The following is a 121,896-nucleotide window of genomic DNA, read 5'->3' as shown; positions in this document are numbered from 1 at the left end:
TTAATGAGCCGATTTCTAAACTTTCTGCGGCAGAACGCTCCCCAGAGGACACGTAACAACTTCCAACGTATAACCAAGGTTTGCAATGGGGCCTAGTGAAGGGCCCTTTAAACTAAAAAACACAAACGCCGAGGTGCGAGTGGCACTAAGACAGGTAGGTTAGGGTCGCCTACCATTCTCCCTTTTTTTTCGCTGTTCAGTTGGTGAACGCAGCCAAATACATACACTAGGTTAACGGGAGCACCGAGAACTGATCGTAAACTGCTCTTGCGAGGGCAAGCGTTTGTCTCGGTTGCACCTCCGAAGGCAGAATGGCCCCTCATGGCAGCGCTTGTTCGGCAATTTTGCGAGCTCCAGTTCGCCCGCTACTATAAAGCGTCATGGACCGACTGCAGCCAAACTCGCACGTTGTCACCCTTCTTTTTCATAGGATTTGCGGCCAGGCTTACAGAAAGCCTCACTCCGACACTTGCACCCCACAACGAATGTCCAGACGTTCACTCAAGTTTATTTTACATGTACATGAACTGCAACAGAGCGCATGCGACGCGGGGGGAGCTCGGGGTGAAGGACAAGGAACGGTGGGGCGAATTTCGCGTTGATCGTCCCGATGTTGCAACTTTTTTTTTTCCTTAACTCTCGTCTTGTTCAACTTCGACACTTTTTTCTTCTTTTTTTTGGGGTGGAGGGGGGGAGGGGTGACAGCTTTCAACAAGACGCACGGCTGGCCGTGCTCTTGACCTAACCGTGGGGGAGCAGTCAAGAGAGTCTGGAGAGAACCACGGGGAAACTGGCACGCACAACAGGCGGAGGGGTGACGTGTATCCTTTTTTTTTTTTTCTCGGTGTGTGGGCACGCAAACGTCAACACAGAGGTGATGAGGAGGGAGGCGGCGTCAGTCGGATGCGGCGGCTTCCTTGTGGGCGAGCGCGGCACAGAGGAAGAAGTCTCGGAGCGCGCTGAAGAAGTTCCGCAGCGCCTCCCAGAGGCGCGAGTTCTTGTGCTGCTGCTCGGGCGGCACCTCGGGCATCAGCGTCATGTCGGTCTGCACCGAGACGTCCTTCAACTGCCGGGCCACCTGGGCGCAGAACTCCGCACTGGCGGCCGCCGCCACGCTTGCCGTCCTGCCGAGACAAAGAGAAGCGCGCGAGTAGAAAAGATGTGCGTGAACAGGTGGCGGCTTTTCGCGCTGTTGGCAATGATTACCTCTTGCAAGACACTCCAGCGAATTTTCTCGAACAGCGAAAGTTCCTTTCGTGGTTGCATCAATGCGTCCGTGAATTTAGGCACAGCCCAGGTTGCTTCTAGCGGCGAGGGGCAAGAACATGAGCGCGCTTTTCGCGCGCGCTCGTTTTCCCGCGCGCTGTACATATCTGCTCGCGCATTGTGTAGAGCTGAGTGTCTTACGAAGGCTGCGTTTTCCGTTAATATAAGAATCGACAAACACTCGCGCCACTGAATCAAGGGCACTTGCATCTCTGGCACAGCTACACACTCTGTGCAGGGCCATCGCAAGGCAGTGGCCTGCAAACGCCACATTTCATCTAAGAATCAAGGACACTTCCGCCTCTCAATTGAGGGCACTTGCGTTTCTGGCACGGCTGCGCATTCTGAGAAGTGCAGTGGGTTACAAACACTGCAGTTAATTTACGAATTCATGAGAAGTTCCACCTTCGAAACAAGGGCACGTGCGCCTCTGAAGAGCACTTGTGTGTTTGAATCAATATGCAAAGAATAAGTAACAGCTATCACACCTTCAGGCAAGTGATTCTGAAGTACAAGTCTTTGTCAAGCTGCATACAATTTTCGTCGCAATTAGTTCGTAATTGCAGCCATGTAAGGGACATGTGCTGTGCGATAAAGCTGCATTTGTGGCTCTTCAACGAGTCACAATAAGAAAGAGGCACTTCTTCAGCTGTGATGTCTCAAGGTGTTGTCAAGTGCCAGTGCCTCATAATTTGGATGTAGGTATGGGTGAGCTGACACAACCTGACGTCAGTACATACACTTCAACATGGCTTAGTCCGCCATTACGCGCACTAAAGTAATGTGAAAGCTAGAGCTTCTGATGTATATTTAGTTTCTTCGCCACTGCGTTGGTTGGGCGCTGTATCGCACACATAACATCTCCTTCGTTTTCTGTGACTGTTCTGTAGAGGAAAATCGGCGTTGGCTTCGAGCTATAGTTTCATCTCAAGGCCTCCAAGTTTATATACCTTTCGGATCTATAGCATGAATATTTGCTTCACATCAGGCCAGTCATCACATCACGCCAACGGATGAGATGTGCTGCTTACTACTGAGTGGCAGGCCTTCAGCTGCAAGAAAACTAACAGCAGCGATACGGTGCAGCACGTCGAACTTCTCGCCAGACACCTCTTAAACACCTATTCTCGCCAGTGAGCCTCTTAAAGCAGAATTCTTTTGCAGTACTTTCCGCGCCAAAGTGACTTATGTTATTGTTTTGCGTTAGCGCTGTGTTACGTTTACATGCTGCGCGATGTTCACGTTGTTGTTTCCCTGTTGCCACTAGTCGAAATGTCCAAACGCAAGTTGTGTCTCCATGTATACGGAGACGTCGTGACGGAAGGCGATACCTGAGGTCAGACAACGTGGTGTTCTTGCTGACTGACCGCTGATGACTGCAGTCGTCCCCGCCCGCCGCTTTGTGGAGCTTGATCTCCTGCATCTGGCCGCACTCCAGCACGGCGGGCCCGGCCGGTGGTGGTAGCTGCTGAGTGTTCAGCGATGCCAGGTCTTCTGCTGCTCGGGAGACAGTAGAGGTGGCCATGAGCGCGGCCGGGTTTCATGAAAAAATTGCGGTCACGTCGGTGCTATGGATGCGAAGCACAGTAGATGAATGCTCGTTGTTTCACTCCAGTAGAAGCAGCTATGCCGCTTGTGAGAAGCTATCAGTAGCGCGTGTTGTGGCAGGCCATCGGCGGCATACTGGTTGCTACAAGTTTGCTTTGCTCGTCTGTAACGATAACGCCGAGGACAAGCCGGCTAACGCGGAATCGGTGCAGTTTTTGCGCTGCCGCGTCCTTTTTATCACTTCCCGTGGCTTGTATCGCTGGAAGCGCCACCGATGTGGCATCTGAAGTATTTTATCTGGACGTCGATCAGCGATACCCGTGGCACGCGTCTCACTGCTAGCATATATCATTCCCTTTCCAGGCACTAAGCCTCGGCGTGACACAGCTAACGATTTGCGAAAATTACGTGCACGCGAATAACTGCAGCGCTCTTTACGCATCACTGCGACACCACTATGAAGTAGCACCCCGTTTCAATACACGCTTGCACTCGCGCTGCTTCTGCTGCTCAGTTATAAACTCAAACCTCCGTTATTCGCGCTGCATGAATTCCCGCCTCATAAAACCGACCTGGACAGCTTCAGGTGGTTTAACAACGAGTAAAAGCTCGAGTACCAGATTTATTTCTTCAACGCTTACACCTGATGTCCCTAACCTGATCATGTTTTATTTTTCTTCTGTATCTGGTCGATTCAATTTTAGTACGTTCATGATCGTATTACAAGCTATCGGCATTGATTGATTGATTGATTGATTGATTGATTGATTGATTGATTGATTGATTGATTGATTGATTGATTGATTGATTGATTGATTGATTGATTGATTGATTCCTCAAAACCTAAAAGGTGAGCTGGCCAATACTAAGGCAGCAGTGCAAGAAGGTCAAAGCACGAAAGAAGGTAAAAAACGCCACGAGCGCTCGTGAATGTTGCCTTAGCATGTCGAACCAACTAGATCATCAACTCGCGCGTAAGTTCACAAGTTAATTAGCAATTCTTTGGTTCCGCCACCCAGTGAATGTGCAAGCGAGCTACCGCGACAAACCGTTAAGATTGAGCGTCAGATGGTGACGAGTGCTTTCTTCTGCGCGCTTTTGCGCGCGCTGTCCACTCACCAGAAACGCTGAGGTTCGCCGTGGACATTGACGACGACGGGACGGGGCTCTCGGCCTCGATGACCGCGAACGACTCTTCCACCTCTTGCCGAAGTACGGCCACGTTGACGCGCGTGGTTGTCTCGCTGTGCTGCATGTGCATGCTCAGGCTGCCCGTGTCCTCCTGCAGGCTCCTGCAGCGAAGCCAGCATGTCGCGCACAAGAGGAGACCAGGCGGTCACATCGCTCGGCTGCACGAGTGCGCTCGCAAAACTGAGGCCGGCCCTTCGACTGCTGCCGCCAACGCGAAAACGTGGACCTATCGCTGTCGTCACCGGGCGTTTCCAAGAGAGACAGGAATCTTTTTAAATTTCGATCTCCATACAAGAACACGTGGCTAACAAACAACGCAAATCCAAAGCACTATATTAAACACATTCGCATTCATATTTGTCAAGAACCCAGAGGCACCGCGTCGTCGTCTTCGCGGCGACCGGTCTGTTCAGCATCTGTTGATTGTGTCGTAGCAATGTTAAACAATGTCACCGGAGGTCAACTGGTGTTTGTGACACATTTAAAACAGTTTCGCTGCAAGAAGCCCCTTTCTTTTTTGTGTTGTTATTGGCTTGAAATGAGTATTATTTGTCATGTTCTGACTATCCTTACGTCGACTGGCACCATGCTCTGTGAGGCGGTCTTCATTTTTAGCGAGAGAAAGATCACCGCGATTGTCCCTGTGTTTATATCACCAAAAGTATATGTCGCCGCGCGAACACTCTTGAATACGCGATAACGGGCGATTCGAGCGTGAATAACGAAAGCAAGTGGAAGCTGTTTAAGCAGCTTATAGGCCTATTGACAAATACAAGCGGGTTCAAATACGCATATCATGCCTCTGTCGATGGCGGCCTATGTTATCACACTTGGCTTACAAGGACCCATATGTCCAACACTGATTTCGGCGAAAAGATTACAACTTTGAGAACTACAATGCAAGGCTATGCGGTGAGATAAGCCCACCCGTGAACAGTTCGCAAAGCCACGCTTGAAGATATTCCGTCCATGAAGCAATCCCCGACAAGTCTTCCCCATGTTTCTGTGATCGGCGCTTCTTTGGGGCAGAGAGCGGAATGACATATAGTAGCCTATTCAAATTAAACTGAACACTTGCCTTTAGTTATAAAGCCAGCCGCGTAAGTTCCCTAAAGGGACACTAAAGAGAAAAAAAAATTTCTGTATCACTAAATTACGCTTCTACAATACCAAAAAACGCCACTTTTACCGCGAGTAGAGGCTTGGTTAGCTAGAAAAAACGAAAAACACAAAATACTGTTGGCGACGTCACCTTGAAGCTCCCGCACCAGTTCGCCACTGTGACGTCATGGATTCTGACGTCGTGGATTCTGACGGCGTCTGGTAGAACCTAGGTAATTTTTTATGGGAAAATATTTACTACATTGTGTTGTAAAGGAGCCAAAGACTAATTATGACAAGTTCATGAAACCTTTACTGAGCCAACGCCGGTCTAAACACGAAAAAAATACTTTTAAATCTATGACGCACACTGACGCAACGTTGGGGTTTCGGCGCGAATTTGTCCTTCATTTTTTTCAACTAATAATCAACCTATTATCGCGAAACTGACGACAACAGAGCTTTAAAAAAATGTGTGGTTCGTCTAAACTAACTTAGTGCTTCTCAATATCCCTTCAACCATGTATCGAGAAAACTTGGCTGACATGACGCGTTAGGAAACTTATGCGTAGAAAATCGTCTATGAGGGTGTCATACTTGAGAGGCAAATGATGACAGTACACTGACTGGGTGTTCCCTTCAGCAGCAGACTATACAGTACGTGAACACTTTGGTGCACGCAACATCAGAGGCCATAATGGGTGGCCATTTAAACGTGATGCTTCCGCTAGCTTCAAGACTTTAGATCACCGCTCACTTAAAGAAAATTAACTTCTGGGGCTTTACGTGCCAAAAGCACGATATTATTATGAGGCACGCCGTAGTGGGGGATTCCGGATTAATTCTTACCAGCTTGGGTTGTTTAACGTGCGCCAAATGCATGTTACACAGATGTTTTTGTATTTCACCCCCATCGGAATTCGGCCGCCGCGGCCGGGATTTGATCCCGCGACCTCGTACTTAGCAGTGCAACTTCAAAGCCATTAAGCTGCCGCGGGGGGTCACCGCTCATTTCATGGCTATCATTCAATTCCGCAATCTGCTCAAAGGCCCAATGACAACGTTGCACGGCGCGTTGATATTTCAGTAGAGATATCAGATACCTCAAGTTACATGGACGCACGTTAGCGAGCGTCAAATCCAAATTAATAGGAAGCCAACGGAGGCTATCTGTGGTTTTGGCACTCAAATTTAACCTCCTCAATTTATAACAAAATGTGTAGAGGTCGAGAACACTATGTGTCACATCTGACCAGTGACATATTTTTTTCAGGTTGCTCTTGCGTGGATAGAAGATGTATAAAGCTTGGTTTAAAAACTATCCCGCTGAATATAGTGTGACTTAGGCCGAAAGCAAAAAAAAAAAGAAACGATGCTGACACGAGGCGCCAATTTTGTCGGGCTCAAGTGTTTTTCAAATTGCGGGTGATGACCTCCAAATGCGTAACGAGACTCTTTCTGGGGGTCATAAAGGGTTTAACTATCACTATCATGAATGGCGTCAATGCCTCTTGCCAACCTTTCACGTCATACTTTTGCCCCTTCGCGCTCCGTTTATACGTGCGAGACGACGGAAGATTATCCTGGGAAGTACCCAAAGAAACGCTATCGCATATAAAGTCCGGGCCTCAAGGGCTGAAGCAAGGCGATGACCATGGAGGAAAGCAACCTGGCCGCAGGAGTAGCCGCTTGCTTTTCTTTTTCCTATCTGCATTTTAGGCTTCTAGTTCTCGCTCCGGTACCTGGAAGGCACATCTCATAGCGTGAAGCACACTTGCAGTTCTCGATTGCAACAGACATTCGCGGCGGAGCACCCGCAGCTGCCGTGCTCTCGAGCTTGAGTTTAAGAAGCCCAGGCAGGGACGGCGCGCAAAGTCCACCTGGCCAATGAAGCGGAGTCACGATTGCTACAAAAAATCACCCCGGAACGTCGAAACCATCAGATTATAACTTCTTGATAGCGCAGCATACGGAAGAAGCGAAGAAATCAACACGGCTGCACAGGAATCACGCTAGTGCCGCGTGTTTTGTTGCCGTTTCCACGAGGTCTGCCTTAAAATTTTACGACTATGCTTCAATATTTTCACGTGATGCTCACTTCTAGTCTTTCCAGCAAGGCGACAAGTCGCCACCTTAGTCGAAAGAACCCTGATTGTGCACTAAGCTGTCTGAATGTCTTCTCCCTGAACATCCGGGCACCCCACATACAACGAGTTTTCTCAGCTTTGGCTTCTCGTATATCGTGGACAATGGCGTGCAGTTACTACAGTGTGTCACCTGCAAGAATACACTTGCTAACGAAAGCGTGAAGCCCTTCAAGCTGAAGGAGTACCTCATCAAGCCTCATCTGTAACCGGCCAGCAACGATTTCGCCTACTTCAATATAAAAAAACACGAGCCCAACGGTCGAGATTGGATCATGGAACAGCAGTTCTTTATCACAGCAATATCGTCGAGGCCTCGTGCAAAATCTCCCTTCTGCTCGTCTTGTCGATAAGAAACGTGTCAACAAGATGTGTCAGATCGGACAGCAGAGTTAAGCAGAGCGTCAGTGACATGTCCTAGGATATCAGACTTCACGTGACGGAGAAAATCTAACAATCTCACGGTTCTTTGCCATCCAATTTGATGAGATAACAGACGTCACACAGCTTCCACAACTTTTGGTTTATGCTCGGTTTGTCTCAGAAAATAAGGTGAAGGAGAAGTTCTTCTGCAAGCCACTGAAATTAGCTACGAAGACTAAAACGGCATTAACATACTGCCCAACTTCTTCAGGAGGAAAAGCTCTCGTGGGGAAGTTGGTTGCTGTTTTCATGTATGCAGCTCCCAACATGCTGGGCTCCAAGTCTGCATTTGTGACTCTGGTGAAGAAGAAGAACCGGGCTGTAAATACAACACACCACCTGATCGACCGTGAGGCTTTTGCGCCGAAGACGCTTCCTGCTGCTCGCGAAATCCCCTTAGAAACTGCGATCCGCATCGTCAACCACATCAAATAAGGGACCGTCATTATACCTGGCTGTTTCTTCATTTGTGCCAGGAGATTAATTACCCGCCGTGGTGGCATGGTGGCTTCGGCGTTGCGCCGCTAAGCCCGAGGGCGTGGGATCATCCTGGCGACGGCGACCGCATTTCGATGGGGCCGAAATGCAGAAACGTTCATCTACCGTGCATTGGCTGCGCGTCAAAGAACCTGAGATGGTCAAAATTATTCCGTTGTCTCTCACTACGGCGTGCGTTATAACCATATCGTGGTTTCGGCACGCGATACCCTAAAAGATTTTTGGTAGTACATGAATTCTGCCCACCCGGGTCTCCTCTTGTACACATCTGATCGCTGGTTGTTAAAGGTCAATGTTCTTGCGTGTTTATCTTGAGCTATTCGATGAATTGCAGGTATTTATGGAAACTCAAGAGAACAAGACAGAGTTGTTGTTAAATGACATTTGAGATTAGTTTAAGAGTTATCTTGCCTATTCGGTAGACGTGCCTGAAGCTTTGAATGAATTGAACCGCTAACTGCAAGGCCCACAGGCCCACTTTAAAAGGAACACAGATGCCATCAACGCTTTCCTGGACCAGCTAGCTCTTTTGGAAAGAAAAGCTGAAAGGGGAAATGTTGCTCCATTCCAGCGTCTGAATGAAGTCTTCGGTGAGAAACCACTTGCAAAGGAGCTACAACAAAATATCAAGAAACATCTCTCAAGCTTACAATAAGAGTTCAAGCTATTTTCATGATATTGATGTAGATGAGAATGTACAACTGAAAATTCCCTGCATTCCTTCCTAATGCACTGTGGATGATCTTCCTGACGACATACAAGAGGAATTCTTGGAACTTAACAACACTGCAGCCAAAGAGGAGTTCCAGGAACAACTACAGTTCAACAACTTTAAATTCTAGGCCAAAATGCTTTCCGCTTTCGCAAGACCAGGAAAATTGCCCTGAAAGTTTTTATTCCTTTCTTATCCATTTAACACTGTGAAACTGGTTTCTCGACTCTCCTGGTAATCAAATTAAAGGCCAGAAACAGGTTGTAGCCTGAAGCACATATGCGATGTGCCTTTAGCCACACAGACCAGCATATGATTCGTTGTATCAAGAAAGCCAATACATCTTTCTCAATAAAATACACGATTAATTCAATCCTTGTGAAAAATACAATAACAAGCATTTCTGGTAGTTGTCTTTTCTGTAATTAATGTCTTTTAAATAAATTCAAATGTAAATGTATGCGCGTTATATTAAAAAAGAGTGCATTTTCAGAAGGCTTATAAAGATGGGGTGTCATGGTCATGGTAGGTTTAGTACTAATACAAGCGGTCTCGTACTGGAACAGCTTAAAAACACTGTTTTAGACTTTACTGGTTTCTTTAATAAAAACAAATGTGGGGACCCTACGAAATACGAAATGCACTGATGTCCCAGTAACTTTTGGAAGGTAATGAATAAAAAGGGTGTTTTGTTAAAGAAGTGGCACACCAATGCTTTTCGAAGTTTGAGTTCGCTTATCTCAAAACTGGTGCCGGTTTCAAAATCAGTTCCAAGTGGATGTGCCTTGTGAAATCACTGGCTTCAATCCGTGCATTGTCATATGGGCGCTAATGGTAATTAGTGTAAATGTGAATTTACGACATTTTCTTAATTATACAATTATGTTAATTGATTTCCTGCGTACGCAATACATACCTCTTCTGGTATTACAGCTCAATAAGCATACTTGTGCTAAATATCACAAGCGATTTTTAAAAATTACGTTAATCTGAAATTAAAACACCCGGTAGAGCCCGAGTAGACGTGAAAATCTTACGGAAACTTCGAAGCGGCGTCCCCCACCTGCATATATTTTTCCCCCGACTCACCAACCCACTTGTCACATGGTGGCTGTTTTGTTCTTGCAGAAGCGCAATCTACTAGCACAGCTCAACTGAATATCCCTGCGTATAGTGTACCCTCAACGAGCACCCGAAGCTCAGTGCGAACATTTTTGCGTTCCACTCCCGTCGGAATGCAAGTTCCACCTCGGACCTCGGACAACCCAGAACCTCGTGCTCAGCAGATAAACTTCCAAGTTACGGAGCGATCACCGGCGAGTGAAACGCTCTCGAGACTGCACACTCGAACCATAGACAAGTGCTGACACCATAATCATAAAGCAAACTGGCGCAATCATATTTTTGAAGTTGTAGAAACTGTATACTGACAACCGTCGCACATAAAAGGATGGCATTTAAGGAATATGAAGGTTGGGAAACAGTTTGAGCACTGAAGTTTTGATCCGAAAATGTCTGGCTCGACGTCATTGACATTTTCGTGACGTCGTGACAGAGAGCTAAATTTACTGACGTCGTTTAAAAAAATTAAATTATGGGGTTTTACGTGCCAAAACCACTTTCTGATTATGAGGCACGCCGTAGTGGAGGACTCCGGAAATTTTGACCACCTGGGATTCTTCAACGTGCACTTAAATCTAAATACACGGGTGTTTTCGCATTTCGCCCCCATCGAAATGCGGCCGCCGTGGTAGGGATTCGATCCCGCGACCTAGTGCTCAGCAGCCCAACACCACAGCCACTGAGCAACCACGGCAGGGCGTCGTTCAACAATAAGGCTAGGTATAACTACGTTGCCCGTCAAGATAAAATGAACAAAAGTACTGCGAGCATTTCTTCTGGCTTCGCTCATCGGTCGCGACAGCAGAAATAGGAGCCAAATTTTCGTGACGTCATGACACATCCGTCCACAGGGTACCGAAACCTCTTAGTGAGAGAAAATGTTAGAGAAAAATATTTGGAGCCTTCCGAAGCTCGTCAGTGTTTTGTTCTATGGTTTAAAGTGTTTGTACGTTCATTTAACGAAATAAACTGCTCACTTGGAGTCCGAATAGGCTCTCGTTCTGACACCGGCCACCATGCTGATGCCGTGCGGGTGTCTTGTAGGAACTGGTGACACGTCGTGGTACCTCATAACGTCCTTGGAGGTTTCTGCCAAAAAAGAAAAAGCAAGCAAGTACGAGAATGCAGTCATGGTAGCCACTCTGGTAGCTTGTATACGTGTAAACACTTTTATAGGACGCGTTGCAGTGGATAAACGGACACTTTTGGAGAGCTCAAAAAGTGCTTTCGCCTATCACCCAACAGGTTCAAAGTCACCAGCGATTCCGGCTGGAGCTTTTTTTTTTCTCCGGGAACTTAATAATGTTATTCTGGTTTATTGGCTACAAACCAAGAAAGATTACACGTTCCATACACCCTCTGCCCTTCCCGTGTAAAAAAAAAAACGTAGATGGACACTTCGCGTTGATATGTTGCCTGCTGCGATTTCAAAATATGGCTGACTGCGCTACAGCCCGCTAAACCAATGCAGGGCAAAAATAGGTCAACTATATATTGGAACATACAAACAAGACACGAAAGTAAGACATGGACATATGAAAAAAATATCAAATAAACGTAGACAAACTCTCTTTTAGAAACTCAGGTTCTTAGGTAGAATGTCCGCGCACTTCTCGTAAATAAATGCGAAGTGTAGTTTTACCGTATGAGTTCAGGAATTACTGGCAGAGCGTGTAACGTCTCTCTAGCTTTTGTGTACCATATTTCGTCCCCAATCTGACAGCTTGATAATAGGTATGCCGAAAGTTGTGGGCATTGTGCACAACTATGTACTTTATTAAAATTCATATTCTGTCTCTATTATAAGAGATTTTTTACGGTTGGCTATCATCCTTTTATATGCCTGATTGGAACTTTTAGTTCAAAGTGAGCTTTCAACAGCACGGAGCGCTCGTTTCTGCTGGCCATGAATGAGCGAGTGGTTAGAGGCACGTGTGGTTAGAGCTATCTCGCAAGAGCAGTCTTGGCGCACTTATCTATTATTGCGATAGCAATAATACGGACACTCCAGGCGCATTTTTGCCGTCGCCGTGATGTTCCTTGTAAAGTCCAAGGGCGATAACACCGTCGCCGCGCGTCGTGTGCTGCATGTGCGAGTGAAAGCGCGCGAGGGAAGCCGATGATCGCTGCTCAATCTAGCGCGCGCGAAGGAGAAAGCGGAGAGCAAACGCGCAGTCTGCCGTCGCGCGAAAGGCCGTGGGGGAATGGGAAGGAGGGAGGGGAGGCGTGGTCGTGCTGCCGCAGCAACTGCGCATTTTGCGACCGGGCGCAAGGGGAACTGACGATCGCGGCTCAAACTCGCGCGCCATGTGTGGAGGAAAGCGGGGAGGCAGCCTGGGAGGATGAGGGCGGGGAGGGGGGCTTCGACTCCGCAAACAAGTGCGTACTTTGCACGGTCGCGTGCGCCGTATCTTGAAAGGGATCTGCAGACGGCTCATACATTTGTGCGCGCTGTGTTCTAGCCGCTCTTGCGTTGAAGCGGTAGTCACTTCGCTTGAAACGAAGGTCCCCTCGCTCGCTGCTGCTGCCGCGCTTGCTGACGACAGCGCTTTAATAAAGAGTGTCCGCGCTCATCGAGTGTGATGTGTCACGTTTGCTTGTGCGCGCTGACACCATGCTTGGTAATTCAGTTAGCAAGCGAATGTTTCCAAGTTTATACGGCCGGTAACACTAATATCCTTACTTCGTATAGCTGTCAACTCATTTGCTATCGCAATCGGTGCTTCGCCTTTCGAGCGAAAATGCGACTTCTTTCTGTTCGCCCATTGCGAATAGTCATTGTACTGACGTTTGCTCACGCAGTGCACATCCTTTGCTGTAAGCTAAGCCTGGCTTTTAGTTCCTCATTATGCTTATTCGTGCCGTGTATATTTGGATGGTGTGGTCAGCAGGCCTTCCTCTTTTCTGTCAACCAATCTCCTCTCTCTTCGCCCTTTCTATAGCCTTCAACTATTCTAAAGCTTCAGAAACATTTTCCTATGAGGCAGGAGTGGCGTGGCAGGAAAGTAACGCTCTGTCTACCGTGTATGATTGGTTGATTATGCCTAATGTCTCATAGACACGTATAGAGGCTATAAGAGACGAATGCTTCACATTTCAACACAGCTTGCTTCGGAGTGTCTTGACAGGTAAATAACTGTGTATGGCCACTTGTTGTTTGTACCACGAAAAGAGCAGTCAGAGTCCGGTGGAGGATACGCGGTGATATGGCAAGTTTTCGCTTTGGAGCCATGTGACTGATGCAGCTCCTTTCGTTTAGCATGGATACATAGCGTGAACGGCACGTACTCAGAATATTAGCTGGGCATTGCGTTCTTTTTTTAGATATATTGCCTTTAAGGTAATCGTAACCCTACTTGACAAAACATCCCAGATCATTCTCATACCTCAATTAAAGAGAAATAAACATTTTAAGTGCGCACTAAAAGTTGCACCATTTCATTGTTCAGATTTTTTATTTATTTTCTTAAATTTGACAGCCGGTGATTTACCCTCATGTGTGGTTTGCGGATGTCGAGTTGTGTTGGATTGTGCAATATTATCACCATGTATATAGAAACTTTTAATGCGTTGTGTTGAGTTTAAGAGATGCGACTGTTCTGATTATATCCGATTTACAATTTGTGCAAGAAAGTCGTGTTACATCTTGATATTCTGCTACTTTTGTTGCAATGGTCTTTGGCAGGCAATTTGATTGCCTTTAGCCGTGCCACCCAAGACTTCATATTGGGAAGTCTCGAAGTACAAATAAACAAAAAGTGCAGGAAACAGCGTAATGCAACACACTCAGAACCAATTTGTCTTGAATGAGTTAGCTCCACCAGAGGGCCTGACTGCACCCAAAAGAGTACCACAACGAAGGGAAAATGCTCCGGGAGCAGCTTCAATACCGAGTTGCTGTTTTCTGGGGCTCGCGAAACACGGTTTGTCTGCACAGTTCGGTAACCACCACAGCTCGCAACCCTCGCTATTCCGTGCAGTAAGTTAGCTCTGCCTCTGGTGCAAACAAAATTTCGATGATTCTTATGCCTTTGGCAATGTGGTTCACTTTAAATGTTGATAAAACAAAATTTGACATCTTGCGATAAAAACAAGACATTTACTCTATTTTGGAACGCGTGACGTCTGTTTCTTTGCTCCTACGCGAATAAGAAACTATACCATTGAGACCTGACTAAATGTACGCCATGGCGCATGGTACAAGCTGCGACCTCACGGCAGATGAAACCGCCAGTCCAACGCCAAATTGCGAGAGGCGATTAAAGAATATCAAGTGACGTGAACAATGTTGCAATACGCAACCGCAAGCGCTTCTAAACTTATGCAGCAAAATTAACGAGCGATAAAAAAACGCGACCGCACTAAGATTAACTCACACTGGAAGAACAATGGACACTAACTAATTTTAAACTTTCGTGGAAGTTGCACAATAATGCATTGCCTCTCATTTCCTGCTTCGAGGTGTAAGAACAACAAGTACAGGGAGAGTTTAGCTTACCTGAACTGGTTTTCATCCCATCTCCCAGTCTGCCTGCGAGATCGTGGTGGTTCTGCTCGCCCAGTGTTGGTGCGGATCGTTTCGTGTAGGCGTTGGTACTCCTTGTTGTCTTCCGGAGCTGGTCGGCTGTACAGTAACAAGCAGGGCCTGTAGCGCAGCAAAGCAGACGCGGCTTGTCTCGTTGCTCATATACGTCCTCACCTAATCCTATGGCGCTAGAGCTAGAACTCGTAAGTGTGCGTCGCGAAACTTCCACTCAAGTCTTTCCTGACACCTCATTGAGTTGTTGAAGTGAAGGGTCTCATAAGTGTCCCATAAGTAAAGTGTCCCATAATCTTAATTTTTTTTAACCTTTCCCTTCCACCCGCGGTGGCGCAACCGGCGCGAGCGGTATCAGAAGATGTCTAATCGGAATGCTTCATACAAACTGTGCCCACAACGTCGTCAAACGATTCCAATTGGAAGAGCAATGCTCCAGAGGGTTGACCCCAATTCGACTTGTGCGACCAGTGGAACTACCAATCATTTAAATAGTAAAGGTGTCGTTCTAACTGGTCCCCAATTATAATGTGCACAACCAATCGAAACAACAAACGAATTCCAATTATAAGACCAAATGGAAAATTGTCATGATTCGAAACTGTCAAGTCTAATTGGGCTCTCCCATTGAAGTGCAACACTCCAACTGGCTTCCAGTTCATTCCATTTGGATGTAATTGCCAACAACTAGTGTGACCAGTTGGACGCATTGACTTCTTTTTTTTTTTTGACTGGGTAGAGCTGAGGTACCTCATGACACGCGCAAACATGCACTCCAACTCTAGCTAGAGCGATCGCGAATACACCCACACAGACCAACGTGTGTGCACCACGACAGTACGCAGCATGGCAGTGGGGACACTTTCCTCTCTGAGGCGGCATGTCGCCCAAAGCCGTATCATTCCGCAGCGACATGCTGGCAGCGCCCATTGTTCCCTTTTTTTTTTTTTTCCTTGGCCCGGAAGTCTGCTTCACGAGCCATCAGGGAACTACCGAGAATTTTTACCATAGAGTGTCCCACAATTTCTAGAGGGAACTTTGCCGCTGCGATCATTCAGCCAGCATCGGAATTATGGGTATAGTACATGGATTTTTCTGGTATTCGTGCTTGGTTCTTCTGACGTTCCTTGTGGTTTAATTTATTACGCTTTATCTGGGCCTTAATTGGCCTAAATTTCAAAGCACTTTAGAATTTTTTGTAATGCAGAGAGTAATAAGACTCTGCAAGCACGCATAATCGCTGCTAGCTAATTGCAGTGGTTCCGCTTACCATGCGTCCGTGGCGTAAGGGTTTCAATAACGGGCTTCTGTGCTTTAGAGGTCCTGTGTTTGAATACTGCCGTCGGAAAATTTTAATCTTTTTTTAGTTTATTACGCAGTATTTTCTTAAGAATGACAACTCTGCAATGTCACGAAGCCATTCAAAAGCCACAAGGATGAAGTTTAGACAAATCCAAGTATTACCCATCTTTCTCATGCTGGCTGAGCTGCCCTGCTTGAAGCCCCTTCCTCCCCCCTCCCCGTCCCCCGACAGTAGCACCACAGCTCCCTCTAGTAATTGTATGAAACTGTATGGTTTGTACAGTGCTGGGTGTTGCGGGAGGCAAATCCTGATTTCTTCGATAACGTCGGCAATAGTACTTTTTTTTTTTTAAAGCGCTCAGTGTCCCTCGAGACTGAGCGAGATAACGCGAGGCGACGGATGACGTGGTCACGCGGCTAGCTAATCCCGAACCCACGTTCCTGAACTAGCGATACTCCCGCGCGAATATAGGAAAAGTGTGAATATACGAAACATCACAATATGTGTTGGATGCTTCATTTATCGTATCGGCTAACGCTTTTATACATCAGATGAGTGTTAAAAAGGAGCCCGTAAAACGCGAAGCGCTTACGGCGAGGTTCGTCAGTGAGAGAAGAATACGGATGCTATAAAACACTCTTTGGCAACCACACAAAGTCACGTCGAGTACTTAACTATGAACTAAATGGCACTAAAGGCGTGAACGCTTTCGTCAGTAAAGGTGCCATAAACATACCGCAGGTATATATCTTACACGTATGTATATATACGCAAATGTGAAGCGCATCCTCTGCCTAGAAATGTCGCTATTTTTATTGAAAAGCTTTATATTTGTGCTCGGAACACGGTAAAGCTGAAGTTGCAGACGGCACTGTTTTGAGGTGCGAAAAGCCATACACTACCATGGTGAAACGGCTAAGCACATCAGGACAAAACGCAGTTCGTCTCGTCCATATGTGCCTAGCCATTTACCAAGGTGATTCTGTCTGCGTTTATCTATATTTTAGCAGCTAATTCAATAAAGGCCTATACTCACGGACAACTTTCTGTGGCAATGGATTGGGAGAGCTACGGAGGCAAAGCGCGCACAAGTGGGAGCGGTTCTGAAAATAGTCCCGTGTATACATCTGCTTTAGGCTGGGGAAGAGAAAACAAACGCCTCATTAGCAACAGTTAAATAAGATAGCACACACCGCTGGATGTAGAAGTTTACGCATTTTGCGGCTTTTCCCTTGTGCGTCTGGGAAAACGCGAAACCGTCGCACGTTCTTAGGGTTGGCGTCGGACACCACGGGCGACAGGTCGTTCACCCGACCTTCTACCAGGCTTCGTCGAAATGAGGCTGACTTCTCCTGCGAGGGCCAACGTCAGTCAGCTTGCGCACAAAGGGCCTTCTCCCAGGATTCGTCGAAAAGAGGATTGACTTCTCCTCCCCGTGTTCGGTAATGCAGGAGGAGCGGCCCTCTCTCTGTGCCTGTCACGTCACATCGACGGAAGCAAGATCCCGCCCACACTTGTAGAGAGCCTATTTAAAGGGGCTCCGAAAAGTACTTTGAGATACTTCATGCTTTTCTTATTTTCTTTCAACTACCTTTGAATAAACCGTGCAAGTTTCGCGCTAGCAAATCGTCTCGCCCTTGCTCGGTCGCCATGGTCTACCGGATGCCTGCAGCCCGCCGACAACGCCACGCTACCCATTAAGTAATGTCGGTCGAGCTTCGATAGGCAGGCGTCGCTACTTCTCGGCAGCAGTACGGTACGCTACCCTGGAGTACGCAAGAAACTGGTTGCGAGCGGTGGGATCGCCTCCAAACGCAACAAACTGTCTGGCAGCGATTGGGATACGGAATCCTGGAGTCCCCAACTTGGACGACAACTACGAGATCGTAGCCTCTTCGTCCTGGCAACAACGTTCGGAAGGAAGGTGTCTGGATCATGACTGCATATGGTGAGTGCACGGCTTTTCTTCACTGGGATATCACTTGGCTTTTACGTATTTTTTGGAAAGTACATTGCAGTAATTTTTCTTTAAACCGTTGACGGAAGTTTGAGTACGTCAAGGTTGTATAGAGTGAAGGTTTAGCAGCACTAAGGGCAGCCATGAACTTGAAGGCACTAAAGAAGCCGGAATTGTTGAGCTTGGCCAAAGAGTTGGGCCTCCAAATTGCCGAATCAAAGAGAAAGCCGGAGATCATTGAGGCGATCGAAGCGACCGGGGCAGACGACGAGGAACTGACGGAATGCCTAGAGAGCATTAAAGAGAGAGAGGAAGAGCGTAAGCGCCTAGAGAAAGAGGAAAAAGAAGAGCGTAAGCGCCTTGAGGAAAAAGAAGAGCGTAAGCGCCTAGAGGAAAAAGAAGAGCGTAAGCGCCTTGAGGAAAAAGAAGAGCGTAAGTGCCTAGAGAAAGAGGAAAGAGAAGAACGTAAGCAAAAGCACGAGAAAGCGGTAGCGGCATTGAAAAAACAGATACAATGTTTTCAGCAGTTAAATGAACAAAGACAACGCCTGTCTGAAAATTCTGTAGGCAGTACAGAGCAAGAGAATGAGAATGTATCTAGCAGACTTTCGCCAAAAGCCGACGAGAAAAGTATTGCCTGTGAGATTAGCGGCCCATTCATACGCGAACGGAAAGGGCTAGCTGCTAACGATGCCTTAGTGGCAACAGAGGCCTTTAAAGGCCAGAGTGAGAGCGACGAGGTGCTGTGCCAACAGAGGACTGTAGAGACAGCTAGGCCAGCTGCGAACAAATTGGCACAGTTACCGCGCGTGTGCGTCGCATCTCATGGTAGCGAGGTCGTTAGCGAGGTACAGAATACTGCGGACTTGACAGACGCGAGCACCCATGTCGAGTCAGATCTGCGTGCCGAAGTGAGGTGCCAGCTGGACGATGCAGTTGAGAGTAGTTCTCGGGATGGTGAGCTCCGTAGTTCACGAGAGGACAACTGCATTGTTCAGGCATCGGTGCGGCTCTCCGCCAGTCTAGGTAGCCTAGAGATGGATGATTTAATTAGGAATCAGTCGGACTGTGCACGTGAGGCAGCGCTCGAGACCGACGGGCTGTGTGTCGATGCACAGCGTGAGCTGGGCAATGCAGTAGAGGGCAGTTCGCAAGAGTGCGAGTTGCATAACTCGAGTAAAACCTGCTGCATTGTGCCAGAGTCGGGTGAGCTGTCCGCCAGTCGAGGCAAAGATAGAGTCGATTGAAATGATAATCACTCAGACTGTGCGGGCAAGAGACCGATCCGGGCCGATGAGATGTATAACGGCCAGCACAAGGCGCCAGAAGGCGACATGAAGGAGAATTCAAAGAGAAAGCGCCGCAGAAAGAAGCGCCCTAAAGATCGGAATGCGGTGACTAATGTAGCGCCGCCAAAGACGGCGAGAGACCCAAAAGGGCAGGGCGCGAGGAAAAAGGTGCGGTCGTCACTGACGATGTTGACGCATCCAAAACATTCGAGCCACCGGTCAAAGGGGGACCGCGAAGCATGTTCTGCACGGACGCGGACAAAGGGCACGGGGCTGTTAAACTTGTCGTTACGTAGTTCTGTTCGAAGCTCAGCGTGCAGTACGAAGATGCGCAAGGTGGCAAGACGAAACCAGGTGGGGAGTAGCGACGCGGTCAGTCGAGGTCATGATGAAAGCGGGGCGCCAGGACGCAAATTGGCAGGGGACTCTAACGTCTTGGGGGAGCTGACAGTGAGTCAGCCCTTTTGTTGTTCCTCGGTAGCCAGGGTAGCTTTCGGACCGCGACCACCTCGGGTACGGCTCAAAGTATGAGTCAGACGTAAGCATTTGAAACGGGAGACCAAGGGAGCTTCCGTAGAAATGAAGTGTTTTGTTTTATTTTTTGAGCATCGGATAATTTTCTCGATTTGAGACTAAGGATTTCTTTCAATATGTAAGGTATGAGCTTTGTTTGTGTTTTCGTTTGAAAAGCTCCGAGATTGGAAAGATGCCTTTTAGGTAAAAGTTTAGTCTCGCAAGGTGTTCATTAATGAGTATATAGGCTTTCTTTTTTTGTTTGTGAGTAACCTGAGTGTCAAGGTTATCGATGAGAGGCCTATGGTAACGCGTGTGTGTTCTAGTTAACCTTTTTTTATGCGTTTTTTTTATTTCTAAAGTTAAGCGCGTAAGTTTTCAGTGAGTGCATGATTTGCACCGAGAAGCGTTCTTAGTTCCATTAGCGCGTGTCCTGTGTGGACGGAAGGAAGCAGAATTATGACTGGGTTGCTCGTGTGTGTTGAGGGCAGCCGTATTCTGACTTCTTTAGTGAGCGTGCGTAGAACGAGTTATTAGCACACGCATTTTTTAAGGGTTCTGCGGAGTGCGTAAGTTACGCAAGTTTAGTTGCTCGTTTAAGCTACGTGTCCTGTAGGGACTAAAGGAAGAAACGTGAGTAGGCGTAATGAAAAGTTTGCCTACAACGCAAGTACGCGTTCTGAATAGTGACCACAGGGCTAGCGCGCTTGTGGTTACATACTTGTGAAGATGGCCAGACTGTGCAGTGGCACCAGTACGTGCGATAAGTACGCCACTGCGATAGGTTGGAAACATGCTGTTCGTGTAGTTTGGGCGGTGCAGAAGCTAGCTTCCTATATCGCTGGCTCAAGATTCACCATAGAGACTGATCACTGTCCCCTCACATAGCTGCAGTCCATGTCTACGAAAAACGGTCGTCTTTTGCGCTGGAGCTGGGCTCTTCAACAGTACACCTTCGATATTCGCTACAAGAAGGGTAAGCTTAACGGCAATGCCGACGGTTTAAGTCGTTGCCCCTAGAGTATCGAAAGCCTCATGCTCATCCGGGTTTCCATGGCATTTTTTCTTTCGTTCATACGTTTTTCGAATTCATATGTTTTTCCGAAGTGAAGCCGATTGTTAGCTGATTTTAATAACCACGTCCTAACGCTTTCAAGAAATGGCTGTGTTTAGTGTTGAGGAGGGGAGGACGCGCGTAGGAAATGGGAAAGGTGTAGCGGGTTATCTTTCTTTAAAAAAAAGCCGGGTGTGTCTCGGGGGAGGGTGGCCTTGTGCTCGCTGCTTTGTGGTTGTGGGTCCGGCACTGTTCTGGGGTGATTGCTTGCCCACGCAGGAGACGAAAAGTTGCGAGACCTGCTTGCAAGACCAATTTCACCGGACCGGACCAGGGAGAAAAGTCACAAGAGCGCCACGAGGACGGATGACCACTCCCAGGAATCTACCTGCTACGAACGAAGGGTTCGTGACCTCTACGGGGAATTCTGATACCGAAACGCCGATCCCTTGTACAGCGGCTGCTGGCCCCTACACGTCGGTATCTTCCACCCCCTCCGGAGATGCTGTTAGGGTTGGCGTCAGACACCACGGGCGACAGGTCGTTCACCCGACCTTCTACCAGGTTTCGTCGAAATGAGGCTGACTTCTCCTGCGGGGGCCAACGTCAGTCAGCTTGCGCACAAAAGGCCTTGTCATAGGATTCGTCGAAAGGAGGGCTGACTTCTCCGGCGAGGGCTAACCTCAGTCAGCTTACGCACAAAAGGCCTTCTCCCAGGATTCGTCGAAAAGAGGGCTGACTTCTCCTGCGAGGGCCAACGTCAGTCAGCTTGCGCACAAAGAGCCTTCTACCAGGATTCGTCGAAAAGAGGGCTGACTTCTCCTGCGAGGGTCAACGTCAGTCAGCTTGCGCACAAAGGGCCTTCTACCAGCATTCGTCGAAACGAGGGTTGACTTCTCCTACCCGTGCTCGGTAATGCAGGAGGAGGGGCCCTCTCTCTGTGCCTGTCACGTGACATCGATGGAAGCAAGATCCCGCCCACACTTGTAGAGAGCCTATTTAAAGGGGCTCCGAAATGTACTTTGAGATACTTCATGCTTTTCTTATTTTCTTTCAACTACCTTTGAATAAACCGTGCAAGTTTCGCACTAGCAAATCGTCTCGCCCTTGCTCGGTCGCCATGGTCTACCGGATGCCTGCAGCCCGCCGGCAACGCCACGCTACCCATTAAGTAATGTCGGTCGAGCTTCGATAGGCAGGCGTCGCTACTTCTCGGCAGCAGTACGGTACATTACCCTGGAGTACGCAAGAAACTGGTTGCGAGCGGTGGGATCGCCTCCAAACGCAACAACGTGAAGCTGCGTCGATTCAGCGCCTGTTCCGAGCAGCCAAAAGCATGATGTCAAATACTTGGCGCTGTATAACGCTGTTCCCAAGGAAGCTGTACATACAACAACATAAAACGCTGGCGCGTTTCTTTATCATAAAATGCTCCACGCGATACTCCACTAAAGCGATTACCACACGGAACTCACAGCAATCACGATGACGGCGCGGTTATCAAGCGGCGCGAAGCGAACGCGCGCGCCAACGCCAAAGATGTGCCGGAAATGCGTTATACTTGTGCCTGTCGCGTCATAGGTATTGGACGCGGACCGCGGGCGAGCGCTCACGTCGCGTGGATCCCGCCGCGAACGGTCAGAAGCGAAAGGGGCGCACTCACCGCGGTTGATCTGCCGGAGTTTCTCGTTGGCGATCTCGACATCCTTGTGGCGCGAGCAGTTCTTGTCGCTGCTCTTGAAGGACTTGACCACCGCCCGGCCGAAGCGGCCGATGGCGCTCTTCTTGCGGCGCTTCTTGTCCGAGCGGTCGTCGCGCTGCTGCGACGTCGATGCGGCGGATGATGTGGCGGCTCCGGCGTCTGCGCTGTTGCTGCCGTCCGTGTAGAGGATGGGCATGACGGCGGAGGCGGCAGTTCGTCGTTTTTCGGGGCGCACTGGTCGCGAACGGCAGGTCTCGTGCCGTCGCGCGCGCACGAACGCGCGCCCGTGCTCTCACGGCGCCGCCACCTCCGAGGGCACGGACGCCTCTTCATCGCCCTCTTCTTCGGCTGGCATGCTCTGGATTGGCTGCTCCGGCACCGTACAGGGTACAGCGCGGTACGGACCGAATCACTCTACAACCAACGGCAGGGTCCGTTGCCTACATAACTCCGCGCGTGGATGCGTCTATAGCGCTTACGGGTCGTTGGGTATAAACAAAGATGTGAGCAAACATCATCGCCAGAACACGGCTTGGAACAGTGGCGGGCCCTCCTGCCGTCACTCCGGAGCCCGGCGGTGTACCACCGGTGCGTGGGAGACCGACTGCGTGGCGCCTCTGAGGAAGACGGGGTGCTCGATCGGATCGACGGGCTGCGTTCGAGCCCGCTCAAGAATGCTGCGATAGCTGCGTCATGCCTGCCTTGACCACCATCCTTTCTCTGCCGCAGCGCATATGGACGCATATGAGTAGAATAATGCGAGTTACCAACAGAGGGACCGGGCGCTGCGCCGCCGTCACCATGGACTTTTAAGTGTAGGATCAGCACGGTGGGTATACCAAAGCGCCCGCCGATGTTACGGCATCGCCGTGAGATATATATTAAGGGGCGGGCATTGCCACTGCAAGTTTTCTGACCACAGAGGTGCTTTATTGCAAGTCGCCGCCGGTGGTCTCGGGTAGATGTTTGACGAACACTTATACAAGCAACGCTAGCACGTTGAATTCTTTCACTTTATCTGCTGTCGCGGCCACTTTGAAGGACGCATAGTTCACAAGCGATCGATTTCTTACATGCTCTCCTTCTCCAGTAGACACCCCTTGATGATGATTGGCACCTAAAAAGTAGCGCGTCCATTGTACTTCTCGCCCAAAGGCTGCGTACACGACCCTGCATACCATTACAACACACGTTTTACGAACGCAAACATATATACGTGCGCATACTGGACGGTATCGATTTCAGCGCCTGTGGCAGCGAAGAAGTTACTGTAAGCACCTTGCATTCAGCAGCACTTCCCTCGTGCTCACCTGACCGTGAGCCTCGAAGATGAAAAAAAAAAAACAACAAATTCTTGATACATGGGCTCGCCTATCGACAGCATGGAAAGCCGCGAGACCGATATACTATACAGACCGAAAGATTAAGCGACCGCTAGCAGTGTTACAGCGGTGAGCACCGTGTTCTGCCCAGGCCGCTTACACATGAATATTACCTCGTTTCCCTTGTCGTAATAGAGCCAAGAGCGCTCATGGAACCTCGGCCGGGTCGTCGACATTGGCGGGATGTTCCAAACGCTATACCATCGTACCATCGTACTCCTGTGCTAAAGTGGTCTGAATTTGAGACTCTGAATCGACTTCTACGTATACATGTATGCCTTCGAACCCCCGTTTTGAGCTATAGCCGTGAGTGAACCACCGTGTGTGAGAAAGCTGCAGTCTTTCTCCCACAGAAAGAGGTCGAATATTTGGATAATTAATTTGGTATCCGACTAGTACTTTCCTTTTCTCTTTTTTTTCTATTCCTACGTCCCTAATTTCCCGCCACGCTGGCTGACCTTCAGTCATCGCGCCACTCGGGCGCGTCACAGTCCACCCCCTGGCTTGCACCCAAGTTCCTACCATGCATATATGTTGCGTCGCAAAAATAACTATTAAGACGCAAGTCAGGCGAACGGAGGCGGTGACTGAAGACGCATCGCTCATTCGGACATGATGGCTTCGCCTATAGAGCCGTGCAATAAACATTCAAATTTATTACGTTGATACTGACTGTGCGCTCTGGTTGATAACCTTGGAGAATTCGGTGGCGTTCACGTGCGCTTGCACTGAGGGGTTACACTATTTATTTATTTATTTATTTATTTATTTATTTATTTATTTACTTATTTATTTGCTTATTTATTTCTCTTACCTTCAGAATAAAAGGGACTTCCTATTTTGGTTACGAATGGGGCTCACGTGTAAGGGCTAGAGCGTCATTTATACACAAACAGTGCCTTAAATTTCTACACTTACTTGTACCGTCCCATTATTTTCTCAGTATGCAAGTGTTATTTTGAAGACCTTAGCGCTGAGTTTGCGGATGCTGAAATTATATTTAAGTAGTTAAACGAGGAACACGCCATTATACCGCAGTAATGTGGTCCGCAATGAGCTCTTGCGATGCAATCATAGCTCAAACTGGTCGTCCGAAAAATGACCCTGAAAATTCAACAAAAGACAAAAAGCTTCCCCTACACAAATTAAACATCATACGCCGCGAAAACGATTCGTCGCAAACAAGAATTAATGAAAAAAAAACTCAGTAAGGAGAACGTAAATTTTGATCGAATGAGCAGCATTTCTCACAGAAATTTCAAAGCTCAAACACCATTTCTGTTGGCTAAAGTGTCATCACGTGCAAGTGTGGTTTGTTTCTTGAGTAATCTAGCAGTTTAATAGACGCTGTATATTATTCCACGGCTAAACACACAACCTTAAAAAGCGCAAATTTTAGTCTTTAAGTATAACTCCGTTTTTCTTATGTCAAAACAAGTGCGCATTATTGCTAAACGAAAAAAAAAAAACTGCCTCGACATAGTGTACAACGATGAAGCGCCCAAAAAGCTTGGGAATAAATACCTCGGGTACACTGTATTATTTAGAAACCCCCTACTTACTTTACGAAGGGCGCGCGGACGTCGGCCTTTTCCTCATTTCCTTATTTCACAAGCAGTCCTGCGTCTACTTTATGAAATTGCACGTCGCACAGATTTGATGGAGGCTTGTAAAGGTTCGTTCGCAATTATTTTATTTAATAATAAACAGATTCCGTACGAAGACCGCACGCGGTTGAGCAGTAAAAGCAAGAAAAAGAAAATGGCGCGCCGATCAACGCAGCAAGCGTAACGCGTTCCAGCTAGCGTTCAAAACGAGCGCGCCAAAAACCGAAAACGGAAGCGTGGTTCAGGTATTAATGCGCGTGGTTTGGAGCGCTACAGTCGATTGGGCCGCTGGGCTCTATGGGAATGTCCGCAGCCAGGCAAGCCACCAGCCATTGAGAACCTATACGACCGATCTCCCTCACTTCGTGTGTAGGAAAGCTCCTAGAGCACATCGTTCTCAACCGGCTACAACCATTCCTGGATGACTCGGGGAAACTTCCAACAACGATGATAGGATTCCGTCCACACCTCTAAACTCAAGACATCTAACTTCAGCTGAATGAGGAGGTGATTGTACCAGCGACGCGCAACTCCCCCACGGCTATCCTCGCCTGAGATCTTAAAGGGGCGTTCGATAACGTAAAGCATACAGCAATCTTACAGAAGCTGAGCACGCTGGGCTGTGGGGCCAGTACGTATTCCTATATCAGAGATTTCCTCTCAGATAGAAAAGCCATCCTAAAGGTCGGGGACCAAAAGCCACAAACCCCTTCCTACTGGGTGGGCGCGGCACACCACAGGGCGCAGTGTTATCCCCTCTCCTTTTCAATATCGCTCCAATAGGCCTTCCGCCGCTCCTCAATAACATCCCGGTGATCCGGCATGGCCTATATGCCGACGACATTACCATCTGGTCGTCCGCAGGGTCCACCGGGGCAATTGCATGAGAGCCGCTTGCAGCAAGCGGCAGACGTGGTGAGCGACTATGGTCATGCGGCCTCAGCTGCGCCCCCCAAAAGTCGGAGCTACTCCTGGTCTCACCGCCAAAGAAGCACGCATCCAACTCGCCCACTGTCAACATACAACTGGTGGGACACACCATCGTTCCTTCTCAGAGCGTAAAGATATTGGGAAGGGTTTTCCAGTCGGATCGTACCAACACAATATTAATTCACAAGCTTAAGAATACAAGCCCAAGTTACCAACATGATCCGGCGAATAACAACCAAGGCAAGAAGCATGGAGGAGGCGGACACGCTTCGGCCTGTCCAAGCCTTCGTCGTGTCTCGAATAACTTACGCTATTCCATAAGCGCTATACTCAACGCGACGGAATTCGAGAAAATCAACACAATGACCAGAAAGGCATATAAGCAGGCGATGGGCCTGCCGATCAGTATGTCCACAGAACGCCTACTACGACTAGGAGTGCACAACACAGCCAAGGAGCTGATCGAGGCACATTTATCCAGTCGGCGAACAAGGCTGGTGGTTACGGAAGCGGGGAGGTCCATCCTCTTACGCCTGGGGCTCCCTGCCCCTCTCAGCCATCCGCCGCCTCAGACTGTGAGCTTACCCCATGCCATCCGGAGCAACATCACCGTACGTCCTCTAGCTACCTCGCAACATGCACCCGGGCCCTTGCCATACACAAGCAATACGGGACTTTACCCTCTACAGCATACACGCGGATGCGGGGTCTTTCCCAAGACACGCAGCCCCAACAGCCACCGTAGTCGTCAACAAAGAACATCGGAGCAGCATTTCACTCACCCGAAACAATCCCCTCCAAGCCGAGGAATCGGCCATAGCCCTCTCCCAAACAGAGGTTGAAGTCATATATAGTGACCGACTCCCAACAAGCGTGCCGCAACTTTGCCAGCGGCAGAATTCATACCACTACGCTCCAGATCATCAATCAAAAGCCGCCAACGATATCAGTCATGATCATCTGGGCGCCAGCTCATCACGGAATTCCTGGCAATGAGGTCGCCAACCACGTGGCTCGAGATTTGACCCACCAAGCCTACGCCGAGGAATCGGAACCCGAGCGCATGCACCTTTTAGTCTCGTACCAAGACATCACACAACACTACAATTAGTCTCGTTCCAAGACATCTCACAACACTACCAGCTAACCCGCAGAACATATGCACCCTCACATAAGTCACTACCTAGATAGCAGGAGCGATTCCTCCGAGCTCTACAGGTTAATGCATTCCCCCACCCAACCAGAAATCACCTCATAACCCCTACATAATTATCTCCGCAATGCCGCTTCTGCGCAGAGCCCGGGTCCCTCAGGAACATAGTATGGGGTTGCAGAGCGGCAACATTGGCCAGCTCCAACCTCGGGTCGGAGCTGGCCAAGGAGGGCCCATGACGCGGCCCGAGCTCAAGGCATTCTGGAATGAGGACGCCTCTCAAAGCTGCATTTAACTAATACAAATGTTTATTCTCTCTCTTCGAAGAACATCGCGAGCGCGCAACAGCGTTGGCACAGCGCACGTAGCAACTCGCAAAGTATACTAAGGTTGTGGCTGGTAGACATGCGAGACCTGAGTCGGTGTCTGCGTATAGACTGCTGTATTCTAGCACGCTGAGAATCGTGGAAGAACCGGGGAGACGTCGGCGATGGACCTGACGATGCGGCGAGCGCTCGAACAAAGTCCAAAGCCACGTCAGCCGGGGCGAAGAGCATGCCGTATGCGCTGGTCGAACTTTTGTGCGGAAATAGCGAAAGTGGCCCACTCGCATGCCTTTAATTGATGAGCTGGGATACCGCGGAGCACGCGAGAGCTGGAATCGCGCGTGTAGAAGCCAAATATCGACGAAACGGTGCAAGCGAAGGAAGCAGACGACCCGGACGCTGTTTTCTAGAGCTTCTAAAGAACGTCACTTCCGGCAACAAATAATGCGGCGTTTTTTGCCTTTTTTTTAGTTTCGATACATAAAAAAAAAAACGATTTTTGCGAGCGTATTGTAAAGCGCCCACTCGTATTTCAAGCGTAAAACTTCCACAGTGGCTACTCTATGTCTAAATTATGATAAACGGGGCTTTTTATGTGGTCCATAATTTCGTTGCAGTTGGCTTTTAATTTCCGGTTCAATAACCTGACTAGAGTTATACTATAGAGTTACACCGCAAAGCAAAGGTGTTAACAGAGAAGACTAGCACGAAGCGTAATGCTACAGCCAAATGTTTAACAAGATGTTTGCCAAGTTTTACGTAAATGTTGCACCAACCGATGCTAGAGGACGCTCGCGACTACTCTGCTGCGGAGCCGGCACCACGATGCCATCATCATTACAAAGCAAGCGAAAATCTGCTTTGCTTTCATTTGTCCACGCCTGTAAAGCGAGTTACGTTGATGGCGTCGGATATGCGTGGTTAGTTCACTGGTGTATATTGCGTTCTACTTGACACTTTAAAGCCATCACCATGGGGAAAGGGTACAACAATTACATGTGCAAAAAACCGTTTCACCCTGCGTCACGGGACAACATCAAAAGGGTGAGAACGCTGCTGTTTGCTGTGATGGCGCAGTGGTGCAGATAGCTGTTGTGCAGCCTTGGTGCCTTACGCCGCTTCTGTTCACTGCTTAGTTACGCGAGTTTGTTGGTGAAATCCGTCGGGAGATTTCCATTTCTTTCGTTTTGCTTCTCTTCATCATTTCTTTATGTTCTGTTTACCGTCGGCTGGCCTATTAGCCCATCTTAGCAACGGCAGAGCGAGCCCTCTACGGCGGAGAGAGATCATTCTGTGTTTTATGTGACAAGATCTTGTCGTGCGGAGTGGCTTTCTCATTACCTTCGTTGCTTAACCACGTAAACGAATTGCCTGATTTCGAGTTCAGTGCGTGCGCGGTGATCGGCGAAATTTTAATCTAGTCAATGGTATGTCTCGGCCATTAGCGCTTTACTTTTTGAGTGCTTGTAACTTGTACGCTTGAGCCATTTATTCTGTGTCATTGTTGTCTAATGATGCATATCAAGCAAAGGGTAGTAACAACGGTTTTCCGGGGCTAGTTGTTCATAAGTTTTGTGTGGCTTTTCTTATGGGCAAAGTTCTGACTGGTGTTGCAGAAGTCGTGGGGCGCGGTAGTGCTGAACTTAGCTTCGCAAGTTGGCAGCTGGACGTAATTATATTTATTCAGCCGTGTTGTTTGCTAGTTGTAACAACGTGTCTTTATTTCGCATTATTTGCGGCGCCTCCAGGACACCAAAGCGGCAACGGGGACATCAAAGCTAGAACCCGGACTGGTCCATGAGTTGGGGCCGCGGAGGCTGAAGCGTGCCAGGGGGTATTCGCATCGGACAGCCGATATTATACACCCCTGACACGCGATCTTATACACCCCGCCCGGCTTCCACCTTTGATCCCCCCGCTACCCCTTGGGTGCCCTGGAGATCCTGCGCCGCCTCCTTTATTATAATCTCAGGTGCTCTCCTGAGGCCTCCGTTTGCCGGTTACATGTGCCTTCCTGGAGTAGTACCTGTAAACAATCCAATCTATCGTCGCAACGAGAAAAAGCGGCCCGCGTCTTGTACAACACCAGCCAGAACATTACCATTCTTATGTGCAGTCCTTCTATCTGCGAGTGTCTGTCGGCAACCTGTTAATTTTGCGATGCGTGCTTGGTTTTTGCATCGTTGTAGGCATGGATGGCAGAGCAGAGGACTGAGAACGAAAAAAGGAAGCAGGAAGAGCTGAAATTGCAGTATGAGAAAGAGCAGGACCTTTATAACAACAGGTAACATTGTTAAGGTTTGCTGAGATTGTGTGAAATAGTAGGTTGCTGCTTCTATTTTGCACGACTTTAGAGCTTCCAGACCTCGAGTCACCATACACGATACCACACTATTCCTTTAGAAGAGAAACTTGATAGTTTTACTTGATTGCTGCACTTTGGCAGATAGCAATGTTAACACTTAATGTGTGTTACATCTCCCAACCACATATGCTATTAGAAACATTAAGTGGCTCCAAATCTTAGTCAGCCAGGATAAGTTCTGAAACATACCCATAAAGCTCAGTACACAACCGTTTAGCATTTGGCCTTCACTGCGACACCACCGTGGCCAGGAATTAAACTGTGACCTCATGCACAGCAGCGGAATAGCTACTTGGCATAGTCACTGAACCTGGATGAAGTGTTCTGTGTTGTGTGAATACAATCCACAAACTGCTAATTTCAGGCTGCAAAGACATGTAAAAATTTAGCGTGTCTTCATAGCAACGAATTGAGGGATGAAGTATGGTTATCACGGACTTAGTAAAATTTGCAACTCTTGGGTCTAAGCTGGAAGCATTGGCTGTGAGGACATTTCATATTACGATCATGCATTGCACAGATTGCGTGTAAAGTCTAAAAGTATGTCTCACCCCCTCAGTATATTTCACGTTTTGTTGATGAAATTTCTTGTGCGTCTTTTCAGGTCTCTGGTCAGTAAGGAAAGCAAGGAAAAACTGTCGCTGAATTTTATGTATGAAGCCCCACCAGGTGTCAAAAGAGGTAGGCCTTACATTTGTAGTGGCTTTACATTTGTCATCACTGATCTGTAAGGATAGCTTCATAATCTAACAGACTTTGCAGTGGTGCCTTTCTTTACTGTTTTTTTTTTAAACACTTGATTGAGTTTCTACAGGTCTGAATTAGTATCGATGTAGTGAAGTAAACAACGCGGTTACAGAAAACGGTGTCATCCTACTAAAACCAACTTTTATCTAAAAGGCGAGAAGGGCAGGATGATGTAACAATTATATTCCAATGCTATTCTCTTTTGCACTTTGTCAGTAGTCTATGTGGCGGCCCACCCAAGTTATCATGGAGTTCAGCCAGCTGTGACTGTTGGATTATAGGAAATAAATATAATTGAGTAAATAGAAGTGCTTCATTAGTGCCCGATGGTTGCTTTTTTCGATTGCACAAGTTTGGCAATTTGAGGATGAGTACAAGGTAAAACCTTGTTATAGCGAAGTTGAAGGGGGAGCCAAAATAACTTCATTATACCCATTACTTAGTCGTATCCATTATTGCACGTACTGCAGTACGAACCCTTATGAAGATTTCAAGGGGAATTTCACTTGCTTGATTATAACCTGTTTTGTTATTATAAAGAGGTTTGACTGTGTTCTCTTAAGCCTTAGTATACGCGAGCTCTTCAACTTGGAGAAATTGAACAGTGCAGCTTCATTATCTGGAACTATTATTACACCTATTGTGACAATTATGCGAACACACTTTAGTTTGCAGCTCGAATCCTTTTCATTATTCTAGTTTGTTTTCCAGAAATAATACCAGATTTAACTTCCATTGCTTCAAGAAACAGCACCAGTTATTCATTAATTGATGTTTATTTCCGTACAATTGTTTGTTTTGAGCACTATTTTTATGCAGACAGCTTTGAGAATGAATTATTATGGCATGTCAAACGCATACTTCCATATCTATTGCACATATTGACAAAATGTGTGTGTCATTAATTTGTCACTGTTGCAGCTATAGGCAGAATCAAGACACTGTATGGTGTGCCATCAACCTTTAGCCAACACTTCTGAGAACATGCACATTTTTCATTGCAATAGCGAATATATCGACACTCAAGGCACGTTTACGCTGTAGATGTTACGTGATGTCTCAGTATTAGCGACACTTGTACAGCCCACGTGTGGAATGTTAAGAGGACCGTTGGGACACGAGTGACACAAAGTGTATTTGGCTGAAAAAATGATAAGGCCAAGTGAACACGCTCAATCAATGGTGAAGCCAGGGCAGTGTTCTGCCTTCCACTGCTGGCGTTAGCGTCGTGCACGCTGACAGTAGCATTCCCGCCCAGCAGATGTCTGCACACACTGGTCCAAGTAGAACGGACAGGAAACTTTAAACTAAAGCTACCTAATAATTTCATTCGGCATCAACAAACCCTAATAGGTTTCCACCAGTGTCATCTCATGCACCATAACAATGGTGCATGAGACGCCTGCAATGCTGCTGGCAGCGCTCCTTGTCATGCCAGCGTTTTGACATGGCTGGCAGGGCCCTGTTTCTGCCGCACAGCAGCCATTACCTTGCATGCTGCATCACGCGAACATGTCACCCTTGTATATTGCTAAACGCCATCCAAGGAGCTCAAGCATAGTGTAATAATTGTTACTGGTGTCAGTGATTCACCCTTTGGGTGAAATCAAAAATTGTTTTCAAACTGCTGCTATTTTGTCTTTCAGAGCACCAGAAGGAAGATGATGAACCTGAATTCAAGTTCGAGTGGCAGCGCAAGTACAATGCACCACGAGAAGAGTAAGCCCGCTTTTTTATCTCCTTACTGTAGTCGTTATCACCATCCATCATCATCACGCTTCATAATCACAGTTTCAAATCTTTGTAGATAAGTTCGCGAGCCGCGGGTAAGCGGTACTTGCTCTTGGCAAGGCTGGATACCACAGCGGCTGCTCTGGTCACCCTTCAGTCTTCCCCAATAGAAGTAAGGAGAAGGCACACCACATTGGCCGCCGCCATGCCATCCTGTAATGATTACCCAGGAAATGCACCTTTATTCAAGTGACACACTGTCATGGCTAACTGGCCGGAGCCCAGATTCAGCTCGCTGCTACTGCCATTGCGATGCCAGTGCTCCTGCAGATGGTCTGCACATTTCGAGATGGCACTTGAGCTGAACTTCATTTACCTCCATGCATTAAAGCGCAGCCTGCTTCTTTGCATTCTGCCCTTTGATGTCCTACATAACCTCGGTCTCTCACTGCCATGCCCGTGGGCCTATGACAAGCTGTGAGTTATGCTGAACATCTACAGCGTTACGTACCATATGTGACGTAGCTCTGCCTATTGAAGTCGATCCCAGATATATCGAACTCAAATGGAATTGCAAAATAGTTCGACATATTGCTAATTCAATGGATAGAATATGCCTATCTGAAGCTTATTTGAGATCTCTGCAAGTCTTAGGCAGTTTCCTGAGATCATGAAAAGCGGAAACTTACCAGTTTGCTTCCCCACGGCCATGTCAAACGCACAAAAGTTGACTAAGTTTTTGCTCTCAAACGTTGAAAGTCGCTCGCGCTGCAAAATGGTCTCTGACATACTGATTGCAACGCTAACCCTTAAAAGCCTGTGCCACCTGGATGCGTAACCAAGGTGCGCCCCGCATGCATCAAGGTGCTTGTTGTGTGGTTTTACTAAAGCCAAGGTAAAAATGGATGCACTGTGCTGCTATCAGCGCACTTGTTCTGCTAATCACGTGCCTGTGCCCAGCCACGTGTCTCTTACAATGCCAACAATACACAGTTTAAACGGTTCATTGTCATACATGGGCAGCGAGCCAGGTGGGCTGTTGTCAGGTTTCGGAATCGACTTCCTGTTGGAACCCGTCGTTCTCGCTACTCGACCCCCCTAAAAAGTCTGCGTATATCTTGCATGCCACGCACCGCTCCGACACCTCACGGCCGGTATGTCTTTTCGTTCTTGGCCCTTCTCCTCCGGAGCCTGCATCAGTGACTGCCGACACACTGCACACGCACTGTTAGTTTCGAAAGTGGCCTTCAGCTTGCAGAACATCCGAGTCCATCCCCACTGTCCAAGTGCGAGCGTTCCAACCACGTGAGCCTGAATGAAATGCTTTCAGCATGGACCTGCAAGTGGCAAATTGCACAGCAGTGAATCTTGTGGGCTGCTGCTGCAATGGTATTTTTTTTTCCCTTGAAGTGCGGATGTGGTGTGCAGTGCTTTTATCACAAGGGTTGATCCAGAAATAAGGTTCCCATTACATCATTGGAAAGATGAAATTTTGCTCTATTTTTCTGCATAATCGTGATTTTTTCTACACATTTTTGGAGATGGTGCTCCAATTTCTGTATCCCAATGTCATAGAACTCCGCCGCCAACCCGTTGGGAAAGCATTTCACCTCTTCTTTGACTTCATCGTCGCTCCGGAAGCGTTGGTCACTCAATTGTTCCTTTAACTTGGGGAACAAGTGATAATCACTAGGTGCGAGGTCTAGACTGTACGGTAGGTGGGGCATGACAGTCCACGCAAAGTTTGTCAAAAGTTCCTGGGTTTGACAGGAGACGCGAGGCTGGGCGTTGTCTTGAAGCAGCGTTACAATGGCTGCCAGTTGTCCTCGCCAGCGGTTCCAGATAGCCCGCCTGAGTTTTCTTAGTGTTGCACAATAACTGTCCGAGTTGATTGTTGTCCCATGTTCCAAAAAATCGATCCCAAAAAACACTGGCCATGACTTTGCCAGCAGAAGGAGTTTGTTTGAACTTCTTTGTGACTGGTGACTCTGGGTGACGCCACTGTTTGTATTTTTGTTTCGTTTCGGGAGTGAAATGAAACACCCACGTTTCGTCTCCCGTAACAGTGGAATCCAGCAACCCTTCCTTATCTTCTTGACACTTTTGAAAAAACTGGCGAGCACAGTCAAGGCGTTTCTCCTTGTGGTCCGATGTCAATAGCCGCAGTACCAATCGAGCTCAACACTTGTGATACCCCAATTGTTCAGTCAAAGCTCTTTCCACTGTACCATAAGAACTCGCAGGAATCTGAGCAACAAGTTCAAGGACGGTGATCCTCCTGTTTTGAAGCACTTCACGTTGAACCATCTCGATAACTGCCTCCGAAGCTGACGGTATTTCACTTTGTTCCTCATCGTGGACTTCCTTCAGACCGGCAATAAACTCCCTGCACCACTTTCGGACGTGTTGAACGGACATACACTTGTCGCCATACACCTCCGTCAACTGACGATGAATATCCATGGGTGGAGTCCCTTTGGCGTGCAAAAAACGAATTACGGAATAAGTCTCGCACTTGGCGGGATCAACAGTGGGAACCTGCATATCAGATGGCTGCTGAACCAAGAATGAGCAGCGCAGCAAAGCACGGCCAGGGCGAATTTGAAGTTAGGGAACAGCCGTGCGCAGCAGTGTTGCCGGATTTTGCCTTGCACTTTCCCGTGTGGCTGGTGCTCTTTGGGAACCTTATTTTTCTAGATCAACCCTTGCAAATTTAAAACGTATTGTAAAGATCCGTCCAAGTGGTGGTTTGGGTTGGATTCGTTCAGGTGGCTCACGGAAACAAGTTAAAAGGCTGTTCCATGGTAAGTTCTTGTCTACAAGAAGACAAGCCCAGCAGTGCGTAATATCTCCAACTTCTGCATCCCATGCCCGCACCACTCAGTGAAAACATTGAATGTCATCCACGCTTTCTTCCAGAACGCATATTATGGTAGATCGGGAAGCCTTTTGCGTTGTTGAGGCAGAGGGGCGATCTGCTCTTTCCAGTAATGAACGGCTGCAATTTGCACTAGCCAGTTACATGTGTAGTGAGCTAAACTGAGACTAACTACCCTGCCAATTTTTTTCTTCATGGCATGTTGCCATTCTAATATGGCCCAGGTAAATGGAAATACTTCGAAATTTATGACATCATACAGATATACCAGTGCTGAGGTGTTGTAAAGCAAGCTTTCATATTTGATTGGGAAATTTCACTATTTGAACACCCTTCCACATGTGACTGAAAGATAAACACAAAGTTTTTCTTAAAGGTCCATGTTTCACAAAACTGTGCAGAAATAGTAGTAGAATGATAGCATTAAAGGAACACTCTTGTCGGTTGTTTGCCTGATGCTCATTTATGTCTTTTGCTGTTGAGACTTTTTTTGTGACCAGTCATAGCCTTACTTGCTGGCATTATTTGTGACATGCCCTCACATGACATTCCGACATGCATTCAAACAGCCTTAAAGGACCCCTTACCAGGTTTGGGCATCGTAAACAGACAAGCACAGTGCATAGATCATGCCAGGATTCATACACCTTCATGAAAACTCTTGAATTCCTTGAAAACTGGGTTTTTGGTTGCGACTGTTTGAACATTCAAAGAAACTCTACATCAGGGCTATGCCATGGACACTGTCTATTGGAGACCAATCCTAGGTACCGTATTTACTTGCATAATGATCGCACCCCGAACTTGCCGCAGCGATATGTCGTGTGCCAAGTCTAGGTAATGATGATTGCACTTACCGTCTGTCGAATGCTGTCGAATGCTACGCGAACGACTCTTCAAGACATACCAAGCAGTCTGCACGCACCAAATATTCTTAAGCAGATGCCCCATTTTATTCCTTTCATCACTTTCCACACTTCCATGAAAAAAAAAAAAAAAAGCTACAACCAAACTTGCCTTGGCTTTATTATTTGTAGGCTTTATAATGGTTGTGGTCAACAACAACAAAAAAGGCACCTTTTAATTCTTCTCGTCTGCACCCGTGGGCACACAACAAATCGCGAGCGGCAACGATAGTAGCCACATTTACACTGATACCTTAGAAGTGTACCCTATTCATACATAGATGCTTGTAACACAGCTAAGATATTTGCCCACCCTTAGCGGAAACATGCCGTATTAGGATAGTAGTGAAGACAAATGCCACAATTTCCGCAGCATACCCGCAATGTGTTTCTATGTCACTGGGAGCTAAGCACGCCCATCTCTGTTTCTGTCCTTTCAAAGTGGACATGGCAATGTTATTGCCGCAGACTTGCCGATATTAACAATATTATTCATTACTGATATGGAAAAAACTGTTTCAATACGCGTAATGTACTCGCGAAAAAAAATAAATTTCGCTAGGTGCGTTCGGCATGCTCCGCCAGCCGCCATTTTTGTTTTGGTGTCCCGCACTGTTACAGCGGCAGCCGCCTGCTTGTCAACCTGTTGTCATCCCGCAGCAAATGCGGGATGAAAAAAAAAAAAGTCTTTTCGTGGGAAATTCAACCCGTGTAATGGTTGCACCCCTGAATTTCCGGCAATTTTTTTGACAAAAAGTGCGATTATGCGAGTAGATAACTTCATAAGGTATTTTCTTATGAAAGTGTTTGTAAACAACTGTAGTGGGGCTTGACCACAGCCAACAGTGGCAGGCTTGTTTAAATCGACATTGCCATCGTGGAGCTAGACAAAGCTGGGCCAAGTAACCAAGCCATGGCATCAGTTTGTTCATTTGTTAAAAAAAAAGTTTGTTCACACTGCGTATGTTATGGCTCCATTTTCGAGCCCTAGGCTCTAGAAATGCCTGTCAGAAAGTAAGTTTTGGTCATTTGGCTTTAACCTGTTGTGTATTTTTGGATGAAGTCTGACTCTACAAACCATCTTGCCAGAATGCGTTGGCATCATTACGACTGGAAACACAAATTAGAATGTGAATAAGGTTTGCTTCTCTCTCCTTGAATTTTGAGCCAAATATTCGGTACGAACCTTGAAGTGCACTTATGAATGTGTCTGCAAAGTAGCAAACCCCTGCATTGCCCGAAAATAGTTGAAATTTGAACCAAAAGCTTGTGCGTACTTGCTCTCAAAGGAGCCTCGCTTGCTGCCACAGAATCATAATTTCAGATGCACAGACACCTGTTCATAAGGTCTGCTGCCTGCAATTTCAGCGATTGTTGCATGTGACTTCAGTAAATCATCCAGTGCAGAATGAGCAAAAAGTGAAGACAAGGAAGAAGGGTGGCATGGCTCGCGACGTAAACTTGATGTGGTCCCTCGGCTCCTGTATGGGAGATGCCAGGGGAGGAATGTTGCTTGCAGATGCTAGTCAAGGCAAAGGAAGAGACTGGGCAGCGAAGCTCACCTCGTTCCAGCATAGCTATGCAATGTTTCAATTTCTCCTATTTCCTCAAATAATGAACCAGGTGAAAAAATTTTGCGGTAGGACACTGGTGAGACTGCGCCTAACAACTTCCAGTGTATAACTAAAATTTCCAAAGGGCCTGATAAGTGTGGATCATAGAAAATAAGCTGCTCTTTTATGGTGTAAGACTATAGAAAAGGTAGACAGGAAAAGAAGTGTGTTTCACAATTTGTTTTGGCGCTCCATAAACCTAAGAGGGATCTGTTACCATTGCAGCTTTGCCAAGGACAACAAGGAGATTCGGGATCAGCCGTTTGGTATTCCTGTGCGCAATGTTCGTTGCATTAAATGCCACAACTGGGGCCACATCAACACCGACCGAGAGTGCCCTATGTTCAACCAGGCTTCTACTTCTTCAGGTGAGCCTTTCAATAAAAACTGTTCTATGTTCTGCTCAATATTCAAAGGTTGTTTTCTTGATTATTCGTATATCTGTTTTTCGTATTTCCATGAATATTCATATTTGTGAAGAGTAAATTTCACTTTTTCAACACTCCTAGTGGTTACCTTTGCATACCTAATGAGAAATGGTGGACCTCGCTTCACGTTGAGGAGGGGGGCCATTCCCCTCCACAGGCACCACAAGGTGTCCTTATAGGGATACTAAAGGGAAATGCTAAATGAGTTTAGATGGACAAAATATTATTTAAAAGCTATTTTTGTTCATTTTGCACTAATAGGTTGATTATAGGGCCTTTGGGCCTCTGTAAAGGTTCTTGAATCTTGGTATGTTCAGTCTTTGGCTGGCTTGTTAAGGCACGGCATAGCCCATCTTTTCTACAAAACGTTAACTAGGCAGACAGTGTCAAGATACTACAGTTGCCAACTGATAGTTCGGACTCATCGGGGACTGCCACAACATCTGAATCATGGAGAGTCCTAAATACCAGATTCGCCTAAATATAAGTGACTTTGTTGCACAAGTGGCCAAAAAATGTGTGCCCTATTCTCAGGTCATCACTTCTTGAGGTACCTTCAATTTCGCATGACTAGCGCAATATGCATCGGCGTCTAGGAGTGACAGCATTCTTGGCATACTGCCAAGCACACTACTGTCGAACCCACTTATAACAATATTCAAGTGCCACGAAAACTTCGTTGTCATAACTGATAATTGTTATAATTGGGTTGCATGAAAAAAAAAAAATTAATGGTGGATGGCGTGGCTGTTCCGAGAAAAATGTGATGGCGGGGAGGCCAGTTCTCCTCCCCGCCACCTTCCTCCATCCGACTTTTGATCGTGTCGACTCATTTAACTCTGCTTCCCGTGTGCTTCGATCGCATGTTGTTAACAAGGCGTGGCTGTCAACGTTCAAGAATGACACTTCTATAACAAGTGCAAAGAGAGGTCATGGGCGGCAAGTGACATACGAGCTCTGTCAAGGCATTGCTTTGGTGGCCCCAAAAGGCCCCTTTTAAACAATGTGGGAAGGTTGCCACGGCAGCATCTCAGCTTGAGAAATCCAAAAGAAACGCCGGGACGTGATCACCACAAGCATCTCGCGACGTGCTTCCCGCTGGGTTGCACGAGAAAACTGCATGTCCGCCAGCCTTGCTTGCTCTACATGAAGCTTGCCAACACCCTTCTCCAAGGCATCCAGGTGTTCCATGTAGTGAAGCAGAAGGTCCCTCGAAAAAAAAAAGAATGGGGGACTGAATCATATAGAGGATCTTCCGCGGGGACAGTGTTGAGGCAGCCTACCCCACCGCGTCAGTGCTACCATCGTGGCCATCACTGTCGCTATCCGATGCAAGCACGTTCGCGATGATTGCCTTATCGGTTAGAAACACTTTATTTCCAAATCGAGAGCAGTGCGCTTTCTTTTCACTAGCAACGTCATGCATTGCTGATGATCAATAGGTGGATCAGCCATCTTCCATTTCATCGATGAATCCCAACGAACAAAGACAAGCATGAGCAACTTAATCCGTCAGCAGAATTGTGCAGAACGAAGGCCATAGAATAAAGAACCAGCTGTGAGGGCCTGACCCAGCGAGCAATCTGGGTAGGTTGCCTTAATCTGGGCAGTGTACCTTGCAGCAGAATTTCCATTTCTATGCACGAAAATTCCCCATTTGTGACAATTTTCCCTGCTTTATTAAAAAAAAAGATCCCCGCAAATCTCCTTGCACATGTATATACTTGGGAATGCACTGAAATGTTATTTCAGTGCATAACCTTCACATAGGCTGGTCCAGCAGCTGAAACCTCGGCAATATACTTTGCAATAACAACGTATGTCATACTATTTTCTCTATTGGAGTTATTCCTACAGGGCCAGCGCGATTTCTTGGCATCTATGGTGTTGCGCTGCTAAGCATGACGTCGCGGCATCGAATGCCGGCCGTGGCAGCCGCATTTCGGTGGGGCAAAATTCAATAGCGCTCGTGTCCCGTGCATTGGGGGCATGTTTAAAGATGCCCTGGTGGTCACAATTAATCCGGAGTCCCCCACTAAGGTGTGCCTCATAATCAAATCGTGATTTTGGCAGGTAAAACCCCAGAATTAATTCATATGCATGTGTGTGTGTCTTCTAAAAAAAAAAAAGAAAAAAAACATTGCAATTTATTCAATATCTTGGCCGAACAGCAATACAAGAACTTAATGTATAATTTGGTACTTTCTATTGTCAGTTCCTGACATACCTTCCAAATAGACAGAATTGTATAGCATGAACTAACACTGGTGGCTAGCCGCTTTTTAGCAATTCTGAGTAGGTTACCTTATCAAATATTGATGTAACAAACTGCAATTCGTGTTTTGTACCGAAACAGCACACCAGCTTTTCAACAACACTGGCTACAGTGAAACCTCGTTAAACTGTAGTTGTCCGGAGCTCAGAAAAAGTATCGTAAAAACCCGCGTATAATACGAACCCGTATATAGTATGAGGTGAAATTTTTGGGACGCGAAATGGAAAAAAAAGTTTTATCCGTGTATAATACGAGTTAGAAAAACTCGAGGAAAACATTTAAATTGCACTCCGCACTTGAATTGCCGTCTTCCTTAGCTGCGCTCTCTTCAGGTAGTTCCTTGTTGGATATCTTCCCAGAGGTACTCAACCTCCGTGCCATTGTGCGCATTGGAGATGCCACACTTCTTCAATGCATGACGCATGAGGTCCTCTGGCCTGCTGGCCCATGCGCCCACAATCCACTTGCATAGCTTGGCTGGCGAAGCTCGCTTCAGCCACCCGGTCAGCATCACTGCAGGCTCACCTGAGCGCATCCAGTCTGCGTAACACCGCTTGACGGCTTCCTTGAATAGCTTGTTCGCACAAAGATCTAAAGGCTGCAGCTGAGACGTCATCCCACCTGGGATAACGACGAGTTCAGTGCCGGATTCGCGCAACAGCCTCTTCACTCAGTCGGCCATATGGCAACGAAATGCGTCCAGCACGAGGATGGACGGGAACAACAACAGTGCACCAGGCCGCCTACACCAGACGGACTTTATCCAATCAAGCACAAGATTCTTGTTCATCCAGCCTTTCTCATGGCATCTCATGACCACATTTTTTGGCAGCACCTCACCTTTAGGCACTGTCTTGCGCTTGAAGACGACATAGGGCGGGAGCTTGCGTCCGTCTGCCGTGCACGACTACATGACGGTAACTCGTGTTTTGTCATTGCCATTGGATCAGACATAAACTCGGTTAGAGCCTTTTTCGTGCACGGTGAGGGGTGATGGCATGTCCAGATAAACCGACGTTTGGTCAGCATTGCCGATGTGCCCTAGCTGGAAGTTCTGAGACTTGCGCAGCGAAATAACATGGTGCTGGAAAGCCACAAGCAGCTCTTAAAACGATTTTGGCAGCTTTTGCGAAATCGAAGTTCGGCGGCATAAGGAAAATCCAGCACGGAACATGTAGCGATAAATCCAGTGCTTGCTCGCTTTGAAAGCGAAGCTCGGTAGCCCTTTTTCTCTTGCAAGCTCCTTAGCTTTTGCCTGCATAAGCTCCACGCTCACAGCTAGATGCGTGGCTCACTGTTGGCGTTACGAACTCCGTCAGGACGAGTTCGATTTCCGGGAATGTCCCACTCTTCAGGCCGCGAAAGCTTCTTCGTGCACGCTAAAAGGGCTCCCTTCTATCGACACCAGCTGCGAATGCTTTCCTTGTTGATACCAAACTGCCTCCCAGCCGCACTGTTGCCAATGTCCTGTGCGGCTACAATAACCTTTCTCTTGAAAGTAGCCGAGTACTGTTTTCGTGGTCCGGACACCTTGGTACTTCAATGCGGAATAAAAAAAGATGCACTTCGCGAAGCGTGGTTTGCACGTGTGCTGCCAGGGTACGCGCTCAACAATAAAGAAACGATCCTGTAGTTGCGCAGCAATAACCAAACCAAGCCGTAGCCATGCAGCAATAAGGAAGCCAAGCTGTAGCCATGCAGCAATAAGGAAGCCAAGCTGTAGCCATGCAGCAATAAGGAAGTCAAGCCATAGCCACGCAGCAATAACAAAACCAAAACTTCTAGCCCAAAATTCTGACTGAAATTTTTGTTCAGATCCGCATATAGTATGAAGCAAAAATTTGGGATGCTAATAATCTCGTATTATACACGGGTGTTTATGGTATGTACTAACCGAAATAGCATGAGATCACCCACTTACCTGTCAAAAACGAAATGAGGGAGTGCAGTGAAAGGGCAGAAGACATCCAATATTTATTCACTTCGCTCGACAAAAGTATGTTATTGTCGTTTGATGCCATGGTGGGCTAGCAGTGACGGCGGCGGCCTCAAACTCACTCAAGCTAGAAGCCAGCTTTTCCGCCAGCCCCCTCTTCTCGGCAGACACTCGCATGAGGCTGACGTAACACGCAGCATCTGCCACTGTCAGGCCTGAATCGCCCGTGCTATCGCTTTCCGTGTCGTCCTAATCACTCTCGTTAGGCGATGGTTTGGCAATAACAGAGGCAACAATGGCAAAAATTCTAACCTCGTTGCTGACATATTTTTGTGGTCGTAGCATCATTACCGACCAACTTCTCCTTCGCGTTCAAAATGCCACGCACCGACTTCTTTGTGCCACGTACAACAGCACGAGCGATGTCCAATTTTTCTGCTATGCTGAGCACCTGGTTTTTATCCTATCTTGCACAACACCACAACACGGGCCACAACGCTCCGACTCTGGCACGGCGCCAAAATGATGTTGATGTTGCTTCACCCTTCCAAGTGCCCTCTGCGTTTGCACTTGGGGATTATTCTGATCTCTGAGGCTCGTTGTTCTGTTGAGCAGACATACCGGCGTGATTCAGCGACAAAAAGTAGAAACACTGCGTGTTTACTGATACATACGCAATAAGCTGGTATGGTTTATGCGGATACAAAATCGCATTATGTTTAATGGCCACTGAGGTGAGGATTTGACTTTACTACTTTTGAAGCAAAACTACTGTTTAAGCAGGTACGGCTTAACAAGGTTTTTACTGTACTAGAACTTGAAACCTACCGGCTCCAAGTTTAGCCTGTGCACAGAAAAGGGTGAGTTGTGGTTTGTTATAGTGATCGCTCGCTCAAAGGCATCATTCTAATATTTACTTCATCAATCTTAAAATTCCCTGCAATATCACAAAGACTCCCTCCTTCCCTTTCATCCAAATTTGTGGCCGAAAATTTCCCCAAAAAGGGAAAATTCTCTACAAGGAACATCACTGTATCTGGAAGCAGCACCGGCAGCGTTGTCAGCATAGTTAGCGCAGTCCATTCCTGTTTCGGAGGGTGGCGCGGCACAGAGCTACGGGCGCAGCCCATTCGTGTTCGGAGGGGTGAAGGGTGACGGGAGAGATACGCGCGAGGCTGGCATGCATCTCTAATGGAGAGAAGCATGCAGCGGCAGCTGGGGTGACAGGCTATCGTGCAGCGGCTCCTATTTCACTTTTTCTTTTTTTCTTTTCAAGAATTTCGCATTCCATTACCTTTTTACATGGATGCCCAGCAGCCAGACTTCATCATTATAACTGATAATGCGGCATGGGAACATTGTAAGTGCATAATCACAGTGCGAAAGCGCTGTTGCCCGTCGATGCGTCCTGTGCTAGTAATGCGAAATATCATGAAAATGAAACGTATCTTTCAATAGCTACCTCTGGAAACTATTTTTCTTTGCGCACATATTCTACTAGACCGACTAGTGCATCGCTAGTTTCGGTTTTGCAGAGTGCTGGCGACGTGGCCGATGGCCATGCCGGTGAAGTCTAAGGAACAAAAGTGTAGCTATTTCTGCTAGTCTTGGTGGCGAAATTAGCACATAGTCATGTTGTGGGAGTCCGAATTATCGCACGATACGCAGTAAGGTGTCCAAAATATTGGTCGTCGTTATAGATTGAGTCTGCTAACTAGTTGCAGTGCCACCAAGCTGTCTGAACAATCGTGCATATCTGAATTATCAGTATCCAAATAATCGGTCATGACTGTGCATGGCGTCATGGCTAGGCTCATGCGAGAACTTCAAGCAATGTTGCAGAGCCCGTCTTTTTGTTCTTGCATTTATTTTTTTACTTACCGAGCCTCCTTCCTCTCATGATACGAGAGGCCTTTTGGTATTGTAAAGGGATGATCTATGCATACTGCAGCCCATCTCTTATTAATCAATTTCACACCTGGAATAGAGGCCTCAGCACTTTACACTCCCAGGTGACCCCTATCCTGATGACTGACCAAGTCAGGCCCATGAATAGGGCCCTTTGTTAATGTTTCAGTCACTGGGAATGTTTCATCTTGAAATATTTTGCCCATAGCATCAAACCAAGTGGTGTCCTGCTTGTAGAGCACTGAACATTTTACAACAAAGTAAGGGATCAAAGACAGCATATTACCAACATTGCAGTGCTGACATTTATGCAGCATATAGTTCTTTAATTGTAGAAAGCTTCCACTGAAGCCATTGCGTACTTAGTAAGGTTTGTGCATCATTAGGAAAAAGAAATGGGTCAGTTGCTGTATCTTTTGTAAACTATGAGCAGGTGCTGGTAACAGCCACCTGTGTTAAGTTTATTATTGCGTAGTATCTGCCACCATTCTCATCAACTTGCATGTTGCACCGCTGCACCGTGCACATGCAGAAATGCAAAAGTCGACAAACATTCTTGAGTGGCACTATTTTGCGCACATCTCCTTCTCTTTTCCCTAGCGCTGGCGTGTGATTCATCCTCCGGGGAAGACTCATGGGGCATTAGCGAAACTATATCAAGAATACCTTGCAGACCAAGCATTTCTCATTCAGATAAACGTGTGCCATCGTCCCCGCCACGGCAGTCAGTTTCCACGGTTCTTGAACAGACCACCTCTCCACTCCCAATGGCAGGAAATAACTTGCCAAAGCAGATGGTTGTAGTACATCCCAGGCCAAGCTTGCCGTTGAAGCAGCCAGCTCATCCTGTTTCGTGTTGTTGCAAGATTTTGCAGTTGGCTGCCTGTCTTGTGCCTGCATGCACAAAATTTTCTTCGGCCTCATCCACAGCTCCAACCCAGGAAAAGTTTTCATGCCATTGCCTCGCTTCTACCAAGGGGCTTTCGTCACCAGCAAGTTTCCGTACTATGTTAAAAGGTTGCTAAAGGTACACACTGACCATATTTCCGTGCATATAGCCTGCACAAGCAGTTCAGGAAATTTGTCTACAAAGAGGTTCTGCTGCGGCTTTATGATGATAGCTATGAACCTGCTGTGCTGCCATGCAGCACCCCCATAGAGCAGGACAGCAGAAGCAGCGTTAACCAAACAGGGCAAAGCAAAGCTGCTTCTGGAGCTTTGCCTTGAGTTGATCATTCTGGCAGGAATGCTTTAACCAAGATTTAAAGATTGTCTTATGCAGTTCTTTGTGCAGGTTATATGCACAAAAACCTGGCATTCAGACCAAACTGGTGCAGTCTCTTATGAACAAATGCAATAACTTGGGCACTTTTATCACTTGGTTGGGACAGTGTGAGGTGCATGTGCTTCAGGAGCTAATGAAAAATTGCAAGGTATCAACTAGGCTGCACTACCCTTGTTCTGTTCTAGCCACAAGTGGAGAGGTGCCCTCTACATCAACATACACTCAAACCTCGTTATAACAAAACGGGATTAATGAAATTTGTAGCTATAATGAAGTACTGAATGCAATTTCCCTTGAAGTCCCAATAGAGATCCATGTGTTTAAAATCTCGCTTTAACAAACTAAAATTGTCCTCCCATTAAATACAACAAAATAGATTCGTCTCCCAAACCAACAAATACAGGACCGTCATGCACGGATTACTACGTCATGGTGATTGACACTAGTTCGGCGCTGCAGTTCAATAACTCCTGCATCAAATACACCGTCAAGTAACACTGGTCTTTCTTACTATCGCACTCAAGCAGAAGCTCACTACCATGTGGCTTCTCCCTCCCACTGCAACTATATAGTGCACTGTATGACGGTGCACCATGCAGCCTAGAACAGCTAGGCATAGCAGGTCAGGCTAAGCTGGCATGGCTTGAGGGCAGCGAATCAGCTGCTGTTTAGTTGTCACGCAGTATGTTGTGTGTCCCAAGCTGCTTGACTATGACAGACTTGTTTTGCCGGGGCAGCTTGACGTCTCTCCTACCACATTGCCGTTTCACCAATTTCATGACAATGTGAACAAGCCGAATGAAAAACAAGCGAAAGACCATCACATTGTAACAGAAAGTGGCTATCATAGAGGCTGCTGCATCAGGTGTTGCGAAGTCATGTGTTGCACTTGCCAAACATTTTTTGCTGTTGTATTACAACAACTTAACCCTTTGACGGTCAGTGACGTAAATATACGGCGGCACGAACAAGTCCGAAAATGGTCGATGTCATATAATTACGGCATTGTCTGTACGTTTAAAAAGCGCACCAATCTCCTCACGTTTTCTTTTCTGTCATATGCTGCCACTATGTTGGGATACAGGGAATTTTTTTCGCATGCTTCCCTCTCTCGGTTTTCGTTACGCGGTTTGTTTTAGCTCGTCTGCTCCCGTGCATCTATATACTACCGCTCACGCATTGGCATGTGCGCGGGTGGGTGGCCGTTTGGATTTTGTTTCACGGGCAGTTTCGGTCTTTTGCGCTTGGGAAACTGATGGCTATCTCGTTCCTAATCGCTGAAAGGGCGACCACTTGTTTCTTGCTCGTTTAGTGCTCACAGGGGTGCGCATAGGAAGGATGCCGCCGTGCATGCGTTTCCATTTCTTTCCTTTTCTTTTTTAAGACTCGCAAAAACGAAGTGCCCTAGCCCTAGGCGATAAGGTGAAGATTAGCAGAACTTTGTCACACGTGTTGCTTCTTTTGATGGGCACACAACTAAACAGTTTTCTTGAGTGCGCGCATCTACGCAGTTCGATTACGCTATGGACATACGTATTAGTATAAAAGCAGGAACATTTGAGGCTTGCCAAACATTCTCGTGTGCAGATTTTCAAAGCCTTGAATATGTGCATATGCATCAAATTTTTAATTCTGATAAGTTTAGTTCCTCTTTTATTGTTGTTATTCATGAATGAGGAGTGCATATATACCAATGCAAAATATTTGTTCCTCATTTTACGGTCACCCTAGAAAAATTGTTATTTTTTTTTCTAAATAAGTCCCTAAGAAGAATCGGAATCTGCAATAACAAAAATCGACCCTGTGCAGTCACATATGGCGAAAGAAATCAACCCTCAAAGGATTAATCACAAATGTGGTCGTGTAGTGGTCCAGCGGGCCACAAAGTAGCCTTCTTTGCATTTTCTAAATTGTGCACCCTGTTTGGCGTATAGTTCAGTAAAGCGCTATAATGGATGTAACAAAATTTGCTCCCCTTCCGACTTCATTTAGGTTCAAGTGCTCAGTGCACCAAATACTACCGCCTGTTCATGCTATTGCATTTCATTAATTGAGCACTGTACAGTAGAACCTCATTCACATGTTCTGGAGTAAAATGCAACAAAGTAATGTACTAAATGGAAAGACATACAATCCAATGTTCCTAAGTAATTCAACAGACTCAGCTGTAGTGTACATCTGCGAAGTTTTGCAGCATGAGACGCTGACGCACACCGATCTGCTGGGGCCCGAGTGGGCTAAAACACATGTTGTCGTTTTGCGGCTTCAGCAAGCTTTGGTTCGTGCTCCTGGGATTCAGCCTGAGTCAGCAGCTTCTTTGGGCATATATTTTGGTGGGAAGTTTTCATATGCCCACTTGGCAAGGACGTTGCGGCACCATATGCCAACACACATCAACCTCGAGGGCCCCTGAGCAATCCGAGACACTTGTTATTTTAGGACAGGGATGAAGAAAAAAAAAAATATGTCGAGCTGGCCGACCATGCCGGAATACGATGCCACTAGAGTGAACCATGACTCTCACTTCCTGCCACCTACTCAAGGCCGCAATGGCATCTTTGGCGTATCACCCACTGGAGGCATGCAGTACACTTCCTATGCCACACACGCTGTGGAACAAATAGGGGAAGGTGCTTATCGCAGTGGGTTGAGCAATAGTTGTGAATGGCAACGTGCAACAACCTGTGATTAAATGTGCTGCTACTGGAGTAGGAAACCAAGTGCCTGGTGGCACTTTCAGGTGACACAGGTGGGGGAGTACTGCAGAGTACTGCAGGGAAGCTACCATTGCAGGCATCTACTGCTCTCGATCTTGCATACCTCACACCTTTGTTTTTTATGTGGAATCTAGTGGCTGGAAGATGTACCTTACGATCGCAGTTTGGTGATACTATACCGGATATTGCTGACTAAAGATCAGGTTTTCTGGAATCTTGTTAACCAGTAAAAAAGAAGTATGGTTTTGGATCATTTTTATGCCCTTGATCATGAACGTTGGCGTCAGGAAATTGTACGAAATGGGATCATATCGATGAGGTTCTACTGTATGTGTTGTTTTAGTGTTTGCTAGGTAGAAAAAGTTTGCTGGTTAATTTATGGTTGGTGAAAAGGCAAGCAGCAGGCATGCAGGCAGGCAAATGTGCATCTCCATGTCTCCGCCTTTGGCACCACGATGGCTTGGCATGGCTATGCGTGCGGCTGAGTGCATGTGCAGTCCACATGCCATTTCTCAAAGGTAATCAAAGGCTGGGTGAGCTAAGATGGGTGGTTGCCTCATGTGTGCTGTCTTCCCGCATGTCTATGTTAGAGGTGGCACATTCTCAAGGTTGGGTGAAGTTCTTGCCCTCCTCTATTTGCGCACATCACATCATTTTGCCTCATCATGCTAGTGGTGTGCCAGTGACTGTTTGCAGTTATTGAGGGAGACCTGTTCGTGTATGCCAATTTGCATGTGACACCATGGTTGTAAATTTGATTAGTAAGTGAATATCTACGTACTGCAATTTATAAGGCCGATGAAACTGCCAACATTACTTTGTGTAGTTCTTTAATACTTCGCTATCACACTATCAGTGCTTTGCCTTTCAGGCGAAATTATGACCTTTCTCTTATTCTTATGCCACATTTTTTTAAGGTACGAACATTTCTCTGTTGAAACTGAATCTTTGGCATGTTTTTTGGCATGAACTGGCATGCTTTTCTGCTATTTTTAAATTCTAACCAAAATTGCTTAGTCGTGCTTATGGTTAATTGCTTGTTCTTCAGCTCATTGAAGGACAGACTCTGTAAAGCATGTCTTTTTTTAATTCTTCAGCAGTACTGCAATCAAGTCCATTTTAATTTTTCAATGAATCCCAGATTGCATAACATTTTTTTCCTAATATCTAGTATATTTATGTTTTCAAGCCTTTGTATATGTGTCTTTGTACATCACTTGTTTACTTGCTGTAAGGGGTTTGTCGTTTAATGATGGCAAGAGAAAAGTGACCACAAACCACTGAAAACAAGCAGCAGATTTCTTGCATCTGAACAATTATCATTTAAAGTAAGTCTGATTACATTCTTGCTCATTTTACATTTTTTTCTCATTTTACATTACATTTTCATTCTCATTTTTTACTTTATTTCAGCCATAAGTGATTTTAAAGGTGCAAAAGTGTCCTACTCGCGTGAGTGTCTCGTGTCCTCTTATTTCTCCCACGAAACTGGCCAAGCAGAGGTACTTAAAGAGGCACTAAAGTAAAACAATAAATTAATTTAGACTGCTAAAGTATTGCTTGAAAACTCTGTTATCAATAATTAGATGATAATAGACCAATTATTAAAGGAGAAAGATTGATTTCAAAGTTTCAATTGTTCAAGTTTGTATTGCAACCTCGGTCCTGGAACGTCAGTGTGACGTCACAAATTTCAAAGTAGTTCTTGTATTTGGGCTGTGTTGGCTCTGTAAAAGTTTGCGAAACATGCCATATTCAGTCCTTGGCTCCTTTAGAACACTATTTGGTCAATTTTTACTGCTAAGGCATGAACTGGGCCCTAGCAGGTGGCATCAAGATCCATAATGTCACGGTAAGCTGGTGCGGGAGCTTCAAGGCGGCAGTGCCACCCATCGTTTGTGTTTTGTTTTTTCTGGCTTGCCAAGCATCATCTTGTGGCAGGACTGGTGTTTCTGGTATTGTGGAAGAGAAATTTACTGATACAGAAAAAATCCTTTTTCTCTAGTGTGTCTAAAGGGCCCCTCGCCAAGCCCTATAGCAAATTTTGGTTATATGCTGGAAGTTGTTACGTGTCCTCTAGGGAGCGTTCTGCCGTAAGAATTTTTTTAATTGGCTCATTAACAGCCGAGATAGCAATATTTCAGTGCCGCGAATCCATGATTTCAGGAGGCAAGATCCACTGCCAAGCTATACACTCTCTCCACTTGCCCCATTTAACCTCTGCAAGTGAAATTCCTTCCCTGCGTTCTCCCATACTGGACCTCGAGGGTTGTATGATGCATACATCACAGGCCCCGCCTTCATTTCTTTTTCTCCTCGCTTTCTTGTGGCATGGCGCACTTCTGCTGACGGTGTCGTGCTGCGCACCAGGACACCTGACTAGCTGTATGAGTCGGTGGTACACGAATACTGACGCAGACATAAGCGGATCACAGAGCATGATCCCTCTTTGGAACACGGTAGAACATGACATAGTTTTGTTGTCGGTGTGTGCGACTGCACGACATGGGAACAAGCAGACGAAACGGAAGTTTTTTTTCCAAATAAGCATAGCCGAACTCCAGGGTCGGCTTAGATTCGAAGATTTTAAAAAACAGGCTGGGTTGTAATTTAAAATGATAAATATGGTGCATAGCTAGTATCGTGAACTAAAATATTTCTAGTACATTATTATAGCTAACATCATCTAGAAAAGTCAGTATCGCGGCCTCTATTTAGCCCAGTGTCGTATCGGCGTGTGGCATGGCCCATAGTGTGGGGTTATCGTGAGGACACCAAACAGGCGATGCTACTATAGTGCCGCTTTCAAACTAAAAGTTGTGCTAGACACAGAGGTATCGTGAAACGTTGAAACCGGGCCCGACTTCAGCATCGACGAGAAAAAGGACCATCGTTGGAGGGGGGCAACGTGAGACGCTTTTTGCGTGTGCCGCAATGAGGAGGTGACAGCGATAAAGAAAATAAGTGCGTGTTAACCGGGATAACAGGGAGGAGCTGTTCACCAAGATCGTGCCGTGTTTCAATGCATGCAAGCTGTGCCGCACTGCCTGCGCATGCATGGGCGTGCGGGCACAAGCTTGCGCATGTCCGCGTGCATGCATGTGGTCTGAGCTATAGCAACGAGGCTAGCAGCGATGATAATGTAGAGTAAGCTTGGCATGTTCATGTTAAATAAATGCTGTTTTCATTTTGTGAATGCTGCCCTCACTTTTTGGTTCAGCCTACATTCGAGGTAAGCTTTTTAATTTTTTCTGGCTTCGGACATTCGGCAGTCAACTTATAATCGGGGCGAGCCTATATTCGAGTAAATACAGTATCTCTCTTGCTGCGGTGTGAAGCAAAACAAAAACATGCAGACATTCGGTTTGCGCGTTTTATTGTTTCTCTAAACTTTAATTCGTCTATTCAAGCAACAGATTATAGAAATAAGAGATGTTGCCTTGAATAATTCTCGAGGTCATGTGTCACTATGAGCGACGTCACAGCGCAAACACGTGTACGTAGGCGTACTAGCATGTGTACGTTATCCTCTGGCTTGGACTGCGGCGGTCGTGAGGAGAGGGGAAAAAGGCGTTCAGTTTGAAATTTCAGATCTTTCCGCAGCGCGCAGGTCACTAATACTTTGCAGACACTATTGTTATCGCGCCTTGTATGCTTTGTGCTTTTCAACTCAAAATGGCGAGACCTGTTGAGGGGCCCTTTAAAGAGTGCACATTGTTAGCATAGTTTCTGCTGTAGTTTGTGGAACATAATGCACAGAGAAAACATTTTCCAGCAGGTAGAACATGCAACGTCAGTGTCTTTAATGTTGTGTTTGACAGGGGTACCATCATGCGCCACAAAATGCCCCACAAGTCTTTCAAACAGTTTGAGTCATTCAGTCAAACCTTGTCATATGCCACATGCAGTGCTTGAAGTCTCAGAGATCTAGCTGTGATGCAAAAGAAAGGTGTACCTTCAACAAAGTTTTCACTGTGTGCCTTTGAAGAGAGAAAGGCATGTTCTTGCCTGGCCTCATTTTAGCCACAGTATAGTTGATGACAAGCCAAGAATGCAGAAAGGCTCGCCCCCCAGAAAAAGAAAATTTGTTGCACATTCCACTTATATGTATTTTTTCGTCTGTAACCCATCACCGTGAATAAACCGCACCCCCAGTTACAATAGCCTGGAATGAAAAAGAAATCCACTAGCTTAACACCTGGAAATAGCTGCATAAAACAGCGCTCAGATCTTCTCGAAAACCGTTTTCATTCATGTATGCATGAAGTATGGCTTCATGGCAGTGCATGCTCTGCAGCCGTGAAGCCACACCTTAAGGCAAAATTTTTTAGTGTGGGTTGGTTATACATGCAAAATTATGGTACCCCTATACTTCAAGGAATAGTTTCTTTAGAAGTGTAACTGCCATGATAAGGAGGAGCTTCAGCGGTTCAAAAACAATGAGCTTTCTGTGGTCACAAACTGCATGCACAAACAGCCTGAGTGTGGAACAAAGAAGACAGGTCACTTGAAAAAAAATCGCCACCGCTTCCAATCCATGAAGATGGTCGAACAGCAAAGCTGTGTTAGTTACAGCGAGTGCTAAACCATGCAAGTCAAACTTCACAAGCAGTCTAGCTATCTGTTGGGTTCTTCATTCCGACGCCACCGGTGTGTTTCCGCGTCTCAGGCGCGCAGCTCGGGGTCGGCCTGTCAGCGTTGCCATTGAGCTTCGGCTTCTCGGGCACGCAGCTCGGGGTCAGCCTCTCAGCGCTGCCGATTGGTTACCGCGTCTTGGGCGTGCCCTTCGGGATTGGTCTCCCGGCGCTGCCGTTTAAACTTGGCATCTCTGGCGTGCAGCTCAGGGTCAGCACTACGACAACGAGCCCGTTCATGAGCCGACTTTCACTGGCACTCGCAGTAGGCAGCTTCTTCCTCAGAAGTATGCACTACTCGTGGTCTTCCCATAGTTGTAGGTGGGATGGATTGTGTGGAACCACTAAGCCAAAGCTCATTATATTAGGTGCAAGGCCCACCACTGGAGATGCAGGCGCTTCAATCGTTTTAACAATTGGTTGGAATGGTTTGACAATTGACGTGGCTGCCAAAACTCCTAGCATCGCGTTTCAATCGCTGGGCACTGTTCGTTGGCCACAAGCCATCGCATAACATTTGTTTCTTCCGCAGCAGGGTAGGATCAATCGTCAATAAAGTCGATGCCGATCAGGCTCGATCACCGAAAATGCACTGTGTGACAACCATATAAGATGCGCAAATACACGGTACAGGGTGTCTACCAACCAGGAAAACCGGGAATTCTCAAGTTTATAAAATAGTCTGGAAATACTCTGGGAAAACTCAGGAAATTTGTGCTTCTATCAGGGAAAATTAGCTGTCATTTTATTGAAAGGGGACGAAAGTCGCCCTAATGCTGGCTCGAGTAAAAGAGGAGCGAAATCGTAACGAATTGTCTTTGACCCTATTTCGTCGGCTGGAGGTGTTGCCAGTGTACAGTCAGCGACCGATTTTCCGGATGCCGGATTTTCGGGACATGCCCAATAATGCGAACGGCTTCGCGGCACCACCACCATAGAGTCACTGTAGACTCTATAGAGTCAATAGACACTGTGGAGTCAACGTATAAGAACGCCCAAAATTTCAGACATAAGAACCCTTCGCTTTTCAGTTTTCCAGACACTTTTTTGCAACTGCAGGTCTGAAACGGCTTTAATCAAATCCGACACAGCCGTTTTGATTATCTCACCGCCTTGAACCAGTGCTGTCGCACGCAGATCCGCTGGCAGCCATAGCCACCACTGCGGCAGCGTGAGGCCTAGCTGCTTCGACGTTCGCTATTAAAGGGACACTAAAGGCAAATACTAAGTCGACGTGGACTGCTTAAATACCATTCCAGAAACCTCGCAACGCTTGTTTCATGCCAAGAAGATACTTATTTTAAGAGAAAATTTCATCTGAAGGGTCCAAATACCTTTCTCGAAATTCAAATCTCCCGCCATCAACCGGAGGAGTGGTGACGTTGCAGACGCCATCACAACCCTTTACTGCCATCAGTGAGTAAAATGATGCTCAACAGACCACAGCCTTCTAGTACTACAGTGTACTAGAAGGTTTTGTAGTGGGCTCAGGGAAGGGCATGGCCTGATGTGTTGCATGTAGCCGCCTAGAGGGGGCGCGGCAAGAAGTTCCTCCTGAAGCTTCGCTCCGGTAGCTCCGGAACGTGGCGGCTGCCTAGCAGGCGACGTTATTTCATTTCGAAGTAGACTGCCGGTTTCTGCGCTGCCGACTGGGCAGTTATCTGTAGGGTACCCCGACACTTTGGTAGGAATAAAAAAGTGCGATTCTCCGAACAAATACAGACGGCTTGGGGAAGATCGCACGTTGTTCCCGCCATGATGTTGAATGTCTGCCCAGTTTGTTCTCACAATCATTACGCTTCCACGGGAAGTTTAAATTGCCTAGGTCACTGCCACAGCCTAATCATACGCATAGTTGACCTGTGTAAGGATGTGTGACTCTCACGAGTCTCCTGATATCATGTTTTCCCGCATAGCTCCCATCTCCTGCAGTGCGGCTTCACCGCGTGGTCTGGCGCCCGCGGCGGTCGGAGTGGTTGAAGCACAGTACGAGAGATGTTGCGAGTGTTGTGCTGCTAACGCCGCCTACAGGTGGGGTTACTTGGGCGCTAAAAGGGAGAACACGCTGGCTTTTGGGCGGCGGGCCGGCGAGCACAGCGGACGTCCCGCGCGTGCGCCGATCCATGCTTCTGCGAGACCGTCTTGCATGGCCGCCTTCGAACGCGCCACCGTTCGCGTGACCATACGCACGAACGACCAGGCGTTGGGATCCAGCATGGGGCGAACATATTCGCTTGTTATCCGGTCGCGGTGAGTCAAACTTCCTAGATTTGTCGCGCGCCCATCGGCATGTATTGTGGATAGCAACTCGGCTAGCAGGCATTGATCTATGAAAGGTGCAATATATGCCCTTGTGATTGTTTGCACTACTGTGTTATCGTTCCTTTGTCCCAAGAGCATGGGTGTGAGAAACCCACACCTGTTACCTTTGTCATGCCGTTTGCTCTAACCGCATCTAGTTTGGTTGTTAAACTGACGTAGCACATTATGTAGCTGCATGAAGGTAAACTTGCCATGCGCTCGCATAGGCTCGGAGACCAATTCGCTCAGTAATTATGGATACGCAATCTCAGACGGTTTGTCTAAGGCACTCTTGCATGCTCGCCTTTACAAGACTATTTCCTTACGATACAAAGCATAAGTAAATTCGCTGAAACAAAGAAGCATTTTTCAGAGCATGTACAACCACTTTATTTATAGCAATAAGTACAACAGATTGGTCAGGCACATCTTCCAAAAGCATAGCAGAACATCCTGCAGAAGCCAAGCAGGCTTTCCCAAACGACCATTCCCAAACGACCATTCCCTCAAACAAAGCAAAACAGTGCCCCACGTGGATACAATAGCCCTCGCTTATCCCTGAGCCGTGTGAAGTCTGCAACTTCTGAGCACTCCTCGTTGGCTGGCATTGTCAAAGTTTGCTTGCAAACTTCACACTTAGTCTTTAACACACATTTCCGTGCGGCATAACCACAACATAACCAGTGGCATAATATGTTAACCGCGAGTTGCTCTTCTCTATGTGCTGGTTGTGGTCATGGGAAGACGTCGGGCAGGTTCGGGAAAATCATGGTGATGGTGGTCTTCCAATAGCAGGGGCCTTCTGTGAGGAATACGTGTTTCCTTGCCATCAATTACATGCACATAGTGTTTGATTATATACATGTTCTCTAATTATGTATCGCGACTCAAAATGTAGCTCGCAGACTGCACATGTCTCATCCAATACTTTATCTGCACGGTGCAAATTCCATTTCCACTGCTTTCTTCATTCTTCATCTCGCAGAACATTGAACCGTTCAGAGCATGAATGTTCAGTTCCACCTGAACTCGCCGACTGGCGTGTTCTAGCGTGCGCACTGGCAAGGACAGCTTCGGTGCGCCTTTCACGCGGCTTTCACGCGGAGATGCGGGCGCCCCTCATCCGAACCAAAATAAACTCTTTAAAGCAGAGAAACGCAACACTGATGCATTTTGCGTGAGCTGAGAGTATGTCAGGACAGTTGAGGTGGGCTTTCCAGCTACCGAGAGAGAGTCACTTGTGACAGAGTTCAGGCCTAATACCAATGAACTTGCTATCAGTTGATAGAAATAGCTCATTTTTGAAAATATTTGCTTCTGTGTACATCTCTTTCTATTTGTATTTGAAAATGTTCCACTTGATTTTCATTGGGCTTTATAAATTTTTTTCGAATATATTTTATTTGCTGTACATTTTACTAACCCCTCCCTTGAGTTTTCTATTTCGAATAAAATAAACACTACTTCTTACTATTCAAACTAGATTAAATAGTCTTTTTATTTTTTTAAATGCTTACTAGAGAGAGACAGCATCGGTCCACATGGTGTTAGCCCGCCTTAACATAAAACAAAGTTCTGTGTCACACAGAAAATTTTGCAAAGGCACTCAGGGAAAACCTGGAAAACTAAGGGAATTTGAAGATGTTGAACTTGGTAGACAGCCCGAAGGTAGCATTCTCATAGGGGGAAAGGGGTCGTACCAACATTTTTCCCCCTGTTGAGCTCTTCTTTTCCTCTCCCGGTAGCCCGTGTGACCCTTTCAGCGAAGACCCTGCGCCAGCAATGATGGCACAGGGTCCCAGCTTCGCTGTAAAAGGGGATTAGAGGAATGATTTCACTGACCTTATGCACACAGTACCTTCTTGCCAACACTCTCCTCCTCTGTTCTTTACTTTAGTGCATGCCACTTTAGAAATTTACCTGGATAGATTGAAGAGCCAATTCATTCTCAGACCTATAATTCACATTTGATTTGATATTCAAAGAACTCACCTAGCAGGGCGAGCTGCAAGGGGCTGTGTGGTGTTTGAGGAAGGGTAAGTTGGGGACATAAATGAATACACAGGGTAAGCAGAAGGAGGGGGTCTATTTACACAAGCTGATTCTCTCGTATGTATACATGTTCCCTTTGATTGACATTTGTCCCTGCATTCTTGGCCTGCTGCTGACTATACAGTCAAACCCACTAATAATGACACCGGTTTTAACAATGTGTCGAATTTAACAATATTAAAACGAACTGCTTACTACAGTGCTCCGTGCTGAGTTACCAGTTATAACAATTAAATCTGGCTACGGGGTGTGTGTGTGCTTCAAAAGGAAAAAGAGTGCAAAATTCTTGGAGAAGAAACAAATGCGAGCCCCTTTGTCACATCCGCCTTTGTGCCGCGCACACTTCCCGCCTGGCGTGCCTTCATTGCATTGCCTTGAATAAAAAAAAAAGAAGTGAAAAAATAAGGAGCCGCTTTGTCACATTTTCCTTCGTGCCGCACACCCCACACGGCACATGTCTTCCTCATGTCCTTCTCCCATCTCTCTTCCACCCTCTCGCCGATGTTGCAATGAGCGAAAGGGAGATAGGAGAAGGGTGACTTAAGGCGTGCCACAGGGCACAAAGCTGGGGTTAACAATGCGACTCACATATATTTTTTTTTTTTTAATTTCCTAGATTTCGCCTACTTTTCTTTTGGCCAAGGACACAAAGTATCATATTTAATTGTTATAGCTAATAATGCACCATGGCAACATTGTAGTAAGAATTTTATTCAGGACAGTTCAGGAAAGTTCAGGACAGGACGGGTGCTCATTATTACATTGGAGTATTGCTAAAACTAGTAATGCTATAAGTGGGCTCCACTGTGCTTCTTTCTATCTGAATAAAATATTTGAATGATTTTTTTTTTTTGTGCAACCCACTTATAACAATGGGATTTTCTTGGCACTTCATTAGTTATAAGTGGGTCAGACTGTAGTCTCATCTACTTGTGGTAACACTGGAAGTGTTTGTAAGCATGTAGGTTAGTAATTATATGCGCTGAAAACTTGCACAATCTTTAAATAAGATTAATTTGTTCTTTGTTATAATTTTATTTGGATTTATCTCTCCTGTATTTTAGTTTTCTCTCACATATTGAAAAAAAGATCATTTTTGAAAGCGCTGTGAATACCAATATGCACATATCTATCTGATCTAATTATCAGCACCAGAATATCAGAATGGCGGATGCTCATACTATATGTTACCTTTTGGAGGTCTCATGTGAATATTTGCTTCCTGCTAATTGGAAAAGCTACCATTATCGTGCATGCATGCATGGTTCAGGATAAGCGATCTGCAGGACATTGTCTGCTCATGTTACTCACTGCATTGCATTGTTTTCTCTGAAATATTTAATGACCAGAAACAGCACATTGGGAATGAGAGATGCTATAGTGGAGTGCGGCAGATTAGTTTTCACCACACAAGTTCCTTCTGTACACATGTAAGCATTGTGCCTCATAATCAGATTGTGGTTTTGGCACCTAAAACCCCACCATTTAATTTTAATTTTAAAGTAATAATTTGCTATTTTTGATATAAGTACCGAGAGTAAAAAACCTGAAATATGCAAAATATCCACCTGGCTCTTGGTTCCCAACTTCTGTTAGTCAGACCGCGCAGAAGAATAATTATGCAGATTTATTGACGTCAATGATAGCCGTAGGGATGCCCATGCTATGCAGGCTAGCAGTAGGTTCGCAAATCTGAAAACGGGTAAGTTTCTATGGTGCACAAAGCATTTATGTTTATTTATTGCAGCAGGCACTTGGTTTGTCTTTTTACTGCATTCATTAGGCTAGCGAAGCAATAGTTTTCAGGTCAGGGAGCATGCAGAAGCCTTCTCATACTTGATTCTTGCATTCGATCAGTTTTTCTGTACAAGCAAGCTGGTCTAGTGCGCGTTCAACTGGCGCTGGAGCTTCCACATACTTTGTTCAGTTCCTCTACAGTACTCTACAGTAATATGGAGTGTTGCAAAATATTTTACAGTAATGAATAAGGGTGCTTGCACAGGCGGTGTTCAAAACGTAAGCAATTAGGCTTCTAGTCAAACTTTGGTCTAAGTTTGGTCTGAAACCAACTGTGTGCGAGTGAAAACCTCACACAATGGGAAGGATTGCTGTTAATAAGCCTTAACACTGGTGGATAAAAACAACCCATTGTGAGAAAATAATATTGCACTTGATATTAGTTGAACACAATTATCAAAATAACATGCACTCGTGAGCATCCACTGTTGTTTGAGACATCATTTAAGAGATTGTGAGGCATTGGATCAGAAAATTAGACAACACGACAAAAGCTTCTGTGTGTTCACTGCTGCTGTCATTTAAAAATAATATTGCCAAGTTGCCCAAAGCGCGAATTTCACATTTGTTTTATTGAGGAAGTACTGAAGCACAGGAGGATAGTTTTGACGATACCTTTAGTCGAAGTTTTAGTTTTCCTGACTCCCAATCTGACAAAAATTGTAAAATCTGCACAATAGTTCACTTGTCATTTCAGATTCCGTATGGCATTGCTAGAAAAAGTATTCCAAAGGAAATGTTTAACATGTTTAAAAACTATCAAATTGATTTGTATGTAGATGCCTGTCAGGAGGGGAGGAGTTAAATGTCCCTATAGATTAAATAAAAAAGAAGGATGCACCAAGAAACTTGCACAGAACAGAACCACAGTCTGGCCTTAATATAAGGACTTCTCTTCTGGTTGGTGTGGCCACTGAAACTAAATTATATTCATGATTTCAAACAAAATAAAGTTCATGCCATACTTGCTTGGGAAACTGCAATGTTTTGGTGAGATTTATGGTTGTCTGAGTCACACTTATCACTTTTCTTCCTAGGGTTCAAGCTGGTAGGTAGATAGTACACTAACTTCCGACTTCTCTTTTTGTTCATTCAGTTCCATTTCGTGATGCTGTGCTTTTCAAACAAGCTTTGAATGTTAAAAGGGGGCTGCTATGGGAAGATCCTAGGTCTACTCAGAAATAAGATTATTACTAACAGGTGCCAGCGCAGTTTACACAAATTCATTTATTGTAACCAGCTACTTATATGTTTAGCATCCTCAGATGTGAATTATTTTATAAGGCCATATAACACAAATAATAGAATGCAACTTTTTTACTTTGCAGAACACTAATACTTTAAAAGCCTTTGTTTTCTTCAATATCCTATTAAAAGGGCTGCCTGTGCGCCGCACAATAGCTTCCTTGTGTATACAGAATTGGGCCTTGGTCTACTGCTGCAAAAAAAAAAAAAAAGATGCGTACATATACTCAGAAATGAGGAATAGGTCTGCTGCATGGAAATTGTGTTTTTGTTCTGTTTAAAATTTCATGTGCTAACAGGCTTCTGGTGATTTGCCGTAATATTCATCAAAATGGGCTGGTAAGCTGGCATAGCACTCCTTCCTTCTCTTTCTAAAACTACTTTTGGGCCGAGGCAGCAAGCATGGGCTCTAGGAAACTGTGTTAAGATGTAGTTCCTGATAGTTAAATGGTCAGGTTGTCTTGTTTGGATATGGCAGTCTAACTTTCTGAATGTCCCATTACCACTTTCAAGGCAACTTTCATTTTTTTTTCTATTTCCCAGCTATTTTGGTCAACAGTGGTTGTTGGGAAGCAGTTGTATTGGTGGAAGGTGTAGTCTGGTGAAATTTTCCTTTTTGTCACCGCATGTGTATATTAAGTCACTTTGTAAGGTTGATATAACTGAATGCATAACTAGGCCAGAACATGAACAAAGAACCTCCATTTTAGTGCATGCACTCGTACTCTTTTACTTTATACATTTGTGTTGGCTAAAATTTCCAGTGCACTCACTATTTTGTAGATGTCTTTAATATTTTCTGGCATTGTGCACAGCAGTTCTTGCATAGATGGACCGGCTGCAGGAGCACTTGCATCAAAAAGATAGGCAGTTTTTTAACGGGCATGCTGCAACGGCTTGGGGGTTATTCCATTCTTATGACGAGTACGAGGTTGTAAGTTCAATTCCCGAGAACAGTAGCCACCTTCCTGCAGGGCTTGAATGCAAGTACACTCACGTACCCTTCTCTGGGTTCACAACAAAGAGCTCCACGGGGTTCGAAATTAATCTGGACCCTTCCACAATGGCATTTCTCATAGCCTTCTGTGTTGCCCTGGGGTGTCGTACCAGATCCATCCATTAGCATGTCTACCATTGTAAATAATGCTAGCATCATCTGACAAACTTTGAGTGCACACTTGACTCTTGTCACACTCAAAGCTGCCATCGAGCTTGTGGGTGTTTACTGGGAAATCTCAAATGGGAGGGATAGAAAATATTCTTGCATTCATTTCATCAAGGGCGAGTTTACTCAATAAACAATTATATAGCAGGAGAAGGAACATCAGCTTTCATGTAACATATTGTTGCTGAAAAGTGTTTGATAGATGCTGATGTGATTACTACAGACTTGTATGCATTGCAGAAAAAAAGTAACTGATTACAATTACTTCATTGGAAAATGTAATTGATTACTGTTACCAATTATTGCCCCACAAAAGTATTTGAGGAATTACTTAATGTAACCTACTACTTATTTGTTACTTCATTTCGAACCATTTTAACATTCCACAAATACAGTAAACAGAACAAGCTGGCCTGGTATTTTCACTGCATTCTCTGCATTCCTTCACACATTGCTTACGTTCACTAACAATTGCTTTTTAAAAATTTTGTTGGTCTTATTCGCTCGTTTTTGTGAAGGCATCAGCAGCGACACTGAAAACTCGCTTGATGTGCATGCTGGGTGGCAGGGTGGTGTTGTACAGATATCTTGCGCACAAGATTGTCATTACTCAGCATCTTGGTACTCTGTGAAGCGCAGCACTTGATTGTTGCTGGGACTTGGAGAAGATGTTCCCATTTGGGCCAGTCAAAAGCTGGAAAAAAAACTGTTTTTATGCGATTTCCTGGCTTAACGTCCTAAATGGCCATCGTTATCGAGACGTATCAGCACCAGTCACATATGTACAAGACAGACATACCAACATGTGTACGAGACAGACATATCAGCACTGGCCACCATATGGTGGAGCTTTAAAATGAGGTAACAAATACTGAGCTCCCGAGTTTGCCAGTCTAAGCATGCTCACCTGCGAGGCTGCTGTGTGGCACGATCTCTGGCGTTCTACTGTAGTTCCCGCCAAATTCAGATTATCAAAGCTGCATCGCCTATTACAGCTTGTTTCATCAATAAAGTAACTAGTTACATGTGATTTGTTACTGAAAAAGTAGTTGAATTACAGTAAGTGTTACTAAGTAAACAAATTAATCATTAAATTACAACACTACCAAAATGTAATTGATTACAAGTAATTAACTATGCGCAATTCGTTATGCACAAGTCTGGATGACTGTGACAATAGCCGGCATCTCTGTAAGATAAATGAATCATTGTCCCATCCCCACTTCTGCTGGGTTTATTGTTACTTTGTGGTGTAAAATCACAGAATGGTTGTCCTTGTCTCTGTTCAGGTGGAGTAAGCATGGACCCTTTGGAATTGATGAAACAAATGAGGGATGATGGGCTCCAACTGAAGGCCAATGCTTTGGGACACCGCTTCAATGCGAACCAGGCAAATCAGGTGAGTAAGGGCTGGTTAAACTGTCATTCTTTTTTTAAAACCTTATGAGTGTTTGTTTTGTTGTAAGAGGTGACTCGTCAAAGAAGGCAAAGCTGCCATTGAAGACGAACCTTATTTTCGTCAACATAACTATGTTATGTTACAGTTAAAGTTGGCTGCTGCTACAGCCTGGGGCTGTAGCAGCAATTTTTGCTTTGGCTGATATATCAGGTTTTTGCAAGACTTGGGCTGTTTTTCTGTACAGGTGTGTCAGTTTTTGTTATATTTACAAAGGTAGGGAAAATCCTTTCAACAATTAACTATGATTGAACCTTATTATAACAAACTCCCATCCCACACGAGAATACCTTCATTATAGTAACCGATATACACTATAAGCACACATTCATTACACGCTGATATCAGCCAGGTACCTTTTAGATTTACTTAGTTTTACCAAATAATTCTATATCTGTGTTCATTATAGAGTAGAATCCTATTGATACGTTTTCCAAGGGGCTGCAAAAAAAAAAAAAAAGACATAATAGCTGGGAAAATGTAACAGTGAGAAAGGACGCAAATCACCACAGCAACTTCAGAAACGGCTCTGAATGGCTCCCAGCACAGTTATTACATGTCTCGGCAGCTCATGCTCAGACCGGGGATGGCATGTGCATGTGTGTATAATTAAGAGAGACCTGTGATATTCTGTGGCAGTGGCCTCTTGCCACTCTTGATACGCTTCACTGCATAACACAGCTTTATTGTGGCAAAGCTGATTGAAGAGACTGCAATTATGCCACAGCGAATGTAACCCTGCACTTGGTGGATTAGCTCCAGTAAGTGTGGTTCCTGGTAGGTTTTAAGTGGTGTAAACATTTCAGGTGCTTTTCCAACTACTCTGTGCTCATTTTCTCCCTATGCTTATGCAGTGCCTGACTTGTTTAACTTAGGTTGCCTTTTGCAAACTTCGCTAGCTTGTTGTAACGTACCACACGCTTGCTGCCAAGTACCGATTGCTTGTTGCATCATGTGAGAGCAAATTTCCTTCTACACCGCTAAATTTATGTGAATTCTGTGTTCAAACACAACATAATATGCAGAAGCATTACAAAATGACGACATATCAAATGAGACCATAACACAAAGGAAGTCATTGGTAATTTAGGTCATGACCGTGAAGAAGCGATGTAGCAACCGGAAAAATGCAACAGCAGGGAGAAAGGTGTCAACAGGGTTTCACTGTATTGAGGTTCAGCTATGCTTTAATGTCCCAAGCTATCACCTACGCCATTTTGTTGCCAAAAAAAAAAAAAAAGTTGCAGTTTTGCCCAAAAAGCAAAGCATTGATTACGATAGCAAATTATTAGGCAGCTATACGAAGTAAGGACAGTAGTTTTATCGGCCGTATAAACTTGTAAACATTCTTCTACTAACTAAATTAACGAGCATGGTGACATGCACACACAGGCAAACATAAATATGTCGCAGTCAATGACTGCAGATGCTGCCAAAATGCTGGCGTGAAGAACAGCGGCAGCAATAGCGGGTGGCTTGACCTTCGTGCTGCCTCTCGCTTCAGCTTGAACTAAGCGGCGGGAACACAGTACACACGAAGCTATCAGCGCTTGGCACACCTTGCCTGTGTACCCATTGCAGGTCGCTTTCAAGACAGGGCCTGCACGGCCGTGCTCAGCCGCAACATATAACAATATATAAATATAACAATATAAATTTCTCTGCCCACATTGAGATATCTACCACCTTAACAAAAGCACAGCCGACCACAGACTCCTGCAGCTTACCCATGCACATCAGAGATAGCTTGTAGCTGCCGTATGTGGTAATTTGTCAGTTTTCATGAAGCGCAGGTTTCCTGGCAACATTTCCTGAGCATATTTTATCGATGCACTTGGTGCAGTTTTCAAGCTTTTACACCAAAACACTGACTGCCCGTTTGTACACCTGCTAGAGAGGAGCGTGCATACAGCGTACTGGTCTAGTGACTAGACACTTGCCATTTTAATATATGACATTGCAGGGAGCTCATTCAGGAAGTTGAAAGCTGTGCTACCGCTCCACTTGTTTTTTAACTTTTCTCTTATTTTCCAGTGTTCTAAATATTTACTTTCGGTAAACGTTACCTTGCAATTTCAAGCATGTAGATGCACAACACAGCTCAATATTTAACTTCCATTACAAATTGAAGCCTATGTGAATGCTTGAATGCAATGAGCTGTTCCCCTTAAGAGCGGACGAGCCGTTATATCGAAATAAGCTACAGAAACTAGAAGGTTGTAGGCTTTTGAAACTTTAGCAAGACAAGCTGACCAGTGGATAGGACATTAGGATATTTAGTGGTTTTCTATTGAATGATTTTGTGGTATACATTGAAGAAGTGAGAATGATGGCGACACTACTACAGTAAAACCTCATTATAGTGAAGTTGAAGGGGGAGCCAGAATTACTCTGTTATATCCATTACTTCATTATATCCATTATTTCTTTATATCCTGTTTCATTATAACAAGGTTTGACTGTACTACTACTGCTACTACAAGAAGGCTACTATTTTGTTAGCCTTGTTACAAAAACACTTTCGTGTTGTAATCAGAAGGCTAAGAATTTTAGTGAGTCTGATAGAGAGAGAGAGCCAAGAGCATTTATACTAAATAACAATAAAAGCCAACCCTTAGAAGACTGCCAGTATGGTACCTAGATTAGCTACATTGTTTTGCTCCTCAGCCAGTAATAGATTAAGTGCTTTCTATATACTATATGCTAAGTAGCAACAAGCCTTCATTTGCCTGTGTGTCTGTTTATATGCATGAGTGTTTCTCTGCTGCATTTTATATAAGTTGCCATTCTGTTTTTTTTCTTCCCCCATTTCTCATGGCAGCTGCTTGTCCCAAGTGATGACGAAGATGCCGATGACCTGGAGGTGGCATTTTTGAAGTCTCTGAGCACCAAGCAAAAGAAAAAACTCCTGCTGTAAGGCACTTTGTGATTCATACTTTGTGATATACCATTCTGGATTTCATTGCAGTTTCTCTTAGTCAATATTCAAGTGTTTGATTAAAACTTGTGTGACACTTGGATATCATGGCACCATAGAAACCTTCCTATACTCCCCAGTTTATGTTCAAAAATTGTATGCCGTGTAAACCAGAATATATGCCTAGATTTTTCCCTGGAAGAAAACCAGCTGAAGTTGCTCGTCATTTTATATAGTGGCCTTAAGGAGGAACACAAGTTGCTGAGATAACTTTGTTATTTCTCGATCAAATCTGCTAAAACTGCATATGCTCATTCAGTGTTTTGTGTTTATTTTAAATATCTAATTATATTTTGCATATACATAGTAGTTGCTGATATCATTAATGATTACCTTCTCTTGTTTGCTCAAACAATTAAAATTTACCTGCTAAAGGGAAAGTTGCATGCAACATATGGTTGGACACTAGGGTGCATAAAGATAGGAATGCTGGAAACAGATTCGAAATTGAACAATTGTAATTTTACAGCCCACTGAAGTTCTGTGTTCACAGTATCAGTAATTAGAGCAAATGTAAATGTAAATCTAAAAAAATTTTGAAGCTGATCATTTTAAAAACCTGTGGAAGGCCACATGAGCACTGGCCGCTGCCAAAAGCACTTCGCAGTCTTGGGGGGAGACTCCGGCGGTGCTCGGCATGGGTTGCAAACCATCGCCGGCATCTTCCAAAGCTACTGCGCACTTTCGAAAGTTTAAAACTCCTCTTTTCTCTTTCTGTTCACCAAATTTATGCCTTTAGAAAACTTAATTCAACATTGTTTCATGCCCAGTTTCGCACGCCCGAGCAGACGACGGTGAAAATCCGCCAATGGCATGGCGTTATTTTGGTCACATGCCTCAGTCGACCAATGGAATTGTGCATTGGAACTACTTTTTCGCAGGCTTTTTCTTCATAGCCATTCAGCGCACAGAGTAGCAGTGGCAAAAAACTAAACGAGAAGAGTTGCTCTTTCAAACAAGACCAAGATGGTTGCACTCAGGAACTTGGAACGGCAACTGCGCGTCACGGAAAAAGATCCTTTTTTGCGCATTCATCCATAAAAATACAGCTCGCCGTCGCAATATAAAACGCCATTACGATCAACATATTGGTCCAAGATGCGTGAAAATTTCTGTTATAATGCATCAGACACTGTGGAATCCAAAAATAATGTTTTCAAAAAAGTTATTTTTCCTTGATTTTTTGGTCTGATCCATGTCCCCCCTTAAGCACATTGTAAGTCATCTGGCAACCAGTGGGGTGCACATTTGTGAATGCTGGAAACTCCTGCATCGGAACTACGGCAGTGGAGCCAGCAGTCGAAGAAGCGGAGGAAAAAGTGACTAGTGAGCGGTGGTTCGAGGTTTGGCTGAGTGCTCTTGGGCGCAGCCGGCCAGGACTGAGGCCTGCTGACGTGGACTGAGGGACCGCACCATTCCCACAATGCATAGCCACAGCCATATCCACATCCAATCGCATTGTAACCACTGTTTGTCGCAGTGTCGTGTTCTGTCGCCATTTCTGTGTTGTTATGTGGCCGGTGTGGACTTTGTATTCCGAGGTGTTTCATTCAAGAGGAGTAGCGGAATGCATCGGCAATTTTCAGCGGCCTTCAGAGTGAAAGTTCTGGAGTTTGCTGAAGCCCACGGCAACATGAATCCTCAGTGCTAGTTTGGCGTATTGAAAAAGTGCTGGATCATCAATGCCCTTGACGGAACTGATGACGGTGTTCTGTGGGAAGCAGAGAGCAAGAAGCAGCCATCATCCAATGAAAGTAGATAGTTTCGATGAATGAGACTTGTGCTGTTTATATGTAAATAAGAATAAATATTTGGGCTGGCCTATATTTCAGGCCGACCTATATTCCAATTTATATGGTACATTTGAGTCTGAATGCATATTTAAACGAACATTAGACATTGAATCAATCTGTGCAGTCCATAAGGAACTGGTTTTCAATGGCATAGAGGGACTTTGAACAGCTGCAGCAAACATTTGTTGAAGGAGCCCTTCCTGTGACTTTTGACTGCCTATAGGTAAACACATGCAGCTGGCCAAAATTTTAAAAAATAAAGAAATTCAGGCACTCTGTTATTTTTTTTTTTTTTTACATGTTCAAGAATTTGACCAAAGACTTTTGACACCTATAGTTGCATATGTCAGTGAGTCTGGGAACTTCAAGGACACGTCAAGCAACATGAAAATGATGTTGCAAGATGGCTCACTATCCCTGGGGGCTTTTTCTAACATAGTGAAAAATCGTCACATTATCATCATACTATTATGATCGACCTGTCAGGTGTGAGAAGCATTCAAACGGGCCTCCCCACGTCAACATAATTGCCCTCTTCTCCGAATCGACGCCACCTCGTTCTCCACTAGCTGACAGAAAAGGATATAAGTAGAAACCAAACGTCAAAACAATGTCTCACTTTTACCCGAGCTGACACAAAAGGATGGAAGCAGAAACCAAACTTCAAGACGATGCCCCGCTTTTAACCGAGCTGACAAAAAAGGATAGAAGCAGAAAACAAAGGTCAAGACGACGTCGCCCCTTTTACTGGAGCTGACAACAAGGATGGGCAAAAGGGAAAGACGGGCTCCGGAGGAAGATGGCGACGACGACAGGACCGCCTGTGGTTACTTAAGGCCGTGCTGGCCCACATGTTAATAATACCGCTCGAGACTCAGATGAGCGTCAGATCCATGTACCAATGAAGTGAATACAATTTTTTCTACTAGTCTTCATCCTCACTATGCCCGGCTTCGTCGTTGTTGTCTGATTCCTGCAGTGAAGGCCCACCTCACCCTGTCGAGATTATATCAACTGGTAGGCACCAATGGGATGCTCCACCCTTCGTCCTGGCTTCAGTAAAATGGTGAGCGCTTGACTTTCTTTGAGAATTTGCCAAGTTTTAGCTCGTGTGCTTTCTAAAACTGCAAATTAGTTTCTGTGCATGCAGGCTCCTGTTGAAAGCTTCCACACGTCACAGTAGAGTAAGAAAGTCCTCGTTCAGGATTGACCATGGATTTAAGCAAATAGAGAAAGCCAGAGTTGTTATTAATTTGTGAAGAGCTGGGAATTGAGGGTGGGAAAAGTCAGAGAAAGCCACAGCTTATTGAGGCAATTGAGAAATGCGGGGCTCTTGAGGACCAAATATCAGAAACTTGGGAAGAGATAGAGAGACAAGCTGAGAAAGCTGAACAAAAAAGCTGCAGAAGAAAGGCAAAGAGCTGAGAAAGCTGAACAAAGAGCTTCAGAGGAAAGGCAAAAAGCTGAGGAAAGGCAGAAAGCTGAACAAAACGCTGCAGAGGAAAAGCAAAGAGCTGATCAAAGGGAAGCTGCAGAAATAAAGGAATGAGAAGAAGAGAGAGATTGTGAACTAAAGCTAAGAAAACTAGAATTACAGTGGGATCTGGCCATGCAAATGGCAAATAACATCTCAATCAATGAAAGACGTTCAGGTGAAGCAAGAGTAGAAATAAGGGATCTCATGCCATCGTACAAGGTAAACGATGACATGGGATTATTTCTCATTACTTTTGAACGAACCTGCGAGAAAAACGGGTTGGCACTAGAGAGTTGGTAACAACAGATTCTGACCATTCTTGACGAAGCAACCGAAATAATTGCAAGGGTGACGAGAGACGATGCAGATGACTATCGAGAAGCCAAAGCTGCGTTGCTAAGGAAGTATCAGCTCTCAGCGGAGGCTTTCTGTCATTTTCATGAGGCAGCTAGAACACAGGGCAAATCTTTTCAAGATTTCATTTACAAGCTGAAAGCCAATTTAATTGAGTGGCTAAAAGGGGAAGACACGTTCAGTTGTCACGACAAGGTCGTTGAGTTAATCTGCTTAGAAGCAGTTCTATGAGCCCTTGAGCGAAGAGATCCACCTCTGGATTCAAGATAGGTCAGGCAAAAAGGGCTTGGAATGTGCTGCAGTGCTAGCAGATGAATTCGCAGCACGTCGCAAATGTGAGAAAACGCATATCAAGCCATTCACTAAATTCAGTAAAGAGGAAAACAGGCGCCCCATTCACCACAAAAAGACTGGAGGAGGGACAAAAGACATGCAGCCTGATTATTCAGGAGAAAGTAATAGTAAAAGACAAAAGAAAAACAAAAAAAGCGTTTGAGGCTAGAAAACCGGTCGTCTGTTTCCGTTGCCAGGAGCTGGACACCTTGTGATCGGCTGTAGGAAGCCTAGAATTGTTTTTTCTTTCGTGAAAGACGACGATGACAAACTTGGGGATTTTAGAACCCTATCTTCGCGACCTAGTATTGAATGGAATGCCAAGTAATGTACTGAGGGACTCCGCTGCAACAAATGACATTGTCCACCCGGCGTTTGTGAAACCTGAGAATTTCACAGGGGAATATGCGCGGATCCAGCAGGTAGTCGGGAAGAAAAGTGTTTGCCTGCCCATAGCCAGCGTAAACATTGAAGAGCCGTTTGGACTATTGCTGACTGAAGCAGCAGTATCGCCAAATCTGTTGAAACACTATCCCTACTTATTTTCAGATCACTCATAAATGATGTTGAAAAAATAGGGGCTGAGTTTCAGCAACCCTATGGTCCAAGCTCTCACGCGTTCCAATGCTCGAGAGATCGCAGCAGAAATAAATAACTGCAACGAAGCCAAAAATATGCCTCACGACATAGATGCTCAAGAAGCATATCCCATAGCTAGTGAAATCAGTGAAAAAGGCACTAGCAAAGAGGCATCCGGGTCAGTAGGAATACTGCAGCAAGGGCTAGCAGAGGAATTAGAGACTAATTTGGCACTCACACATTCAGAAAACTCTTCGGACTTACTGAAGGTGGTTGAAGGAATCATGACAGAAGAAGAGAGCGATTATGTCGCGAAAGTAGAAACAAGGACTATCCCGGAGGATGTTCCTTGCGGAGACAAAACCAGTTTAAACAGTCCCAAAAGCTTAAAGGATGCTCTAAAAAACTGTCTCACACTTGGGCAACATTCCAGAATTGCTAGAAGGAGAGGAGAATGCCAGGGCGGTCCAGCAGGGCAGGAAACCAATGCTCAGGAACTTCAGAGGTGCATCAGGCGACCGCCTGGCATGGCAAAAATTGGTTAAACAGCGCAAGAGCAAGCGAACCAAGTAGTCGGCTCGGCAGAGAATAGAGAAAGTCGCCACACCGCAGCCCATAAGACAAGCGAACAGGCTATCACACAGAACTTCAAAAGGCTCGTTGTGGCGAGTGAGAATACGAAGGCATCATGTAACAACAAATCAGAACGCATCCCTGCGAGTAGGGGGCCGAAAGGTTCAACCGGGCGGAGATATATGTGTGCGAACAGGACCAGTCAGACTGTCACAGCAGTAGAATGTCCCTCAAGAATGAGGGAAAAAGGAGGTTGGCAATTCCTCCTGCGTTTATGGCTTCATTTTCGGGGACAAAAAAGCAAGCCGCGGGCACACAAAGTGGCAGACGACGACAGAGGGCGGCATATGATTGGCACCCTTTCATGCCTTTGGCGAGGCCCGAAATCTTTCAGAGAACGATCCAGTCGAGTGCGCATTAAGCGTTGATAATTGTCAGATAAGGCGCATCCGTGCGTTGCTTGTTTGTTGTAAAGGTCCCCTTTTGTTCTTTGCTTGCTTTTCTTCGAGGACATTTTGTTTGTCCATTTTGAATTGATGATTAACACTGTTGCTGGGTTTCAATGCATTCTCAATCTCTCAACAAACGTGGCTTTCTCGGAAAATGTAAATACAAGAATGTTAGGCATTAGGCTGGTTGAAGTACGCACTGAAATCTGGTTTTCTCCTTTGTTAGTTTCCAGGAATCTCAAACGAGGGCTGCAGGTACGACTCTGATAGGGTTATGTGAAAAACATGTGAACTTGGCAGTTCTCATAGTTGGTTGGGTGCTCACTATTTGTTGTGCCTTGGGCTGGTCGTGGTTTATTTCCAGAAGGTTTTCATCAGGCGGGCCTTGGAACGGTCGGCGGAACGAAGCAAGAAGCACGGGGCCTACTGGTCTCTGAGGTGCTCGGATACTGCAGCCCCTTTGAGACCCCTTGTGGTGGCGGACGGACTGCTAAGATTGACCTGTCAAGTGTGAGAAGCATTCAAACGGGCCTCCCCATGTGAACATAATTGGCGTCTTCTCCGAATCGATGCCACCTCGTTCTCCACGAGCTGACACAAAAGGATAGAAGCAGAAAGCAAACGTCAAGACGACGTCTCGCTTTTATTCTAGCTGACACAGAAGGATAGGAGCAGAAACCAAACGTCAAGACGTCTCGCTTTTACCCAAGCTGACAAAAGGATAGAAGCAGAAACCGAATGTTTTTACCCGAGCTGACACCAAGGATGGGCAAAAGGGAAAGACAGGCTCTGGAGGAAGACGGCAACGACGACAGGACCGCCTGTGGTTATTTAAGGCTGTGCTGGCCCATTTGTTAATAAGGCCGCTCGAGACTCGGATGAGAGTCGCATCCATGCACCAGTGAAGTGAATACGACCCTTCTACTCTTCATCTTGACTATGCCCAGCTTCGTCGTCGTTTCCTGATTCCTGCAGTGAAGGCCCACCTCACCCGGTAGAGATTATATCAATACCAACTGGGCTTTGGCATGAGTAATTGCCACTGAAGAGTGTCTACGGGCATGTCAGCTGACTTCCTTCACATGTAGTCAGCAAAAAGATAAATTGGACATGAGGCAATGCACCTGACATCTGCGTATGCCTACAGCATCATTTTCATATTTGTAAGCTGCCACCATTAGTTTTCATCAACATGCCAAACGTGGAACCCACGCGGACCACCCAAGTGTCAACATACGAGTTTTATTATGCATTTTTTTTGGCAAGGGCATGTTTTATTTTACCTTGCCTCATGGGATGTAATGAAACACTCGACTATTTACATCTTAAACAACACATCCTTTTTCTCTTTACTGGCCTTGTCTGAGCAGCAATCCCATTTATCAAACAGGAAACTAAACAAGATGGCCAAGAAACAGGACCCGAGGGCTGAGAAGAAGAAACGGAGCAAGGACAAGAAGAAGTCCAAGAAGAGGAAGCACAAGCACAGTGGAAAAAAGGGAAGTTCCAGTAGCGAGAGCTCCGACTCTGGTGAGTAGATTGTGCTTTTCTTTTCTTTTCCTTTAGAAGAGCAGAGGCAACAACACTGAAATCTATGCCATAAGCATGAGAGGAAGACTTTAGCTGAAGTGGATGTGCGATACTGCCAATCAGCAGTCCATTCTTTTAAACAATTGGTACCTTGAAACTGTGCGCACCACCCAAAAATATGTCTGGCATGTCAAGGCCTTCCTGGAAATCTTCTGGAAGTGTTCTGGCTGTCAAACATTGTGGATCTTGTCCCTCGTACAAGGTAACCCCAGCTTTGATTTTCACAGTTGCTTTGACGTTGCATTGTATATGTGCATTTACATCAATATTTGAGAGCAAATTTCGGGACCCATCTGGGCCGCTGTTGTATTGTGCTGCTAGGCACGAGGTCCATTATTATTGCTAGATTGCTTGATCAGTTCTCAATCTCCTCCTTAGAGCATTGCCAGACCAATTCCACTTTGCATACTGCCACATGGCAGGCAACGAACTAAGGCCATGTGAGGCATGGCTTTTAATGTCTGCACTGACTGGTAGGTAAAAGATCACCGTGCTCACCACCACATGGCTGGCAATGTAGAGTGGTTGCATGCATTGGTCACAGCCAAGTGCTGAAATTTTGGTGTGCAAGAAGCAGTCTTGTGGCTTCAAATCCAAAATCCTGTTATGGTAACCATCACAAAGGAAGTTGCAGCTTGGGCTGTAAGGAACGTCAAACACCAGTATTTGAGTTTGAGCTTGTGCGGGCATTTCCCATGTCATGTAAGCTTGTGTTTTCTTTTTTTCCTCCCTACTTGTAATTGGCCATGCTATATTTAGTACTAACACTTAGTTTTGCAAACACACAAGGCAGTGTGCTAGGTCTGTATGTACAACAGCATGCATGAAGTCTTATGTATATGAAAGTCATTGTGGTCAAGCTACTGTTACCAAGGAAACTAAGTGCAAAGAATGAGGTATTAGGCCTGGGTCTTGATGCTTAGAATAGATACCAAGTCAGTTCATCTGGCGCCTACATTAAAATTTTTTAAATATGTGAAGCCTATACCACAGTTTTAATTGTACAATTATTTGATGCCTTCAAGCTATGTTTAGTCATTTATCCTCACGATACCAAGATTTTGCATATCTGGTTGATTATTTTTTTTTTTCCTGAGATAGTGTGGCACTTGTGCTTTCACGATGTCTACTGCTTCGTGCCCTCTTTATGACTAGATCTACTGCTGTCTCCTAATGATTTTCAAATTTTTCTCAAGTGAAGACGTACAGACAACCATGCTTGTGATGGCCACTGTGACCTTTCGAACTGCAGGAGTTCGGCACTATTGGGATATTTCTGTATTTCACCTAGCTACAAGGTGCCTCATGACAGAGGTGGACATCTGAAACTCCGGAGTTTAACCTAACCACCAATGAATTTTTCCCATCTTTGCCTTTTGCTATGGTTGAGCAAAACGGTCACGTTGCACTAACAACACACTGATTTGTGTTCATCATGGGTTTCAGAATATTGAGCCATATTTAGTGCCCATGTTTTAAAGCTAACAAAGGTATGATCACACACATAGGAAAGCCTACATGCTTTCAGTGCCATTTTAAGCTGCAGTAGCCATCGAGAACTGGACTGGCTCTTCAGTGGAATATTGCAGCGAAGGGGGCGGGGGGCATTCCTGGTAGTATGCTGTGCTTGTCCTAAAGCTACTCTGAGTGGAATATAAAAGGTTTCATTTTGTGCAAAAGTGACCCATGTTTTATATAATGTTTTGTGAAGGTTAGTAAAGTCTATTTTAGTTAGTGCTTTTGGTAACGAATAAAGGCCATGCAGCATGGTCAGTGCAGTCATGATTCCCACTTACGCTGGCCTCCGATCATGCATCATGTTCTTGTACTATCATTTCTTATCATTCAGCTTTTGGATACACTTTGTTGCGCTAGCAGCTGGTAAAACTTTTTTTTCAAGCTTTGCAGGGGCCAGTATATAACCCTATATAAAACCAGGTGGACTTCTGAGCAGGCTTTGGGATACAGAGTGTCTTGAAATTTTCACTGCCCCGCTGACAGTCTCTCTCAAGCACTGTAACCACATTGGGCTTGCTGCACTGGTCACATCACTTTTTCTTGGAGATACGCTGCATAAACACTACTTCATTAATTGTAAGAAACTCCATGGGAGTTGGCAAGTGAGACCATTGGGATCAGTCACGCTGACTTTGCGGATCAGAAACAAAAGTAGAGAGTGCCATCTTAATGTAGGTTTCCGACACTCCTCCGCACCTCCACATGGACTTGCATGCAAGGGCTGTATATGCTGTAGCAGTTTGTCGACTTGAATTTCACAGGTTTGGAAGAAAAGGACAGTAGTTAGAAGAGGGACGAGGGTATTGAAGAGAGACGTATTTCATCACTCCATTTTGGTTAGGTGCCGGCACCACTCCAGCCATTCATTCACCATCACGTTTGAGTCGCTCTGCACTCCATGTGCTCCGCTACTTCTATTTAGAATGGCACATGAATAAGTACCTGCAAATGAATCAACTTCTGTAGTCATAGGTGTCGCCCAAGAATATCATTTACATATAATATGCACCACGTAACTGCAAACATATCATGCAATCCACCAGTAAAAGCTGTGGCATGTCTAGCCCATGGCACTCAATCCTAAGTGCTTTTGCGTCTACACACAGTGGTGTGGTGGAAAGAACTGCCAGTTTCATGGAACAGGTGACAATATGCTCATACACCATGAGTATGCTGAGATTGGTAGCTTGGATGTGAAAAAAATTTGAACAGTGTGAGAGCACCAAGGCATGATCAGAGTAATTGAGAACAGCACATTATAAAATGTAGACACTGCATTTTAACATCGTTCAAGTGTTAACCACCCTGAAGCTTGGCTATTGTGCCAAGGAGGGCACGAAGTGTTCTTTTTTTTTTGCATATTGTAGAACATAGCCCATCAGGAACAGATGTTGTCAAAATGCAGGTTAGCACAAACTGAATCATGCAACATTTCAAATATAACGAGAGCAGAGATCGGTAGTTGAGCTACTGCAGTGGTATTGATCCTGTAGCATTTCAATAATTCTCGCTGCTGTTCCCTTGCAACGCAGTTCACTTGATATTGTGCTGTTGTAAATTGAAGCAAAATGTTAAGGTACGGCTGGATTTGTCCACAGGCAGTGCACATTCTCAAGAGGAAAAAAAAATCCCTTATGCGCTGCTGATATCATTGTATAGCAAAGTTCTGAAGAACTTTATTTATGATTTGCACTGTTTAAGACTGCAAAATCAGTTGTAATTTTGTGCATTTGTTGCACTTTTACATTCAGTATTAGCATTAGCTCGACATTACATGTGATTCAGTTGTGCACATTTCAAAGCGGTCATTCCTAGGAGTTAACTTATCAGAGAAGGGCAGTTTTGGGTATCTTTCTTGGTTGCATGTTTTTCGAACAGTTCACTTGTGCCATTTGTGTGATAGATACGCTGTACTATGTAAATGTTTGGTTCGCTTGAAGTTTACATTGTGCATGCCTTTATCCTTCTTGTTTTCTCTATATGTGATTTTTGCTGTGTTGTGGCATATGCTTTACTTTTCCTAGCGTGCACTTTTTGTTCTTTTCAAAAAGAAAGAATAACTAAGCTGAAAGAGCACAATTACATTGGTTTCATCCATCAGATGTGGCTAAGCGAAGAAAAGATCGCAAACGGAAGAAGCATGGTGGAAGCAGCAAGAAAAAGACATCCAAAAAGGGCTCCAGCCATGAGAGCAGTGGATCGAGCAGCAGCTCCGATGAGTCAAGCACTTCAAGTGACTCTAGCAGTCACTCATCCTCTTCGGATGGCAGCGACGACCAGCGCTCACGCAAACGCCGGGCTTCCGAGGAACCCAGCACAGCCACAACCGACATCTCATCCTCCAAAAAGGCCAAGCACAGCCGCAAGAAGAAGGAGTCCAAGCGACACCGACATGGCAAGAAAGCTTCTGGGTCGAGCGACAGCGAGGACAGTTCCACAGGGGACAAGCATCACAAGAAGAGGAAGAAGCACAAGTCCAAGGACAAGAAGCAGCACAAGGGAAAGGCTCCAAGCAAAGAGAAGATAACTAAGAGTGCCACCAGCAGCCTTGTGGAGGAGCTGAAGGAATTACTCCCCAAGACTGGTGGCCCAGGATCACTGTTTGATGAAGGCAAAGGACAGAAGCCTGCAGGGCTGCTTTTCAGTGACCCCATGAAAGACCTGCTGCCGAAGCCAGCTTCATCTTTCTTGAATGATGCCTTGGAAGAAGCCATTTCCAAGAAAGACCGGTCTTCCTCACACCACTTAGCTGACTCATTTGGGGACGTGTCATCAAAGAATGGCCCATCACTGTTTAGTGAATCACTGAATGACTTTTCAAAGTCAAGAGACACCTCTGCACTGTTTGAGGAGTCTTTGAATGACCTACCAAGGCTTGTGGCTGAGCCTCCAAAGGACGTGCCTATGTCCAAGCCAATGTTCAAGGACACTTTCAAAGAGCTCGTCCCTAAGCCCAGTGGTGGAGCCACCTCCGGCGTCTCAATATTTAGCGGAGACCTCGAAGAGCTGCTGCCCAAAGTGCATGACTCCTCTGACGAAGAGTTGCGAAAGCCACCATCACCTTCCAGGGCAGTCATCAAAAAGGAACTAGGCAAGCCACAGAAGGTGATTGATTTTGATTTCAACTTGGAGGGACTCGACGAAGAGCACGGCTTTGGTGGCAGCACCAAGAGCGGCCCCAAAGCGACTTCTGGAAGTAGTAGTCAGCTGATCCACTTTGACATTGACTTCGAGAACCTTGATGCAAGCAGTAGTGGACCCAGCGCTGCCAAGGAGAAGTACTCACCATCATCTCCAACCTCAGCTGTGAAGAAGGATGTCGGCTCAGACCCTGAGCCCGACAAGCTGGGCTCCCTGCTGAGGAATCCATCTCCACCGCCACCTCGCAGGAACAGCAGCTCCAAGTCAAGCCCGGACCAGTAGATGTGCATGTGTTTCTTTTTATGAAAAGAGAAAACAGTGCTGTACAGACACATAAGTTTTTTATTGCAGTGCAGCCTGGAGATTACTATCGTCTTATTTTACCATCCTCTCCCGTGCCCTGGTAATTGCATTGTTGCATACGTAATGTATTGCATGCCAGCACTTTATGCATCTGTGTACGTTTAAGGATGAGATACAGGGGTGAGGTGATGCAGTCTGTTCATTTTTATTGTATCACACGAAGCACTTTGTGAACAGGTGGAACCAAAGGTAAATGGAACATGCTTCTGAGTTCCAAGTGCGCAAGTTTGCACCATTGCAGAGTTACAATGCTTAGCAGTGCCGAAGCATGAACATTTTATGCCTGTTAATGTTTGGTAGGCAAGCATTAGTGCAGTTATCACGGTGCCTTGTTCCATTTAATTGGGGTTCCACTTTCACATGCTATCTTCACGGCAGTGTGCAGCCTGTAGTGCAATGCTTGTCATCAAATAAGCATGCATCGATACTGTGTAGGCAAGCATCAGATGTTTCCTGACACTTTCCGCTTGTCTATATTAGTGAGTGCAGACATGCATTTGTGTAGTGGAACATAGGTGTGCGAGGCTTGTATTGTTGGGTAAAGTTAAGAATGACTGCAGCGCTGTGAAGATTGTCACCATATTTGCTCATCACAAGTACTTAGCAGGAACTTTTCTTTGTTTGACTTGAGGTAATCACTCTTCAAGTTCAAGCTATTGTTAAAGCATTCAAAACATAATGTATAAAGCAGTGGTACAGAATTTGTGTGAACATCTTCACTGTGGCTATTCCCGCCACACTACGAAACCAAAAGTTTCAATTTTAACTTGTATAGTGCAAGTCCCTGCACCTTAATCTAGTTAGCACATTGCCTCTCAGTTTGAAAATTCGCATGCGTCTTGTACAGTGAACCCAACATAAACATTGCTTCTGCACCCTGTTCTGTCATCTTTATATAATGCAGTAGTGCAGTTGATTATTTTAAATCCTGAAATGTATTTCAGCCTTCTGACGCTGCATGTTGCCTAAAACATAACTGAAGCTTACCTCTGATAAGTACATGTTGCCTTAATTTCCCTCTTATTGCACACAGCCAGCGTATGTGTACACTGGCCATTTCTCGTCCTCCTCTCATTGTCTCGATAAATATTCGTCTTTGCTTGCTTTTTTTCATCTACTTTACATGAAATTGATATGTCTTGCCAGATCTCGTGTATGTAGTGACAGCTTATGCTAATGCCCAATCGAAATAGGACAATGTCCCTCTGTGTCTGGTACTCTTTAGAGGAAGCATGTGAAAAAAACAACTTTTTGCTGTTGTCTTAAAAAGTAATAAAGACAGTGGGTGTTCCCCGAAAATACATTAACAGTGTTGTCATCACTCCAGTGTTCTGAAAGAAGTTGCTTACAATTGGCAGCTGTTGATTCACTTGTGTGTAACGTGGTGAGCAGGTGGTAGCAGAAAGCCTTTCGCATCAAAGTTAAACCACTGTTTCATATTTTGTGGTACATGCAGCATTGGCTGCACATACCATTTTTGCAATACTGCATATGTTACAGTTTACTAATTGAGCCTCATCGATAGATCTACAAGCCACAAATGACACAGTGGCGTGCCTGTTGGCATCTTCTTTTGATCACAATTGGTACATGTTCTCTTTTATTGCATGATTCTCATCTGCTCTCTGTTCTGTGCAGTTGCCTCTTCTTGATTTTCTTTGACTGGTTCATGATTGGCAGTGCACAGAACAGAGCAGAACAGCACAGTGTTCAGCTGATGAGCATTGCGTTCAGAGTCAATCTGTTGAAAAACTCTAGGCACACAATATTCTTCTACTGCTGCAAGCTCCATCAACTGATGGTGTTGCATTGTTTTTCTACTTCATAATAACTACAATGTGGAGGCGACGGGCAAGTGCATGTTTTCAGCATGTGATCCAGGTCACAAGACAATAGCTTCTTCCATTTTGTGCCAGGATGCACAAGCCAGTATACAAACTGAGGATGTTCATAATCCAGTAGAAATATTCCAGCAGGTTCTTTCAGCATGCAGCGCCATCTATGTCATCGACGACCTTTCGCGTTTTGTATCACCCTCACGCTCTCTTTGCGGAGGGCGCACATTATAGCGGTGCACAGGAGCACTTTCGATCAGCATTGAATTTCTTGGTCGCGACTGGTTCGATCACTTCCACAGCTTGCTTTGAGGTGCCTATTGCCAAAGAGAAAATTTTGATAGGGCTCGATCGCGATCGCAAGTGCTCCGCGTGACACGGCGTCACAGGCCGGCTTTCGATCGTGATCGAGGCCGATCCGGAATTGCGAATGGAATTTATAGACCTCGATTGGCTGTCTTTCGTAGCTTATGCAGATCGGAAGGCGCACCGTGTGACACCCGTGTGAGGAAGGGCAAATTAAGTGCCGAGTAAATCAGCAACTCTACTTCAAGCGGAGCGACGTGCGTCAATGCTGTTGCCTAAAGTTGCGCATCTTCGTGGACTTCTAGCTGTCCGTCTGGCATCGTATGTGGTTCGCGCATACAGGTGCCCGGGATCAGATGAGAGAGAGACATGGCTTTCTAGCGCCCGCTTAGTCGTTGAGTGTCGCGTCCATTTCAGCCATCCACCCAAGCCGAACGCCGTTCAAGTTTCACATTTAATCTTATTTTCTGTCGCAAACCGCGCCCAGATTAGGGAGCGGACGCGTCGCCCAGCCGTACCAGCTGCCGCACAGTCTCGCTCGCGCATGGCAGCGCTCATCATCCTGATTTCCACTCGAATCGACATCGAAATGGGCCATCGCGCTCGAGCGTGCGTTGCGGAGAAGCGAGCGAGCGAGCCGCGACGAGCGCGCGCGGCAGTTGCTTCCGCGCACTTGAGTCCGTCGGCTACCGCGCTGTTGCTGCGCGCTCGCGCGCCCATCGATCGATGTGACGTCCCTCTCATCGAGTCGATCGACACTCCCTCCGCCGCCGCGATGGCGACGACTTGTGCCGCGCACTCGTACGACCGCACGAATGACGACGACATGGAGGCAGCCTCCTTCTAGGGGCCCGCCACTACTCGGGACGTCGGCGGCAAGAGAGGGCGACGCCATGCCGTAGCCTCCCAGCTGCTGGACTCCCCGGTGAGTCTATTGCCGCACGGCGCAATGCCCCGTTGCCGTCGCTTTGGCCGCAGCCCGCGCTCCAGCATCAGGTGGCCGCAGCCGCCGTCGCCGAATGGTCTGTCGTGACCGCGGGCGTGTTGAGATAACGGGAGCGCGCCCGACGTTCGAACGGCACTGACGATATGTGCTCGAGTCGACGTGCTGCGGCCAAGCTGCATTCTGCGGCCCGGGTGCGATAAGAGCGTGGGCCGGGGCCAGGGAGGCTCGAATGGATTCACTCCCATTGAAACTAGCATACGTAGCATATTGAAGCCCTCTGGCTAGTTGCAAAATTCGGTGCTTTTAATCATTATTATTGCGCTGAAGTAAAATGTTCTCCCAGGGGAACTGTTGGGTCTGATGTATCAGTAGGACTCCATAAGGTGCCCTCAGAACATGCCTAGTCTATGTACCTGGTGCAGGCTTGGACAGCTGTATTAATGTTAGGACTTGTTCTTTCATAACTACCCATAAACCTGGGACATTTTTCTTTGTTATCCTACCATATTTATATCAACGTTTCAGATACTGTGAAACAATCATGATGTTTGCGTACCCAAATCAGTTTCTGTGTGGTGAGTGTTGAGTGATATTATTTGTACTTAGTCTCATCTTTGTGCACTAGGTCACCTCTTTAGGAAAAAAAATGCACCGAAATGTTCTGTGTGTGCATGTTTTTACATATATTTCCAATTGTGCATTCGTGTTCTTACATGAACTCCATTTTTCTTTCTTTTCAGAGCACCTTCTGTACCCTAGTAGAATTACCTTAGTCAAAAACCCTCTCCTACCTTTAGCAAAGTGGCAAGAAAGAAAGGATATCAAGGAACATCCTTAAAGGCAGACAGAAGTGATTGGCTCTTAACGTGCTTGCTAGCATGAGTGGAATGGCGGAAGACCTTGCGGCTTCCGAAGAAGAGCCCGACTACTCGGTCTTTGAAAACAAAACCGGGCTGGCTGAAGACATGAAGTTTCTGGCAAGCATGCCTGAACTTTGCGATGTAACTTTTCTCGTGGGAGACACGAGAGAACCCGTCTGTGCCGTCAAGGCCGTGCTGGCCGCACGGAGCAGGTAACCACGCAACACTCTTCGACAAAAGCTGCAGTGGTTGAAGGCTTGCGTGACAAGCATTCTTGCTACTGTGGCTTTCCTTGACTGCTGTTTTTGTTTTTCATTTTTTTTTGTCTCAGGCTTTGTTTCTTTTTGTTTTTCTTTTCTTTTTCATTCTCTTGTGCCATGCGTTGCGCATTGCCCCAGGCCTTGACAATCATTGGTCTGGGAACAACCAAAAACAAACCATTATTCACCCTCCCTTGCCATCTAGTTTACAGACCTAGGGGGCACTGGTCGGCATTTTCTGTTCATTGAAAAACATAGCAGCCACCCTTTCGCTTTCGCCAGCAGTGACTGTGCATGTTCTTTCCTCCCCCTTTTAGGGTATTCCACAAAATGCTGTACGGTGGCTTCCAAGGAGTTCCAAATCGTGACCGTGATGCTTCGTCAAAAAAACGAGATCTGAACAAGGAGACAAAATTGAAATTGTTCTTGAAGAGAAGCAGTGAGCCAATGCTGAACATACAGTTTCCTCAGGTAAGTATTCCACTCCCTTGGTCACTGGAAGGCGTCGCCATGCCACCAGCTTAACAACCCTCTCTCTCTCTCTCTCTCTCTCTCTCTCTCTCTCTCTCTCTCTCTCTCTCTCTCTCTCTCTCTCTCTCTCTCTCTCTCTCTATCTCTATCTCGCTTTTACTACTGTTCCAGAATAGATGTTTGTAGCACTGGTAGAGAATGTTTAGCCTGTATTGCTTATTGCTGCTGTGGACAAACATGTTTCTTTTTATTTCATTGCAAATCGTATGTTTAGAAAGGAGTACTACCCTATAGGCTCACATAAGGGCCACACTTGTTTTTTCTCTGTTTTGACGAGGTGCGGCCCTTGCACGGGACTGAACCTCTTGTGCAAAATTGTGCTCGCCCCAGACGTAGCATTCCATCAGAGGTCAACACGCAGCTCTCGCCATTTAATAGTGGCACATGAAAATTTGCAGCACAGGAGAATTCGCCGATGCACACGCGTAGCGTCATGACACTGAACGCAGTTGTGTATCTGTTGGAATTCTTTTTTTCCTGATTTGGGCTGCCAAGTTAGGTGTACGGTGCTTATGCGAGTCTATATGGTAATTGTACCGTAATAAGTCTATAACAGGACTAGCAACGTTTATCCAGTTACAATAGCTAAACTGCTTTTCTGTCCCTCTTTCAGCCAAAGCACAGATCATAGGTTAGGGTTTTGAATGCAGCTGGTACCAGACGACTTCTGTACCAAAAAGCGGGTAACTTTCGTAACGCTTGTTTTGTGAAATAATTCAGAACATGAAATATCATGGAAGTTTTGTTAACTCAATGACTTTAATTTTAAAAATACGTAATATTTACCTTATTGGAGAAGATTCCCCATGGAAAGGGGGTATCTACAACCCGCCGCCGCACCGCAGGGTGCTGCGGCAACGAGCCCACTCGCTGCGGCATGCTGAAGACAGCTGTATGCCCTGATTGGTCTCTGTGGGTGACGTAGCTCCAGGTAGATGTACTACTCCAGGCATGTGGTGAGCCATCGCAAGCGTCTGCATCCGACTGGAACAGGTCGTCTGCTTCCTAACCATCGTGGTCGAAGCTCGCAATGTTTGGAATCCTTTCAAAGCGAGTCCGGAGTGCAGCATCAATCGCGCACAGGCATAGTCCAGCATTTCCAGCGTGCCAGACAGCGGCTGGCGAAGTCGGATGCATCACAACAGTGATGTCAGGATCACCTAAAATTTGCCCCCTGTATACTGTATTTACTCGCATAATGATCGCACTCGCGTAATGATCACACCCCTGAATTTTGTCGTCAAAATTCAATTTCTTTTCTTTCTTGTGTAATGATCGCACCCTGAACTTGTCGCAGCAATATGTCGTGTGCCAAGTCTAGCTAATGATGACCGCGCTTACCATCTGTCGAATGCTACGCCGACGACTCTTGAAGACATACCAAGCGGTCTTCACGCACCCAACATTCTTAAGCAGATGCCCCATTTCATTCCTTTCATCACTTTCAGCACTTCCATGCAAAAAACAAAAGGTACAACCAAACTTGCCTCAGCTTTATTATTTCTAGGCTTCATAATAGGGTTTTGGTCAGCAACAACAACATAAAGGGTGCCTTTCGATTCTTGTCTGCACTCATAGGCATGCAACAAATTGCGAGCGGCAACAATAATGGCCACGTTTACACTGTTATGTTAGCGAAGTGTACCCTATTCATACGCCGACGCTTGTAACGCAGCTAAGATATTCGCCCACCTTTAGCGGAAACGTGCCGTATTAGGATAGCAGTGAATACAAATGCCGCAGTTTCCGCAGCATGCCCGCCATGTGTTTCTATGTCACTGGCAGCTAAGCGCGCCCATCTCTGTTTCTGTCCCCTCAAAGTGTAAATGGCTACATTATTGTCGCAAACTTGCCAATATTAATGATATTAGTCATTACTGATACGGAAGAAACTGTTTCAGTGCGCGTAGTGTACTCACGAGAAGAAAAATAATCACGTTCGGCGCGTTCGGCTTGCTCCGCCGGCTGCCATTTTTGTTTTGGTGTCCCGCACTGACAGCGGCAGCCGCCTGCTTGTAATCCCGCAGCAAATGCAGGATGAAAAAAGAAAATGTTTCTTTTCGAGAAAAATTTAACCCGCGTTATAATCGCACCCCTGATTTTGCATCAATTTTTTTTTTTTACAAAAAGTGCGATCATTATGCGAGTAAATACTTTAGCTCGGTGTGTTGAACAGTAGTGCGGTGAGCAGGCACTTTTCTGTTTGGCAAACGAGCAAACTCTGCACACTCACTCACTTCAGTGCACCCCAACTGTAGTCCAGCATGCTGCCAGCCAGCTGAGCTTGCATACAATGCACTCTGGTCTAGCAGCTCTGGTGTGAGATTGCACATCTTTTATTCCTGTGCCAGAAGCACTTACCTCGTGTCCACATTACGCCGGACTATATCCGCACCTTTAAGCCGATGTGCATGCTGCCGACATAATACTCATGCGAGCGAAGATCAAGACAACATTTCGTGCAACCCTCGGAAATTGTGTGATTGTCACAGCAATCAGTGCAATAAGAAATGTGCTACTTAAACCATTTGGTGCGAGAGAACACAGCTGCTCATCGCTATCTCATAAACTGTAGCACTGCAAAGGAATAAGACTCTTTGGAGACGCCGTCAACTCAACTGTAAGTTTAGGGATAGCCTCCGAGTTTCGCTTGTCGTAGGCACCAAAATTGGAAGCAGTGGCGCCTGCATGAACATCCAAAATTAAATTTGACCTGCACGTCACAGTGACATTCAGTGTGGGACATTCAGTGACATTCAGTGACATTCAGTGCACGTCACAGTGACTACGTATGGTGGAGCGGGGCACTGCCCCGCTCCACCATACGTAGTCTTCGCAGTGCAAGGCATTGAAGAAGCAGCGCGAGCACTGTGAAGGGGATTAAAGGCTATCTTTGATTGTCAATAGCTAGGCTTCCAATGCATGCATTGAAATACCTTTTGCTGAACACTATTTCCCAGAATAGTCTATTTTAACTTCAAGTGCATTTCTCAACTTTCATGAAATGTGTTTCAGGGTCCCTTTTATAGTAACCTGCTCCTAATGCACACTAGCCCCATGATTTGGAATCTGTGAAAGAATCAAGTTAATGTTTAATGAGCAATTGTACAAAAGAAAATACATACGTGGTGCAGTTAGTTTCTTCTTATTCTTCTTTTCCCTGACACATTCATTCCAGACTTTCTGTGCAGTTTTTGTGCACACCAGAAGTTAGAACATTACAGTGATTATCTTTGTGCTGTGCACTATGGATTGAAAGAAGAAAAATTTTTGTGCCTCTTAGTGCAACCCTTGTACTGACCATTGGAGTTTTTACAGCCACAGACACACCAGACTCTGATCATAGAGGAGTTTGAGCCTGATGTATTCAGGCAACTCATTGAGTACATACACACTGGCTGCGTTACCTTGCAAGCCAGAACACTCCTGGGTAAGTGCTCTTGGATGGCTCTTGTGCTTTCTTCTGTATTGTAATTGGGAACAGGATTGTAAAAATAATTTAGTGGAAGGAATCTTAAGTATAATGAGGCATTTTGCTGGTCTGGTTGGTTCATTATGCTGTAAAGAAGGTGCAATGCAACATAGACAAGGATTGCACTAGTGAATATATGTCTTCTCATTTGACCTTGCCTACCTTGTGCATCTCTTAGTATGTTGTTTTTCAGCTTCTGATATTCATGTTAACTAAGAGTAAAGCAGGAGTAGTCATGCTGTCTTAACTGTGTCAAGGGAATAACTGAATACACAAAAGTTTCCACAGAAAACAGTCGTACTGAGGTCTTCCACATGAGTGTTCTCTGAAACTGTGGATGTCATTGCAAGTTGTTTGCTAATTTGGGGCATTGTGTTTGATACATGGGAACGTGGCCAAATCCACATATGCTCTTTGGTTCCTAATGGATGTTAAGTGAAGACTTTATTCTTGCAGTACTAGTGCTAAATTTGGAAATGTGACTGTGAGAACACACTTACAATGCATCTTCAGTTTGATGCCGGCCAGTGTCAGCGTGTCCATTTTTCGCTGTTCTATGTGTTTCCATATAAGCTGTGTGCCCTGTTGTTGCCTATTAAAGCTGATATATCCCAGCTGACATGTTTCAGCCACTGTAGTAATATCGTAAAATAAAGGGCTAGCTTGGGCCAGTTTGTACATGTCTGAAAAAACTAGTAACAGTGCAAAGAACGGGGTATGTAGACGGAGACAGGCGAAGCACTTCGTCTGTCTCAGTCTGCGTGTCCCGTTCTTTGTGCTGTTACTCATTTTTTCAGTAATATTATGGTTGTGGCAGTGCAACATGGATGCTCCAATACCAGGTGACACTACACTATTAGTGTGTCAGTCACAAATTCTTTACAAGCAGTTGCTGCATTATTCACTCAAAGAAAAACAAATTTACTGATAGATACGTCTAGTTTGCACTTATTGTCGCTTTTACAGTAATTACAATTTCTTGTGCCACTTTTGCATTCTGCACGTTTCAACATATACAGTGAAACCTCGTTAAACCGTAGTTGGCCGGAGCTCGGAAAAAGTACGTGCTAAACGGTAGTACTGTCTAACCGAATTGCATGAAATCGCCCACTTACCTGTCGAAAACGGAACTCAGAGAGAGTGAGATGAAAGGGGAAAAAAACATGCAGTATTTATTCACTTCGCGCGACAAAAGTGTTATTTTCGTTTGATGCCGCGGCGGCCTAGAACGATGACAGCAGCCTCAAACTTACTGAAGCTGCGTGCCAGCTTTTCAGCCAGCCCCCTCTTCTCGCCAAACACTCGCCTGGCAGATTCCTCATTGGCGTTATGTATTCTCCGTGCACGTGTGCAGTAGTGCTGCAGAAGTCCCAGGGGCGCCTTTTTCATTGCCGGGTGCTGGAGTTTGGAATACTTTTCATTTGGAATAGAATTACGTTATCGCGCCCCTGTTATCGTTGCAACGATTGCACTCATGAGGCTGACGTAACGCGTAGCTTATGCCACTGTCGGGCCTGACTCGCCTGTGCTACCGCCTTCAGTGTCGTCCTTATCACTGTCGCTAGTCGACACTTCAGCAACAACACAGTCAACGATGGCGAAAAGTCGAACCCCATAGCCGACATGTCTTCGCGGTCGCAGCAGCGCTGCCGAGCAACTTCTTCGCATTCCAAATGCCACACACTGTAGTAAACAGCAGATCTCTGTTGCGTGCCAGCGCCGACTTCTTCGTGTCACATTCAATAGCACGGACGATGTCTAATTTTTCTTATATGCTGAGCACCCGGCGTCTTTTTTATCCGAGCTTGGGAACGACGCGATCTTTGCTTGCACAACGCCATAATGCTCTCTGGCACGGCATCGAAATGATACGTCTCCTCGATTTGGCTGCACTTTCTGCACTAGTTCAGGGGGTGCAGCACTTTAGCACTCGATTTGCCAGTGCAGCTAGCGCCACCTGCACTTCGGCACTTGATTTGACATCGTGCTGCACGAGTTCATGTACAATTCGGCACTAGATTCTCCGCAAGTTCTTTTCTCGTGCACGTAGTGCAAGGCTTTTGATAGCAGACGACACATGCGGCTCCGTGGCCGTGCGGGTGTTGGTAGACGGCATCGACAGCGCCTGCTATTAGTAACGCAGCACGGACGCCAGTTTTTTTCAGGATGTGTAGGCAGCATCTTGTTAAGGGCGCTTTCCAGGTTCAACTGCTGCTAAGTGCACTGAACGCCGGGATTTTCCCTCAGGTCACAGTCGTTTGTATTAATTTTCACGAGCATACCGCTACCTCGACATTAAGTTTGCGCGAAACCACATCGGTCAGCCGTTTGAAACGTTGTGCCATGTATGATTCAGAAAGGTGTGGAAACCACGCTTGGTCATGCTTTCTGAATAAGGACACACCAACAAAAGAAAAGCCACAGCCGCCCAGTCGCAGCAGACGAAGGCCTGTACGCTCCTGCACTTTTGTCCTCGATTGGGCCGCTGCACTGAAAGTGCTAGTGTCACGCTACACTCACACTTCAAGAATTGGTGCTGCACTGGCACAACACTTTTCTGAAGTAATGCAAAAGGTGCAGCCAAATCGAGGAGACTTAATGTTGATGTTGCTTCACGCGCAAACGCACAGGGCACTTGGAGGCCGTTGTTCCAATCTCTGAGGCTTGTTCTGCCGGGGCCGCCCGATGGAGATGGCGCACCGCCGTGTTTGCGCGACGAAAAGTTCAAACGCTACGTTTTAACCGATGCGTACGCAATGAGCTGGTACGGTTTATGCGGATACAAAACACATTATGTTCAATGGCCGCTGAGTCAGGGATTTGACTTTACTACTTTTAAAACGAAACTACTGTTTAAGCGGGCACAGTTTAACGAGGTTTTACTGCACATAGTACTCTCCTGAGATTGATCCTGGCAATGTTTTACTTTCTGTGCACATGTTAGTTTATATATCTGTGGGGCCCTCTGACCAGCAGGGACATGCATTTCAGCACATAGGACATATGCAATGTCATTGTTACAGCATTAGTGTATTGGTGCCCACTTTATCAAAAGGTAATCTGTGGCATTGCAGCAGCAACCCTGAGCTGTGCGAGCTCGATTTGCACTAAACATCTGTGATCCAGAGCTTCTTGAGAGAAAATTCTTGGACTGATTGGGCCATGCATTGCTAGTTAACATTTCATTCAAGCTTATATCACACTGTCAGTTTGAAATCACACAATATACACTGCGTTTCACTGAGTAGAACCACCTTGGATACCTACTACCCCCTGTATGTTTAGGGCATTTGGGCATTCACTCTACATATTGGATATTGGCTGTTTTTTATCCAGTGTCATGCAAACTGTTTAAAAAAAGTACCATTTAAAATCACAACAGCTTCAGTGGAAGTAAATGAAAGATGCTAGAGCACCACTACAAGTAGGGGTATGAAGGCATATATTTGTAAAGCAGCACAAGTGTAGACCTAGTATAACTTAGTGCAGTAATAGCAAGCAGTTATTTACAAAACTAATTGTGTAATTTTTCTTTTTTCTTCATACTGACCTTGGGCTCAATTGAACATGTTTGGACTCGGACTTGTTGAACTGTGAAATTTTAAGTAACTAAACACTAAAACTGTTTTTCTAACATGGAACTCGAGGCATTTTAATTGCATTGATTGTGAACTTACGCACCCTCGTTTTGCTGGGGCAAAATACCTTTCGTACTATCTGCTTTTGTGACAAAAAATTTGTGCATGCTAAATTACAGCAAGAAATAATATTGTGCAAAGTAATTTGGCACAAGGTTGACTTCATACATTAGTCACAATGTATGAAACAGTTGTCATGTAGAAGGCACTTAACCTCTTAACTAGAGAATCGCAAACTGAGCGACACATCGGTGTGTTTTCACAACCACACTTAACGCACAGCTTCCACAGCATGCCGCTTGCATTTGTGACAAAAACATAGGACATTACATACTGGAAGGCATACAAGCAGTATGGGATCTTACGTAACATTAACGTCATTTGTTATGTAGCGGTTTCAATATATTAAGTTATTCTATGGAAAGCTCAATTCAAAGACCGCTTCACTATGAAAAAGCACACAGAGTGATACATTTCTGTGACTACACTACTTGAGTAGCTTCTTCAACATTGCTTGCCATCTATGAATCAAGTGCAGCGAAACCTTGTTAAACCGTAGTTGGCTGGAGCTCAGAAAAAGTACATACTAAACGGTACTACTGCTTAACCGAAATAGCATGAGATCCCCCACTTACCTGTCAAAAACGGAACTCAGAGTGCGATAAAAGGGCAAAAAAATGTACTATTTATTCACTTCGCATGACAAAAGTCTAATTATTTTCGTTTGATGCCGCGGTGACCTAGCAGTGGCCTGTCGTCAACTCAATCATGATTGGCTCATTTACGCAAGATGCGTGAGGCCGCCAATCTTAGTCGAGAATTCCGATCCGGATCGGGCTTGATCGCGATCAAAAGTGTGTGACACCAGTGTTACTGAAGCTGCGAGCCAGCTTTTCAGCCAGCCCCCTCTTTTCGGCAAACACTCGCATGGCAGATTCCTCGTTGGCGTTGCATATTCTCCGTGGTCAGGCGCGGTAGCGCTGCAGAAGTCGCGGGGCACCTTTTTCATTGTGGGGTGCTGTTCTCGTCGCAATGATTGCATTCATGAGGCTGGCGTAATGCGTAGCTTCTGCCACTGTCGGGCCTGAATTGCCCGTGCTGTTGCTTTCCATGTCCTCCTCATCAGTGTCGTTAGGTGACACTTCTGCAACAGAAGCAACGATGGCGAAAAGTCGAACCTCGTAGCCAACATCTCTTCGGGGTCACAGTAGCGCTGCCGAGCAACTTCGCATTCCAAATGCCACACACCACAGTCAACGGTAGATCCCTGTCATGTGCCAGTGCCGAGTTTTTTGTGCCACATTCGATAGCACTATGTCCAATTTTTCTTGTATGCGGAACTTCGGCATGGACGTGAGTCCTTGTTTGCACAACGTCAAAATGATGTTGATGTTGATGTGGCTTCGCGCGCAAATGCACAAGGCACTTGTAGGCCATTGTTCCAATCTCTGAGGCTTGTTAATTTGACAGGCCGCCCGATGGGAATGACGCACCACTGTGATTGCACAATGAAAAGTGGAAACACTACGTGTTAACTGACATGTATGCAATAAGCTGGTACAGTTTATGCAAATGCAAAACGCATTATGTTCAATGGCTGCCAAGTCGGGGATCTGACTTTACTACTTTTAAAACGAAACTACTGTTTAAGTGAATAAGGTTTAACAAGGTTTTACTGTAGTATACAGGGTGTCCCACGTAACTTGAACCAAGAATTTAAATATGAAAGGCGCATCAGAAGCAAATTGAACCCCACACATATTATTCGCAATAGCCTATAGTAACTGAGGCAATTTTTTTCCCCATAACTCACTCATTATGTAAGTTTTATTACCCAACTTTTTAATTATTGGCTGAGAACCCCAAGTATGATACACAGGTTTGTAGAGCAGCTTCAGAAACCACCGATCGAGTTGTTTCGTGTGCAATACGTCTCACATAGTCCTTTTTATCTGGGTTGCAAAGAAAGCCCACGGAATATGAAAAAAGCCACGTGACGGAGAACTTGCCCAGTGGTATCATTCTGCTCTCAAGCATAGGTTCAGTGAACAAGATCGGCTCCCGTCGATGACAGCGCAAATGCATGCTGCTGGCCGAGTGCTGCCGAGGAGATAAAGAACACCCTGCCACTCCCCTGTCACCAGTCACGATGCAGCCGACTTTGTTCACCGAACGCACACTTCAGAGCAGCACGATACCACTGCGCAAGCGCTCCTTCACGTGACTTTTCTCATATTTTGCGTGATTTCTTTGCAACCCGGAAAAAAAACTGCGGGAGACATATTGTGCAGGAAACAACTCAATCAGTGGCTTCTGAAGGTGCTCTACAAATCTGCGTATCATACTTGCGGTCCTCAGTGAATAACTAAAGAGTTGAGTAGTTAAACCTAATTAATTAGTGAGTTATGGTGAAAACAAAAAATTGCCTGAGTTACTATAGGCCTGTACAAATAGTATGCGCTCGGTCCAATTCGCTTCCAACGCACCTTTCATATTTAACATCTTGGCTCAATTATGTGGGGCACCCTGTGTAGGCTGATGCCAGTTTTGTTCGGTTAAAAGTTTGTGATGCTTCCTCATAGTTACATAGCACAACTGAATGCTTCTTCTCTGTCATTTAGGTTTGATGAATGCTGCCGATTACTATGGACTGGAAGAATTGAGAAAGGGCTGCATGGGCTTTGTCCAATGCTGCATTAGCGTTGACACTGTGTGCGCCCTGCTGGCGTCAGCAGAACGTTACATCCAGTACAAGTGTACAAAGTCACTTGTCCAGAAGGTATTTAGTGATCACACTTTCCAGTTGCAGGGTCCAGTTGAAGCATTGCACTCACATTGGGAAACTTTTAAAGTGTTTACAAGTAAAACAGTGTACTACTAAAATTACTGTGTCATAGCTTTGTTTCTAGCTATTGCAAGCTTTATACTGCGTCACATTAATGCATGCTAATTAGGATTGTTCTGACTGCTTTTCAACTCCTGCACTAAAGAATGTAGAACCGGGCAAGTCGGTGCATGTTCATAATGGTAGCAAAGGCACCACAACACAGAAAAGTAGGTAACAGCATATGTTGTCACTTTTTAAAAGCGAAGCTCTCTTTGCGAACCTTGCCAGGTTTCATGACTGTGGGCACTGCTGCCTGGCTGTTCCCTTGCCGAACAGGCCAACCAATCACAGCAGAGCACGTGTGCCGCTGCGTTCCTTGCAGCAGCACCAGCCTTGCGGAGGGTGAAAAAAATATAAAACCAGAAAGCTCGTATTCGTGGCTGCATGGTAATGAGCAAATGCTTCTTGCAGATAGAATGGATTCAAATTGCACTGCGTGCTTATGCGCATCCTGCTTCTGAAACCATGATGCGTTCAAGGCATCCGTCATAATCACTAGTGGTCAGCAACTACGCTTAGCAAAAAACTCAGTATAATTTGTGTGTGCCCACGCAGGCGTGCAGGCATACGTGTGTGTGTTTGCATGTGTGCGTGTACTCATATTCGGCTCTTTATGCACTCGCACAAAGCTTCACTGTATGTATATTCCAACTCGTTCAATATGCTGCATTTCTTTTTTTTTCTTTTTTGCATTTTCTTTATTTTATTTTTTTCTTGTCCTGGTCATATTGTGCTGCTCCAGTCATGGACAGCTCCATAGATTTGAGTGTGGTAGGAATGATGAAAAGAAGGGAACACCCATGCAGGCTTGGCAAGGGCAGCATTTGATTGCTGGAAACTCTGCTCATACGAGGAACACATACGAGATTGTTGCTTATTTGTGAGATTTCGTTAAAAGGCGAACTGTAACAAAATTTCATGCGGCATAAAGAAATCTAGTTTCAGATAGTGTAGATATAGGATGCCCCCCTTGCACAATTTTAAGTACAAATGGATACATCTTAAATAGCTCACAATAATAGGCATTTTTGATAGCAGAACTTCAAAAACCACTACACCATTACTGCTCACCAGAAATGAGCTGGAAAGTATCGAGGACTGGCGAGGCACTTCCCTCCGCATGACCTCAGATGTCGAGCAGCACCCAGGAGTCATAAAAAATCTCAGAGGCTGGGCTAGCATTTCATATGCACTAACTACCACGTGTATGTGCTGTCTGCTTAAGTGCTGCTTAAATTTAATTTAGACTATTACCAGTTATGCATCTTAGCCAAGATTGTTTCTATAATACATATTGTACCCAGAAAGTTATTCTTTGTTGTTGTTCTTTTATTGCACAAAGCCTGAAGGTATTTCCTTTGTTCCAGGTGCTTGAATTCGTTGACAACCATGGCAATGAGGTATTGAGCCTTGGCTCTTTTGCCCTGCTGCCAGAGCATGTTGTGAGGCTCATATTGGCACGTGAGGAACTCACAGCTGATGAGCTCACCAAATTTCAGGTGTGTCAACTCTGTTTGCTTCCATCCCCCCTCTCTCTCTTTAGACATCTGAACTGTGTCACATGAGTTTCAGGAAGAGCATCGGCCATTTGTTGCGTTGTTTGAGCTGTAGTCCTTGTGAAATGTGCTATAAATGCTGAGGAGCATTCACACTCATACATATATTGTCAAAGCATTAAAAAAAATGTGATAGGCAGCAATTTCCAGCTGTAATTAGTACCTTACACACTGCAGTACATTAAGCATAGTTTCTGTAGTGTTTCTTTAGCCAGGGAATAAAACATAGGTCTATTGTAAATTGATTGGTAGGGAAGTGTGTGTGTGTGTGTGTGTGTGTGTGTGTGTGTGTGTGTGTGTGTGTGTGTGTGTGTGTGTGTGTGTGTGTGTGTGTGTGTGTGTGTGTGTGTGTGTGTGTGTGTGTGTGTGTGTGTGTGTGTGTGTGTGTGTGTGTGTGTGTGTGTGTGTGTGTGTGTGTGTGTGTGTGTGTGTGTGTGTGTGTGTGTGTGTGTGTGTGTGTGTGTGTGTGTGTGTGTGTGTGTGTGTGTGTGTGTGTGTGTGTGTGTGTGTGTGTGTGTGTGTGTGTGTGTGTGTGTGTGTGTGTGTGTGTGTGTGTGTGTGTGTGTGTGTGTGTGTGTGTGTGTGTGTGTGTGTGTGTGTGTGTGTGTGTGTGTGTGTGTGTGTGTGTGTGTGTGTGTGTGTGTGTGTGTGTGTGTGTGTGTGTGTGTGTGTGTGTGTGTGTGTGTGTGTGTGTGTGTGTGTGTGTGTGTGTGTGTGTGTGTGTGTGTGTGTGTGTGTGTGTGTGTGTGTGTGTGTGTGTGTGTGTGTGTGTGTGTGTGTGTGTGTGTGTGTGTGTGTGTGTGTGTTGGGAAGAATTGCTTCCTGCTGTTTTAACAAACACAAAGAATGAGCCTGCCCAAGTTTCAACTATTGACTCAACTATTTTTCCATGCAATCTTCTGCAGTAATCATGCATAAATGAAGTAATGTAATCCAGTCCAGTCATATTTGCTCACTTCTACCTTTGGGTGGGATTCAAAAAACAAAAACAGGCTGCTGTGCACTGGAGCAAGCGGTACTGTGACACCATGCCGGAGGCGGAGCTCCGGGAGGTGATGGGCAACTTTCTTGAGTGCATCGAGTTCTACAAGATTCCGGCGGGTGTGATCATGCGGGAGGTGCACCCACTGGGCGTGGTGCCAGACCACGTCATAATGAATGCACTCGCCTTCCAGGCAGATCCCTCCAGCGTCGACATGAACAAGATCAGCTCGCCCAACCGCTTTCGCCGATCCACCATATTCAGGTGCGTACACTTATTTGTCTCACTGGGCACCATGTGGCTGGCATGCTGCAATTTATCTATATTTATTAAAATATACCCTACAGTTAAGATGTGCGATGCATGAAAGATATACTACATAGTAATCATGAGTGAAAACCACTAATGCAACGTATCGTCAGTGGACATAAAAGCAAACAATTAACATGAACAGCAAGTATATTGGTAAAAATGTGCTTAGCATTTTTATAGTGAGTATGCAATGTACATACCATAACACAATTGTTGGGTAGCATAGTAGGTAGCGGCCAGAGACTTGAAAGAAGTTGAAATGGGACTTAGGGAGGCATTGTCAGGTTTCTAGAGTCAAAAATATGATAGCGAGATAAAGTACCAGTTCACACAAAGACTGAAGGATGAAAAGATAGACATGGACAAAGCGGTTAGCAGTGCTCCCAACGAAAGTTCATTAGACAATATGTACATGCATACACAGAGCAGCAACTTTCTTACGAGTGTAATAAGCATATAGTCATCATGCTTGGCTCTCAGCGTGAATGGTAAAAATATACTTTTGAAACCATAGACATCACTCAGTTCATGCCAGTTGGCTATAAAACCATTAGAGGCACATAATTAATTGCACAGCAAAGAAGCACGGCATAATAAGGAAACGCAGATGACGTACCTGCCTCAAAGCCCCATGTACCTGTGCCATATAAAAAATTAACAAGCCCAGTGAAAGCAGACGAGACCAGGCAAAGCTGTTTTCGCACTCCAAAAACTACATTGTTGGAACAGTGATATTGCGAGGACAGGGGAAATAAATGAAGTTCAGACCATACTCAACGCCATATTCGTTGAGCGATCACTGGTTAGTGTATGTCACTGAAATTGGTGCCAGTCAACTCAATCACTGGAAGCAGGCATTAAAAAGAATAATTGTCTTGCACCCTTCAACAAATACATTTTTGGGGCAGCACAACTTACGAATAAGAAGTAAGGAGAGAAGGAGCAGGAACTGAGACCAATATTTTTGAAGAGCTTGTTGAGATTTATGCTATCTTGTTCTGAGAAATAGTAGCTTGACGCATGGTTTTGCCTTCCCATGTGTCTTTAGGCGGTCGAATTTTCTGGTGGCCTAAATTGGCACTTATTTACATCCACAAAGGTGTGAAATTGAACAGCGATCAAGCTGAAGACTATGAAAAATGGATTACAGTCGATCCATTTTATAAGTCTTTATTGCAGTAGCTCTATGAAACAGGCCTGCATGCTTATATTTGGTTTATACAGACATGATGCATGGCAACCTGAGTGGGCAAAAAGAAGAAAATATGTCGATAACTGTCATCAGAAACGAGAAGTAAAATTTTATCATCTTTATTGCTTTTTGCAAGATAGAGTTGTAATAATTAATTTCAGCCTCCTTCTGGCTTTTCTGTCACATTGTTTTGGCAAGTTTAGCTGTATCCTAAAACAGGTGTGGAAAATAATGTACAAGGTATTTTTCTTATGCAAACAGCTATATATTCAGATAAGTTATGAATGAAATATTCTGCTTATTTTGCTTGATTTAGGCCTGTTTCTAAGGCACTATTTACTTGTTGAGCCAGATGCATATGGCCACCTTGGTTGCTGTGAGAAATCACAGTAGATGTCACATAACGTAAAATAAGGAAACATTACCCAAAAGTGATCGACCTGGAATGTGGCCTTCTAAGTTACATGTATGGTCACATCCCGTAATTGTTCCATTAGGTGCCATCTTGTTGCACTCTTGCTGCAATATGCTAGAGCTGCATACTTCCTTCTTCACACCAGCTACAAGCATAATCAAGCTTGGTAAGGATACCTTCTTGCACTGAATTACGCACATGATGTGGCCTGGAAAGCACTGCTTTCCTTAAGACCAGTGTTTGTGACCAGTCTTCAGGGTAATTTTAAAATGGCCAACATTTTTTTCTTTTTTATACAGAGCTTTAAGACCAACTCTAATAAAACTTCACATAACATAAGATGCCTTGTTTCAGGTAATGTATATCTAGAGCAGCCTCTGTGCAAAAATTCCTATTTTCAATGCAAATGGAGGCATCACGAACAGCTCACAAAAGCATACATTTTTCGCATCAAAACTAAAAACATAAAGAAAGAAAGGAAGAAAAATGTGCCACCATTACTGCTTGCTGAAAATAATACCAGAACATTGAGGACCAATGTGACCTCGGAGATGAGATGGTGCCAGTAGCTGAAGATCTCGGAGGCTATGTGCTGGATTTGCATCACGTAATGTACACTAACCACCATGTGCATGCATTGTCTGCTTAGGTGCTATTTAAAGACTGTTAATAAGAAAATTAGACATTTTCCAGCCATGCAGCTTTGCCAAGGCTGCTTCAACATTGTACCGTACTACTCATTTATATAACCATTTTAGCCACATTGGTTTTCCAATTTTACCTGAAGTTGAAATTTGGCTACAGTTGGCCTTTAAGTGACCTAATGTGGGCTGATTGTTTTTAAAGACTCTATTTATAGGATGCAGTTTCTAGTAGCATAAATGAATTTGCGGGCTCAGAATGTTACACAAAAGCCTGATCAATGCACCTCTGTGGTAGACTTGCATGTTTTGCAGAAGCTGCCTGTTTACAGTCCTATGTGTACAGCAGAGCAGATACCTCCAAGTACAATTGTCACAAATTTGTTTTAAAGGTGCCTGTTTAATAGGAATAAACTGTAAAGACAGTACGAATATTGGACAGTTTTAAAAAGTGAACCAAAGACCTATTTCATTGTAGCAGGTCACTGACATTTGTGGTTGCTACAAATTTAAATGAATACAGCTTCTGTTGACCTGTGCGTATAGACATTGGCAAAAGATATGAAATTTATATATAGCATTCTGGCAGACTTCATTGCAGCTAAGCCATGCCAGCCAGCACAACTTGCAGTAAAGCAATCACATCTGACCAACAGGGAAGCTGTTCAATTGTGGTCTAGCATAAGGTTGACCACTCAAAGCTAGTTTCACGCAGTTTAATTACTATAGGGAAAGAAGAGCTAGGTCAGACCTAAAAAAGAGGAGATGCCCTGGACCTTACAGATATTAGATGCTAACTTACAGCTCTGGCTGGCTACACACTTTCACATTAGCTGCACCGCACCACTGCACTGCAAGCACTCTCACACTTGTGCATTTGGCTTCTGTCGTCTGCTGGCGTGCAGCATAACCTCGTTGTTACGGTCCTATTTCGTACCATTACCCACTGCCAACTCTTGCGATTGAGAACAAAAACAGAAAAAAAATGACCCAATACAGTTAGCTTCTTCTTTACTGGTTAAAACATTCCCAGAAAACACTGTCTTTCAATACCAGCGTTCAGTATATCACCAAACTGCGATCATATGACGCACTTTACACCCACTAGATTCCATGTGAACAAGAAAAGCCAGGAGGCATGTGCAATTTAGAGTCAGCTCACATTTAGGGTCATTTCACATCACATTCACAGCTATTGCCGCCAACCCTATTGCGATAAGCATGTTCACCTATCTGTCTCGCAGCGCATGTGAATTAGTGCCGATGGAAGTATTGCACGCTTTTGATAGGCAATAACTGAAATGCAACTCTTGCTTTCTGCTGGCGGCATGAAGTGAGCGTCATGTTTCACTCTGGTGGCATCACATTCCAGCATTGCACATAGATTTCGCTTTGGTTTCTCTTTGCTGTCTCAAAACTCCAAGCAATAGGAAAACAACAAAGGGCGTCTTCGACTGCCCAGACACCAAACACTCGACATGTTGGTGTCTCGTGCCTGAATGATTCTTGCTAAGTGGGCACGTAAGAACTTCCCACCAAAATTCCCCGCCTGAAGCAGCTTCTGATACAGGACAAATTTGGGGAGTGCGAACACAAGCTTGTTGAAGCTGCAAAAATGGCAGTGCACCTCTCCTGCCACTCAGGCCCAACCAGCTTGGCACAATGCTTCGAATTATAGAGATGACAGCTAGAGTTGAGTCTGCCACATTTTTAGTGACTTCAGCTCATACATTTTACCGGTTAGTATGTTTCTGGTTACATTTTCTTTTTCTTTTTTTCGAAACGTATGAACAAGGTTCTGCTGTATTTGTCGTCAGGGCACATCACCTAACTCAGGCTGGCTGATAGCATTTGTTGCAATAGCCCAGCATATTCTACTAGCAGGTCAGAAATGTCTGCAGCTTCTCCTAGAGTGACACTTCAGATTTGCGGTAAACACCAGTCGGTATGTCAGTAGGTCTCCCTAGTTATTTAAGCACCGTGTGACCCATTATTATATTGAAACCGGAAATATCGAGATGACTGGCATTTAGTGATTGAGCCAATCCCTAAACTCCACTTTCGCGCTTAGTTCTGAGCAGTAGAAATTATTTCCCTGTGCATGTATACATTACATACCCATTACCACATTCCCAACAGCGTTTAGCCTATCTTGCACACATAGCATATATAGCCTTTCTGTCGCACACTGCATTCCCAACAGCACACTTTTGAAGTGACCTTACTCATTGCACAGATCTGTTAAGTCGATGCATAAGTTTGTGCCTGAATTCTTTTTTTCCTCTCTCTCGCACTATGACAGAATAATTTATTCTATCACAAATGCACACAGAATCATTCAACTTCTTGTTCCATTCAAGTTTTCACAATGCTGTCCTAATGTACTGAGAGATTTTTGATATTGCTGCTAGCTTATGCTTTACACCACAAAAGTCATCAAGGAAACTTTGGAGCTCTTCTCCATTGTTAAAAGCTCTTCCAATGGTGCACTTAACAGAGGCCAAAGTGGTAATCTGAAGGGACAGAATCTAGTGACTAAGCCAGTTGGGAAGAAAATTCCCTGTTCTAGTCCTCTATGTCTGACTTGGGCATTTCTGCACAGTGAGAACATGCATTCTCATGTTGAGGGACACTGCGGTACTGATTTGGGCAGTTCTCTTCGCTGGCTTCCTCTGCACGGAAGAATTGCTCACATTGCAGAGCAACTTTGATTCTCTTCTTTCCTTTGTATGTTTCACAGTGAATGTCTTCCCATTGTGCTATGTCTATACTAACCTGAATAAAAAACTTTGCTAATGGAACATATTTATGCAGCAACTCAATACAGTGCTTCTAATGGCACACAGTCTTACTTTTTATGAAAAGCTGATATAACGCAGTTGGCCATATTATTTTATTTCTGCCTGGCGCAGGCAGAGATGAGTCTTCATGCCTAATATTGCTTTCTTTTTCGCATCAACTGTTTTCTTTGCACTAGATCTGAACACTGAAAGCTTATGATTAAAAACAGAGCTTTAGATAAAACTCAATAAAATGTCTAAGTGATAAGAAAGCTACATGAACGACAATGGAGCTTTGACGGTCCATTGTTTGAAGGAACTCAGAAACATTTGGCTGGTTGTCAATATGTGGAGTGCCATATATGAATGCCTTAATAAAAATGAATCTGTAGGGTGCGGCAATGGCCAGAGTCACTGTTGCACTATCTGCTGCCCTACCACAGCATACTTGCACTATCATGACATGAGTTTCGCTCTTTTGCCCTCATTCATTTAACCCCCTAAATGTTTTATTATTTTGACCATGAGTGAGTTCTCTTTCTTCTTTTTGGCTTATTTTCATACTTCATCGAAAACCCTTCTAAAGCATTTTCAACCAATTCGCTTCATGTTTTAAGCATGAATACCTCATTTTACTTCACTATGCAATATACAGGGTGTCCCAGCTAACTTTAGCCAGAGTTTAAAAGTATGTGAATGCCACATAGCTGAACAGGTAATCTTGCAAAGTGCCTTGAGCAGCGAGTCACGCAGCAATTTTGCATACATTTGTGGGCTTCTTTCACACTCAGAAAAACACTTTTATGTAGCACGTATTGAGCAACAGAAAGCTGTCTCAGGAGTTTTTCATGTCGCTCTACAATATTCTCATTGAAACTTCTCATCTAATTATAATATTCAAGAATTTGATTAATTAAGACTAATTATCTAATTAGGCAAAATGAAAAAAAAATAATTTGAGTATATCCAAGCGACAGCAAACAACTATACCTTGTTTCTGCCCAGCTAGGTGGCATTCACATATTTTTAAACTGGCTAAAGTTAGCTCGGACACCCTGCATACGTATATGGGGTGTCCGATTGGGGTGTCCGAGACCACCGATCGAGTTATTTCCTGTGCGATACATTTCACGTTGTCCTTTTTTCTGGGTTGCAAAGAAAGCCCGCAAAATATGAAAAAAGCCACATGACAGAGTGCTTGCACAGTCATGTCGTGCTGCTCTCAAGCGTGCGTTCGGTGAACAAGGTCGGCTCCCGTCGGATGACGGCGAAAATGCATGCTGCTGGCCGAGCGCTGCCGATGAGATAAAGAGTGCCCGCCACTTCCTCGTTGCCAGTCATGATGCAGCCGACCTTGTTCACCGAACGCATACTTGAGAGCAGCACAATACCACTGCGCAAACGCTCCGTCACATGGCTTTTTCATATTTCTTGGGCTTTCTTTGCAACCCGGAATAAAGGACTACGTGAAACGTATCGTAAAATAAACAACTCGATCGGTGGTTTCTGAAGGTGCTCTACAAATTTGCACATCATACTTCAGATCCTCCGCCAATAATTGAAAAGCTGGGTAATTAAGCTTAATTAGTGAGTTATGGGGAAACAAAAAAATTGTCCAAATTACTATCGGCTGTTACATATATAGTATGAGTTTGGTTCAATTCGCTTCCGATGCTTATTTATTTTTAAATTCTTGACTCAAGTTATGTGGGACACCCTGTATATGTGGCAGACGCCATCGTTCAAAATTTGCGAATAGGTGCAAAATGTGCGCAATTCCAAAAAACCCTGTGTTTGGGCACTGACAAAGCGCTGCCACTTATGCTGTAGAACTCAAAGACAGAATCAAAACAGCCTTTGAGGCACTGAAAAGTGCTGAAATACATGTAGTAAAAGAAAGAAGTGCGGAATAACTACAGATTTCGAACACTGGCACTGCCGCCATCTGTGTAGTAGAAGAAAAACTAACTGGGCATGCTGAGTTCGTCCAAATTGCATTTAAGATGGGATTAATGCCGTTGACAGGCTGAGCTCATCTAAAGCAACATTAACCAGGATTACATTGACGAGCTGAGCTCGTCCAGAATGCTTAAGGGGTTAAAGGGACACCAATGATCAACATTAACATAATTCTACCTTGCCTGGTAGAGTGTTCTTTCAAATATTTTAATTTTAAACACACACAAAAGAAAGAATGTGTTATTAGATGAGAAAACCACAACTCCTTGTCAGCATGACAACAGCAATGTTACCTTACTTTGCCCTAATTAGGCCATATCTGTGCAATTGAAGGTTAAAAAAATTGAGTTGAATTTTTAATTACTTTGGAATGCAGTGTACTATTTTAGCTCTAAGCAAACCCGGAGCACACGCTGTGGAAATTCATGATGCCGTAGGGAGCCGGGGCACGAACTTCAAGGGTGTCGCTCAGCACAGTTCTCTAGCTTTCATATTTTTCCTGGCTTACCAGAGCTTTACTCTCTGTAGGAACAACTGACATATCCAGTTTTACAGTCAGTGTCCGATTTTTCGGACTCCCTAGGGGTCGCAAAAACGTTTGTCCGAAAAATCAGGCAGCCCGAAAAAATGAATGCATGCCTTTACTGCCCTCAAGGGCTCAAATCGCCACAAATATGTCAGAATAATTTTCAAGGCCTGCTACTTATTAGGTATCGTGCACTTATCGGGCGTGTCGCTGCTTGTGCTTTGGCAGGATACGGCGGTTGCACACATGTGGTAATTAAGGAATGCATGCTGTGACCCGTGACATGTCCCTCCGTCCCACTCTAAATGTGCTTCACCGCAATACTTTGAGTTTACTTCACCGCATAACACTTCTGTATGAAGGCGAAGCTGACGTTCAGAAACCGGCATTGTGCAATTTCGAGCTTCGAAGACATTGGCGAGGATTACAAAGGCGGAGTCATTGCCATTGTCGACAGCGGTGAATTCGTTTAATCAAAAACATGGCACCGAACAGCAAGAAGCTTGGTAGCGAACATCGAAGCAGGTAGGCCTAGCGTTGCCGCGGTAGTGGTGGCTACAGCTGCCAGTGGATGTGCGTGTGAGAGCGCCTGTTCGAAGCGGAGACATAATCAAAATGGCAACGGTGGTGGCTTCGATAATGCTGTTTCGGTCCTGCAGTCATGGCAAAATCCCAGAAAATTGGGCGGAGAAGAGTTTATGCGTCAGAAATTTCAGACGTTCTAATACTTTGACTCTATGGGGTATGTTGCGGTGCTGCAAAGGCATCCGAGTTATTGGGCGTCTGGAAAATTGGCTGTTGACTGTATTTACCATTCCTGTTAAATATTTCTTTAAACCTGCCTTCCAAAGTAAAGAATAAGTCATGTACGCGACACAAAGCTCGACTCACTGCAGTACAGGTATGCATGAGTTGTGTAGGGGGAGCATACCAAAGGTGCTCATTGTTGTGTCTGCACATTGGTTTCCACATCGTGCATTTGCAGCACTTCACAAATTATCGGCTATGCTTACCTGTGTACCCTTTAGCAGTGAGTGACAATGTACAGTCAGGTACAGTATAAGCTGCAACGCGACGCGTGTGTTCAAAAGGGCCTCAAGGTTGCGCACCAGCACCAGCATTGCGAAGTAGCACAATATTGTAGCGGTTCGCTTTCCAAACTGTTGCAAGACCATGCCCCAGGTTTACACATTCGTAATATAAACAGTGCACTGATGACAATGTTTGCATCGGAGACCACTTATATTACTGGTGCGAGAATGAATGCACTATCATGTGGATTTAAAAAAAACATGTTCGCAACATTTGTTCTCTTTTATTTTTCCCTAGAAATAAGGACCACACATGACCTAGGTCAGTATATACTCTGTTAGTGGTCACATCTCGACTTATTTTGCAACCTTTGCATTGGCACCTTATTGGTAAGGTAATAAATGTTAGTTCCTCAAAATATTAGTTGCTTGTTCTCAACAAAAAAAAAGGAAACTCTACTAGCATTAACATAAGCCTATCAACATAATGTGGTCACTGTTCATGGAAAGCCCTCGTTTAGTTATTTCTTGACCACAGTTTGTTGGCACATTTGGTGTGTAATTTAATGGGGGTTTCTGAGAAACCTGTACGGGTTTCCTTTCATGCTACAGTCAGGTGGATGATAGTTTTTCCCTGTATTGAATTTTACTGGTCTTGCGAGCTTCCAAAAAACTGACTTGCCATAACCTATGTGTACTGCAAAGTCAAATAAGGAACACCTTTGCTTCATATGCTTGTATTTCACTCATATTGACCTTTACCAAGCTGCTCCAAAACGTGTATTTACTGCTCCAAAATGGACAATTCATGCTCCAGACATGCTCCAATGTGCTAAATTTGCTGCTTCCACAGCTACTCTAAAATTTCCTTCACCGCTTTCATCCCAGAGTAATTGTAATGGTGTTCTTCAATTATTTGTACGTTGGCGCCGCCATGCAGTCTAGGGGCCCTTTTGAACATGGGTTCGGTTTTGCAGATCATATTGCACGCGACTGTGCATGCCTTGAACAGCAATTGAACACATGCCTGGCAGTATTGTCTATGCCTTCTACTGATACCAACGAGTGTCATTGGTGAGGTTATGCGTGGCAAGTGCCATGACTCGGGCACTTTTCATGTACATATATTCAAAAAAAAATGTGTCGCTTTGTTCATGCTACACCTTACGTTGTTGGCGTCACCATATTACGGATGCATTATGAGCACCAGTGACACAGTACAGTCACTGTCATACTTGACTGGAACATTTCTCAAGCACCTTTTCGCATTTACTGCAGAGTGTGCCTGAGATTTCTGATTTAGGCACTTTAATGTGCTAGCTTAATGTGTCTTCCTTCTAATGCACTCGGAATTCGCTCCTTACATCCCATTTCTATTATTAAGCCACTATGAATGTGTCTTCGTGGTTCGGGTCAAACGACTGCTGTACATTTCATCCAAGCATAGAAGTGGCGCAATCTGAGCCGTAACAGTTGTGGCATGTGGTCTTACTAATAGCATTGGCAATTGTTATCAAAAGTGCAGACAGTAGTGCCACCCATGTGTTCGCGCATTGCTGCAAACAGATGTGAGGTCTGTACATTCGTTGCGGCAAATATGCATTCAGAGAAACATAGGCCATGGCTTGTCCATGTCCCTCTTAGCACTATACATTTGGGCTTGGATGCTGTAGTTGTAGCGATAACTGTATTCTTTAGCAAACAGCGCGAATAATGGGACACAAAAAAGAGGCACACAACACCGCCCCTGTGTCATGTGCCTCTTTTCTGCGTCCCGTTATTCATGCTGTTTGCTAAAGAATGTGTTCGTACCAATGAGCCGGGCTAGCCACTATTCTGAAGTCAATAACTGTAGTTTCACACCATTTCACGCCGTGCTAGCTAGCAGTAGGAAGTAGTCACAGAACCACGAGTATGTTCTGTGAAGGTGAGTGTGCCCACTATTCAGTCTCCGAATATTGTTAGTGTTGCTGTCAACTGCAATTTCTCCTGCACCATGCACCTGCTGTTCGTGTACGACCACGTGCATGGCACCTGCACCAAGAGTGTTTGTTGAAAGGCGAAAATGGGGTCGGGGTTGCGGAGTGCAGCGTGTCACCCCTCAGGTCGATGTCGATAGCCGACCCATCTCCCGCGAAGCCACCTGAAAGCGACAACCAGATCAACGCTGAGGTGGACAAGGCTCAAACCAAGACCAGAGGCCGCAGCAAGAGCACTTTCTCCCGGCCTTACCGCCGCAGCAAGACCCTGGCCGAGAGCTAAGGGCCATCTCCCAGCAGAGGAGTGTCTCCCTCTTCCTTCTCCCTCACTTGACTCACCACCGTGCACATTCACGCTTGGCACTGTCATGGTCTCGCAGGATTGCTCAGAACTTGATGGTTCATGTGGAGTCTTGAGCAGTGCCTTGCCGCTTGTTCCTTACAGGCACACTGCCCTCTCACCAGTGTCAGACTCTGCAAGCCAAGTTTGCTAGTGGTAGCCAAAATGATAGTGGGCCCACTGCCATTGAATACTCTCCCTTCTGTCTCCTGGTGATCTAGCTGCTAACTTTTGACTACACCCAGTCATAGGCAGCTTGCACTAGTGGCCCACCTAGTGGTCAATTTATGATTACAGGAAAGCCAAGTGTTCTGAGTAATACACATTATCTTAAATTTAAAAGCGCTCTTTGAGGCACATATTTGGTGCTCTTAAAAAAGCTGTGTTGAATGTGTCTTACTCAAATTCTGTGGATTTTGACTTCTAGCCATAACTGTAGGCAAAGCCTATCCTAAGTATAGTGTAACAAAGTATCCATTGCTCCAGTTAATTCTCATATGCCCATTCTGACTATTTTTTTTTCACTTGGAGAGAATACAGAATGCATTGTAATAGTATATTTGTAAGTCTATTAACAACGAAATATTTTCATTCTCTTAGGGCCTTAATTGCATGTACAGGGTGTGCTGTGATACATGGGCATGGCTCATTCAGAGCACTTCATGACTTACCCAGCAGTGCACGCTGCCTCTTTGACGAATTTGGATCAAGCATCAGTATGACAGAAGGGAAGCAGAAACTAGTGAATCTGGTGCACTCAAGCAGAGACAACAGTAACAAAGTTAACACATGGGTGCCTCACAATTGTTGCTTTAGTGTGACGTCACCTTTGCGTGCTCTACACACAGTTTTGCATAAATGAGCGAGATACTGCGTGAGAAGACAGAAATGCCCAAAGCTTGTTTCCGTGCACATGATGAGGAAATGTGAGCCGAAGTCAAAGAAGTGAAAATCTTACACCAGAGCTGTCTTGTCATCCACTGTGGCGGGGAACTGGTTCACTATGTCCCACAATGGCTGGCACTTGGGGGACAGGGAGCGAGAAGCTCCTGCCTCTTTTTGGGAAATGTGTAATCGTTGCATTTGGCAGAAATCGCACTCATGAAGCCTCATTGTGGGGACACCCATATCATCTGCCATATGGGGATACTGAAGTTCCTTTAAAGTAACAGAAGGGAACTTTCATCATCACCGCTGTTACATTTTTCTTTTAGCTTACATGATCTCCTAATATTTCATCACAAACCTTTGGAGTTCAGGAGGCTTTTGTTGCCTGCGTATTAGTGGCCATTAATGAACACAATACAGTGCCACATTATTTTTATGCAAAAGAATGCATTCTCTTGCAGAAGAACAGATTCTGGCAGCACAAATTCTGCATTTCACTAAGTACACTGGTTTTCATTGTGTTGCTGGCAATATTTCACAGCACTACAAGTGCTTTCTGCTTGCGACTGAGCATTTGATGTTACTACAAAACACTTTGGGGTGTACCCTTTTTGCCAGAAAGCTGAAGTTTTGAACCCTCCTGTAAAAACAGATGATCGCATGTCCCTTCTATCATCATTTTCATTAGGGTTCCATAAAAGCACAACATGGCTGGCAGCCATGGCATTAGTGTCACGTATATATATTTGTAAATTTGCATTTGCATTCAAAGTGGAATGTGCATTTTTCTGCCTAAGTAGACTAAGGGCATAGAATTGAGACCAAACTTAGCGAGCTGTCAATTTTAGTGTTTGGAATGTCACATGAAACTTTCCTTGAGTGTTAGCTGTTCTAAAGATTCTATCCACCAACCATTTATATGCCCACTCAATAAATGAGTGTTCAAAACAACTGAGTGGCTTGTGTGGGCTATGTATCACATTTAGAAGTCAAGGCATCTTTCTTATAGGGCTGTCTTCCTCCATGTTGTTTCCTGGGATGTTGTAGTTTGCTGTTGCTGCTGCTTATGTAGCTCTGCTATGCATCACCAGGTCATAAACAGTTTGTGTTGTGTACCCCTTCAATGTAGCAAACTCTGCATTTGTTGGAAGTTAACCGTAGAGAGAGTGCAACTATTTCTGCCATCTTACTGAAGTTCAAGCCCTACAGCGTCTACTTATAGAAAGGCTTAGTGGGGTGCCATCTCGCATGCCTAGAAAGCTCTGCCAAACTGAAAAAGATTTTGACAGTTATTGTTAAATACCAAAAATTTTGCTGCAGAATCATGTATGCTGAATGATGATTTTCAGGCAGTAAATGAGTGTACTTTCATTTAGGTGCATGTTAAAGAACCCAAGGAGGTCAAGATTAATCCAGAAGCATTCATTATAGTGTCTCCCATGAACAAGTGTGCGGTGTCAAAACGTTCAACCCCATAACTTAATCTTGTATAATATATTCTGCCTAGATAGTGAAAATGTGCAGTGTATTGGGAGCAGCAGACAGAGACTTCTGTAATTTAAAATGCTGAAATCAGTGCAGCAGAATTAGGTTTCTTTCCCAGCCAAGAAAGTTAGTTACCTGTAGCGGCAACCAACATTGGCAAAGTGAGTGTGATGTCACCTATATATGAACATAGTAGTAATAAATAGATTGTTAAGTGAGCTGTTCACTTCATTTCAAGCACTGTAATTACTTTTAGAAAAATTTAGGCGACAGTTAACCAACAAAGGGAAGAGAATATGCATAGGGCAGTTACTCGGCTCCTGCCAAATACAAGTGTTATGACGGGCGATGCAAGAACAGTAGGACCCATTTTGTTTCCATTCTCTGTTATTGACACATGAAGAGTTTATACTGTGGAGCATATATATATATATATATATATATATATATATAACTTTTTGGGCAGCATTTTTCAACTCTAGCATTATCAGAAAGCAGAGAATGTTTGTTGCATTAGCTATTTCTACAATGTGGAAGCCACTGATAATAGAACTGATTTAATCACCAGTAATTATAGAGCTTTTAAAATTCTGGAAAACTGACCTATAACTTCACTCTTTTTTGCAGCTGATATACTATCTGTTGCAAAAGTTCTACTGGCTGAAGCACTCATTGCTAGACAGAACTAAAGCTCGTGAAAACTCTGTGGTCACCAGGCTGTAGAGGTACCAAGGATTGATGAAACCTTTTGTAAGCGGAGTATAGAAATGTAAGGTTATTGAAATGTTTAAGCTGCTGTGGGCCTCTGTACCCAACAAGCATATCAATGTTAGCAAGGTACAGTGCCGTCACTTGACCTCATGTCCAGTCTGATTGTGAGTGCTTTGGCCTGGTAACTTTTGCGACAGGTAGTACATATCGTTTGTGTTTAACTGTGCACATTGTTTTATAATGTTCCTACTCAGAAGTAGATTGCATTTGTGCAGTTTCATGGCTCATTAATTAATTATTTGTAAATGTATACACTTAAAACACACTCTAAGGTATTGACCTGCAAGCAGTGCTATTATCATTGGTCAAAATGTGACTGACAGCCATGTCACTGCAGCACTGTTAGTATTAGCGAGGGCAAATTTTGTTTAGCTTATTAGAACTTCCCATAAGGCAGCCAGAAATCAGTCTATGTAAGATACAGAGTTTGTTGCCAGGAAAGCTATATTGAGCACAGTCTTTTGTTCAATGGATTTGGGATTTTCCACAGTGACAAGACATTGCTCTGCAGTTATTGTCAGTGCAGTCCGTGAAATATATGTTCCGTAACGTCTCACTGGGCCTCTATGTGTGTTCCTCTATATTAGTGGTGTACGGCATTGTCTGCATGTTTTCCCACGTTTCCACTGATATTGTTGATAACCCACTCTGTTAAAGCTAAAAGTGTCAAGAGTTTTATATGTTCCGACACATAAACCCACCCATTTCTAAAGACAAAGATTGCTCAAAGTTCACCATACACATTCCACAGCATGTCACCATTTGAAGAGCATGTGAAAAGCCAATGTTTATCTGTGTGCCCTGTGTCCCACGAAGCAAGATGCTTGGAATGTTCTAGCATTAATCATCACTCGTATAGTAGTTGTACATCAACAGCAAACACTGCAGCAAGTATTGCAGCCGCATTGATAACAAACCCTATAGTTTCCAAAGAAAAAAAAATCTATTTTTAAGTCTGTTATACCTCAAATACATATAATATATCCAGGTTTGTCATTCAGAGAAAATATGCATATATATAATATATACATACATATAATTTATACTGGTTGTAGTTCATTGCCTTAATCGGAAGCTCTTCAATATGCTGTGATACAGTAATGTCCTGCAGTGTTTGGTATGTCTGCAGATGCGTTATCACTGACTAGTTTTACAGAAAGAAATACTATTTAAAAGCAAACAGAAATATAGTTGAGGTGTCTTCCTGCCAGCATCAAGTGTTCAGCCCTCATTCGTCGTTCCTGTAGAATACATGTGTGCCATCGTTCATGCTACCCCTGTTGTGGCTGTCATTTAAGTAGCTCTGTTAGTTTGGCGAGCTGCTGAAGCAGTTCACGCAGACAAGGACTCAAAAGTGATAAACAGTAGTTGCATTAGAAATGCCCCCGTTAGATGTCTTTGCACTTTAACATAGCAGTTGCCCTTGTTGACAGCACAGCTGGAAAACAGAAAGGCAGCACTTGCTTCTACTTTCTTGCCATGAGCGTTTAAGCATCTTGTTCACTTATGATGGATATTTGGCAGCAAGAATATTAACCGAGAATTCTTTGTGCATCATGGTTAAAGCCAACCAAATTGAATTCTGGGGTTTTATGTGCCAAAACCACGATTTGATTATGAGGCACGATAAAACTAACCAGAGCTTAATGCTTGGCAAAACTGCTGCACTATGTCTGTGGCACATATAAGTCCACTAGGTGTTATGAGAGAATTATTTCTAACTGTTTCAGAATATGTATGCACCTTCCTACACCTTGGTTATCACATAAGCCCTCCCTCCACAGCCATTTGCTACGAAGTAAAATTTTGAGAGGGCTGTGAAAAGTGGCAAGGGCAGCTGTTGTCAGATGTTGTTGCATTTGCTGGACTCGGCTCTTGTCGAAAAGAGTTTAGAGCTTGTTGCAGAAGAGCATGCGCTGTCATTTGTTGTTAAAATTGTCATGATGTTATTGCTGTGCTAATGATTTTACTCCTGGTGGACTGTATTGTGGTGGGGCATACCCTGTTCGACCAAGTGCTTGTCAAGTAATGTTATGAGCTGCTGCCCTTTTATAATAAACAGCAAACCAGAATGTAAACATTACCCGCTAATATAAAAAGCACAAGCTCTATGCACATAGAAGTTGTGACAGTGCAGTACATATCTTCATTGTTCTGCCCTATGGCCGCATCCTCCACCGTTTTTCTCCTGTGTGAGCACACATTTGTAGTAGCCCAATTGTCGTGGTCTGTCCCTCAGAAATGTATTTTTGTAAACGTGAGGGTAACAATAAAGTGTGTCTATTGAAGTGTCCCAGCTACGTCGTGAATTTCCCCTGGATACAGTGCAGCGTCACATACGCGCAACTCATGTTCATGGAGAAGCCTTCTGTGGCGCAGTTTTGTTGGTGTTTTCGTTTTTTACAAAATGACAATTTTCAGACATGTGGTTACTGCCAGTTGCTTCGCTGACCTGGCAGAAAATGTATGCAGAATTCTAAACAGGGTCTTTCACTCAACTTGAGCCACACTTCATGATGTGTAAATGCTACATAGCTGGACGGAACCAAGGTAATGTTTGCCTAAGCAGATAATTAGCCTTAATTAATTAATCAACTTTCAATTATTATACTTAGATGAAAAGCACCAATGAAAATACTGTGGAGCAACATGAAAAACTGTTGATACAGCTTCCTATTTCTCAATACGTGCTACATAAAAGTTTTTCCCAGCCTGAAAGAAGGCCACAAATACATACAAAGTGCTTCGAGTGGCGAGTTGCACTACAATTTTGTGTGTATTTGCAGGCCTCTTTCACACTCAAAAAAACACTCTTATGTAGCACATATCTTTATTTTTGCCTTCAATGCTTTCAGCAGCAGCCAGCTCTTATTCCATGTAGAAACAAAATTGCCTGCTTAACATTATAAGTGATGCTGTGTACAAAAGTGCATTATAATATCTAATATCTCCCCATTAATCAATTTCATTATAGTGACCACGTGAAGTGATTATGACAGTGCAGCTGAGTTCTGCATGCAAATGAAACAAAAAACATTGAACTATTACACAAGAATGCAACAATTAAGAAACATCGACTGCATCAGGCAGACGGTGCGGTGTCCCACTAGTTACCATGTGCATCACAAGTATTTCTGTGGCCTACAATTGCTCGCACGTGTCAATGGAATGCGAAACACTCTCAATATGGTGCCGATACTTGCAGGTTCAACACGCACCCTCCAATATACAATGCGCTAAAAAGCACATGAATAAAATAAGCCATCAACCCATATCAGCCTGAGCAGAGCTGGACGGCATCTCCCGTCCCCAATTTCCCACCCTGCGTGCAGGTGGCAAATGAATAAGTGAACTTTGAGAAAAAAGTCAAACGAAAGGTATGTTTCATAATTAAGGTACATTGAGTATAGTGCTTTTCCATCTGTGTATCCTGGGAAGAGATTGGACCTAGTGTGCAGGTGCTGCGACATGAAGATCATAAGATGATGCTGCTAGTCTGTAGTGCGTTAACACAGAAAGGTTTCCTTAATTTACATTAAGACTTGTGCCTGAAGCATATGTCTCAACAGCGGAAGCCCAGCAACAGTTTAGAACGATAGTGTTCCGATGCGAGACTTCAATACAATCTTTGGATGTGTGTTCACATCACAAAGCTGGAGAGAAGTGTGCATATGTGTGATCATTACCAGGTAAGAGTCAGTTCCACTCAACGGTTGCCAAAGAACTTTTGTGGTGAGAAAAGTTTCCGCTGGTGAATTGCATCTTTAACATTCTATTAGAGCATTAAAGACATTTTTGGCAGATGTCTGCTTAGAACTATCGACGAAGATGTGGAATTCGCAGTTCTATGTACCAGCATGTGACTAGTGAAAAGTATTTGTTGGCATTGCGGTACTGTGAGAATAATTTGCCTTTTTTGCTTTTTTTTTTTTCACACATAAAATTATATCGAGCAAATGGAAAAATAGTTGAAATTTTGAAAGGAAAGCTCAGTAGTGCTTTCCCGCATGTATTGATTCGGAAGAAGCACTAAAATTTCGTACAGTCACAATACCTTCAACTGGAAGTCTTGCGGACACGTGGAAAGACAAAGCGACAGCCGACTCGTGGCAACATCAAAGTCATGTACTGCGCAAGTAAGCTGACTTTTACGCTATTTACGCTAAACCAACACCACCTAGTCTAGGAGGTGTTGGCTGAGCAAACCGCTTTGGAAAACGTTTTTTATATGTAGCGGGGCATGACACGACATAGTAGGCACGCTTTGAAACATTTCCTTTTTTTTAAGAGGAACCTTTAGCTCGGGCCCAACTCCGACGCGACCTATTTAAATACATTTAAAACGCAAAAACGTTTTTCTGATACAACCCCTGGACCAATTTTAATGAAATTTGTTGCATTTGAGAGAGAGTTAAATTCTAGTGACTGTTGGAAGTGGAATTTCGATTTAGGGCATGTATTTTGTTCAAAAGATTTTCAAAAATTTGCATCTGAAAAAAATAGACGCACGAAGTTTACAAATTAATATCTCTGCATCAAAAACAGATATCGCAGTTCTGTAAACGGCATCCATTAGATCATTCAAAGTGGACAAATTCTGTATGTCACTTTATATCTTACGTGAATTTGTTACGTTGTGTACAAGGGTTCTGCAAAAGTTACATTTTCATATTACTAAATTTCTTTAGATTCATGTGTAACATATCAATTTTGTCTGCTTTAGATGTACTATTATATGCAATTCAGAGAAATGTGATACTTTTCATTGCTGAGTTACAGAGTTATAAACTTGATAGTTTCGTTTTTTTAAATATTTCCGATTCTTGCCAATTTTTTATAAATAATTGACGACATAAATAAAAGATTCGAAACCAACAGTCACTAGATTATAAGTTTTTTAAATGCAACAAACCTTGTCAAATTTGGTGCAGTGGTTGCCAAGAAAAATGAATTCTCCTTTTACATGTATTTAGATAGGAGCACCCAACCTAAAGCTTCCTCTTAAGGATAAACCCTCAAGTGGCTCTAGCCCTGATGGTCTGGAAAACGCTGCGGTGTGCGGTACAGAAATTCATGTGAGCACGTCTCGCGCAGACACACACTCGTGCCACAGCTGGCTTCCATGTCACTCATAACGCAAAAAAAAAAAAGTAAAGGTAGATTTGGGCACTTGAACCCATGACCTTCGGTGAGAGTCAAGCCCTCGAGCTTACTTGGAAATCGAACCCATGACCTTTGGTGTCAAGGCGAAGTTAAGGCAGAACCTACAACCCTTGGTGTTAATTAGGGCGAAATTAATTAAGGTAGCATCGATTAAGGTACTTCAATCCACGTCCTTTGGTGGGAGAAAAGAAGAAACAATGCATTTGAATGAGAATGTCAAGTAATTTAATGAATGTCTTTAGTGTACAGGCTTTTGCCTTCACCCTCTTTAGCGCATGCTAAAGTGGCTGTCAATTTTTGCTGTCTTTTATGGCTTCTGCGATATTTTGTGATGCTTTCGATAAGCCCTTATCCATTCTGGTGGGAACCACACCACGCATAAGTTTTCTCGGCATCTGTTAGCCGATGCGAAGGACCCGCTTTGGCTAGGAGTGGGCCTGTCAGGTGGCTGTGTCTCTACTTCCCAGAGCGGTGCTTTCTCTAAATTTATATTAAAAATTAGGATATGCTATTCGCGTCATCCCAGGACATCGCAGGATATTTTTGGGCACACACATATACAGTATTATTCGTTGTCACTACTACATGACAAATATATAGCTGCCTCAACCCCAGCTGTTTCATTATTTAGTTTCATAAAAATAGAAACATTTTCTGGTATGTACAAATTATAACAAAGCTACAACGTCTCCATGTAATGCATACACCGTACTTAGTCTGCATTCTGATCCGTTGACCTTGAAAACTTTAGTTGAGTATTGCACATATGCCAGGCGGAAGGTCTTCAAGAAGGGACCTACATGCCCAGTGTACTTCCGTGAAGCCGCGCGCATGCGGTATATCTGCTCTTCCTTGTACGCGGTAGACACTGCATGCTACGCATTTCATTTATGCGTCACGTAGACGTAATGCATAGCGTTTAGTGTATGCGTAGGCACTACGAATGTCCCCTGCAAACATTCTGATGCGAATTAATGCATCAGCTGCACGGCAACGTAAACAGATTCACAAGCCACCACCTAAACCAATCGGGCCATAACATCCAGATAAAGTCCCACAGATTTCTCATGAACGTTAAATATAATGCATCTAATGAACGTTTCCTGATGTCCATTAGATAGTCGATGTCCACGAGCAACATTTGCAGAATGTCCCTTTGGCCGCCTTTTTAGAGCGTAGCTCTTAGGCGCCCATTCCTACATTGAGCACCTGCATTCCTCAGAGTCGTACCTCGTAACCGAGTGAACGAGCACAGCGAAAGTGAAAGTGAATGGACGGTGCAGCGGGATATGAAAGAAGAGAGTGCGAGGAGGAAAGCGGAGGGGAAATGGTCTGCACATGCACGGAGTTAATCGTGTTAGAATAGGGGCCCCAAAGAAATAGCGTCGAGGCCACTGCGCGAGACGCAAACTGCGTTTGGGTTTTGCTTTGGGCACACTATTTCACACATTTAGCGAGAGCCCCAAAAGTTGCCCCAAAATATTTGTGTAAACAAACATAGCAGCACCTGTCAAAGCGACGGCTCTAACCTATTACCAGATTGGGTTCGATTCGTGGTAACGCGTGAACTTTGCAAGCTAGGAGTAGGGACTGCGGTTATCGCTTTCTCTCAACTAAAGTGTGTTATGAAGATTGATTCATTAGACGCCACTGATTCCAAATTCGATTGTGGATTTTATGGCTCATAGGCCTAACACGGCTTGGCTTGGCTGGTGAAGGTACCTAAAGTTGGTTAGTCAAAAACTAAGCGCAACTAATTGTTTGCTGCTTACAGAATAACCTCAAAATTGTAATTAAACGCGAGTGCACGAAAGTCAAAATTACTATTGTCATAAAATGGTATATTTTATTTAATTATTTCTAATAGCCTTTCTTTGACGCCGTAGTGGCGCTGTCAGCGCAAGACGCTATCCGCAAACGCAAAGCCCTATTCTAAAACGCTTCACCATATGACTTCACTCCTGCGTGGCCCGACGCTAACACCCACAAAGCTATTTGGGGCCCCTATGCTAAAACTCTATTGCCGGTGGCAACGGCATCCTCAGCCGCGTGCATGGGCGATCTCATCTGCGCATCCGAGGGGGGCCAGTGTGGCGTGAGGTGGGAAGGGCTGCGCTCGTCCGCGGCTGCTGAGGTCAGTCCGCGGTACCAGTGTGTGTGACGGGGATCACTGCACCTGCAAGGGGCGATGGCAAGCGGCTGCGAGTTGTGCTCTATCATGGCCTCCTCTATTTAAAAAATAGAGGAGGCTATGGCTCTATGTGACAACCCCTTGGGTGTTGTCGCTGCTGACACTGGGCCTCTTCGATTTTCGGAGTTCTGGTAGCCTGCTGGCAACCAGACGTCATCCAGCTAATTCCCGTCCTGATAGGAAGTCGTGTGAGCTGGGATTCCAAGACAACCCGAATCTGCCCTTGCAAAATCGAACGCCGGGACAGCTGGCCAAATATAAAAATGCTACCAGCATGGCAGCGCCCGGCGAGGCCGGCGCGCGCTCGGCGTAGTGGGCCTCCAGAACAAAATATACCAAGAGAGATAGAAGAACACATGTCCTCACTGCAATGCATTAGGCACCCTTCGGCACGTCATAGGAGAGTGCAATTTTTCCATAGACCAGCCCCCACCTATACCCATAACTAACCCCCCTGCTATCCCCACCCCTTTACGAGCGATGGGAGATCATGTTGTCCAGCCCCGCCCTGGAAGACCAGCTCCGACTGATCCACAGGGGTTAGGCGGCCCTGGAAGCATATGGAGCCCGCGAAGAGGGAGCCACCCCATCAGACGCTTAAAGGGACCCTGAAACGCTTTTGACGATTTTCTACAAACGTACTGAGTCGTTAGAGTAGGTCCTTCTGATCATTAATTGACAAATCTAAGTGCTCCGCGTAAAGCGTGTAATTTATTATAAGGTTTTAAAAATGCACATCGCTGCCGATCGCAGCACACTGCTCGGCGGAATTTTAAGCCGCCCCTAACCATATGACCGAAGTCACCCATATGACGTCAGTGGGGCGAGCTATCCGATTGGCTGACCAAGGGCGCATGATCGGTAATTTTTCCAACTTTATGGTAAACAAATGATCTTCGTAATAGTTGTAATGTTAGTTCATTTGTTTTTATAAAAAGAAAGTAACATAAAGAGAGTGCACAAGAACAATTTTTCAGTACACTTAAGCACTTCCGGCACACAGCAACTGTCGTCTGCTTGTGTTACAACGTACTCCATTTTGACGAGAGCTCCGCGGTCAGAGTCGGTCTCAGTCTTTTCGCGAGCACTATGATTCGACTTTGTTGCCTTGTGGACTGCAAACGTAGCGACTGGCAATATGTCAAGCTGTGACATCATGTCCCTCTGCGAGGCAGCGTACGAGCGAACTGGCTGCTGCGCATCGGGCTGCCGCTATCCGATCGGCACCAGGATTTGCGCGTTTGTGGCCATCACTTTACACCGGAAGATTACTAACGCAATAGCGTTTCGCGAGTCCGGTATTAGGGCAAACGCAAACGCAAGAGGACAGGGTCGGGCCGCTTGACCATACACAGTAGCAGCAACGAAGTGTATTCTTCTTTGCTGCTGGTGTGTGTTTTTCGCAGGAGTGTAATCATCAACGCGTTGATTTTATAAATGTTTAAAATATTTAACACTTGGTTAGAGCAATATTAGCGCTTTGTTTGGCTGGTTAAGCGCTGCGCCAACAAGTGTCTGGACCGTGTGACCGATCAGGCCGCTCACGTACGTCTACGCTAAAGTTCCTTCATCAGCTTGAGTTTATGCCTCCAGCCATTCGCCGAAATGACTTGCCTGTGGTTACCGGAATACCAGACACGTTCGGCGCTACGACAGAATGCTCGCAATGCACGCTACTTCGATAGCTGTCGCTTGGGGTCGACGGCCAAGCGGCTAGCGGAGAGGTCTCGCGCGGGCGGGGGCGGGCTCCAAAACAACCGGAAGAGGACGATGTGACGTCGGATCGTGATGCAGAACCAGTGAAGGCGGAGCTTAGCCCCGCTAGCTCGGCGAACGAGTTGAGGAGGAAAAGCATGGCTAGGGAGGAGGGTAACTTCTAATCGCTTGTAGCTCCATTAATACGTAACGCTTCACTTAAATTCTGGTGTGAATGTTGTACTTAAGCTGTACCCTACGCATCTACAAAATTTGTCCGAACAGTTTCAGGGGCCCTTTAACGCGTTTCATTTCATAATGGACCAGTAAAGTTGTCTCTCTCTCTCTCTCTCTCGGCGTAGTCGGCCCATTTATGTATTGCCAGCTTGGAAAATATATGCATTCAGAGATACGATCACTTTCGCGAGATTTCGCGCGACTCGGCACAGGACGCGCACTGGGCCAACCTCACCTTGCACAACGCAACATACGGCCTCCAACGCGTCCGATGCCAAGACGCGAAATCGCACGTGATTGTATCCCCGAAAGCGTTCGCTCGAGTATCCCTGCTCGCAGCGATCACGTCGCCTACCAGCGACATTGATGAGTTGGCGTTGTGGCATCACTTTGCAAGACACGAAAAAGCAGGATATCGGGTACGTCTTATGTCGTGCCGATCTGCTTGCGTTTCGATTTCAGAAAGTGTTTAGGCTGATGGTGCTTCTCATTTTGACTCTAAGGAGCTGGGGATGCGGCTGGCGCATGAAAGTGCACGCCGCCTGTGAACAGTGAAAAATTTCACACGAAAAACAATATTGATCGCGATCATGAGAGCACTACGCTAATGTGCGTGTGCCTTTTACTGAACCAGTGCATTCTTGACATTAACGGCCTGCTGTTCGAGCACACATCGGTTTCGATCAGACACCCAAGCATACGACGGAGCGAACACGGGCTAACTGCAACGGCTTCGCTAACTGCAGAAAAAGGCGATATCGCCGCATATTCATACGCGAGATATGTGAAAGGAACACGACCAGAGAAAGGCGAACCGAAAATGTACCGCAATCAGTGGCGTAGCAACAGGGGGGGCCGGGGGGCCGTGGGCCCCGGGTGCAAGGGGCCAGTGGAGGGGGGGGGGGTCATTTACGCCTGAAGACACCCCTCTTTCCGCCGGCTTGACTGGGCGCAAATTGCAAAGAATGCTCCGGTATCCAGTAGCCCGAGCTCATGCACCCGATGCGTCGCGCCGCAGAATTGTCGACTGCAGCTCTATCAACACTCCACGAAATAATTGCACGAATGTGTCGGCTAAAAAATTTAATTCGCCCAATGGTCGCTAAACTACTCGGCTTAGCGGAACGTTTCATGTGGGGTGCGCTCGTGCTGTGCGTTCATGCTGGGAGCAGGAGTCGCTAAACATACAGTGAGGCGTTGTAAGGCGTTGGGGCTCTTGGGTCCCTCTTCCGTTCAGAACGCGCAACGAAGACGAACAAAGACAGCAGCAAGAGGGCGTTCAACAAGCGCCCGGCGCTCGCGTTTACGGCGAAGCGTTCGTTGAGAGCGACGTTGCATAAGTGGGGCCGTCAAAAGTCGCGAATGGGATTCTCTGGATCGTCTTCAGACTCGGTTCGGCCGAAGAGTTTGGCGGCGTATGACTCGACAGGCTGTAGTCGCGGGCCCGCCGCGATGTCCGGCTTGCTTTTACTTCCCCTCTCCCGCTCGCTCCGAGAAGCCGCTGCGAAACCTGCCGTTATGTTTCACGCTTTCCTTCTTACCCTCGAAAGTTTCAGAAAACTGTTGTTGTGTGACTTCATGTCACAAGTACAGTGTCTGTATCAGCTGCACAGAATTTTATAAAAAAAGAAAGGTGAATTTTGTAAGGATATTTCCCGATCGAGATTCTATGAAGTTGTCTTTGTGATTACTAGGAACTCGGTAGCGCGAAAAATATAGCAGATAAGTAATAACCATATCCTTAATAATCCCGTAATTAGTACTTATAGAGGAAGCACTTCAATTCGAGAATTGAGGACTCAAAGTAATATTTTAAACAAAATCGTTTTGGGTGCTACAACCTACAGTACTTTGGCACTGCGGGCGGCGCCCAGTATATGGCAGCAGAGAAAGAAATATGAAATAGTGGACCAGTGACGTTGATCCCTAATCCTCTCCATTGCGAGTGCAGACCAACAGTAGTGCAAGCTTTCGCTGGCACGGGCTTCATCGCGGCCTTTTCTTTCTTTTTTTATGCATGGTGACGCCAAGAATCTACGCGAAGCGTGCTCTATTCTGTTCCCAATCTTGCAGTGGTACCGCAGCTCGGATAATCACGTTTGTACGTGTAGCAGCAAATGAAAACAAGGCTTCATTGAGCAGAATGAAGAGAACTCGTAATTGTCATAGCATTGGCGCCCGCGCAGCGGGGAGGCAGGTAGCGTTCTCTAATAGGGTGGGGAGATCAGCGTCACTGACAAACAATTTAATTTTCGTTTTCGTTCAGGGATGCCCACAGACAAAATACTGCGTGCCATAGTACCTACGACGATTTTTGTGAAGTTGTTGTTGGGCAAGATATGAATGTCGGGCTTCAATTTTGCAAATGCAATATTGCCGCTAAAATTGGAAATTAAAGCTTTATTATAAAGGTATTTTTTGTTACTTGTGACGTGAGTCATGTTTTCCACGATGCCGCATTTGTATTGGCTGCCAAGTCTTACAGTCTGACAGAAGATGTGCACGTGGGCTTATCACACGTTATCAGTGCAGCACCCTGTGTTATTTGGCGCAGGAAAGACAGCGTGTATATTTGCTGCATTCGCGATCTCTGGGAAAGAAAGCGAAGGAGAGGGGGACCTGGGGAACGTGCGCAGTATCCAAGGCGGCTGTACTGGTGCTCAAACCCGGAAATT

The 121,896-nt window shown here is 45.2% G+C and overlaps 3 protein-coding genes across 6 annotated transcripts; 2 read left to right on the top strand and 1 right to left on the bottom strand.

Annotated features, from left to right (window-relative positions):
- Positions 1–488: 488 nt before the first annotated feature.
- On the bottom strand, positions 489–22,783 carry LOC142572744 (uncharacterized). 3 transcript variants are annotated; one of them, XM_075682063.1, is made up of 6 exons: positions 22,322–22,783; positions 14,504–14,650; positions 10,983–11,094; positions 3,934–4,106; positions 2,634–2,763; positions 489–1,124 (listed from the first exon to the last, which is right to left on the bottom strand). In XM_075682063.1, the coding sequence occupies exons 1-6, from the start codon at positions 22,554–22,556 to the stop codon at positions 896–898; spliced, it is 1,026 nt and encodes a 341-aa protein (XP_075538178.1). In that variant the 5' UTR covers positions 22,557–22,783; the 3' UTR covers positions 489–895. The 3 variants fall into 3 exon arrangements, with proteins under 3 accessions (XP_075538178.1, XP_075538177.1, XP_075538176.1); XM_075682062.1 differs by having other exon boundaries at positions 2,598–2,763; positions 14,504–14,629; positions 22,322–22,782; XM_075682061.1 differs by having other exon boundaries at positions 2,598–2,763; positions 22,322–22,778.
- Positions 22,784–28,625: 5,842 nt separating this feature from the next.
- LOC142572742 (uncharacterized) lies at positions 28,626–79,646 on the top strand. The gene is made up of 9 exons (XM_075682058.1): positions 28,626–28,802; positions 29,948–30,042; positions 30,728–30,804; positions 32,517–32,589; positions 38,223–38,365; positions 63,030–63,139; positions 66,018–66,109; positions 73,122–73,261; positions 76,941–79,646. Exons 1-9 carry the CDS (start codon positions 28,731–28,733, stop codon positions 78,260–78,262), a joined length of 2,124 nt encoding a protein of 707 aa, XP_075538173.1. The 5' UTR covers positions 28,626–28,730; the 3' UTR covers positions 78,263–79,646.
- Positions 79,647–81,132: 1,486 nt separating this feature from the next.
- Positions 81,133–112,228, top strand: gprs (speckle type BTB/POZ protein). 2 transcript variants are annotated; one of them, XM_075682060.1, is made up of 8 exons: positions 81,133–81,409; positions 82,171–82,502; positions 82,868–83,021; positions 86,400–86,511; positions 92,813–92,970; positions 94,446–94,577; positions 95,627–95,880; positions 106,578–112,228. In XM_075682060.1, the coding sequence occupies exons 2-8, from the start codon at positions 82,309–82,311 to the stop codon at positions 106,732–106,734; spliced, it is 1,161 nt and encodes a 386-aa protein (XP_075538175.1). In that variant the 5' UTR covers positions 81,133–81,409; positions 82,171–82,308; the 3' UTR covers positions 106,735–112,228. The 2 variants fall into 2 exon arrangements, with proteins under 2 accessions (XP_075538175.1, XP_075538174.1); XM_075682059.1 differs by having other exon boundaries at positions 81,144–81,409; positions 106,563–112,228.
- Positions 112,229–121,896: the final 9,668 nt, after the last annotated feature.

Source organism: Dermacentor variabilis, chromosome 2 (genome assembly GCF_050947875.1).
Source record: "Dermacentor variabilis isolate Ectoservices chromosome 2, ASM5094787v1, whole genome shotgun sequence".
Classification (NCBI taxonomy): Eukaryota; Metazoa; Arthropoda; class Arachnida; order Ixodida; family Ixodidae; genus Dermacentor; species Dermacentor variabilis.
Note: the sequence above shows the minus strand (reverse complement) of the source record. Positions and strands in the feature narration are given on the sequence as shown.

What these genes read in the sequence shown, in the direction of transcription:
- LOC142572744 (XM_075682061.1), bottom strand. Translation starts at nt 22,556, where the DNA reads ATGCCCATCCTCTACACGGACGGCAGCAACAGCGCAGACGCCGGAGCC. An exon ending in TGGGATGAAAACCAGTTCAG is followed by an intron (nt 11,095 to 14,503) that starts GTAAGCTAAACT and finishes CTTTTTTGGCAG; the next exon opens with AAACCTCCAAGGACGTTATG. An exon ending in AGAGCCTATTCGGACTCCAA is followed by an intron (nt 4,107 to 10,982) that starts GTGAGCAGTTTA and finishes GCTTCGCTGCAG; the next exon opens with GAGCCTGCAGGAGGACACGG.
- LOC142572742 (XM_075682058.1), top strand. Translation starts at nt 28,731, where the DNA reads ATGGGGAAAGGGTACAACAATTACATGTGCAAAAAACCGTTTCACCCT. An exon ending in CACGGGACAACATCAAAAGG is followed by an intron (nt 28,803 to 29,947) that starts GTGAGAACGCTG and finishes GCATCGTTGTAG; the next exon opens with GCATGGATGGCAGAGCAGAG. An exon ending in CAGGACCTTTATAACAACAG is followed by an intron (nt 30,043 to 30,727) that starts GTAACATTGTTA and finishes GCGTCTTTTCAG; the next exon opens with GTCTCTGGTCAGTAAGGAAA.
- gprs (XM_075682059.1), top strand. Translation starts at nt 82,309, where the DNA reads ATGAGTGGAATGGCGGAAGACCTTGCGGCTTCCGAAGAAGAGCCCGAC. An exon ending in CAAAGTCACTTGTCCAGAAG is followed by an intron (nt 92,971 to 94,445) that starts GTATTTAGTGAT and finishes CCTTTGTTCCAG; the next exon opens with GTGCTTGAATTCGTTGACAA. An exon ending in CGCCGATCCACCATATTCAG is followed by an intron (nt 95,881 to 106,562) that starts GTGCGTACACTT and finishes TGCGGAGTGCAG; the next exon opens with CGTGTCACCCCTCAGGTCGA.